Raw genomic sequence first — 144179 nt, 5'->3', positions numbered from 1 at the left:
TCTCTTTCTCCCTCCCTTCCCCTCTCTAAAAATAAATAAATAAAATCTAAAAAAAGAAAACTATTCTTTAAAAAAAAGAAAAGAAAAGAAATAGCATATACTGTGAACACTTACATAATATTTATGTGGAGGAAATTGAGTTTCCACTTTAAATAAAGATCACAGTATTGCATGTACTACTTGATTTTCTTAGATGACATACATTGTATAGTCACAAAACAAATTTAGAAAATAAAGTAACATAGTAAGTTTTTTTTAGAGGAGTCAGAATACCTAAAGACAAGTCAATGGTGCCAAACCACAGACAATTGTCTGTGTAAATATACGATGAATATGTGCAGAGAGTATCTTAGGCAGTAAACTTTGATAAAACAGTTCTGACTAAAGGATTAGAAAAAATAAAAGGAATAAATCTGAATATGCTAATGCAAACCCCAATCTTCTGAGAATTTCTGAAAGAAAAGAGAGTGTGTCTTTTCATGTCCCTCAAAACTCTTACTCTGTTTGGTTTACAATGTGCGCATCTTGACTGTGTTCCGTGCCAGGGTGACACCAAACACAGGTCTTGCATTTTGGCTCCAGAACTTGCAGTCCACTTCCTTGCTGCCCTGCTTTCTTGCTTCAGCTCCTGAATGTTACCTGGCTAGCGTAGTAAAACTTATTTATTTATTTATGTATTTTTGTATTTATTGTTTCTGACATAGTTGATCAACGCCATGTTTTATCCATAACTGTGTTGCAACGGTTCAAGGCCTGACATGCCTTTATTCACGGGTGTGCGAGCCACACAGGCTGCAAGCCATGTGTCCCCCTGCGTGTCTCCGCATGGCACAGGTCGTGGCCCTTGCTCCCCAGAGTGGCACCCAGCAGGGGCCCCTAGCCCCTTTTAAATACTAGGGCAAACAAAGCTGGCAAAAAGCCAGAATGTTATACAACAGAACATAATCCTGCGCACGCGAGCCCACTTCATGTTATGGGGACTGTTGGTCAGACCCAGCCTCAAGGCTGTGAGAACGCTACTGATCAGGCCCCTCTGAGGCAGTGGGGGCACTGCGCCCCTTAGTTACCCAGGCACCGGCGTGAGGAAGCCACACTGCCTCCACTTACCCTACAATAACTGACTAGTGTTATTATATTCTTACATCTTAATTTTGCTCTGGTTTAGAAATGTAGTGGGCTTTTCTCCCCCTGCCCCTGAAACCCTCGCTTCATCTTGCTCTTCTCTTTTCGTGGCTAGAGACTGAAAGGAAAAGTGCAGTGCGAGCGCCATATGCCGCCTGCTCTGATCCCAGCTACTTTGCCCTGGGCGCGTTCGGATTTAGTCAGCTGAACAGCACTTCAGCCTGACAGTTTGCACTAAAATTAGCCTCATAATTTACCAGCTTACATGGTATATACACTGATGGTTAGGAGCTTGGTGGTTGCATGCAGCTAGATCTTCATAAATAGACAGGAGCTCTTATAATTCTTAATCCTAAAATGCTTTGCAACACTTAATCCTGTGTTTGACCACTTCGACCATTTCTTCGCTGTTCTTGGCTTCGCATTCCTGAACGACGTGCATTACCTTGGAGGATGGCTTTACAAATGCGTTCACGGTACAGCGCGTGCTCTGGTTAATTTCCCCTGCAGCAGACTGTAAATGCGGAAGCACGGACCCCTTCCCCTGGCTTGAATGTCACCAACTAGGTTCTAGTAGAGTAGGCTGCCCATCAGGCACTCTATCAACGCTTTTTATTTTTGATAGACAAATGTTTAGTGCTTGTGGTTCCCAAATTAATCATGTTTGAATTTAAAAATGAATTATTAGTGATATGATTCTTCTTTTAATTAAAAAATCTGTGCGTTGACTAAGGACTTCATTATCTGTCTCCGCTCCACGTTGCATATAACATGGAAACTACTTAAATCCTGAATATCGATGCCCTCCCTGGGTGTAGTGTGATATCACGACTTGGTTACAACTCTGGAGGGGCCGAGGACATTCACGAGTGGGTTTGGTGATCGCATTCCACACTCACTTTCAAACGTATCGAACTGGGGCTTGCAGTTGGATCCTTCTCCGATCATCGCTCACTTGCAACATGGCGCTAAGTCTGCTCTCAGGCCTGGTGAGAGAGTACTGCGCTGGCTGCTGCTGCAGCAGCTATTGCTTTTCCTTCTCCTGAAATATTGATGATTACAAAACGTGCTGCTGTGTTTAGCCTCCAACGCGATCACCGTCTTCCCCAGCTGGAGCTCAGCGGGCCAAAGGGCTTCTGTGGGAAGGGCCTGTGTCGATGTGTAGGTGTCTAAGAATAGTGTGTATTACAAAAGGAAGTTATTATCTTTGTGGAAAATTCCCCCAGAAAGATGTCCCAGACGACTATTTTCCTGTGGAAGAACACGTAGATGTGCACTCATACAAGAAGGCTTCGCTCCAACAAATCAGAAATGATTTCAATGTGAACAAAAAGAGTTCAAGCTGAAGCTGATAACTTTATTCAAACACTACTAAATGTTAGAAGTGAAAGGAGAGCTTAGAACAGGCATCAACCAATCTAGCGCAGTGCAGCTGCCGACCCCGAAATGCTGCTCAGTCAGGAGCCAGCCATAAGTGATAGATGGCATAGTATATTAAGTTGAGCAAATATTGGAAAAAGTGCCTAAAAAAGACAAACTCAGTTTAATCAATGGTTATACACCCCCACTTCGAGTTCCACTCTTTGACCTTTAACAGATGTTTTGAGTGAATAAAAAAATAAAGTGCACTTCTAAGTTGCTGAGCACCTCACAACATTTACTATTTATTCATATTTACTTTTCTCAGAAAATGATTCTATGCATATGAAGACAAAGCATCCAGTTATAAAATTCAATGTTATAAAAAACACAAGGACTTTTTTTTGCATTATTTAAACCTTATAAAATGCTGAATGGACACACACATGCTTTATTCATTTGTGTTTCTATTTTCAAATCTACTTTGTACAACATGACTGTGGGTGAAGATGAGTTTTCAAAACAGCCATCTTCTTAATTTGTATACTGTCCTGTTTTGGAAATGACCTCCGATTCATGTGTTTCCTTATATACCGTAAAACACACAAAACAATTTAAAACAAAGGAAATATCTTCCTGGGAGCCTTTCTTTATTCTAAAGATGCTCTGGAAGCCTCTTGACAAGTTCAGTATCAAAGAAGAACTTACCAGTTAGGAAATTATTTCAGTGGACAATTTAGAGGCCACCAAAAAATCCGTAGTACAGTTTGGAGTGCTGAATTTTAAGAGCAAGGTGCCTGAGTGCCCTTAGAGTGGCCAATTGTGCACTGTGGACATCATAAAAATGTATTGCCGTTAACCTCCCAGAGTGAATTGTACTAGGAGACGTTGGGAAGGTGTGTGGAAGCGAGAAACAGAAAAACTTGCACATGTTACCTAAGATTAACATTCTCTGAAGAAAGCAGAGACTGGCTTTACTCGATGGCCACTTTTAACAATACCTGGCAAGGGGAACCCTGGAAATAAAAAGAAATGTTTACTAATATCATCCTTACTATTCTATTAAATGATCAAATTCTAACATCGAGATCAATACTTTTTTTTTTAAAGCAGCTGTGGGCACCCTCCACCCTGGGTGTTCAACCCACCGCATTTTTTATATAGTTTATTTATTTATTTTTTAGAGAGGGAAAGAGAGAGAGAGAGAGAAACATCAATGTGCGGTTGCTGGGGGCCATGGCCTGCAACCCACGTATGTGGCCTGGCTGGGAATCGAACCTGCGACACTTTGGTTCGCAGCCCGCACTCAATCCACTGAGCTACGCCAGCCAGGTGAGATCAATACTTTGTTTTTGAAAGCAGAGATTTCTCCCCTTCAGTGGATGCAGGGATCCCTTTGATCTTATCTTTAATACAGGGCAACTGGTTGCTGGTCAGTTACTTCCCGGGCAAGGCGCACAGGGCTTAATGGTACAGATGAACGCCTCATTCTGAAAGAGTCGTTTTGGAATTTAAATCTTGGCTCTGTTGCTTAAACCTTTCTGAATGCCTCTGTTCTTATCAAGTAAATATTATTAAATTTTATAAAGTAGTAAGGATTAAAGAAATCCTTTCTATAAAGGGACTAAGTCAGCAATAAACATTTTTTTAAATGCCAATTAAAATTTTGTTTACAAAGTTTTACAAAATTGTTTTGTTTTACAAAAACTCTTTGAAAGACTGCATTTCTATCTATTCCACTCATTTGTTCAAATCCTATTGCACTATGAAGAATTATTCCATTCCCTTTGTTTCATGGGAACTTTTAAATATTAAAAGGCAGCCATCAAACCTTTGTTTTATTGTTTCTAGACTAAGTGAACAAACACTATTCCAGAAAACAACAAAAACCGTTTTCAAACATTCAACACACAGTATTCAGAGCCTCCTCCACGTGAATTTAGAATTTCCAGAACCCCTTGAAATAATAAAATTCCCACCCTAACTCAGAAAGACGGAAGGGTGGAAGAATTATTTCAACATCGGGTGTCCCGAATGTATCACTTCAGAGAAACAGCAAATCACGTGGAGGGTGACCGAGAAAGGACTGAGCGTGAGAAGTATGGTTGAGAGGTTGCTGGAAAGTTATCTGAGAACTAGATTGAAACCAGGTCTTCAAAGTCACATGGATTTATCTAGAAAGCTTTAAATTTATCTTAAAAAAGGTGAAATATTGATGATTTTTTTAAAAAGAGGAAATGACATATCTGAATCTGTGTTTTTTTGTTTTGTTTTGTTTTGTTCTGTTTTGTTTTGCACTGGTCACTCTGACAGGATAGGTTGGAGGTATCGGCTGTAGGCCAGTGTGACAAAAAGCCTAGAAGGTTCTGCAATAGTCTGGATAAGATTGGTGGGGACTGAACAAAAGCAATGACAGTGAGCATGGACGAATCAAGGCCAAAATCAAGGGAATTCCGAGAGGGACGAGAGAAGGCAGGGTGAGTTGACCATGTACTGTTTGAGCGGGCACACGCATGGGGACACTGACCACAGTCAGAACTCCGGAGAGAGGAGTCTGGGCAGCCAGCAGGCTGCGAGAACTCCACTTGGGGCGGCTGTGCGTGAAACACCTGCAGAACACCTCATCAGGAGAGTCTTTATCAGGGGCTCTGCCGAAATAACAAAACACTCTGTCACTTTACTTTTCACTAAATCACTTAGAAATGTTTAAATTTCAGCTTGTACTTCATTTGAGGAAAAAATATCTCCTTGAGTTTATAAAATATTCTGGAGTTCAGAAAAGATCTCCGAGGAGTAGAATATTTATGGAGCGAGACGGAGTCTCTAAGGGTCTGTTTCCTGTGGTAATTCCTCCTAGCAGCATTCCGTTCTCACAGAAACAGAAAAAAATGAATATGGCAAAAGAGTTAAAGCATTTTCAAACAGCACGCCGTTAATTATTTCTACATGACTGAATCAATAATATCATTCGCTGTGTGTCTTTGTGATCAAAATGAATTGTCAACATTCAAACAATAATTTTCCAAGCACATTGGCGTATATCTTCCATATATAATCCCTAGAAAGTTAATGCTTGCTGTTAAAGAAAATTCAAATGGAGATGCGAAAAGGGTTGGATCCTTTCCCCAGAGTCAGGTACTTTTCCCATGTTCCTAAAACGTCTACATCATCATGAGCAACACTGGAATTTGAGCCTGTGTCTCCAAATTAAATCTAGTGAATGCTCTTCTTAAATTCTCATGAGAAGCAATTCTTACTGGGTGCACAGAACTTTGAAAGGCAGTGCATGAACTTCTGCCATGAGAGTCTGCAAGAATCTTCTGTGACCGTGATTACTGCAGATGGCTGCGTGGGGAGTGAGAAGACCGCGGCTCCATCCAGCAGCTGGCAAAGCAGGTTCCGAGTGGCAACAACCACAAGAGGAAGAAACATGGGGGGAGATGCTACACTAGCAGTGGTGAGATGTACCACTTCCAAGGACACATAGAAGGCAAAAATAGAAGTAGGCTTTAGCCAAAAACTGATAACGTGGGTGTTAACATTATGAAGTTGGATGTGCATTCACCCTATTGCTAAGTGTACAGACAGACTGCTGAGGAAGAGGGCTAGTGATGTGTTAATTGTATGTAATAGAATGGACAATTGGCGAGCCACTTACAATGCAGACATAATGATAGGGCCACATGCAACGTCAAGGTCCTAATCTATAAAAGGAAAACAATAATTAAAAGTGAGGCAATTTGGGTAAAAGAAATAGACACGTAGATCAATAGAACAAAACTGAGAGGCCAGAAATAGATCCGTGTAAATATAGTCAACTAATCTTTGACAAAGAAGCAAAGGTAATGTAATGGAGGAAATACTTTTTTTTGCCCCAAACAAATGGTCCTGGAACAACTGCATTTCCACAAGCAAAACACAAAAAATTAATCGAGACACACACTGTACAACTTCACAAAAATTATTTCAAAACGAATCATAGACCTAAATATTTAAACAAAATACTGTAAAGCTCCTGGAAGATGACATATGAGGACCACCCAGGTGACCTTGACTGTGGTGATGACTTTTTAGACACAGCACCAAAGGCGCAATGCAGGCTGACGTGGTGGTTTATGTTCCCTCTGACTTGAGGATGAGTGACTTGAAAACTCGCTGGCCTCCCATCCCATAATTCCTTGACCATGTTAGCTATTCCAAACCCTGAAAAAACCCAAGCATGAGTTAGCAGGGTACACCTCTCTCCACCCCAGTCTAGCAGTAACCTCACCCCTAGCCCAGAGGGAAAAGGACTCAATTAAGTTGAGACAAAGAAACATAAACTTGAATTTTTTCACACCTGAGTCTGTTAATTGGGAGGCATCTCTGCTATCTTTCCAACTGGCTTATGACCCAGAGAAATTTAGAGAAGCTATTTTTGGATAATAAGTTTTTAAACATTTTAACTGTAAAAAACCTTGGAGAATCATAATAAAAAAATAACTCAAGGTCTTACAGATGTCTTCAGTGATTATATTTGTAGAATTGGGGTGCTAGAGGCTTGTGGGGTTGTCAGTCCACAAAGAAGACCAAATTAGAGTAATGTGAGAAAAGAATGGATTTTGTACAAATATTTTAAATATTATCTTTCTCTCAACATGCTTCTTACACTTTCAATAATACATTGATATTAAGATAACCAGAAATTCTTCTTTATGAAAAGTGACACTTTTATTCTTTGTGCATTTTTCTGTTTAAAAGTAGCATTGCAGGTGACTTTCCATTTGAAAGACTATGTAAAAGGCAATAGAATAAGAGGAGATGCAAGTAACCCAATGATTTTTAGTCCAAGATATTTTACCAGGTCACTATTTAACATAGTTATCTCTACTAAAAGTAAGATAAAAGTCCAGCTTTATTCACATCCCCTAGAAAAAAATTATGAGACAAAAATGTTAAATTCTGTCTTTTGGTGCAAAGAGGAAGGAGAGAAGAGGAGGAGGAGGAGAGACTGGTTTCTTTAACCTCTAAAAATATCAGTTCTGAGCATGTGTGTATCTTAGTCATAGACATTATTGTCATTTTGAAAAAATTATTTATTTTAATTGTTGCTCAAGTACAGTTTTCTGTCTTTTACTCCCATCCCAGCCCACCCCCCCAAGCCCTCCCTACCTCCCTCCCATTTCCACCCCCCCTAGTTTTTGTCCATGTGTCCTTGATACTTGTTCCTGTAAACCCTTCCCCTTTTCCCCTGAAATTCCCTCTATTGATGATATTTTGAATTGTAGTATGTAATCTTTCAGATTTTTATATTCAATATGCATCCTCTATGGGTTTATGTATCCTAAGTGCATGCAAATACTGACGCCCCACTGTTGCTTATGAAGGCACGGATAGGTTCTTGCAGAAGGATTCTCCATAAGGACGCCCCTCAGAAAGACAAATAAATGATCCACACAGACAAAAAAAAGAACAACCAAAAAACAAACAAACAAAAAAAAAACCCATGCAGAACATCAAGGAAAAATGCTTTTTAATGGCATTTAAACTGTAATTACAAGTAGAAATTCAACGTCTAATGTGATTGGGTGGGTTTTGAATACATTTATTTACTCTCAGTGACTTTTGTCTTTCATGTTCTCAGTGTATAAATCTAAATATCTTTTATAGCTGCCTGTGTTATAAATTCCACCTGCAATCTATTCATCAAGCTGTGCTCCTCGTCTGTGACATCATGGGCAATAACACAGGTTCTGCAAAAGGAACTCAGCCAACGGTGTTGGAGTGGATGCAGGAGACGAGAAGAGTCCAGCCAGCTCCTTCACAACTGCATTAGCCAGGCAGGAGGTGACCGTGTGAAAGACTTGCCTTCTGTTACTGGGGTAAGTGGAACGTGGGCCAAGACACCCCGGGAGGAAAAGAGTGTGGAGGTGTGCAGAACTCACCATCTGGCATCAGCCACCCTTACTGTCTGCGTCAGTTCGTGCGGTTCCCTACTCATTAAACTGTATTTTGTTTTATCATAACATTAAGTACAGATGGAAAGGCTGATAGACAAAAGGTAATCACAGGAGTTTCTTCCGGTGTGTAGTAGATTCGTAACACCTTGTCGTGGCTGGGCTCTTCCTTGTTATAACTGAATAATCCACCTGCATGGACTCTTCATTACGTGTTTCAAGAGAGCGGCCCAGCCCAAAGGCCAGTGAAATGTCTACCCTTGCAAAGGCAACCATGTATTCTAAACAAAAGACAGGTGAAGTGTCACAGAATCACAGAATATTTTTAGAGAACATCTAATTCAAGCTCTTCATTTTATTTATTTATATATATATATATATATATATATATATATATAAAGACGCTCTGTATATATATACAGACTATATATATAAAGTATATATATACTTTATATATACTCAGTATATATACTTCCTTCTTTCTATATATACTCAGTATATATGTAAAGACTGACTCTGCCTCAAGTTTAAAAGCTAGTGTGAAAGGACATAAATATGAAGCTCCTGACTTTCCCTCCATGTTTGTTTTGTCATGTTTGATAGTCAACTAAACCTGGCTTTCAACCCTGACTGTACCATGTACTGGTTTTCAGAGCTTTGGCAACTTTTTCTTTCAGAGAATCAATTTCCTCGTGTCTCACATGAAAATAACAACAGATAATTTGTAAGACTGTGTTGAGGATGACGTGGGACTGGGCTTCTCACTCAAAGCACCGAGACAAATCCCTGAGCCCAGTTAGGTGCGGAGTAGCAGGCCCTGTAGCTAGAGCACATCGTCACCGTAATGGCTAATTTTACATGTCAAGTTGGCTAGGCGATGGTGTCCCCGTCTTTCGTCCAACCCTCATCTAAATGTTGCTGTGGAGGGGTTTTGTAGACTTGATTAACATTTACAATCAATTGACTTTACATAAAGAAGATTACCCTCGATGATTTAGGTGAGCCTCATCCAACAGCTGAAGCTTTAAGAGCGTCGACTGAGATTTTCTGAAAAAGCAATTCTGCCTCAGGACTGGGACACGAGGCCCTGTCTGAGTTTCTGGTCCACCAGCCACCTGCCCGCCCTGTGGGGCTGGAATTTGCCAGTCCCCACAGTCATGCGAGCCCATCCTTCCTTCCTTCCTCCCTTCCTCCCTCCCTTCCTCCCTTCCTCCCTTCCTTCCTTCCTTCCTTCCCCTTCCTTCCTTCCTTCCTCCCTTCCTTCCTCCCTTCCTCCCTCCCTTCCTTCCTTCCTTCCTCCCCCCTTCCTTCCTTCCTTCCTCCCTTCCTTCCTCCCTCCCTTCCTTCCTTCCTTCCTTCCTTCCTCCCCCTTCCTTCCTTCTTCCCTTCCTTCCTCCCTTCCCCTTCCTTCTTTCTTTCCTTCCTTCCTTCCTTCCTTCCTCCCTTCCTTCCTCCCTTCCTCCCTCCCTCCCTCCCTCCCTTCCTTCCTTCCTTCCTTCCTCCCCCTTCCTTCCTTCCTCCCCCTTCCTTCCTTCTTCCCTTCCTTCCTCCCTTCCCCTTCCTTCTTTCTTTCCTTCCTTCCTTCCTTCCTTTCTTCCTTCCTTCCTTCCTTTCTTCCTTCCTTCCTTCCTTCCTTCCTTCTTTCCTTCCATCTCTTCCTGTCTATTTAACTGTCACCTATTGTTCTGGTTCTCTGGAGAAACCTGATACCATCACTAAAGAAACTAATAAAAGATTGAAGCAAATAGCCCCTTGCTCCTATAATATGAAATATTGCCTTATTCTGAAGATAATGTCTAACTCTGCATGCCACAGCCACAGCTACATAGTTGGGTGTCAGCTTCCCTGACATATTTAAATGTGATCATTTTATTCTTTCTTTGATGTATAAAACATTAGAGTTGTATAAAGCATTGGCTTCCTGAATCGAGCTCATGATTCGCAAGTCAAGGAACAGGTTTAACAATGGCACCGCACTCCGCAGAGGGAGACAGAGACGAGAACTGTGGTCTGCTGCTGACAGATGTCTGCTCACGCACTTAAGCGCACATTTCAGTACTTGAATTATCTTCTCGCTGACTTGATGTGGCACTTTGAATGTGCCTTGTGTGAAATACATTACCTTTATATTTTAATAAGTAGGATCATATTTTCCTGTCTTTTAAATATTGAAATCATTTTGATCTCAAATAATAAACAAGGATAACTTTACATGAAATAGGTAATTTAATGAAGAATAGGTAACTGCATTAGATACTATTGTCTTAAGTGTGTCTCCCTCATGCCTCCATTGTTGTCTTGCCTGAGAAAAATGGCTGAGTCATTGATGCTGTTTCTGGATACTGACATGTATGCCCGTGAAGACTCATTCTCATACCATACTCCTCTTTTAAAAATCTTGTGGTCATTTCTTTGACCTATCTTCATAGACTTACTAAAAAAGAAAAAAAAAGAACACCATATTTAGAAGCTAAAGATATTTAAAAATTGGCTAAGGTATACAAATTTATATAAGTTGATCTCCAGAAAGAAATGTGCTACATTAAATCTATAATTATTTAGACAACTGGGTCCCACTGGTAGGAGGCAGAGAATTCCCTCATCCGTGGTCATAAGCATTCCAGGGCCTGCCCTCAAGTGTCCAGCAGAATGAAGCACCCGTCTCTTGCCTTTGGGTGAGTGTCAGAAGAGGCCAAGTCCGGAGTCAGGACTTTCATTACCACCCCAGCCTGGTGATGAGGCCAGCCCCTCCCCCGCCTACCCAGTGCTGTCATCAGAGGCCAGGTGGGGAACCTCGACTTGCACCTCCATCTGGCAGTAAACGGGTGGCATGACCCCTCTTCCTACAAGAGCGGTGTTGGAAGCAGCCAGAAACAAACAGAAACTTTAAATATCCTCCAGAGTCTCATCACATGACACCCAGACTGTCCAGATATGAGTTTAAAATCACTCTTCGTACCAAGAACCAGGAACATCTCAGCTTGAATGGAAAAGGACAGTCACTAGATGTCAACAGTGAGATGACTCTGCTATTAAACTTACCTGACAAAAACAATATTAAAGCAGCCCTTACAAGATGTTTCAGCAAGAAATTAGCCAACATACTTCAAACAAATAAAGAAATAGAAAGTCTGGACAAATAGGAAAAAGCAGCAAAGAAAGCAGAAGGCATAAAAACAACCAAATAAAAAATTTATAACTAAAAAATACAATAACTGACATAAAAACCTCGATGGGTCCAAAGCAGAATGGAAGGAACAATAGAAAAAAGTAGCACGATAGAAACCATCCAAAGTTAACATTTTTTTTCAATTACCATTTACTTCTATGACTATTTTATGTTGTTTTCAGGTGTACGGCATAGTGGTTAGACAGCCACATACTTTACAAAGTGCTCTCCTGGTGCTTTCAGTGCCCCAGCTGGCACCATACAGAGTGATCACAGTGTTATGGACCGTATCTCCCGGCTGCACTTTACGTCCCTGTGACTGTTTTGTAGTGAACAATCTGAGCTTCTCCGTCCACCCAGTGCCCCAGCCCCTCCCCTCTAGCAACTCCCAGCTCGCTCTCTTTGTCTATGCATCTGTTTCACGTTTGTTTGCTTATTTTCTTCCTTGGATGCCACATATCAATGACATCATATGATAAATTACCCCTATCTTAACAGCAGGGAAAATAGTTCTTAAAAAATAAAGACCCAAACATATCCCAAGGGAATATAAAAATGTAAAAATAATTCTCACATTTATGTCACAGAGTCTGGAAGGAAAGTAGAAAAGGGGGCTGAAAAAATACTCAAAGGAATAATGGCTGTAAATATCCCCAAGTAATCAAAAGATATAAACTAAATATTCAAGCTTCATAAATCCCAAGTAAATCAAAGAAATCCATAACAAGACACCCCATAGTCAAACTTCTGTAAACTAAACACAAACAAAAAGCAATATAGAATACATAGAAACTCTCAAAACTCACCAGCAAACAAAACAAAGTATCCAAGTAGAAAGTGGGCAAAACGTGAAGAGACACTTTGCCAAATTCTTGAAATCACTGAGAGAGAAATAATACTTTACACATGAAAAGAAAAGAATTAGAATTGCTGGTGATTTTTCACCTTAAACCAGAGAGGCCAGAGGTGGCAGTACACCAACTCCTTCAACGGCTGCCTAGGCACCTCAATGTCCCCAGGGAATTTCTGGGAAGGAAGGAGACCCAACTTGGCAGGTGTTACTGATCCTGATCGTCAGGGGGTGCAGTGGGGATGGAAGAGGTTACGACGGGTGCTCAAGCGGTCTGCTTCAGTTCATCTTGGTTTTCTCGTGCTCAGTTTTCACGGTAGATGCACTGATCAGCCTCCCCAACCGGGGGAGGAGGGGTGGGCGAGTGGGGACTCAGAACCCTCAGGGTCCTGGCCTGGGTCACAGCCCCAGGTGAGGAAGCCAGGCCAGTGCAGGTGTGGCTCCAGGTAAGGGGTGTTTATCTGTGATGCTGTAGGTTAGGACAGAGGTGGATATGCCGGTTTTTAGGGTATAAAGGGAATCTCAGAAATTAGGATGAAGAAGGTATTGGAAGAGTGGGATTATCGATTTCCATGGTTTAAAATTACGCTAAATTTGTTGTGTTCATTGTTTTTGGATGAGGATTGTTCATTGTTTTTTTTCTGTGCTATGTTACAAGAGTATGGGGTAGACAGAATAGAATAATGGGCAAAATATCGTTCTGCTAGGAAAGCAGGATGATCAACAAAGGTCACAGTAAAAGAGAGTAGTGAGCGGAAGCCGAGAGAAGGTCGTGCTGGTGGGAGGATTTGGTTCATTGTCGTGGGGGTCTTTCTCCTGCCAGGTGACTGTGAACTGTGGCGAGTTGCCCGTCATCGCTGTTGCTGGACTAGGGGATGGAGAATCTTGGTGAAAAACAACATATATTCCTCTTTTAGTCTCCAGAACTTTCTTATTTACACTTGAGATCTGATTAAATTATGGTCAAATTTTCTAACAGCTGTTAATTAGTGGAATTAATAAATGAGTGTAAAAAAGAGGAAAGGAAGAAGGGAGGAGAGAGAAAGTGAGAAACAAAGAAAGGAGAGGGAAGGAGAGGTAAAAAGAGTGGATACCCAAGAGCGTGGTGAAGAGAAAGACAAAGAAGTGGAAAAAGAACAGAAGAGGCTTTCCACAGAGAGAGGCTGAGATGACACGTGCCTCTTAACTTTGGCCATCAGACATTTATGTTGATGAACTTTTGACACATGATCTGAATAATCAGAGAAAAGTTCAGTCCTATTGCAGAGCACTTCATACAGGTCTGTTAAAACTGAAAACCAATGGAGACCAGCTTTGGAAACTTACTGTGCAGACAAAACCAGTCGAATCACACACACAAAGTTTAATTTCGTTCATTTTACAAATGATCCGGGTCATTTCTTGACTATGCCTCTGGAAAGTATAAGCAAAAACTGTTTCCCAAAGTCGATATGAGGGAACCACTGACCAATTCTGTATCATTTAAGAAAATCCTAATGTTATAACCAATCACTGTGAAGAACATACAGTCACGGCTTTCCACGCTGCTTTGTAACAATCACCCCTGAGCCTCACCCGTGTTTTGGTTTGAGCGTTCCCAGTTTGCAAGGTTTGCAAACTGTCTTTCTGGTGTGTGTGCAATAAACATTTCCTAATTACTACTCCAGTGACTTCAGCTATTTCTGAACTCTGAAGTTCCCAGAAGTGAGTACTGCAGCTCAAATTGTATCTGACCTACCATCCGGCTACCAGAGAGACCGAGAGACGAGACACCTTGACACAGAGGTGGAAGGTTACAGAGGTTAAGAAAGTCTATGTGACGGAACTCCTACCCCCGTCAGCGTGCCAAGGCTAAGAGGATAAATTATGCTACGGTGATCATTTTAAAGCTGTTCCAAGAAGAAAGTGAAGTCAATACAAAATAAACCGAGAAAATACTTCTGCAGAATTTTCTATAAAGTTCACGGGCATGTCATATTTTCTCATGACAGGCTCCTGACAAGAACTTTTCCAAGCTGTGCAAAGTGGTGGAGGGAGGAGTTCAAGGTGGGTCTATTCAGTGCCTGATTTGAATCTGCAGGCAAGATGGGTCCCAAATACTAGGACCCGCAGATGAGGGTCAGGAGGCTGAGCTTCTATGCCAAACACAAGTTCACTAACAAAGGGCCGTCGCATGGGAGTGGGAGTAAACTGTATAGTATGTTCATATGAGAAGTGGGGGGTGTCCAACCTTTTGTGTCTCTGCGCCACACTGGAAGATGAAGACTTGTCTCGGGCCACACATTAAACACATTGCAACAAGTAATCACACGCACACAAAACTCAATGTCTCGTGTAAATTTATGATTTTGTGTTGGGCTACATTCATAGCCATCCTGGGACACATGTGGCCTGCAGTCCGCGGGTTGGGCACCCCTGCTTGCAAACTGCCCTCAGAAACTGGGGTGCACCTGGCCAGCTGTCACTCCCTCCTGGCTTTCACAAGGAGGCAAGAGGAGGCTGGGGCAGGTCCAGGCAGAGGGTGGGGGCAAATGCAAGTGGCAATTGTGAAAATAGAGATTGTCTGGGAGCAAAGAAGAGGCCGAAGAACTGCTTTGGGAGAAGTAAGAGAAAAATAGCTAACTGGTCAAGAAACTGTTAAGACTGTGTTAAGAATAAGGAGTTTGGACTTGATCTGCCGTGTACTCACAGATTGTTGTTGGAAGGAAATGAGATAACATAGGAGACAGCACTTGGTAAATGGAAGGGCTCTGGGCTAACGTGAGGCATTAGTACTATTATTCTCATCCACACCCAGGTCCCTGAGCAAGAGAATGACTCCAAAAGATTTTCGTGGGAGTGACGTGCACGCCGGCCGGTAAAGGCAGGAAGAGTGCAGGCGAGGAGACAGGCAGGATTCTGCTGACTCACAGCTTAGCTGAGAGTTTGGGCTATTCCTCATGAAGTGCACATCCTCCTTTCTCTCCTCCTGCTCCCACCAGGCCGTGAGGAAGGCTTCCCTTTTGCCTGAAGAGCCAGCCGACACTCAGACCCTGCTTCAGCTTAAAGGCAAACCGAGAAAGAATTGCAAAGATGCTTAACCATTGCAAACCCCAGCGGTCTACCTGTGCTTCGGTTTCTGCCCCTTCTGCACCTGGCTCAGAATATTTATCGCTTCCCCTTTCACGCCTCACCCGAGAGAAACAGACGTCACGGTGCTAACAGAAATCCACGTGTGGTCTAGGAAGAGGAAATCCCACGAATGTAGAGCCAGGGCCTCTGCTTTTGGCTTTCTCATGGCTGGAGGGTCCCGAATACACACCTTACATCATCAGTGCAGCACTGAGGTTAGCTCAGTAGCTTGTTCCCGCTTCCTCAGAAATTAAGCTTCCAAATCAATCCCTTCACGTGCCCTGTAATAAAGTTCAATGCCTCAATAAGAAAAAAAAACAAAGCCCTGGCTGGCGTAGCTCAGTGGATTGAGCGCGGGCTTCGAACCAAAGTGTCGCAGGTTCGATTCCTAGTCAGGGTACATGCCTGGGTTGCAGGCCATGACCCCCAACAACCGCACATTGATGTTTCTCTCTCTCTCTCTTTCTCCCTCCCTTCCCTCTCTAAAAATAAATAAATAAATTCTTAAAAAAAAAGAAAAAAATGAGGAGACATTTTTTACTAAAAATTTTTATATTGGTGTTCTATTATGGTTGTCCCTATTTTCCCCTCATTGCTCTCCCCTGTCCTAAGTAAGATAAATCTGTAGGGAGGGAAAAAAGCTTGGCGTACACAGAAAGGAGGAAACATTGCTTAGAATACAGGCTCAAGATGGATCATGCGGAACTTCAATTCACAGAAAGAATGATGTGTCTTTCAAGTTGAATGATGAACTGCCAGGAACCAAATTAGAAATCAATATGCTATGGAAAAATTAGTCAGGGTAAGACCCATAGCAAAATGCAGTAATTATTTTTAGAGATGGGTTTGGGAATCAAAGCAGAAGTATTTGGATCAAACTGAAAGCCGCCACACATTTGTCAAGGGAAAAACACCCCAAACTGTCAAAATACCATGCCTTTTCTTCTTCCTGTTTTGGCTTAAATAAATAGAATACTCCAAATAGGCAGCCCTTATAAGTGAACCAGGAGACAGCCACACCAAGGGTAGTATTGGCTCATAAGAAGTACTTTTTACACACATCACTTGTTATTTACATCGCTGTAGTAAGCATCTATTTGCAGCACCTGAGAAGCACCTAAGTGTCTGTCTCAGGATGCTAGATCCTGGTGGTGGTGGGGTGCTCACCTGGGGAACCTGGAAGAGCGGCTCGGGAGACCTGAGTCTGTCAAAGCAGAAGCTCTGGCCTCAGGCAAAGCTTTTGCAGGTGTGCACACACACACACACACACACACACACGCACAACTCTCAGTCCTCACTCAAGAGTGTGGGAGGAGGGGGTGGGTAGGGCAGGGGAGAGTGATTCGGGGAGAATGGGGACAACTGTAATTGCACAACAATAAAAAAAGCAAACTTCCAATTAAATATATTTAAAAATTCCATAATTAAAATTGTTCAGTTTATAACCCCCCAAAAAGACAAGCGTGAAAAAGGCATTAATTTATAGGCTTCCTTACTTCATAATGTTCCACTTATCAACATTATATTTATTTATGAGTTAGCAATGCAAATAAGAAACCCTAGCAATCCCTACTTCATTTTTTTTACATTTAATTGTTTTATTGTTCAAGTCTAGTTGTCCACACTTACCCCCCCACCCCCCACCCCAGCCGCAATCCCTGCTTTAACCACGTGATGTTACCGGGCTAGGGAATTGTACATTTCTGTCACAGGAAGCAAGAAAATTGTGCATAAAATCAAAGAGGAGAGAGAGAGAAAATAATCCCTTCATAGTGAAAGGAAAGTAAGTGTGTGAGTGTAAAACATGAATGTGCTTAAGAACACACATCTTGTAATGTATAGATCTAACGAGTGAACAGCTGTTTCGTTTTGATAGTGTTCTTGCTCTCTCCGCCCTGGATTCACTTGGCCACAGGGTCTGGGTAGGAGGCGCGATGGGACCGGATGGTAAGGATCCGGCCTTGTTCGTCATAGAGCTGGAGCTGTCTCGTCCCGGGGAAAGGGTCCCCTAGGAGGCAGTAAGCATCTCCAGGTGGAGGCGACAATTCCCTTCCCTAACTGCATACGTGTGTCTGCTGTTGCTGGGGCAGTAATTTGAATGCAAAGCTGGGCTTTAATAATATATACGAGTGTAATAATCGCTTTGTGGGTATGAAGAAAAAGGATGGATAATGTATAAATGAACTTTCTGGTTGGGTAGTATTAGTCAGGATTCTTCAGAAAAATGACCCATAAAATACATAGAAGATGTAGCTATAAGATAGATGAGATTTATTATAGGGATTGGTTCACTTGGTTATGGAGGCCAAGAAGTCCCCAAACGTGCTGTGTGCAAGCTCGGGACCTAGGAAAACAGGTGGTGCCGTTCAGCCTGCAGGTCTGGGACCTGAGGGGCCGATGGTGTCAGTCTCGGCCTGAGATTCAAAGCCCAAGAACCAGGAGCACCGATGTCCGAGGGCAGGAAGGGATGGATGTCTCCGTTCAGGCAAGTACACACTCGCCCTCTGTCTGCCTTTGTGATCTGTCTGGGCCCTCAGTGGACTGGCTGATGCCCACCCCCGTGGGTGAGGGCCATCTTTATCCATTCAAACACTAACCTCTTCTGGAAACACCCTCCCAACACACCCAGAGACCATGTTTTATCAGCTGCCTGGGCATCCCTGGGCCCAGTCAGGTTGACACATAAACATTACAAGTTTAGTCCTTGTCTACTATGCACCCATACCCATCTCTTAAAACCGTACTCCATCTCCACATAAAGATAATAGCAAGGTCATAATTCTGTCTAACATGATACAACTATCCTACTTATAACCAAGAGCGCACTACTCTCTTCCCTGGGAGAGCTGGCAACATGCTTGGGTGATGTTTACTCTCTTGATGTCTCAGGAGAGATGTCTCCTGGTAAGTAGGTGTTCAGGAACGCCACTTGACAATGAATAATGCTGTTGATATGAAATATGTTTATTTATGGAGATGGATATTTATACCTAACTCATATACATGTTTCTATCATAACCATATGTATTTATACCTATAAATATGAATGGGCAAAAGTATACTGTTAATTAAACACTTACTATGCACAAAGCAAAGGCCTCAGAAGGACTCTGATAAAAGAGAAAGAAAGGAAGGGAAGGAAGAAAGGAAGGAAGGAAAGAAGAAAGGAAGGGGGGAAGGGAAGGGAAGGGAAGGGAGGACACCAGGTGGTGCAGTGTGTAATTAGGGGTGTGACTTTGTGTTTGTTGGTATCAGGAGAAAGATGGCAGCACTTACAGTTATTTGAATAGCTCCGTTGGGGCTGGGTTTAGCTAACCACTGATATAATGGGTCTTTTGTTGTTCTCCTCAAAGAAATCAATATTACTTATGATTCTATCAATAAAATAATCATAGTATATTTTTATATTAGGCATTTTCATTTATTGTTTAAAAATCATTGTGGCATCTGCTATATCCATTCACCTAGGAAAGTATTCTAAACTCTGAAAATTTATTCCTGAATTCTAGCTACTGACAGATATATTCCTAGCAGCTATTACAAATTTTTAAAAAATGAGAAATAGCTAGAATTCCAAATATCTGATCCAAACCAGATTAAACAATTTGAAATTAAATTAGGTCAATCAATTAATAAAACAAATCTCAATCATTTTCTAAGGTTTTGTGAAAAGCTGAGTGGTATTAACTTATTAAGATGATGGAATAATTTAATTCAACAGTTATCAAGCTTAGAAGGGCATTCCAAAAAACCAGTAAGTATTCACATCCTATTTCAATTAAAAAAATCTCATTCATACATGCTAGACATTTTTGAACTGGGTCTGGAGTTGAAAAAGCCACTAATTAACTTTATACATTTAATTTTAATGTGATTAAATAAAAAGGATTTTAAAAGAACACACGCATTTGGCTATATAAGACCTCCTTTCATTTACAAATTACATTTTTGTATTAAGCAAGGTCCAACCATACTCCTCCAAGAGCACTCTCCCCTCCTCGTTAGGAACAGCCTCTCATTTCTATTTTCTGTCTGGGCCAGAGATAGTGACCTGAGTGTTGTTTTATTCTCAGAAGGCTTATTGAAGTTTTGAGAGTTTACCTAATGCAGCAGTTTGGGCAAACTGGATCAGTCACCATGAAACCAAATAGAAGATAAAAGGAATAACACGTAAAGTTTTTTTAAAAAAAATAGGATTTGGGATCCAACAGTTTTGCATTTAAATGTCTGCTCTGCGTCAGGTCTTTGAGAAACGTAGTTAAACCTCTGTATGCCTCAGTTTCCTCAGCTGCAAATCAGGGATCATCACATTAATCTCCTATAACTCTTTTGAGAAGTAAGTGGGATAAAATACTTAATACAATGTCAGGAATATTTAGGTGTTAAATAAGTGGTAGGTATTTTTATTATAATAGTAAAGGTGTTAGACCTCAGTTCAAGGTTTCGAAGTCATTTTATCAAACTACCCAGGTTACAGAAAGGAGAGAGCAAAGTTGAAATGTTTGGATTTACTACAGGGTAGTGAGTATCTGTGCAAATAGTTTACCTCCCAGTATGATGACTTCATAGTTACGAGTGATTTGTTTGGTAAGGACGGCATGATTAATCCATCTTTCTAGTCTTGGATCGTTCTCTTCCCTGCACGATGAGTATGCTGGAGGAAGGGGTGGAAGAGGAAGGCTCCTCTAGAGGGCGTCAGAGTAATGCACCTGAAACCCGGCTCTGTTAACGGTGTTCTAAAACAATTAAAGTCACCATAACCTAACTGCCGGTACTGGACTCTGGGTGTCATAGTTTTGGTAAGCTTTGTAAAATCAGTGTGTTCCTTTCCAATGCAAGAGGACGGTCTCCTGCAGGCAAAGTGTCAAAGCGAACATTTTCCAGCCTCGTCCTTTTGCCCTTACTTTCTGTCTATGTGGGTTTCTGGCCATGGCACGGGTGCGTGTTTCCAAATGAAGCAGATGAGATAAGAAATAACAACTTTGGAAGAGTCCAGAAATCGAGCAGCGCTTGTGATGGAACGACTTTCTGCTTCAGTGTGTCCTGCTGCAAGCGCCCGACCTGGAGCCTCGGAAGCAGCCTCCGTGTCCGTCCCAGAGGGCAGCCAGGTGCATGACGGGAGGAGAAGTGGGCTCTGCGGTGGGCGCAGTGGACTCACCTCCCTGCTCTGGGCCGCAGACTAGCTCAGCTGACACAAAAAGAGATTCAGCGGAAGTTGGATTGGGGACACAAACTTTCTGAAAGCATTCAACGCTCTCCTTGAGGTCTTAAGGAAAAGCTCTCCAGGCATTGCGTGGCCATGAAACTGGGAAATCCATTCTGTTTTGTCTGGTTGGGTAGCTGCTCCTCACGCTCAGCTGATAGGCTGGTTCTGTGGATCCGCTTAAGTAGCGCATCTCGGGAAAATAGTCAGTTTTTAGATGACATTTAGTCTGGTTCACATGTTGAAACCGAACTGGTAGAACTCGGTTTATTATTGTCCCGCGGGTGTTTTTCTAAAATGACCTCTGCAATAGAGATCTAATTTCGAGTATTCTAATGTTACCGACGAGCAGGAGCACATCAATAAAATTATGTTTTTGTTAAATGTGTGATATTCATTACTTCATATTTCATCCATTTTGAGCTTCAGGGTAGAATAATAGGATTTTTTAAAGTTGTATGATTGAGTAAGGAAACGTATAGAGAATAGAATATTTCAAGAATTGGATGGGAAGATAATAAAAACATATAGATTATGATGGCGGAGGAAAAATTGTGCATCTTTGAGGTGGCGTAGGTTTCCATGATTTCTGTGTGTGATTTCAAAACCCTACGTAGAAAATAATGCAGAGATAAGTAGAGTAAAAATGTGTTTGTGGTAGATGCATGAATACTTACTTCCCTCCCATCTGAAAAATTGTCTTCAGTCAATTGTCTTCAGAACTTTGGTTACTTCTCCTGTAGTCAAAATGAATTCAACTCCCTTGCAAAAGGATGATCCAACAAAGAACATCCACATGAGCCCTAGCTGGTGTGGCTCGGTGGATTGAGCATGGGCTGTGAACCCAAAGGTTGACGGTTCGATTCCCAGTCAGGGCACATGTCTGGGTTGCAGGCCAGGTCCCCAGTGGAGGCCATGTGAGAGGCAACCGCACATTGATGTTTCTCTCCCTCTCTTTCTCCCTCCCTTCCCCTCTCTCTAAAAATAAATAAATAAAATCTTTAAAAGAAAAAAAAAAGAACACTGACATGGTTAGTGGAACAAACTCACTGGTCTGCTTGGTCTACAATGTCACAGAGCAGATGACCAAATAGTTGTCACTTTTATTCAGATACGTGCTGTATTTAGAACAGACCTGAGTTTTCAGAGATCTCCCCCAAATTAATACCTTTCATGTATCTCAGCTGTTCTTGTGGGCCGTAATAATCAGTCAATACAGAATTAAAGTTAAATCACTACCACAGGGAGATCAGTTATGGGGATCTGAAGGCAGATGGGGGGGGACTATGTTCTTTATGTTAAGAACATATTTTATCCAGGCCTTTGCTTTGAGGCAGGTCAGCAAATCATTCTTTACTCCACGAGTTTATTAGAAAATGTAATTTAAAAATAACATTGCCACGGGCTTGCCAAAAGGTAACTAATTGTAAATGTTTTCCATTTATTGGTGGGGATAGTGAAGGTCAGAACAACAAATCTAGTGCTGAGCTTTGTCTCAGAATGTTGTGGACTCTGTGTAATGGGGGGGAAATGAACTCCTTCTCTATTTTCTCCAGACAGCAGCCGGCTCTCAAACTCAGAGGCATTCTCTTGCTTAGCCGGTATGAAACACATCACAATTTTAGATTTCTAACTTGGCAAGGCAAATGCCACGCAGCACAGAAAGTGACAAGACTAACTTTAACCCACATTATGAGGAACAATATAATTATAAGCATAATCGTTTCAAGTATAGTATTTATCATTTGCATGAGATGTTATATGTAAGATTAGGTTTGGCCATGGTGGCTTAAAATTACAGCTCTTTCATATCTGAACAAATTGCAAAGGTGTATCTAAGTAAGAAGGTTGTGATTAAAACTAGGCGAGCCCATGAGAAACCAAAGATGGAGGAAGATACTATATCCTTCTGAAATTCATGTGCACAGCTCCGTAAATTAGAATTTCATCTTCATACCTTCTGTGCTATGTTACAACTTTAAATTTTTTTTAAGTTCTCTGGAGCAGTATTATAAAGGGCCAGCTTATCATTCTACCTATTACTTCAACCCAGCATATAGGCACACACACAAAAAAAGAATTATAACTCTTTGATGGGTTGCCTACTCGATAGTAAAATGAATGCATGAAAAGTAGCCTATGGAAGAATATTTTATTAGATCAATTAATATTGGAGAGGAGTTTTGTTCCTAGGTTAATCATTAGTATGAACTCTTTGCTTGTGGTGAAGGTTCGGGGCTAGTCGTAAAAGTGACTTAAAAAGGACACCTCTGTTCTTTATTCTCTGTCAAGGACTTTCACTCAGATTTATTCAGTTGGGTACCTGCAGGTTTTTCAAATAACATGTTTGCCAAAAATATTCAAAGAGGAGTGTTGAGTTACTTTTCAAGGGTGTTTTACTTGCATTTATTAGAACTTTTTTGCAGATGGGAAAACACAGGAACAGCTAGTTACTCTCTAAGTTGTATTGGTCATAGTTGTTAAAAAAAATAAAGCATAATGTAGATTTCAACTTAATATGAGTGCAACCTCAATATTTATTGCTCCCTATGACCCTTCACTTTGTAAAAAAGTGTCACCTTTGCTAAGCCAGGGGGCAATGGGGACTTTGAGAGAAAAAATTCTATTCTTCAAAGCCACCCAGTTTGTAGTACTTGGTTATGGGAACCATGGGAAACTAATACTGGGTTTTCAATAGAAATGTAAAGTCTCTGGAACTGGTTCATTGGGATTCTCTTGTAGAGCAAAACAAGGCCCCTGATGTTTTAAAGTCTTCAGAAGAAGGGGCAGCTCTGCCCTGTCTGTCCCTGCCTCCCCTGCCGTTAGGTACAGAGCTGTGCATCAGGTAAGTTCCTCCTTAAATCTTCCTGTTCTACAACCTCATGACGCCCCCAGGTGGAGGGACCGGTGTTCACTTACATCCTGATGTGTCTCTCCGGACAGGAGAGTCTCTTTCTTCTGTAGTAGGAGATCTCGCTGTGCTGGTGCTCAAGAGACCGTTGTGAAAAGAACAGGTGAGGTTTCTGATCTCTTTGAGTATAGGGTTGATAAGTATATCTTTTTCACGTTTTAGCATGACAAGGTCTGGATTTTAGAATAGACGTAAAGAGTCCTGATGCCCACAGATGTTCATATTTTATTCAGAGTCATATTTCAGTAGTGGCCCGATTTGACATTGTGTGGACTCAAGCCTCCTCCGTAACTGTTGATGGTAAGTACAGAATCAATATGCTTGTATGACCTGGGTCACTATTAGGACTCATAAACCATTCTGATTAGCTATGTCCTTTTATTGATTGAAACATTGTGAAGGAAATACTTTCATTCTCGCTGATTATAAAAATTTAAAGCAGTTCAGAGGATTATGGAGTAAATATATGAAGTTTACTTCTTTCTCAAGTGAATTTCTATCTTTATCAATTACATTTTCTTCCCCAAAGATCTTTGATGAAGTCATGAACAGTTCTAGCTTTATCTTTTATAACTGCTGCTTAGTAGTCCACCATAGAAATGCAGCTTGATAGATTTAAACCTAGATTCAGGTTGTTTAAAATTCTATAATATTATGAACAAATCTACTACAATATAAACTATACTGCAATTGGTACCCTTGTGTGTATATCTTTGGGCACAAATGCTCAGAATATTAGCTGATTACATTCCTACAGTGGGACTGGTGAGTGGAGGTGAGAAGATCTCACGTTTTGATGGGCGGTGCTAAGTGTCACCTAGTTTATAGACAGACCAGCAAAGTGTGAGAAGGCTTATTTTCTCACAACAAAACCAGATATAGTTAAATGCTTTTAATTTTTGCCATTCTAATGTAATAATAATTTATCATTATGGTTTAAGTTGTGTATCTCTGATTATCAATAAAATTTAATTTCATTTTTGTATTATCATTCAGAAGTGGCCATTGTATTTCCCCCGTGTCACAAGCATATATTTAATTAAATATCTATTTTTTTTATTTTGAGTTGAAAAAATTCATTATATACTGTCTATGGATATTACATTTTATTATAAGTACTGCATATATATATTTTTAGTCAACTGTGTCTTTTACCTGTAGGTATGATCTTTTATTCAATCACATAATTTTGTTATGAACAATTTCTTCATGTTTTACTTTTTGGACTAGGATTTCATGCTTTTATTTATTAGCCTTTGTTTGCTTTTTAGTGTAGTGGGAGTAGCCAATACTCTTGTTAGTGTTTATGGAGTAGTTCCCCATTCCATCTACGGGAGCTGCCTGGCAGATTATCTGTCGATCTCCGTGTGCACGGATTCCCTCGTGTGCTCACTGTTGCATTCTTCCGACCTATCTGTCTATCTCTGGATCAGTGTATACGATTTTAATCACAGCATTTTCCTAGTATTTTTTTATTTGGTAGCTGAATTTTTTGTTTTTGTTCTTATTCATAATTTTCTTAGTTTTGCATATTTATTTTTCTGTAAAAATCTTAAAATCCACTTGTTTGGTTTCAGAAATGCCACTGGTGATGAATTCAAGGAATAGGCTAACTTGGGGGAATGGACATTCATGTGTTTCCACTTATTAAAAAGTCCATTGTTGGTTTTAATAATGTATTTTTATTTTTTTCACATGAAACTTGAAAAAAACTCCTGTTGGGTTTATTTGTGGAATTTTACAATTCTACAGTGAAATAGATTTTTTTCATTTTTTTTCATTTGTTTGTTTTGGTAGGTAGGCTGGGTGCCAAAATATACATTTTTCTGCCTGTCATGCCATTTTATTGAATATAGTATAATAATATTTTTGTTCTACATAGATGTTGGATGCTTTGGTTTGACACTTTCCTACAGCTACTCATTTACCAGGTTCTTAATCCCAGTGACTGCAGATGAGATTTCATTTTTTAAAATTGTCTTTATTAAGCCCTGGCTGGCATAGCTCAGTGGATTGAGCGCAGGCTGTGAACCAAAGTGTCGCAGGTTTGATTCCCAGCCAGGGCACATGCCTGGGTTGCAGGCCATGACCCCCAGCAACCACACATTGATGTTTCTCTCTTTCTCTCTGTCTCCCTCCATTCCCTCTCTAAAAATAAAGAAATAAAATGTTAAAAAAATTATCTTTATTAGTAAGTTTAAAGTGTGAAATGTAGCTTGAATCATGAGGCCCAAATGAGCGCCCCAATGTCCCCTTCTGGATGAGAACAGCGTTAGAGCTATAAGCCTCTCCTGAAAACAAAGACAAAATATGTGTACTGGGAGAATGTCTACTTTAGCGGGCATTGGGCAGGAATAAGAGGGAAAAATAAATAGAAACACTCGGCTCGAAAGGAGACAGAACGGACTGGGTTGCTGCCAGGAGATGTAGCGCAGATTCCAATTTCCCCATTTGGGGCAGCGACGGAAGGGGGAAGAATCCGGTCTGGGACAGGCTTGGAGGCTGTGGGCCTTTGTGTGGTAATGAATCCCTCTCGAGTGATAACCAGCCTCAGGCCCAGCTATGCCTGCCAGGGCTGACCTCACAGCCCCTCTCCCTTCTTTGATAAGGCTTTTCCTCCCTGGTTTGAAGGAAGACCCTGTTAGGGCCTTGTCAGCGGAGTTTCCATTTCAGGAGGAAGTTCATTTTCCTCGGGTCCCTTCGCCATCATTTCTCATGATCTCCAGGCCCACAGTGAAAAATCCTGTTCCCGACTGTGCTGGAGACCAATCACAAAGTCCGGCACGTAGGGACAAGGCCCCCACAGCAAAGGGTTTCAGGATTTCGCTCATTTCCCTTTTTTTCTTCTTCTTCTTCTTTCCCTCCATTATTTATGTGTTTGTGGAGGTTAATTATGAATTTTGGTCTATGAAGAGCCAATTATTGAAACAACGGAGAAGCAGAAGGAAAAGAGACATCATTCAGGGATTCTTGGAGCTGAATTTGTTAAAAGGTAATTATTTGCATTGTCCTTTTGTGTGTGGGTACGTACAAGGAGTGTGTTTTGGGCTGTATAATGCAGAGTTACATTACGTTAATTAGGAGCTTTTAAATTTTTCATTACCAAAATAGAGTCTGTGGGGATATTGGAACAGAACCTAGAATATAATAGGTATTCAAAAAATATTTGTTAAAGAAGTAAATACATGCTGGGCAGGTAATGAGATACATTTCAAAGTAATTGAATTTTATAAGTGTTTGGCTGATTAACACCGAACTCTCCTTCTTCTTTGAGGGTAATTACCCATATTATGTGAGTCTTGGTGAGAGGGGGTGCCTGCCTCTAAATCCTTTCATTTTGGTCTTTGAAATTCAGTTTTTTATCAAAATCTGCTCATCTGAAATGATTTCCTCTTTTCAGTTTCTTTAATTTCTGCTTTAATTCTTTTTTTTCCCTTCTGCTTACTTTGGAATTCATTTGTTCTCATTCTAGTTTCCTTAGATGGAAGCTTAGATTACTTAATTTAAATATTTATTTTGTAAATGTATACGTTCAGTGCTACACATTACTGCCCTAAGCACTGCTTTCACTGCATTTTTTAAAATCAATCCTTACCCGAGGATATGTTCACTGACTTTTAGAGAGAGAGGAATGGGGCAGGAAGGGGGGGGTGCAGGGGAGGGGGAGAAAGAGAGAGAGAGGGAGAGATATGAGAGAAAAACGTCAATCATTGTCTCCCAAATGCACCCTGACTGGGGATCGAACCTGCAACCTAGGTATGTGCCCTGACCAGAATCTAACCCATAACCTTTTGGTGTACGGGATGACACTCCAACCAACCGAGCCCCACTTTTTTCTTTTTTTAAATCAGTTATACATTAGGGTCATATTGTCAAAGGCCTTATACATCAAGCCAAGGAGGTTAGATTTTAGCCTGTGGGCAGTTGAGACAAACAGAGTTTTGATGCTGTCAGCTTTGGTTTTCCAGATCATTCTGCCTACAACAGAGTTGGAGGGGCAGTGAGGGCTGGTATAGAGGGTAGTGTAAGGTGCACTCTGCAGTGGAAGCAAAGCAGCACATAAAAGATTCATTCATTCATTCATTCATTCATTCACAAAACTGTGTGGTGAAAGATGACAAAGTAGACATTGCTAATTTGGGTTGCTTACCAAGACAAATTGCAGGGCACACCAAAAGTACAGCTTTTCCTATATCCCTACGCTGCTCTCTAAGTTTTGGGGGTGTCTAACTGTGCCTTCTCCCCTCAACCACCCACAAAATGTTGGACCTGGATTTCAGAACTCACTGTTGAAAGTACATTTGTAACTGGCCAAATTTATTCATTTTAATGACATTCACAAATCACAGAATGTTAAGGGAATTTTAGTAATTGCTAAAGTGGGGTCCCTGGAATTCTAGAAAGTAATAACAGAGAATGGTTCTATTTTCAGCATTTCCAAAGCTTCACATGTATTTAAACATTTAGCCATTCACAGCCTGAATCCCACAAATTTTGATAAGTTGTATCTTCATTTTAATTTAGTTCAGAGTATTTTAAAATTTCTTGTGAGATTTATACTTTGACCCATGTATTATTTTCAAATGTATTGTTTAATCTGTGTATTTGGGGATGTTCCAGTTATCTCTTTGTTATTGATTTGTGGTTTAATTCCATTGCAGCTGGAGATCAACATTGAGTGATCTCTGTTTTTTTTAATTTGCTAAGGCATGTTTTATGGCCCAGAAGGCGGTCTATCGTGGTGAATGTTCCCTATGAGCCTGAAAAGAATGTGTATGCTGCCTTTTGTTGGACGGAGTAGTTTATACATGTCAATTACACCCAGTTGATGGATGGTGGTGTTGAGTTCAGCTATGTCCGCACTGATTTTCTGCCTGCTGCATCTGTCCCCTTCTAAAGGGGGAATGCTGAAGTCTCCAACTATGATAGTGGATTCATCCATTCGTCTTTGCACTCCTGTTAGTTTTGGCCTCACATGCAATGGTGTTCTGTTGTTAGGCACACATACACATTAAGGACTGTTTCGTCTTCTTGGAGAATTGACCACTGTATTATTATGTAATGGCTTTCTTTATCCTTGATCATTTTTCTTATTTTGAAGCCTGCTCTGTCTGAGATTAATATAGTGATTCCTGCTGTCTTTTGATTAGTGTTAGTGTGGTACATTTCTATTAGTGTTGGCATGGCATATTTTTCAAAGTATATCCCTTTACTTTTGATTTTATGTGCCTATGTATTTCAAGTGGGGTTCATATAGACAACATATAGGTTGTGTGTTTTAATCTACTCTGATAGTCTTTATGTTTTAGTTGGTGCACTTGCCATTGATGTTCAGTGTGATTACTGATGTATGAATAGTTGGGTGTCAATATCTACCACATTACTGGTTTCTACATGTTGTCTTTGTTCTGCTTCTATTTTTTGTCTTCCACTCTTTTTTTTTTTTGCCTTTTTGGTTTTAATTGAGCATATTGTATGATTCCATTTTCTTTTCTTATCATATCAGTTATACATATATATATATACATTTTTTAAATATTTTATTTTTTAAAAGACTTTATTTATTTATTTTTAGAGAGGGAAGGTAGGGAGAAAGAGAGGGAGAGAGAAACATCAATGTGCGGTTGCTGGGGGCCGTGGCCTGAAACCCAGGCATGTGCCCTGACTGGGAATCGAACCTGCGATGCTTTGGTTCGCAGCCCGTGCTCAATCTACTGAGCTACGCTAGCCAGGGCTTTATATATACATTTTTTAAACTTGTTTTGTGGTTGTCATAGAGTTTGCAGTATATACCTACAACTAATCTACAGCCACATTCAAGTGACCCTATCCCACTTACGGGTTGTGTGAATACTTCATAAAAACAAAATATTTCTACTTGCTTCCACTTGTCCCTTCCCAAACCTATATTTTTGTGTCTGATGTTGATTTGGAGAAATTCTCAGTCATTATTTTTTCAAATATTTCTTCTGTTCATCTCTTTCTTTTTTTTCTCATTTTGGTATTCCCATTATGGGTATGCTACAGCTTTTCTGGTTGTCCCATAGCCCTTAGATATTCTGCTTGTATTCTTCACTCTTTGTTCTTTTGCTTTTCAGTTTTTGAGGATTCTGTTGACGTGTCTAGCTTGGAGAGTCCCTCCTCAGCCATGTCCAGTTTATTAATAAGTCCATCAAAGACAGTCTTCTCTTACAATGTTTTTTTATTTCTAGAATTTTTATTTGGGTCTTCCTAGGATTTCCATCTCTCTGCTTACAGTACCCATCTATTCTTGGATGCCATCAACTTGACCTATTAGAGCTCTTAGCACATTAACCGTAGTTGTTTAAATTCCTGGCCCAATGATTCCTATATTCCTGCTGTGTCTCATTCTGATTCTTGCTCTGGCTTTTTTGTTTTTCTTGCTTTTTGGTGTGCCTTTGTAACAGTGCAGCCAAGAGGGGAGTCCCAAATAGGGATGTGTAATAGGGCCCAGAAGAGCTTGGAGATCATTGGCTCCACACCACAGGGCACACCTGCCCAGAATGTGGGCAGCTGGGGCCAATTGTGGGAGGAGCCGGAAATGGGGCTGCAGAGGAAGATTGGTGCTGGGATTTAAACAGAGGCACGGCAGCCATTGGGCGTCTGTCTTTTTGGGATCACGCGTCTGTTTAGGACCACACGGCTTTGGTGTCTTGGTTGGGACCGTGAGGCTTGGGTGAGAGTCAGGACCACGAGGCTTTGGAAGTGCTCCCTTTTGCCACATGGAGGGTGCCAGGAGGACTGTGTGCATCTGTGGGGAACTTTAGCTTGTGCTATTTCAAATGAATAATAAATTCCTTTCCTTTTCACGAATCTCAGGCATTGAGAGATGTCTTTCCTCTGGCGGCGGACATAACGAACCTGGGGGGTTCCTTTTGGGTAGTAGTATATTGCCTCGGCTGCCCTCGGCCCCCCCCCCCCTTTTGTACTGTAACTCCTTGTCATTTTTTCTCGATAGTCGGACACGGTGTACCCAGCAGGAGGAATGGCTGTAAGCAGACCTTTACTGATGTGGCGGTAAAGCGTAGGGCAAGGGAAGCATCTTAAATTCTATGATTAGGTCACGATCTTTTGGGCAGCCTATGCCTCTGGATTGTGAACCTCACAAGTGTTTCTCGTTTTCGTTCTCTCCCCTTCATGGGCCAAGGTGACTAGTGTGGGCTCGAGCTGGGTGTTTCCCTTTTCTCGTGTGGAAGGCTAGAGCCAGCTAGAGGTGGTTACGAATCAGACTCTAGTTAAATAGCTCCCCCTGACTGCTGACCTTGTTGAGCACAGGACACTGTGGTGGAGTAGTTAAAAACGGCTCCATTTCCCTGCTCCCTGCTGGAAGCCCTAGGGGATTTGTCTCCGGTATTTACTATGGGAATATAGTTGACTCCTGGATATCTCTCAATATCATGAGGGTTCCTCATGGCAGGGCGCCCCAGGAGTTCTAACTCTTTGAGTTGTGTACACCGAGCCTCCAGCTAACAGCGGACGTGTTCCTGCCTGGCCCCGGCTGCTGCAGCGCGTTGGCGGGAGCCTGCCTCCGTGAGTCTGGTCCCTTTATTTGTCTGTCTCCAGGGTTGGGGACAGCGGCTCTCTGGGTCCTCCCCTCTCCATTGAGTCTGGGAAGAGCTGATTTTTCAGTCTGCTCAGCTTTTTGCTTGTTGGGACAAGGTAGCAACTTCCAAGCTCCTTTTGTGTGGAATCTACAGCAGATGTTTTCCTCGCCTTTTTAATTTATCTTTTTCTTGGTGCAACTGCATTAAACTGGTCCAGTCTGCAAGGTTTTCCACCTCTATTTTGATAGGCCTTTTAGCTTCACATGCTGCCCTGGACATTCCACATTGTTTTGTGGAATGATAATATCCCGTAGCTAGCAGCATTTTTAGAATGCTCAATTTTGAGTGCTTAAATAATTTTTAAAGTCTCTCATGCACAGGGCGTCTATTATTAATGTCTGCCATTTAGAATAATCTGTTCCAGTTCCAGAAACAGTTTTTGAGCCTTCCATAAAGTTCAGAAGGCTAATTGACAAACCTTTTCTGTGGAATGTGTTTCCACCTGTCCCCTAGAACAGCTGATGCTGCTCCTTCCCCAACCAATCCAACACTTGTTGTTTTATTTAAAAAATGACAGATGCGGAGAGGTCCACAGATCACAAAAACGGCAATTATGATGAACACAAAACTTCTTTTCAATAGCTCTATTGAACATGGGTGGTGTACACCAAGGCAAAGGGCCATACAAGTGAGGATTCCAATAGAAATATCTCCCACTAGAACCTGGTGCTCATAGAGTTGAACCAGAAGCAGTCGGCATTTTGAGGATTTGCAGCTGTGGATTGCATTGTCTGGGTCCAGGAAAAGACCCTGTTTTTTAAAGAGATGGTGCAGTTTTAGTTAGAGGCGTTGAATCCCTTCTGTCGAGCCAGTTTAACTGAGTTGTCTCTGTGCTGGGTTACCTGCTAAAGAATGAGATCCCTCAAGGCCATCAAATGGACAAAAGATTTGTTGCCATCCTGACTAAAGTTACATAAAACAAAGCTAATTTAAAGGGGGATATATATTTGAAAATCCAATGTTTTCACAATACAAAATTGTGAATTTTTCACAAAATTCAGTAAGCGTTGGGTTGGCCAAAAACCTGTTGCTTTTTTTTCCATAAAAGACACATTTTTCATTTCACTAATAACTATATTGATTTTGATGTTTTGAGTATGTTGGCTATCTCCTGCAATTGGCTTCTAGCTAGTGGAGGCCAGAGGTGCTGCTAAACACCTTCCAGTGCATAAGACAGCCCCACAGCAAATAATTATTTGGCCAAAACTGTCAATAGTACCAAGAAACTTTGCAAACTACTTTTGACACATTCGATCAGTCACAGCCCCTTCTCCATACACTGCACAAATCTTTCTATTTTTTTGCATTTCAGTTGCATTTTTACCTTTCTTGAAATGAAGTGGACTATGCTGAAAACGTGTATCTTTTTCCATCTTCAATATTAAAATGGCTGCACAAAAATTTACCAGTTTTGATATTTTTTTAAAATGCACATTGATATGATAGTTGTCACAATACAATCTAACAACATTATTTCGAATGAAGTTAAAGACAACTAAGCACTACTAGAGCTGTCATATGGAAAAAAAATCATAGTGGACTTTTTGGCCAACCTAATAAATAAAGATTCATTTTAACCTTAGTGATATCAGTTCAAAACATTTTTGAGTTATTTTGAAAAAGTACTTTAATTAGGCTTGTTTATTTGAAAACTCACAAAAGGATTAATTGTAAAGCTTTTAGGACTGGAACTAGAAATTTTTAGAGATCCACCATTTTCCCCATTTCTCTGCCTAAGCCTGCTTTCTCTACTGACTGACTTCTAACACCTGGTTTCTTATTATAAATTCAGCTTCCACATGCTGTTGGCTTTCTGTGGCTTTTTATTTGACTTAACTCTTTATTAAGGAAATTTTCAAACACTATATTTGAAACTCTTATAAATATGACAAACTCCCATTGATAATCTTTGCTTCAACAGTGATCAACTTGGCAGTTACTTCTTGCCATTTCCCATCCCCCTTTGACGTATGTGTATATTCATTTATTCATTTCATTTTTTGCACTGTTTTTTAAAAAGCAAATCCAAGTTACCATTCATTAGTCAAACTTTTTTTCTTGATATAATTACCATGTAATTATAAACTCTTGAAAATTAATAGCAGTTCCTTAATATCGTCTAATACCCAACTCATATTTAAATCACCCATATTGTGTCAGAGATTCTCCTGAATGTGCTGATGTGGCCCCATGGAGTTACTTTGCTTCTCTCCTTTCAGTATCTCCACACACTGACAGCTAGCTATAGATCTAACATATTGAGGCAAAAAGTTGTTACGCATGACTGACTAATCTTTTAGCATTTCATCATTAAGATGGTAATGAAATGCTTGGCACCCACTTATTTTTTTAAAGATTTTATTTTTAGAGAGGGGAGGGAGAAAGAGAGAGAAACATCAATGTGAGGTTGCTGGGGGCCATGGCCTGCAACCCAGGCATGTGCTCTGACTGGGAACTGAACCTACGACACTTTTGGTTCGCAGCCCGCACTCAATCCACTGAGCTACGCCAGCCAGGGCTCCACTGATTATTTTCAAATAGCAGTGTTCTAATACTATCTCCCCTCTGTCTTTATTTCCTGGAATTCTATGAAAAGAAAACTTACCATATCAACATTTGGGCACTCTGCCTCTAAACACAAGAAAAAGATAGAATACATACTTCACAGCTATGTGCTGGTGCTCTGTCAACTTCAGTGGTGTCCGAAGATGTTTATTTTTTAGTATAACTATTTTATGAATCGTATATAATGAATGTGCTTTCATTCATCATAGTCATTATTTCTATATGCTGTTTAAACTGTCCACTGGGTGCTCTGTCAAATTATCTTTGCCATTTTGTCACTAACTCATTGGACTTTTCTTACTTTGTAGCTCAAGGTAGCCTATAGTCACCTGTTTGCTTGTAGGTCTTTTCAGTTGGGAGATCAGGCTATTAATATTTTAAAGAGAAATGTCATGCATTTCTCTTTACAGAATAATGTTTCATGCATGTTATTGTGGTATTTCAAATTTAATACTTTCCTTACATTTTTTATATTTACATTTTGTTTCTCTTCTGATAAAAGTCTAGGTTCATAACAACCTTGATTAAATTATTTGCTTTTTCTACATCATACTTATAGTTCTTTCAAATTAACATCCAAAAATATTTTAAATTATTTTAAAATGCTTATTTTCTCTCTGATTTGCAGGCATTGTTATAATGTAAGCTATATCAGGTTATTCCCCTCAGCCTCCCGCCCTAGTGTTTAGGGATTGTTTTATGGTTTCCTCTTTTAACAGAAGTAAAATATTCACCTAGTTCCAAAGTCAAAATTAATAAGGTATGTTTCCAAGTGAACCTGCTTCCCACCCCACCCCCCTGTTTTTTTTTTTTCACCTATTTTCTCCACTTAGTTGTAGGTAATCACTTTAATTGTATTTTTTTATCCTTTCATACTGACAGTCAAAAAATAATTCTGGAAAATGAATTAGCAATTTAGAAACAATGTTTTTACCTCATGTTACACACCTAAATAAATGCTGTAATTAGTGAACTACAACATGTCAAAGCTATTTCAATTTTCATAAAATGGCATTTAATGTTCAGATCCAAACTTGGAAAGAAGGAAAATCATCTAACCATAGATGCTCTGAAATAAAACACACAATGAAACAAAAAACTTATTTCAAAGTAAATCACCAGGCTGATTTATCAGAGAAAATTTTTGCAATAAATCTGAATTATAAAAAATAGGTGCTGTTATTGTCTCCTCTCCAATTTATTTGATTCTCAGTACTCTTGTGATGTTTGTTTTAGCATGCTATTGTATAAATGAAGAAAGTTAGTTTTAGACTTTTGATATATTAATTTGCTGTCCCTGGCAAATTCATGTTGAAGCCCCAGCTCCTGGATGACCACGTTTAGCCTTAAGGACATTGGGGAGGTCGTTAAGATTCAGTGCGGTCATAAGGTTGGGGTTGGCCTAGCTTCTGGTTCCACACGCGGTCAGGATCCACACGCAGATCTGGTCTGGAGTCCCTGAGGAGGCCTCACCCCCTTCTGAGGCCTCTGTCTTCCCATGGGCTTCTTCCCCAGGGCGGCTCCCTTCTGGAGGAAGAGCCGGTCCCGTGACGGCTGGGGTCTCACACTCTCATGGGTTTGGAGGAACGGCCTGGCTCCCAGGGCAGTGTGTCTCTGTGCAGCCTTACTTGCCACAGTCCCGAAGCATGCCCACCTGAGGCTCCATCCATGGCCACTGAGCAGATGCACTTGGGAAGCCTTTGTTTTCCCCGTGAGGAATCGGATCTTCGTGCTGCTGAGTTCTCTGCAGTTGGCTCTGCAAGTCTGAAAACTGGGAACCACTTCTTAGGATACTTTTCCAGGAGGAGAGGCCTGAGGGGCAGAGGGTCTGCGGGTGCCCCCGGGGTCGGGGCTGTGGTTCTGACGTCAGCCCTCAGCAGTGCCCCTCTGCAGCCACATGCGTCTCCTTTCTCTACAAGTGTGTGGCTGTACATTTTTTCATGCATACATACATACATGCATACATTTGCCTCTACTCATTCAACTTGCCTAGGGTTGTGTAGCTAAAAAGTAATAAAACAAGAGAAATAAACTCGGACTCATCTGTCTCTATATTTTATGTTCTTTCCTATTGTGCCTTCAGTAAAACAGTTATTAAATACAAAATGCAGCAGATAGTAAATAAAAACAGCCAAAGAATATTTCATGAGTAATTACAAAGGAAGAAATATAATCAGGAAAAGTATGTACTTGAGGGGGTGTGTATATTACTTCATCAGGAACAAAAAGAATTAAACAGCATAATATTCCTTCCTAACAAAATTAAGTGGTAGCATATGGTTCCCCAAATTCTGTCAATTATTTGTTGAAGTCTCAAGTACTTTTTAAAATTGGAAATATGTTATTAAATATATTCCTATTAACTGGTATTTTGTTTCTGGGAGTTAACCATAAAGAACAATATCACATTTCCCCCTCAAATTTGTTAATTACTGGTTAATTGTAAAACATTCTCTCACAGACTTGATTATTTTCCTGAACCTAAAATTATTTATATTTCAGCAATTTGACATCATGTGGAAAATAGTATGGTTGGGGAATTCATGAAAAGCATAAATAATAAAGAATCTTCATTTTATTCCTAATACTTCAGCAAATAAACAGAATGCAAAATTATTGCATACGTCATAATTTAGAAATTAAATCAGGTATTTTCCATTTTCTGTCCCTTGCTACCTACAGTTTTTATTTAATTAAGGTAATTGGCTCATGAAGAGGTACTTTTGTTCTTTTATTCCAGGTTCTCCTGATTGGACTAGGAAAGAAACCCTTGTTTTCTTTTTTTGTTTTGTTTTACATCTCCCTTTCGTAGACATTTTATGTTTTACTCAGGCAGCATAATCTATCAGTTTGATATGTTGCATACATTTCAGATCTTTCTGGAATCCAGGTCTAAAGTTTTACTTTGCCTAACATACAGTTTCTTTTAGATTATTTTAATCTTTTCTTGGTTCACAAACACCTTTGAGAATTTGAGAACCTCTTACTCTTGTGTGCCAAACTGTCATCTTCCCGTGGATAATGAGTGGTCCTTGCATGAACTTACGCACTGGAGAGTGTGTATGTGGATAAAATGTTAATGCCTGTGTGCTAGCTGCACATGCTACCGAAAGAATCATTGTTTTGCTCTGAGTTTGTTGACTCACATCAGGATCATTCCACATATGAAAGCAATTCTTGTACTAGTTCTAATTTATTTGATTATATCAGCCCAGGATAAGTTATGTAGCAGGAAAAAAATAGCTCATTTTTTCCCTTAAATAGACAACAGGGCAGGTGTCTACTTGTATGGATTCTACATTCAGAGCTACCTTGAACTTATGGCCACATTCTAAGAGCGTGTGATGATAGAATAGCTAGGGCGCGGGGGTGGGAAAAGGATCACATCTTAGCTCTTAGGTGTTTCTGCACAGAAATGAAAAATGCCCCTTCTCATATTTTACTGGCCAGAGCAAGACACTTGGCCATGACCAAATTCGAAAAGTTCAACACTCACACTTGGTTTTAATAACACAACAGCTCAAGTACAGGTGATGGGGAATCTGCCCGACTGCACCGGGGTTCCTGGGAAAACAAAAAGGAAGTAAAACAAAAATGCAGCGGTTTGCTTCATCATAAGGTGAAAACAGATCAACAGTGCCCTTTTAAAACAAATACTATCTTGGACAATTTGCTGCTACACAATTAAAACTGAACTATTAATATTGGCATGATATTTTAAATTCAAATCACTAGGAAGCCTGGGAAATACAATCCAGGTGTATAAACTAGTAATAGGTGTAACGAAAACCAAACCAAAACAAAAGATACAAGAACATTTGACTTGGGGAAGACGTTTCTTACCAAAATTGCAGAATACAAATTTTAATTTAATCTTGAGTAGTACAACCTAGGTAAGTTGGGACTGATGGAGGAAAGTTACTGTAGTCCAAAGTAAGGAAGAGGCATCCAACATCAGGATGAGACATTTAGGAAAAGCACTTCTCAGTTCCAGAGTGTTCCAGAAGGGCCTTAGTGATTGATTGTGCATGGAGGAGACCGTATATGCTGCGGGGTGTCCAACCTGCATGCAGCCCATGGGCTGCATGAGGCCCAACACAAAATCATAAATTTACTTAGAACATGAGATTTTTTTATTATGTGTCACAAAGTATTAAATGTGTGGCAAAAGACAACTATTCTTCTTCCAGTGTGGCCCAGAGACATCAAAAGTTTGGACGCCCCTGGTACGGAGTCCTTGCCAGATGACTTGGTGGACCTTGAATGCTTCTGTTGGCTCTAAATTATACGATAGGATCCTGCACCATCATTTCATTTTCAGGGCCATATTATTTTCTACTATATATTCTTCAGTGAATTGTTTCATTTAACTGAAAACATTTCATCCTGACAATGCCTTTCAGAATACAATTTTTCCCCTTAGCTCAGTTTATGGCTGTTAGTATTTATTTAGCCTAAAGTCCTCTGTTCCCTCCCTTTCATTTCCTCCCAGCCCTCTGCCTCCCTGGACCATCTGTCATTTCTGTTTTCCAAAGGAAAACACATTTTCATTTCACAGATATACAGACTTGGGGTATAACTGGACTATTGAAAGTGAAAGAGACAGATATTGTTTAATAGCTGCTTCTGTACTAGAGGAAGGGCCCAGTCCCTCTCCTTCTCCCTCTAGATGTTTCTTTCACTTAACCGACTTGATATTGTATATATATTTCATCCGAGGTGAAATTAGAAAGACCAGGAGACAGAGCAGAAATGATACTGCCACCAATTCATCTTCACTTGCACGTTTTTTCAGTGGGCCTGTCAGATGCTACGGGGAAGAGAGACAAAGCTCCAGTGTGACAAATGGGCCCCGGGATTATTTTTAACAAGTCACCAAAAAGTAGGACAAAATATCTTAATGTTTTCCTCTTCCCCTTCATCCTTCATTCAGCAGAAATTTGCTGTCGTTTATAAAGGTCACTGGGCCCGTGAGGAGTCAGGCGGAGAAAAAGTTGGGTTCATTCCTCAAGTCAACTCTTAAACCACGATTCTATTGAAATACTGTGAAATCAGAACAGGGAACTAGAATGCGTCTGCGTCTTCTAGGGAAATGGATTTCATTAGGGCCTCCTGCAGTCTTCCGTCTCCTTGGGGTTATTGTGAGCTTCAGGCAACATTGCATTTGCAGGTGGAAATGATGGGAATATTAAAAGCACAATTTTCACCTTTTTCTCTCTAGGAATAGTAGATTGGTTTTGGACATGAAATGCTAGAGAAAAAAAGTTCACATGAGATCCTCTTTGGCACTTCATATCTGTGCTGGTTTATTCAGTAACTTTCTCTCCTCTCGGGAGGCGTTGTGCGGTAATAGGCTCCTCAAGCTGTAAATGTGACTACAGTTAACATGAATAAAAGATAGAACACAAATGAATATTTATGGCCACTTACCCACAGTCACTTTGGTCTTGAAAGTGGACATCCAGCCTGAAGGATTTATACTAATTGAAGAACTTTCAGAGCAAGTATTGGATGTAGTGCTAAATGTCCTTTTGACATGAGCCGGGACTATCATTTTACTAGGAAACTTGTCACTATAAATTTTTATGTTACGACGTGATGGGGCAGTGACAAAGGAAACAGCTAATGACTGTTGATCGAAGGCCTGCTTTGTGAAAGGCACTGTGGAGGGCATTGTAGGAGGGGTCAGAAAGCTATTGGAGGAGCTTCTAGCCATCAGTATTACATCAGTCCTCATCTCAAATGCTATGTCTTGATGGAGCGGCACTGGAAACAGGGCTGTGCTTTTTCCCCGGGAGAGCTTTCAGTTGGCTTCCAATGCAACTCTCTGCATCCTCGTGCACCTCCCTAGCTCCTCTGTCTCAGTCTGGTCTCCTGGCTGTCCCTCCAGCTGCTGGAGCGCTGGAAGGACCTCGCCTGCTCCTGTGTGAGCTCATCAGCATGCTGGCTCAGCCGCTGTCAGGGCCAAGCCGGGCCCTCTGCCTTTAACCCCACTGGTGCAACAAGCTGGCAACGCTCCGTCCAATCTAGATGTACAATGGGAGTATTTACACAGACAGTTTCCAAGCAGAACTTGGGATTTTCCCCAATGTGACTGCCTCTCTTTCAGTCTTTTTCACATCTTCTAACTAGATTTTTATTCTACTAACTCCTCCTCATGGGGAAAAAAACCCTCAAGATTATCTTGGAAGCTTCCCTTTGTTTGCCCCTGACTGGACTCCGATCCATCTGGAAACCCTGTTGACTCTGCCTTCAGATTACAATGAAAGTCCTGGGGTGGGTCCCCTCCCTCTGGTAGGGCCACTCGTTCAGGTCTTGAATGTCTCTGCCTCAGTGTCTGCGTGGCCTGATTCCTCCTCCTCTTCGGAGCTTTAATGTCTGTCCTCCCCAATTACATGTTTTGTTGTTGTTTTTATACATAGAGGTTAGTTAATACCATTTAAAATAATATTATTTTCTATTGTTAATAGAAGCTCCATGATCTCTTAACAATAGAACATGATCGCTTCCATTCACTACTCTATTTTCAACACATAAACTAGGCTTTAAAATGATTGGCTGAAGGAATAAGTGGATGATCTAATGAGAGAGTTAGAACTGTCAGCCACTTACTGCAATTCACTGCCCACTGGATCCTGGTGCTGAAGAAGACGGTGGTTTGATGGTGCGTTCTCCTGGTATGGGCCTGCCTCCTAAATGCTGCACCTATGTGGAGGGGGAGGCAGGCATGCTAAGAGGGGGTGCTAAAGAAGCATAAGCCGAGCCACTGGAGAAGAGAGGGATAGTGGGTAGACGAACAGTCACACTGTATTAAGGAGAGGAACTCTTGTCAGAAACATAGGGCAGGGCCAAATCATGGATAGTCTTAAAAATCAAGGAATAGCCCTGGCTGGCATAGCTCAGTGGATTGAGCGTGGGCTGCAAACCAAAGTGTCGCAGGTTCGATTCCCAGTCAGGCCACATACCTGGGTTGCAGGCCACAGCCCCCAGCAACTGCACATTGATGTTTCTCTCTCTCCCTCCCTCCCCTCTCTAAAAACAAACAAATAAATAAATCAAGGAATATAATTTTTTAAATCATCTCAGCAGTAAGGAGCCTAAGAAAACTATAAACAGAAGGTATTGTATAAATCATATTTTACACTGTTTAATCTGGTTCGATAAGAGAGAATGAGTCTGCCTTCAACTAAGCAAGCCAGCAAGCTAGGCCTTAGCTGGGTAGGAAGTAGGAGGAGATTAACCTGTCTCATGGTGGAGTGAATAAAGATAATGCAAGAAACATTACAAATGGTATTGATCTGCTGGGTTTTATCTAATGACTGGATATAGGGAAAAAAGTAATATTTAGAGTAAATGTTTAAATTCCTGGAGTTGGGGGAATGGCAGTAGAATTAATCAATCACCAACATGAACTGTGGGCACTGGGATTCCAACATAACTCTAACTTTGAATGTTTTGAACCACAGGTAATCGTAGCAATTAAGAATAGCCAGCTGTCAGTTATTAGTAAAATTTTGGCCCCTGATACAGACTTAATAGGCCTTATTTTTAGTATAAATAACACTTTATTGAGAGTGCATACTTAATTTTAAATTGATTTTTTAAATTTAATTTTTATTAAATAAATAGCTAACAGAGGGCTTATATAGAGAACAAAGATTTGAATGTTGAACCCTAACTTTTGGAATGCTAAATCTATGGGGGGAGGGTAGCTGAACATAAAAAAAAGGAATGAGAAAAATAGAGTGTTCCACAGAGAATCACAAAGGAAAAAGGACAGTTTGTGCAATGCTACAAAAAGTTGAAAGGAGGAATTACAGAAAGGGAATAAGAAACACTGTCAAATGGTTGAACATTCAAACAGAATAAAGATTCAAAAAGTTCTGTATTTGGTGCCTGTTGGATCATTGCTAAAATTCTATTTTTCTATGTTTAAAGTTAGAGAAAGTTGGTTTAATATATGATCATAAAACAGGAATGAACCATGACAAACAAATGCAACTGATGTGATAGAATTTGCTAAGAACTGTTAGTAGTAAAAAAGACAGGAAGAGTTTGAGTTGAAGATACTTGTCTGCAATTTGGAAGTTGAAAACATAAGGATGACTTCCTAACTTAATCTTATCGCTTAACAATTGTACCAATAGGTCAACCCACCCAGAGGTCATCTGGCTTTAGGGAAATGTAAATTTATGTGATTCACTATTTACTATGATTATACATATTTTCTTGTAATGTTCTTTGACTACATGCACATTGCGGTTACTCTGGAAAGTTAGAGGTAAATTTATAAATACCTGATAAGGTGCAGTTAATTAAATTTTTTACTATTCAATAGAAAAGAATCCCTCAGATTACGATTTATTTATTTTTTTGGCCCTGTAGGACATTTACTTGTTTTACATCTAACCATTATTTCAACATTCCTTTTTCCTCCACACTGAATATAAAGCTCACTTTTCCATTTTTTGGAGATGAATTAATTTGCCTGTTGCATCTCACTGAGTTACTTAAAAATTTGCCTCATCCTCACTATCCATTTATGTGACAATTCTGTTTTAAAAACTTGAAAATTATACTTTGACCATGAGAAGGTTGTTAGTTGTTTTATTTTATTCCTCTTTTAGAAGATAGGGAAGACCTTTGAAATATGAGGGCAACAAAACAAGAGACAGCAGGAGGCGGGTTCTGTCTGGAAGTGATACTGCCCTGCCTTCTCGTCCTTAGCGAGCATATGAGTTGTGTCATTAGGTATTAGAAGTAGAGCTGTGGCTGGTGTAGCTCAGTGGATTGAGTGCGGGCTGCAAACCAAAGCATCGCAGGTTCGATTCCCAGTCAGGGCACATGCCTGGGTTGCAGGCCATGGCCCCCTGAAACTGCACATTGCTGTTTCTCTCTCTCTTTCTCCCTCCATTCCCTCTCTAAAAATAAATAAATAAATCTTAAAAAAAAAAAAGTAGAGCTGTGGTATGTATACACAGTGGAATACTACTCAGACCTGAAGGAAATCTTACCTTTTGCAACAGCCTGGGTGGACCTGCAGACCATTATGCTAAGGGAAATGGGGCAGTCAGAGAAAGACAAATACCACATGATTTCACCATATGTGGAAAATAAACAAAGAAAGAAAATAGAAACAGGCTCACAGATAACAGAGAACAAACTGACAGCTGTCAGAGTGGAGGGGGGTTGGGGGGCTGGGTGAGAAATGTGAAGGTTTTAGGCAAAGAAAAAAACTCATAGACACAGACAGCAGTATGGTGATTACCAGAGAGAAAGGGGGGTGGGGGGAGGTAGGGGAGGGTAAAGTGGGGATAACTAGTGATGGAAGGAGACTTGACTTGGGGTGATGAACATCCAACACATTATACAAGGCATAGATTATGGAATTGTACATCTGAAACCTATATAACTGTATTATAAACAATGTCACCCCATTAAATTCAATAACAATTTTTAAATTTTTAAAATATTTTTAAAAATGGATAAAATAAACTAGATGGTCCAGGAACAAGCTGTCCCAGAAAAGCACTTTCCGTGGCTTAAGTTCATTAAGAAAAATGAACAATTTAAGTATGTTTGGGGTTAAGAAGGAAAAGTTCTATCACGGGTTGCAAAATTTGGTGCAGGCATTGGTAAAAATATTATAACCCTTTCAAGTTCTTCCTATTCCTTATCTCCTGGCTCTTTACTCTTCTTCCTCAGTCTTTATTCCAGAGTCCATGAACAGAGAAAAATCCAGAAGAAAGCAGAAAGATATTGGAGTAAAGTCTCAGATGAACCCAAAGGAGAGAAGATAAAAAGTTAGTGTGAAGGTTCTTTCTCTGTGGCCAAGATCTGTATTTGGGGAATAAGGCAGTAAATCATACGTATGAGTATCAGCTTCCTCATCTATCAAATCAGGGCGTTGGTATTGCTGTAACACCTTTTCCACTGTAAATTCTTTCCATTTATTATCCTAACTGGGGCGTAGAAATATATTTATACGTAGCTGCAAAGAACGGCCTGGAAATGACATTTAAACAACAGCACCAACACTGTAGTCTGGGCTTAATCAATCTTCTGATGGAAAGAAAAGCCTCAAGTTTGTACGCCAGGATGACTATTAGGCGGGAGTTATAAAGGATGCTCTTTTCTACTATTACATGAGGATGACATATGTTCATCAGCGGCGAGACTTCCCAACTTTGTTGTGAGTCCTATTTGGGAGAAAACCTACGTGTCTGAAACTCAGTGACTGCATTTTTAGTGGTGTTATAGGTTTCCATCTTTTTTTCCTTTATGTTTATTTTAGTGGAAAGTGGTAAAAAATACATCAAGCCAATATTGCCTGATCAATTTTAAATCAGAGGCTCCATTTGTTTTCATCTCACAGTGTGGCTCCAAAGATTCACGAAAAACTAGAAAACTATTTGAAGATTGGAAACTGGTTAAAATTGAGATAAGAAAAAAAATCAGATGAATATTTTACTATTTTTTGTAGAAAGTCCTTTATCATCTTTAAAAAATTGTAAATATAAGATATGCTTATTATAAAAATGTAAAATATAAAGGCATATGACCATAAAACATCACAAGCTTCTCACCTACTTTTACAAAACAATTCTACCCAAATAATAATTGTGTGTATAGTTTTAAATTTTCTGATAAAACATTCTCTCTGTCTCTGTCTCTCTCTCTGTCTCTCTCTATGTCTCTCTCTATATATAATACATGCATACACACACACACACACACACACACACACACATATATATATATATATATGTCTTTAACAGGTGCTGAATAAAAAACTATCAAGAGCCTGTTTAAAGCATTAGTACTAGGATAGACATGAGGAGGACATCTAGAAGAATCATGGGCTAAAGCTGGTATATAGCATAGAGGGGAGCAAACAGGTAACTTCCAATCCCACACTCATATCCTCCCAGAACTCCCCGTTGGGTCAGCTGAGGCCTCTCAGACTGTACTGAAGTTCTCTCTCTCCCTCTGCTTCTTTCCCTTCCCTTCCAGAAGTGGGGATTGCAAGACCACCACCTAATAAAGCTTCTGCACATTAATCTCCAATTCAGGGTCTACTACTGGGAGCTGAACCATCCTCCCCTCCAAATCTGGTGACTGTGAATCCATACATACCTTTCTTAACTATATCTGAACTTACAAGCAACAGCATCCATAACACATCCTCACTGAAGATAACCCAGGTGTTTTTCATACAAACAAATACACATTCTTTACACAAAAATGGCAGAACCAAGCTTCCATGTTTTTTTTCAATCTTGTAATGACACTCATTCCTCTCATCTTTACAATACCCTTTGTCACCCTGTAACTTAAATATATAATGAATTACATCTTTAATAATTATATCTTTAACCACCTTTACAGGCCAGGTAAGGTAGTAAGGGAAGCTGGGGGGAAATTACACTGTATGCAAGTATATATGCATAACTGCTGCAGGTTTTATTTCTGCAAGTGATCACAAAGCCATAGTTGATATGTTTTTTCTCTTCTGTTTATTTAATGTCTCTATATTCCGACAGCACTGCCACGCGCAATATCATCTTTTTAGCTGATAGAACGATGCAAATCTTCATTCCTGTGGGATATCATCTCTGATTATTTATTGGATTAAGATATTTTGAACATTTATCTGGGAAAATCCCTATTTCCAGCAGTGGACCCTCTCGTCCCTGCTGTGAAGAAAGCTCCCATGTGCCCCTAATACTAAGAGATGAGTATCCTGGACAATAGAAGTATTAAGAGTTTGGGTATGGCACCGAACAACCCTCAAAATTCCATGACTTGCAGTGGTAAACGACAACTTATTATCTGTGGCTGTGAGAGTCAGCTGCAGTTCCGCTGGGCTCTGTTTAGCCTGTGTCAGCTAGGGAGGGCTCTGCTCCCCAAGTCTCCTCTCCCTGAAACTCGGGCTGCCCCCGCAGAGGCATGAGCAAGCTGGCCTGAGCCAGTCCGCTCCTTTTCATTCAAGCTTCTGCTCAGCACGGTAATGTCACGTCTGTGTACATCCCACGGGCCCAGGCAGGCCTTGCAGCCCAGGCTCACACGAATGAGCTTTGTCAATGGCATTTGCAACGTCTCATTGTCTTTCTTTCACCGAAATGCAGTTTTCCCACAAAGACCAAACTACTGTTCTTTGTAATACTGAATTCAGCCAGTTCATAATTATTTTCAATTCAACCAATTCACAAATATTATCATGTGGTCTCTTTCCTGGCATCTTGTTTGCTCTTCTCTTCTCCCTCCCATCTTTACTTTTTCTTCTCCTCTCCTGTGTTCACTGCTGTGCCATCTTTACTTTACTCATCTGTGCTGATTTGAGGTAGGAATCCAATGCTAGTAAGAAGATAAATGACCAAAGTTTACTCCATAATGTACCCTCAAGTGTATGACCTCATCAAAGTAGCCAAAAGGTATCCCTGGGATACACAACAGCTAAGATGTTCATGATATCCCAGGGAGAACTAGCCTTATGATAGATATGTAAAACCATAATATCATTCAGTATTCTTAACTACTTCTTGTGGTTAATAGCTGTATGGCTCAGTAATAAGCATCCTTACCATTACATGTGATATTTCATGTGTACACTGTATTCATTTGCAATACTAGATTTGGCTCACAAAGCCCCACTGTAACAGATTTTCACCTTAAAACCTGGAAATATGTGATGTCATTATTTTGACGACCAATGTCAATGACACCAGAGCTTCTGGGAAAGGGACCCAGCATACGCATTTTGTAAAACTCCCCATGTAATTCAATGAGCAGCCAATATAAGAGTCACAAAACTGGATTATCAACCTGAGGTTATTTCCCGTATTTCACTTACTCCTCTCTCAAAAGAGGACTGATGTGATTAGTGATTTTCTGACAAGGTGCCAGGTTCAGCCCTTTCATTCCCAGCCTGTCTTCTGAGATCATGAGCTCTGGTCTGTGAACCACCTTTGGTGAAAGGTCCCCCCTCATAGAAGTGTGCTTTCTCTGGGGGGCCGTAGGTGCCTCTATGGGAGGAGAGAATTTTTAGCTAACATTGATTTTCATCTTCCTGGCAACTCCTCTGTATGTGTCTTAACCAGATCTGCATGTGAGCCATAAAGAAAAGCTTTATTTAATCCATTCAGCCTAACAAGTGTTACTATATACTCATTGAAAAATCCATGCTATTATTAGTTTTACTGTTATCTCTTCAACACATTGATATTTTTTAGATTTCTTTCCCTCTCTGCTCACTTTTTTCCTTTTAGGCTATTCCCTCTTTTTCTACTAGAAGATTTAATGCTTCTTTTTAGGTTTTTAAAAAGATTTTATTTATTTATTTTTTTAGAGAGAAGGGAGAAAGAGAGGGAGTATTATTTTAATATTTTAATAAAAATATTTTAATTTAACATCAATGTGTGGTTGCCTCTTGCACGCCCCCTACTGGGGACCTGGCCCACAACCCTGACTGGGAATTGAACTGGTGACCTTTTGCTTTGCAGTCTGGTGCTCAGTCCTCTGAGCCACACCAGCCAGGGCCTCTTCTTTTTAGATTTATTCAAAGTGTCATATGTGTATTTCAGAGCAGCCATGCAATCAAAAAACATTTTTAGAGGTTTCATTAATAATTCCTACCTGAGTCAGTTTAATAAATCAGTTCAATTAGAATTAAAGGTATTATTTCATGTGGTCTTACAATTTTCTTTAGGTAAGACATATTATACAACTATGTTAGATTAAAGCTCAACTACCACTTTAATAGTTCGGACTTATAATAGTACTAATATAAATCAAAGACAATGAAATTTTTAAAAATGAAAAATAACTAATGATGGAAAATAACCCATATGCATCTTGCTTATTGTTTTCCTCAGCATGAGGTCAAAATGGAACAAGGCTGTCTTAAAAAAATAGTTCGCATTAAATGTTTATGCCTACAGTATGTTTTGTTAAATACTCATTTTATTTGATAGAAAGGGACATACATATTCATAATAAATTAGGAGGTGAAGCCTAAGAAGTGATATATTCAGATAGCTCTTCTCATTGGAGACTCCCTCAGGCCATCATGATTGATTACGTCTAATTTCCTCTGGAAAGAAAATGTCAGGCGTAGATGAATAACAGGATTTGAGCTGTAAGTGTTTTTGGTGGATCGGTGACTAGAGTGGAAATAGAATTTCCAGAGTTTGCTAGAGCAAAACATTTTAGGACCAGCCACATTTTTTTTGGTTTTAGGAAATGCTTCAAAAATATTAAAATAAAAATTATTTATTGGAACGTTAATGATTTAAGCTTGAGCATGGATCGTAATATTGATGGGCTTTGTGACTATGTAAAGGGGAGAATGGAAAGTAGTGAGATGTGAACCCTGTTCAAATACACGCCTACATTTCTGCATTTGCACAATACAGACAGCTGTGGCAACACTAGTGCTTACTGGGAAAATATTAACCCTGGTGAAAAATAACAAAGTTTGGATTTCAATAAGCTGAACTTTATTGGGAATTGCTTTGCATAAAAATGACTGAAGTTGCTTTTTTCCCCTGCAGAAATGAGACGAAATGAAAGTTTTAAATAATAAGTCAATATTACTTAAAAAATTTAAAAATTCTGAATTCATGAACTAATTTTTTCCCAATTTGATAGTTTTATTTTTGTCTTTGGCAGATGTGAGCTCATTAACCTTTCACTTGCATTGAGTTCATCAGATCTGCGTCCAGTACGACCTCCCAGTGAACTAACTGGTCAAAGTCTCCACCTCTGCTTCTAGCCCCTACCTCCCTCATCACCTGCCTTCTGTCACTGCCACTGTGCACATGAACTAAGCCATGTATGTACTGGCATTACTGATATTTTGAAAATGTTGCTTTTACACATTGGATCCCCCAAATGTTTCAATGCAGCCCTTGTAAAGATTTCAGTGTTAGGCTTCCTGTGGCTATTAATTAACAGCAGGAGATTTTATCACCTGTAGCATCATCATCCTTATTATCTTTGCTAAACAAAATTCAAATGAGTAAATTTTAAAGATATTATTATCTTTTTTCAATGATTCATACATTGGGCATCATCCAGTTTATCAGACAGAGAGGAGCTGAGCGGAAACAAGAGATTCTGTAGGCAGAGGTGAGCGGGAAGGTGGAAGTGATCCCAGGCAGGGGAGGGGATTGGTTAATGAAAGGTTACCTTCCTTGCAGGGGCCAGCAGTGATGCAGGCCTTCCAGGCCTCCTGGGACCCAAAGGTCTGTGACCCACTGTGGACTCTTGGCTTCATGCAGGAAGAAATTCAGAGACGAGCCAGCACAGAGTTTAAAGTGAAAAAGAATTTCTTAGTGAAGCAGTGAGACAGAGAAGGCACTGACTGCTCCACAGGCAGACCAACGCCCCCCTAGCGGGATTTACTTCTGTTATTAAAGTGCATTTAATGCAGGGGTAGGGCCTTCAATAAGGAGGAGGAGGAGGAATGATCAGGATTTTTCTGGGAAAAGGGTTGGAGACTTCTGGGAAGAGTACCTGTGGGCCATGTGAGCCTTCTGTTTCCGATTCGGGTGTCACAGGGTGTGTCAGTTAGGATGCTAACGTCTTACAATGAGCGTATGTGTGACAAGCCTGGGGGTTCCCATCAGGTGAAACCAGTTGCTGTACTAGATCCAGCTGGTCTGCTGGTTCTAAAGCCATAAATCCTTTGGCCTTTTGTCTTCCCAGCTCCTCGACAGTCCTCGTAGCCCTTGTCAGTTATTGCCCTTTGGTCAGACACCCTATCTCACCAGGGGCGTATCAGGCAGATTACCTAATAATGCTGATTGACTGGCTTAAAATTCCATTTCGGGGAGAGCTCAAACGGTAATTAAGTTTGGTGACAAGGGACTTAGCATAAATGACACCATGCAGGACCTCTTGTTTTCAGCATTTTCATCATCAGCATGATCCTCCGTGTAATTTATTGAGCTTCTACTTAGACAGCACTCTTTTAAACAGTTTATAGTGTTACTTAGTTCAATCCTTTAAATATCCTAGGGAGTATTATCCTCACTTTACACTTGGATGGAGACATTAAGGGATTAAAGGATATTATTGCCCAATGTCTCACATCTAGGTTTAGGTGCGGGCTGAATTATAATTTGGTCCTCTCTATTTCCGAGCATAGAATCTTGCCCATGAACATATACTTGTGGGCACTGGACTATAATTTCATGGTGTTTAAAAATAATTTTTGATGTAAATGAAATTCTTAATGAAAAGGGAAAAAGTTAAAACATTAATCATTTGAATCCCTCCATTTACCAATGAATAAATAAGTATCCGAGTCTTTGCTAATATTTGCCAAAGTATTTTTCAATTTTTAGTCTTCTAAAAGCATACATTTTATAAAAGACATGCATTGTAAAATAGTTTCCAACTTGTAAGTCATAGAGAAAAAAACAATACAAATAATCAAATAACATGTTGAATCAACGATTAGTTTCCTAATGCTGCCGTAACATACTGCCACACACTTCAACACATAAATGTTACCTTAGAACTTGGGAGGTCAGATGCCCACCGTCAAGGTGTCGCAGGGCTGGACTCCTGCTGGAGGCTTCATGGAAGAATGCATTTCCTTGTCTTTTCCAGCTTCCGGGGGACATGCATTTTCTTGGGCTTGCGACCTCATTTTTCAGCTTCAAAGCCAACAGCATAGCATCTTGTATCCTCACTGACCTCCTGCCTCCTTCCTTATGGAAGGATGCTTGTCATTGCATTCACCTATTTGGACAACCCAGCATAATCTTCTCTCAGGACAACTAGTTTAACCACTTCTGAAAAGTTGCTTTTGATTTGGGGTCCCATAGTCACAGTCCCAGGGATTGGGACATGAACGTCTCTGGGGACCAGTATTCATGCCTCCACAATTATATGATATAAATGATTCTTCCCAAAACGCTTTTGTTATCATGTATGGTGTTGGCGGTTATTTTTGTTTCAATCCTTGATAACAAGGTAACTAAAATTATGCACACCTTGTTTACAAAGGACATGAAGACATAGTCAAACCCTAGGAATTAAGAACCATGATGGCTTTTCCCTTTAATTTACCAAATTTGAAAAACAAATCTAACTAAATAGTTGCAAACTTATATGTTTAGATTTAATTTTTAATTTAGTTGGAAATGTACATTAAATAATACCATCAATGCTAACCCCAATAGCAAGTTTTTTCTTTCATTTAGATTTTTATAAAGAACTTAGAAGTATTTTTTCCCAAGAGACATATTATTGAATTACTATCAATCATTCTGATGCATACTAATACACATTTAACATTCAGACTTTTTTTAATTGGGAAGGACAGGAAAATGAATGATAACATGGAAAATAAATAATAAAGAAGTTAATGATTTAAAGTCCTCTGAAAATAATACAATGTTTTTACTTAACTAACATATGTAGTTAAAAAAAGTTGCTTTTCTCCTTGTCTTTGCTTCAAAAAGACCTGGAGAAAAATGCTTTTTTTCTAGTAAACTTCTTGTAAGTATCATGTTGTTTTTTCTTTCCTTCCTTCTTTGGTGACAAGTTTGACACTGTTTCATAGAGAACATTGTTGTCTTATGTGAAGACAAAAACCACTGAGCATTTGGGAATGCAAATCAGACATGCTACTAGGAAAAATGTAAAAACTCCAAATCTTTGCTTGAGAAAATAAAGCCAGTTTTCAAAGCTTTCAAGATGGTATTTTTCACTGACACTAAAACTCAAAAGTCCTACATTGTAAAGTTAAAACAGTGTTAAAAGAATGCATGAATCTTATCATAGCTTCAGTAAATGACAGTTTTCTTACATGTCATCTTATTGAAACTATATTCTTTATTTCCATTATATTTAAAAATAGATTTTCTTTGAGATAAATTCATTCTCACAATAAGTCTACAGCTGGAGTTTTGAAGCACATTTTTTTTAAAAAAAATGCTCTTATTTCTGAATGGAAGGCTGTGTTTTCCCTAGAAATAAACCATTTGGGTTTCTCTTAATCACTCTTTTTCTTTTTCAAGAAAATTAAAAAAAATATATTTGCATTTGCATAAGTGGTTATAAAAACCGGAGTTGTTCCAAATTGTGATTACTTCTAACAATTAAAGAACAATTTCTTCAACAATGTTTCCCTAAATTTGAGTCTATATTAAATGCCTACTTAACTGAGAAAAGCAAGGAAAATGCCAGGATCCTAAGTATGCAATCTAAATTAATAAAGTCAGGCTCAGCCTTACCTGCTACAAAAAATATTTTAATATTACATAATGAGGTAGACGCAAAAGGAAAGTAAAAATGGTTCTTTGTTGATGGTAACATTAACATGTAAAATTTCTCACCATCTAAGTAAGATTCCATTAGTGTTTATACATTAGGAAAACAACTGTTAAGGTCTAAGTTTGCAGAATTGATAACTGACAGAGCTGGCATTCAAATTCCGATCCTCTTGATTGAAACTCCGTATTTTCATCACTCTATGGTGTCACAAAGGAAAACAAAGATGTTTCTGATTTGAATCCTGCCCTTCAAGAAACAAATAGTGAAAAAGAAAACCAAATGTCCTACAAGGGAAGATGTTATGTTATGTCATGCAAAGACAGCTGGATAAGTAATCAGAATCCCAGGAGTAGAGAGGAGGAACCTGGGTATTTAATGAATGGGAGGGTAAAGGGGAGATTTTTATGGATTTTATGGTTCTTGAGCTGGTCTCTAAGAGTCAGAAAGGATAGTCACAAAGGGTGCTAGAAAGCATGATGAGAAGAGGGAACAGCTGGAACAAGATAACATGTGGACCTTGGATGTTTGCCAATGGATAGAAGCAGTGATCTAACTACAAAGGGTGATTGTTGAATTAACTCGGGCAAGGAGTAATGGGCTCAGATGTGCCCAGTTGGAGATGGAATATACAGATACAGACAATGGCCAGACCACTTATTAGAACAGGACTATAACCTGCAATCGGCATAAACCAGCCCAGGGGCTGAGCCACAACCTTGGCGGCAGTGAGCCCCAAAGAGCCAGACTTGATTCATAGCTGCTGGCTTTCTGGATTTGTGCCCCTGCTTCTTCTACCTTAGAACCAATGACAGGAGGCCACATATGCTCCCCTAACCAATCCCATAGGCCGCCCTGCTTCTAGTTAGCCCGCCTCCAGTGTCCCTGTGCCAACCACCTTCAGTGGGGGCACCCCTGATGTCTTCCCTCTCTCCCACTCCTGAGGGGGATGGTGGGTGCCTGGTTACTGCTGAGCAGAGATGGGACTTCTGACTCTGCACTAGTCCTCTGCTAACCCACCTGGTTGGCAGGGGGATGGGCACCTTGTTCTTTCTCCCCATGTAGCCCCTACTGACAACATGGCGGCAAAGCATGACTTGTGACCACCGGAGGGTGGTGAGTCATCCAGCTTCCCAGCTGCCTCCTCTGACACTAGCAGGGAGGAGCAGAGATGCTTCATTGCTGCTGGGTGGGGTGGGCATCCAGGATCCTGCATGGCCCTCACTGATGCCATGGTAGAGGGGTATCATGACTGCTGGGCCTCCCAGTAAAGATGAACCTCCCAACTCCTCTCTGTCATCTCTGATACCACACCTGTGAGGATGAGGGAGGGAGGGCCATGTGCCATAGCCGTGCAGGTCTGTTCTTCACGTCCCTGCTTGGCCTTGGATGACAGCGTTGGTGGTGAGTCTGCGACTTCCTCCAGGGTATTTGTTGGGGTGGAGTTGTTATTGGCTAAAAGTTTGTGGTGGTTGGTTTTTGTCTCACCAGGTTGCCCTTCCCTTCCTAGCCTTTGTCTAGAAACAAAGAGCTTTTCTTGGGCCTCTTCGGTTTGCTCCATTGGTATTTCTGGGGTATGTGCGGCAAAAAAGAACACCCAAGAGACATACCAGATAATGTTCTTCAAGTGCTGAAGTCCTGAGCCAGACTGCTTTTGTATCTTTACTTTTTAGTCTTCTGATGGTTTTTGTTAAATTCATATCGTCCAGGATTTTTAGCTGAACCAACTGGGACAAGGGGAAAGTGTGTCTGCCCCATCTGCTTCTGGATATTAATTTAAATATTAAAAACTTACTTTTTATGCATTGCTCCACATCCAGATCCCAAGTACCTTATTTATTTAGCAGATATTTTCAGAAGTCTAGGTTGGTAATGAGGTATGTCACTTCTTTACAAATACTTTGTGGGGTCTCTCTGAAGTGTGCCATTCTCCTAAGTGCAAAGACACTGGTCATTATAAGCATACAAACTAGAGCTGAATGAACAAACTTCAAGCAGAAACTTTCTCTCTTAGTCCGGATCACAGCTAAGGTATCGAGATCGTGGAGAAGCAACTTTAGGGTATTGGAAGTAAAGTGCTACTATCCATGAGAAAAAATATTGTAGCTAATTTAAGACAATGTCTCCAAGCTCTTTGGCATGGTATTGAACCCCAGGGTCCCGGTGGGCAAATGGTTGTCCCACAAGGAAGATGAATGCCTGCAGTGTGGCAGAAGTTAATGGATGGTGAGGTGGGACTATAAAATGAGCTGATAGTGAGGGCCCTGAACAATCCTCCAGTTAAAAGAGAGTGGGAAAAAAATAGGGATCAAATGTCTGTCATTTTGAAATGTGCTCTGAGCAGCCAAGATGATTGGAGATGACCATAGTTTGCTGTGTATAATGCACACTTTTTTGCCCAAATTTTTGAGGGAAAAATTAGGATGCACATTATACATGGGCATAATCACATACTGCGGGTATAATAACGGGAATAATAATCCCGTGAGTAATGCACACAAAAGTGGGGGCGCATTATACACGGCAAAATATGGTATCTCCCTCCACCGAGTGTGAGGAGTGGCAGGTGTCGAGTCTTTCTCAGAAGTCCAGTCAGAGCTGAGTTAAGGTGTCTTTAAGCTCACGGATGCAAAGGAGACAGGGGTTGAAATTTGTCTGGGTTATATGAAAATCTCGTCCCCATAGCATTAGTGGTGTGCTACGCAGCAAAGAGAAAAGAGTAATAGAATGAAATATTTAGCAAAACTGAGAGGAAGGAGCAGGGCGTGAAATAGATAGATGGCTGGGAGATTTTAAGAGCAAGAGTTGCATGTTAGTGACTGTGGGTGAAGGGTAGAGCCTTCATTTTAAATGTCTCACAACCACTGTTAGAAAATCAACTCACACATACTGTTCTATTTGTGGACTACTGACGTGTGAGATCTTTATCTGCTGGACATGGAAACATAGACTCCTAGGTTAGAAGAAGGAGCCAGAATATTATCTTTTGAAGATGTACTCAACAAAGCTGCTTTAAAGAAAATGTAGTAATTAATTTGTTTACTTTTGTGTTCATTTTCACAACTTCTGTTTGTAACAATAATTTCCTTTTGCATATTCCTAATTTTCTTGTATATTTATTTGGGAGGATAAGTAATGTATTGCAAAAATATTGATGTTAAGCTGAATATTAAGATATTTTAGATTCTTCCCCATTTTCTGTCTTTTCTGAAGGTGTTTTTCTCTTTATTCACTGTGACTCAATATCGGACTCCCTGTCGTTTGTCATGGTACGTTTACGGTGAACTGAATTCCACCAGCCCGTTCCTGATGGCCCCTTCCACCTGCAAGGCAACACGATAAATCACAAGGAAACACTCTGATTAAATCTATATTTTCTGTGGAATTTTGGAAAACCACAAAGTAAAATTTTTGAGTTTAAAAATCGTGGGCACGAGAGTTCCATTCCCAGATTAGTGGGATCAGTACACACTCCCCCTGCCCCTCCCACTGAAGTGTGACGGATCCTCGGCCTATATTATACATGGGGCAGCTGTGTGAGGGTGCGGAGCCGCCCACTGGCTGTGAGCTAGCCTTTGCTTTTTCTCCCGTCTCCCCTTTCCTGCACTAAAGCCTGCCCCACATCAGGAAGTTGGTGCTGGCAGACCAGAGTGAGTTTTAGGAGAAGCCATCTAGTTCTGGCTCAGGAAAAGAGGTTTCCTAAAGCTCGGAAAATGTGGGGAAATTCCCCCACATCTCTCCTCCTTCTGCACGCAGGCCAGCCCTAAGGGAGCTCCGACCCTGGGGATTGTGGTGGTGGCAACAGTTGTAGCAGAAGGGACCTGCGTCACCTAAAATGCTGAGGGAGGAAGGTCTTGCACTCTGGTCTGAGAAGCTGGGGTCTCATGCAAATCAGTCCAGTGGGTCAAATTTGCATTGCTTTGCTTCTCCCTCTGTCCGGCTGCCAGCCTTAAATGTGGGAGCATTTTCAGGAAGTGCACAGCAGAGTGAATAAAAACACAACTTTCTTGTTATTTTTCTAAATGTTCTTTTTCGATTACAGTTTACAATCCGTATTATTTTTGTATTGGTTTCAGGTGTACAGCATGGTGAGTAGGTAATCATATGCTTTACAGGTGTTCTCCCTGATATTTTAAGTACCCAAGTACCCACCGATGTTCAGGATGCAATCCAAAATAACTCCACATTTGTAGAACCAGAAAAAGCTCAAATCACAAAAAGGATAATCACCAGGCACCAATATTAAGGATACAAATAATAAAATTATCTAATATATTAAAAACTTCCTTTTGAAATGCTCCAAAAAGTAAGTGCAAGTACATACTAGAAATAAATGGAAAGGCAGAGGCAGAAAATCTTAGCTAAAATTTAGATTGTATAAGGAAGGCCCAAATGGAAACTACAAAACTAAAAATACAGTAACCAAAATAAAACAATAACTTACTGAACTGACTCAGTAGCAGAACTGATATCAGAAAAGAAACAGTAAACTCCAAGATATATTAGTATAACTTATGCAATAAAAAACAGATTTCTGGACCAAAAGATCAAACTTCAATGTCACCTAAACCCTGGGAGAGAATGTGGGAAATATATATTTGCATAATTTATATACATTATCTATATTAATTATGAATTCATGAATGCCTATATATTCAATTATATTATATTCATATATATGCTGAAAACCTTCCAAATATGGTGAAAGATATAAACCTGTGGATTCAAAAAATTCAAAAACTATGAATGACTCAAATTCATGCCCACATACATCATAATCACATAATAAAAACTCAGTAAAAAAATCTTGAGAACAAGGCATCCCAGGAAAATGATAACTTTTCTTATAGAGAACAATTAGAATTAGATGATTTCTCATCTAAAACCATGAAGGCAAGAGGGAAATAAAACGTCATTTTTAAAAGTACTGAGAAGAAAAAAAAATTTAACCTAACAATCTATATCCAGTGGAAATATCCTTTAAGAATGAAGGTAAAATAATGAGAGTTGAAATGAAAGAGAGAGAGAGCATTCACAGCCGGCCTATGAGCTTTAAAAGAATTTTGGGAGAAATTATTTAACCCAAGAGAAATGATGCCAGATAAAAATTTAAAATGTCAATAAAAGGGAGTAATGCAGATTATAAATATCTGAATCTATTAGTTTGTATTGCACTGACAAATAGCCACAAGCCCCGTGGCCTGTGACAACATGCGTGTAGCATGTCATTGTTTCTGCGGGACACAAGGCTGGCCCAGCATGGCCTGACTCGCTGTTCAGACTTGCACCAGGTATCAGTCCGCTGTCAGGCTCACTGGTTGTGGACGGAACTCATTTCTTCTCAGACTTTCCATGTGGACCCCTACATACTCAAGTCCATGGTGGGTTGAGTTCTTCTTGCATTTCAAATCTCTCTACTTTCTTTTTCTGCCACCAGAGAAAGATTCTGTTTTTTTCAAATTCATGCTCACCTTGGGCTTACCCGGACAATCTACCTCTTTAGAATTTATTGCCCTAATTACATCTACAAAACCCCTTGGCCGTGTTCATAACAGCAACCTAGGAGTGGCGCCAGTGAGCAGATACTAGGAAGGGTAATTGTGAGCTCACCACATGCCATAAATAAAATGGAGTATTCTCCTTTAGTTACTGAAAATATGTTTAAGAGTTGCGATAAAACTACAAAGATCCGTGCCTCCTCTTTGTACTACCCTTCTTTAACTCAAAATGACCTATTACTGAACATTTTCAGAATAGTCACCTAGTATTGACAAGGATCCTTTCATTACTTAATTGCAGTCATGAAAATATTTAAAGGCTATAAATTAAAAAAAAATTTAAGTAGCAGAAAACCAATTCCAAAATATGCTACTGAATTTGAACATTTAATTCACCTAGCAGTAATTTAGGAGGTAGATGGAATCAGGGTTTAATAATCCCGTGATGAACAAAGATGCCAGGAAAACAGGGAAAACAGATCTTCCCTTCAATGATCATAACTGTTATATATTTGTGGGGAGCTGGTTACTTACCTTGCTAGAATGTAGACTTAAGAAAAGACATCATGTCCATCTTCCTCATCCTGGAATCTACAGTGCCTGGTATAACAGCGGGCATACACCAGGCATTAAATACACGTTTGTGGAGTGAATTAATAAATGGACCTTTTAATCTTTGCTAGAGGTTCTTGGGTGGACATGGAAATGGGACATGAATATCTTCATTGTCAGCACATTCTGAGCAGCCCATGGACAGCGTGTTTCCCTAACTCCCTCGTCATCGATTCCCTAATTCTGTTCTTGCCCATCTATTACCACCCACCCAAATGATAGCAACCACACAGAGACAAGTTAAAATCCCCATTTCTGGCCATCATTATTCCAGAGAAAAAATGAGTAGAAAATGTGCCACGTGAAGTTGTGCTTGTGCAGAGAAGTTCCTTTCATTTCAGTATTTCTGAGCCACCCCTTGCGTGGGGAAAGTAATGCCGTAACTGTCCCCTGTCAAGAGGTCCCAGCGTATCTCATAGAACCAAGAATTCAGACAATGAGAGAATGGGGTCCTTCAGTGCTGACATGCACGTCTTTGAAGAGGGGGTGGTCACAAACAGGCTGAACGGAGTGCCAGCGATGAAAAATTTGGGCCACCCTGAGCCACAAGACCCAAGAGTTACTAGGCAGACTCCAGCGACTAAACTGCAGTGTATGGTGTCAGCATCTGATACCCTCACAGGGCTGGTGCAAAACTGAAAAATCAGACCAAAGAGGAAGGATTTCCTCTTTCATCTTTGGATAGAGGCTCTCCAGTACTACTGGCGGAGGCTAATATTAAGCCACCTTGTAAAAGAGAAACGGAATCTGCAGGATTACGGTCCAGTATCATTAAGTAGGGCAGAGAAGGTTGGTTTGGAGCTGAAAAGCAAATGCATTAATAACTGGCACCCCTGGATTATTGCTTAAAATAGCTTCAAGACGTTTTTTTATTGGATTTTCAAGTTGCTTCTTCTGTTTATTAACTTTTTCCATGATCTCTTTTTAAATTTTTCTTATGAGTGTTTTTCTCTCTGAGAAAACATGTTCTTCATATGTGACGTGGGTTGCAAATATTTTCTCCCAGTCTATGTCTTGTGCCTGCTCAATTTGTTGGTATTTTTACTTTTTCTTACTATTTCTCTCTCTCTCTCAAATCATGGTTAGTAATTCTTCATCTGTAATAGAGGTTGCAAATGTCTCTGCTTGGTATCTGACTTGTTTTCTGTTCAGTGATATATTTTAATTCATAAACATTTGAAACTAAATGTAGAACAATATTAATTTTTTTATTTTTAATAACTTTTTAATTTTGAAATATTAGATTTACAGAACATTTCAAAGACAGTACAGATTTCCAGTGTGATGTTCACCCAATTCCTGCCATTGTTAACATCATATTACCCAAGAGCCTCTGTCAAAATTAAGACATTGACTTAGAAGTATTATTGTTAAATAAACTTCAGACTTTATTTAGATGTTATCTGTTAATTAATGTCCCCATCCTGTTCCAGGATCCAGCTCAGAGTAACACATTTTATTTAAGTTTCATGTCACTCCAGTGTCCTCTGCTCTGTGGCAGTCTCCTAATTATTATTATTATTATTATAAATTTTGATGATCTTAGTGAGTATCGACCCCCAATTAGGTTGTCTTATATCTGTCGGCATCACAGGGGTTATGGGGTTTGGAAGTGGTAGCATGGACAGGAAATGTTCTTCTCTTCACATGATATCAGGGAGTACATGGCACTCACAAGACATGACCACTGTTGATTTCTATCATATGATTAGGGCCATTTTAGCCAGGTTTCTCCTCTGTAAAATTAGTATTTTTTCCCCCTCTCCACACTCTCTTCTTCAGAAGTGAGTCACTAAGTCTAGCTCATCCACAAAGGAAGAACCACACCTATTGGAACATACACACACACACACACACACACACACACACACACACATACACAATTCGGTATTCTGTAGGAAAGCTACGTCTTTTTCCTTTTGTTCATTTATTGGTGTCTTTGTTTCTTTACTCAGTCACTACTATCTACACCAGTGTGAATTTAAGGATATTCGTTTTGTAACTTGGATTATAATCCTACCCTACCTCATCAATTCCGTTTATAAAATCGTTTGAGCTTTGGACATTGGGAGCTCTTTAAGGTCGGTTTCTCTCTTTCTTTAAAACACCCCCTTTTCGTGGTCTGTTTCTTGAGCCTTTCTGGACTTGCAGATACAATAAGATGCTCGAGGTTCATTTTGTATTTCCCCTGCCCCAACCCTAGGATCAGACTTTTCTCTAAGATTTCTCCTTCCTTCTGTTCGAGGTCAGAAACTAAAAACTAGAAGCTGAGTTCTGGGCTCTGGGCGTGCTTGTCACTGCTGGGCTGTCATTGCCTCTAGGTTCCCTGGCAGTCAGCGCTCAGTGATATACGCATGTACACTGGTCTCTGTCGGCGACTCTTCACCCACCTGCCTGTTGATTGGGCCACGCTCTGTTTATATTGTTTATGTTACTCCATCTCTCTCTCCCCCTCCCTCCTGCTTCCCCCACCCTCCCCTCCCGCCCTCCCTTTCTTTCTCTATGCACATGCACACACACACACACACACACACACAATATTTGGGATGTGTGTATTCAATTGAATAAGTCCATTCTTTCTCCAATTATTACTAATTTTTCTTTTTTATATATGGCAGTTGAGATAGTCACTTATTATTAGTAGTATTAATATTATCATTATTTTAAGATTTTAAAAACTCTCCCTTGCCCTTTGCTTTTGGGGAGTGTTTAAAAACACTGCCAGCGCTCACATCTCCCTGCATCTCCTGCATCTCCTGCGGTGGACACAGTGGCCTGGGACAGACCTCAGCGTGGGGGAACCCGGTCACGCTCTCTACGCAGTGTTCGCGGTCAGTGACTTTGTAGAAGTTTTGGGGCCTGCAAAGGAAATCCCTATATGAAGTGGCTTAAGGAAATTCTATAAAGAAATGTGGTTCTTCTGGGTGAGTGCCTACCTCCCACACACTAGTGTTCAGTGCGCAGGGTGGGGCAAAAATGGGTTTACAGTTGTGAGTATGCAAAACAGTTCATTCTGGTACTATTATTATTATTATTATTGTATTCTTTTCCATACAGAAAACTGTCGCCCTGCCCTGTGCATCCTAGCGGTTTCAGTGGGTGACAGGGTGTTTTTTTGTCACTCATTTGGTAACGCCAGGTTGTGGGACCAAGTGAGAAATTCAAAAGGTACCTTTGGGAAAAAATTACTTTAACATAGCACTTATCACTGTATTTTGATTTTGAAAAAAAAGAAGTGCTTACTTTTCTGCTTTTATTTCTTCATCGATGATGGCCCTATTTCTTATTTATATTCCAATAAGTATTGCAGTACCCGGTAATTGAAATTAATAAAAATTAATATTGTACATATTTCCACAGTACTGTGTACTAGATACTTTGCAAAGTGTTTGGGGTATAGATGAATAGACAGAAACTCATTCAAATGAAAGGAGGGAAAATTGCTGATTTTGTCCCTGAAGGTCATGAAGGCAAATACATACAAACACACTTAATCTCAAATCCCTGCCCCTCCTCAAATCAGGAGATTACTGTCTGTCTTTATTAGCTGGGGCTAGAGCACCCTGACACTACTTAAAAAACAGCGGTATTAACGATGACTTGGAAAGGCATAACTTATTTTTACGAGAGTGCACATAAAAGCGGTGTCCTCACATTGCATATTCTTGGATTCAATACTGCTCACACTCCATCATCCTGACGAGCGTAAACATGGTCCTACGACTTTTATTAAAAATTCTTTAACCTGCCAGCCAAAGCATTATAGCCTGCACTTTCTTCCAGGATATTTGGCTTATCTGTATTTCACTTAAGAAACTTGAAGTCCAATAAAAATATTTTTAAAAAAACTTGAAGATAGCCATTGTTGATAGGAAGGAAAACTAGAGCAAGATAAATGGGAGTTGAGCCACGCGATCAGATGCATCCAAGGGACGCGGGAGAGGAATAATCTCGACTGTCCGGGAGTGGAGATGTTGCCTTTTTGTTTCTCCTTGAGGACGAATTCATTATCGAGGATTAGTAACGCTGCAGAAAAGAGACCCTGGGGAACGCGTGGGAGCACCTCCACTCAACAGCTCTGTCAGAGCTGCTACAAGTGAGAGCTGGGTGCTGGGCGTACGTTTCAGCGAGCCGAGAGGGACAGAGTGCCCTTTGTTTGCCTTCCTGTGACGGAGGACGTTGACGGGCCTGCAGTCACTGACCTTGCTTTTTCATTCAGGGAGGTATTTAGTTGCGTTCATGAAAGAATAAACGTGTGCCTTGATTTTATTAGTGTTGCACATCTCCCCGTAGAAATCTATTTTTAGTAAATATCTGTTTTTTCCTTTTAACCTAAACATCTGTCAGAGAAGTTGATCATGGTCCTATAAATCCTTAAAAAAATTGATTAACAGAACACCAGACCGGGCAGTTTTGTGTCATTTGAAGAATCAGTACAGTGTCTGTATTATGCTTTCATTAAAAGTATTTAGTATAGACCCCCCCAGTGGGGGTCATGTGAGAGGCAAGCACACATTGATGGTTCTCTCCCTCTCTTCCTCCCTCCCTTCCCCTTTCTCCAAAATAAGTAAATAAATAAAATCTTAAAATTTATTTAGCATTCAATAATAATATAATTTTCTATAAAATAATTTCTTTGGAAAGAAAGGCCAGGGGAAATAGAAACCTTAAATAACAATAAATTAGGAGTCAATTATGGTTCCACAGTCAATTCTTAAAAAGTCCGAAATCTGAAAACACTGCAAGAGTTTTTTGAATTCAATTTTTTTTTCCTAAATTCTGCACGATCTTGTTTGGAGGTAAAACCTGACCTTGAAGAAATGTGAGTTGAGAGAAAGTTTATTTTCCAACCACCTGTGTGAGTATTTAGAAATTGCGCCGCAGAAATATTGAAGTTGGATGACAGGATATAGCCTTGGGCTCTGTGTGGATGCGGTGCATGGGCTGTCTAACCTTTGCAAAGTCTGGATGCAGGGCTTGTCGGCTTGTATCTCAATTGTTGAATGATTGTGTGTGGAAACCATCGTGGGCAACTTCGGTAAGTCATGCTTATTGGGCAAAAATATTGGCCTGAGTGGGAATGCCATTTATGAGTGAGAAGTGAGCTTGAAATTGGAATATGTATATATTATACATATTATATTCACGATACACACACACACATATATAAAATATCATTTGAATATGTTCAAACGATACAATGGCAACTTCCATTAATGGGTCCTGTACTTAATCGAGGTTTTCCAAAGTGTGTTTAGTTTCACAGGTTTTAGGCAAGGGAAGAGTTCAAAGAGAAAGTAGTTCTGAGTTAGCCTCTGTCTTTTAGTCTCAATATATTTCAATAAAGCTAAAAAACATTAGCAGCTGCTCACTCTGTTTTTGTTAATATCAAATGTCAATATTTCCAGTACTTTTGCTTTTTATATTTCATTATCTGTATCATATTCTCTGATATTGCTACCCAAATCATTCCTATTTCATTGCATGCTAGTCTGCATGTTTTATTCAGCTGAAATTTATTTTTTTAATTTATTCTTTTTCCATTGTGGTAAAAAAAACCACTTAATATGAGATCTACCCTTTAAAACCTTTAAGTTCATAATACAATATTGTGAAGTATAGGCACTGTTTTACAGCCGATCTCTAGGAGGAAATTTATTAAGAATATATTTTTAACAATACCATATTTTATGATGCAACAGTAAAGTTCAAAGTGTGCTCATTCAGCTGAGGGTATGAACTACCTCTTAACTTTTCAAATAAGCGAAGATTTCATACTTTAATCAATTTCACGCGTTCAAAATTTTGGATAATTACAAGATTTGTTTGGAACAATGCATGTGACATAAGAAAAAAATATTCTAGACTTATACAGGAGAATCCATTTGTCTGGCTTATGAAATTAGCTGCTGATTTAAAAGAAAGCAAAACCTTCACCCCAGAATCAGCTGTCTTCTGTCACCCTGCATTTCCTCTCCCCGTGGGATCCGCATCTCTTTACACATGTAAACATCCGGGAAGACAGCACTGGAGTTTTTAGCATGCAGGGCCTTCCCTGGAGACTTGGCCCGGGTGTGACCAGTTAGTCCCCTCAGGTCACTGTTTTATTGGTTTTTTTTGGATGAGAACGATTAACTAGACAAATGATTGCAGATCTAATTGGTGCGACGGGTGGAGAGATTCAGGTGACTGGGGCATTTGCAAAGGCACTAAGAAATACAGGGGGACTTGCCCTACACATTCAAGTACAAACTCTACAGGTTGCCTGTGGGGCCTTAGACTTTCTAGGAATTCTGTTATACTCGCTGTGAACACTTTCTGTTTTAATCTTTCCTATCCAAATCTTGGATTTCTCTTACTTGCCTTATTGTGACTTGTTTTTAAAGAGCAGTATGTAATAAAACTGATGATAACAGACAAACTCTTCCTACACAGTTGAAAACTATTTGACAGGCATGTTAGAACCATTCTGTATCAATTTGAGAAAATCTTCTTATATTGTTAGTTGGTCACATTTTGGGGGCCATGAATAGTTCTTGAAATTATAAAACTCTTGGTATTTATTCAGGGGATTGTTTTATTTATCTTGTTATTTTTATTTTTTATTGTCTATTAACGTGGTAAATACTACCAATTGGTTATAAAATATTAAGCCCATATGGCACTGCTGGGATAGAGCCCATATCTCAGGGGGTGGAAATACTGGATGTAGTTCCCAAATTTAAGAGAATATGTTTGAAGTTATTACATATGTATTCATGAGTGAGATTTGTGTATAATGTACTTTTTTAAAAAAAAGATTTATTTATTTATTTTTAGAGAGGGAAGGGAGGGAGAAAGAGAGAGAGAGAGAAACATCAATGTGCAGTTGCTGGGGGTCATGGCCTGCAACCCAGGCATGTGCCCTGGCTGGGAATTGAACCTGCGATATTTTGGTTCACAGCCCGCACTCAATCCACTGAGCTATGCCAGCCAGGGCTATAATGTACTTTTCAAAATTTGTCAGAATTTGGTGGTCAGAAGTGCTGACTTTCTGAAAAAACTTAGAGTTGGTACCCCTTTGCTCCATTATAGAAGATACTGTGCCTAGTGTTATTTGCTTCATATATATATATGTGTGTATATACATATATATATATATATGTATATATATATATATATTTGTAAGAATTCAACAAGGAAAGCCATATAGAGTTTTCTCTGTGGGAAAATATTCAAAAGAGATTAATTTTTTCTAATAGGTACAGGGCAATTAGTCTTAAAAGGCAGTGCTTTTCTAAAAATTTGGACATTTTATGTAATTTCTCAAGTATCTTGGCATAAAGTTGCTCCTACTACTCTCTTTTTAACTGTTTGATATCTAGGAATAGTAGAAGGCATTTTCATTCTTGACGTTGATGAGTTGTATTCTTTCCTCCTATCTTGCTCTAAAATCTTCCAAAATTGACCTTGAGTCAGGTCTTTGTTTTTTTTTCTGAAGAATAGTTCGAGGTTTTTCTTCTCTTTATTTTTGGTTTTCCTGATATGCTTATTATGTGCCTTAGCATGTTTGTGTTTATTTTACTTAGGTATTCTTATCTTTCTTGAATGTATGGTGTTATCATTTTAATTAAACTTGGGAATATTTTGGCCATTTTTTTCAAAATACTCTTTTTCTTTCTTATGTTGGGATTCTAATTTTAGTTATTTTATACCAATTAATGTTTTCCTGCAGGGAACTGAATCTCTTTCTTTCTTTTTCTTTCTTTCTTTCTTTCTTTCTTTCTTTCTTTCTTTCTTTCTTTGTCTTTCTCTCTCTTTCTATCTCTATCTTTCTTTCTTCTGGTATGTTTTCCCCTTATTCCTTCAGTTTGCATATATATGCTATCTTCAAATTCACTGAATTTTCCTTCATTGTATTGGCAGTTGTATTAGTGAGTTTCTCACTTTGTTCATGTATTTCTAAGCAGTGGGCTTTCCATTGTATCATTTTCATAAGGACTCAGCCTCTGCTATCACCGTATCCATGTTTTTCTTTATCTCAGTGCTCTCTGGAATAGTGGTGTGAAGCCCTATTTGTTAATTCCATCACCTGTGTCATTTCTGGGTCTGTTTTGTTGCCTGATTCACTACCTCGTGAGACATCTTTTCCTGCTTTACATATTTCTTCATTTTTACTGCAGGCCGGACGTTATGAAAGTTATGTTGTTAAGCTTGAGGGTGGACCCAAGTTCAGGGGCCTGAATGGAGGAGAGGGTTTGACTGAAGGTGGGTCCAGGCAAGCCAGTGTGTAGGCTGTGGGCGAATGGGAGCGCTTGGTGACTGCGGACAGAGAACACTGCCGGCTCTCTCGCTAAATACTTTGGTGTTCAATGAGGTTCTTCCAATGTGGCTGCCGAGTGCGCCACTGTCTCCCGGTCTCGTGTGAGTTCTGGACATGGTTTTCGTGTTCACGCGCCCCTGGCATGTTTCATCCTGAATATGCACAGCTTATGACTCAGCAACCCCTCAGGGGGAGACTTCTGTAGATTTTCGATCTCTTTTTCCTTTCTTCCAAGTACTTATTCATAAATTTCAGCCTTGAATTCTAGATCTGGCTCTTCAATTCTGCCAGAACATCATGCCTGTTTTTTGCCCTGTCTGTGTTCTACGGTCCAAAAAACTGCCTCTAGGTAGAAATCCAATAATCATAACCCTCACCTCATTTATTTCCTTTGTATTATGGATCAAAATTCTTCAGTGGCTCTTGCCCAGTGTCAAAACTCTTTTTCCATAAAGTTTTCCAATTGTCAAATCGTTTTCAGCAGGCGGCAAATCCACACTGTTGCTTTGTCCAAGGATGGAAAATGACAAACAGACTTGTTAAAATTTACCCACACCTTTCAGAAGCCTTGGCAAACACGTAACTCTTGAACATCCAGCAGTAGAATTATTTCATTGGCATCGTGATAAAGTCTTCTACTGCCTGTCTGCTGGGCAGAACAGCCAGGGACTCAGGTTTCATAGGACTGTGATGGCAAATGTCAGACTATAGACGTGAGGGAACAATGAGATGGGAAAGACATAAACATAGTATATACTGACTGCTGCTTTTGTACAATTTTGTTTTACAAAAATAGAGACTGGTAAATTTTGATTAGATATTTGAAGTAACAGAATTGAAAAAAAATATTTCTGTTTGAGGTAGGAATATCTATATATATCTATATATATTCCTAGACTGAGTGAATAAATTACTTGGAAGAAAGCTGGAGGATAGGTAGGAAAATATTGACACAGAAGAACTCAGAGTTAGAAAAATATTGAATTAAGGAAATAGGGGTGATGCGTGAAATTTGCTTTGAAAGGAACAGGGATATTGTTTCATCTAACTGGAGGAAAAACAACACAGAAAAAATTTGTTATTAAGATCTTCGTATGTGTCAGACATTAATGCATGCTAATGCATTCTGTGTTCGTGAGACACGCTAGGCAAACATGGTTATTCCTGTCTCAAAAGTGATAAATTGAGATTTGAGAGCTTAAGTAACTCGTACATTCTCCATCAGCAGCCTGTGTGAGCCTTTTACAGCAAGAGTGAATTCAGGTTATTTTTCTACTTCAAGACCTTCAGTGACTCTCTCTGTCTTACATGCACCAAAGCCCACGTGCTCTGGCTGACAAGGTCTCCCCAGTCTGACTTCTACCTATTGGTCCGACCCCATCACCTACCCCTTTTCTATGGCCGTCTCTGCTTCAGCCACTGGGGCCTTCCTTCTGTTCTTCCCCAGATGCGTGAAGTCACTCCCATTCCAAAGTTCTTACTCCTACTATTCAACTAGGAATCATCATTTTCTCCTTCCATTACCTCAGTTGTGCATCTGCTCAAATGTTGTATCTCTAGAGTGGTTCTTTCTGCCCATTTTATTGAAAATTATACTTCTACCGTATTTCATCACAATGTTTCACTTTCACATCTCTCTGTCTAGCTACCCATATAATTTCTGTCACATCCACTAGAATGTATGCTCCATAGGGAAGGCACATAGTTTTGCTTGTTCCCTATTATAGCCCCACAGTCTAGATGTGTACCTGGCACATAGTAGCTGCTCAATAAAAACTTATTGGATAAGCCCTGGCTGGCATAGCTCAGTGGATTGACAGCGGGCTGGGAACCAGTGTTGCAGGTTCGATTCCCAGTCAGGGTACATGCCTGGGTTGCAGGCCATGACCCCCAGCAACCGCACATTGATGTCTCTCTCTCTCTCTCTCTCCCTCCCTTCCCTCTCTAAAAAATAAATAAATAAAATCTTTAAAAAAAACTTATGATTAAGTAAACAAGAGAAGAGCCAAACAGCTAACAAATCACAAGAACCTTAATTCAAAAATTCCTTTTCTTTTTATTCCTGCCAAATAAGAGAAGGTAAGGATTCTCTTATCACTTGACCTTGAAATTTTGATTAAACAGCAAATAGTATTTTCTTCAGGAATGATGTTTTCCTAATGGGATCAGTATAAAGCAGATCCTGACATCTTGACTCTTTTTATTGTTGTGATAGTCCTAATTAAAGCTGAGCTTAATGGACTGTTTCACACAGTATGGCCTTAAAAATGGTAACTAATAGATGTTTAAGAAAAGATTGTTTTTGAGGACTGTAAAAAAAATCAATGATGAGCAGAATCCAGGTTTCTGAAGAGAAAACCTGCATTCTAAAGTTATACATGCAAAAATTAAATTTTTACTTTAGAATTTCATTTCAAAAACAAAGTTTTGTGTCAATGAACTTATTTTTTAATTTGGTTAACTTGTGACATTCTAAAGGCTATATATATATATTCTCTCTCTGTCTCTTTCGTGTTTCTTTACACAGGAAGATCCTTCTTTGGAACATAATGTATTTCCCTAGATAATGTTCATTATTTAGGAGTTTACAGAGGACAGGCCAGAGCACCAGAATAGATGAGCTAGACAAGATCACACGTCTGAAGGAATCAATGTGCACCTGAACAACATCACCTTTAGAAACTAAGTAGACTTGTTGAACAGTTTATGCCTAATTCACACGACAGCTTTTGTCTGCTGGAGTTTATCTCGTGACGCTGTTTTATTCATCTTTTCTACTTCAGAAAAGAACAAAAAATTTGCTTAACATATGAAATAAGATTGTTTTGCTTTTCATGCACTTTGATTTTTTTTTAATTTGGGTGTTATTGATTATGGTAGAAAGGCAGTTTATACTTGAGCACAGTAATTGTTCATTCTGTTTATGGAGGGCAGGATTGGAGTGGAAATGCTGGATGCTGTTATGAGAAACCAAGGGTTTGTATGTGAGGGCAGCTTTGGGTGTTTTGCTGGGGTTAGTGCTGTGAAAACTCTTAGAAAAGCAAACGAAGGTGTAGGTACTATTTCTACCTATTGTTATTCTGCACCCATTTAAAAGGTTGTTTTTGAACATTTAAACTTAAGAGTAATAATCATAAAGATGGTGATACACTAATGATAACTTCTGTTATTTCATTATTTTATAAATTTAGCAAGAGAAAAAAGGTAAAGCTGTGTGTTTCTCTTAACCTCTGGGGCTCATAAAAAGCCATAATTCTATAGCCATATAATCAGCATAAATCAGGAAAAGTTAAGTAAATCAGAAATTCACTGAAGTTTGTGTGCTTTAATGTGAATTTTCTTTGAAGTTTCAAAGAGGTTTTTTTTTATTTTTACCTGATCTAGTTTACCAAAAAAGCTAATGATGTATTTATGCAGAGAAGATCTGTATATTTATCTCCTATATATCATCTAAATTACATATATATCTGTATATATCTATATATACCAAATAATATATATTACCTCAAATAAATAATATATAACACCAAACTGCAGGAAAAAATACTGTTTCTGAATAACATTGCTTCGGAGAAAGGGAAAAGAGAATGTGTTAATTAATGCTAGGCTGAAAAAGAATCCTAGATGCTTAATTACATCTCAGAAAGAAAAAATATCTTAAAATCGAAATACAAACTCTAGTATTCACACATTCAGGTCAATTTTGATTTCTTCAATACTACTTATATTTTATTACATCCAAATTAAAGAAAATGCCTGAAACATAATAAATATTTAATTCTGAATTTGTTCATGACTTCATTCTGGCATTATCTAGATCTCCTAAAAATTATATTAATCAGATTGAAAATAATAACTTATAAGTATTATCAATAAATCCAAGGAGAAAAGTTAGGAGATCTGGGTTATAATCCCCTTTTAAAAAGCTGGGAAAAGCAATAAATGTCTCTACCCTGCTGCCTCACTTGGCAAATGGATGCAAAAGTATTTTTCCATTTCAATGAGATTTTAAAAGAATCAAGTGAACTTTTTCAAAAATACGAGTGAGCGATGAGTCTGGGAATGAGGAGACAGCCGTAGAACGGTGATAGCATGCTTGTTCTGGAGCTGTTATTGGGGTTCTAGCATATTCTCCAGTGGTAGAAATTAGTTGGAGAACGGAGAACATGGTAGGGGGGAAACTTCCAGAACAATAATTAGGATGGGATCTATTACCCATCAGCAGAAAATATCAATTGAAAAGGAAGAAAAATAAAAGATCAAAAAAGCTAAGTCAGGCTGGAGGAAAGAAAAAAAAATGGAATTTTGAGCAAACAAAAGGAAGAAATTTGTTACTTTGTAGATGTTTGACTCTGGAAGGAGAGGAAAAGAAAACAAAAAATTGGCAACATTTGTGAGCCTACAAGAGTCTGAGGCCAGTTTTCTGAAGAACGGTAGTAGTGTCTTTAATCATAATAAAATGCAGTGAAACAATGGGAAATGTTTGTCATAACTGTACTTCCTTGAAAGAAAAATTATTTGTCACTCTAGTACAAGCACACATAATCATATTAAACTGAGTTATGGAAATGTTTAAATGGCTTATAAGCTCTAGTATATTTTATTTGGGGTTATTACCTGTCACCTAGAATAGATTAATACGTTTAAGATTTCAATCATAATGTATATTCCTTTATATAGGTTTTAGAAACGAAACCAGGATAGTCACTTACTGTGCACCGCTCATGTCGAGTTAGGTTCCTGCCAGCCCTCAGTAGTTTCAGTGTTAGTGACGTCTGCGTGACAGCCCCGCACGGCAGGAAGAAGGTGCCCAAGCGGGCTTGCCGATGCCGCAGAAAGGCAGCGGGTAGACGGACAAAGGCGGTTTCGGCAGAGCATGGCAAAACCAAGAAGCTGCGTGATGTGGTAGAGGACAGAGGGATAAAACCGGGAGAGAATCCGTTGTTTCTGGCCTTGATCTTGCATGCGTTGACTACTCATTTGGGTAAACATCTTCATCTCACTGAACCTTAGTCTTGCCACGTGAAAAATGGGATAATGCTTTATGTCCCCTTTACAGTCAAAATAAATACATAAATAAATAAATAACCAGATGACGTGTTGAACGTACTCTGTCATCTATGAAACACTACGAGTGTATGCATTTTCACATTTCTAAAGGAGAATTTTGGAGAAATCTTGTGACATCGAGTTAGGTCAAAGTTTCTTCGACAGGGATAAAAAATGTATGAACTACAAACAGAAAAAAAATTAAGTGGATTTCATTCAAACTAAAGACCTTTAATTCTTCAAAAGATACACTTAAGAAATAAAAAGTCAAGCCACAGAAAATATTTTCCAAAAAATAAATCAAACAAAAGGCTATTTTCAAGTATATATAAATAAATCTTACAAAGTAGAAATAGAAAGACAATTCAGTTAAAACCAGACAAAAAGGTTTGTAGAGACATTTGGCAAAAAACATAAAAATGGCCAGTAAGCACATGAAAAGATGCTTCCCATCACTACTTATAAGAGAATTACAAAATAAACCTCAGTGAGGTACCACTGTATGCCCACTAGGAAAGCTAAAATAGAAAACACTGAAATGTCAAGTTTTGGTAAGAAAATGGAGTCACCAGAACTCACAAAGCTAGAGGAAATGCTGTCACAACCAGATTGTACAGCAATGATTTCATACAGTGGCACCTAGACTTCTGACACCAATCAGCAACCTGACCCTGCCCTTTTCCACACACATGTCAAAATGCTGGCCCACTCACAGACTTCCGTGTGAATATTCTCAGCAGCGTTCTACATAATAATAAATAATCCAAATGTCCATTAACTAGTAGAAAGACAAGCCAATAGTGGCATCTTGTTACTATGGAATATTATTCACCAAGAAAAGAGAAAATATTTATATACACAGGAGTATAACTAAATCTCTAAACATCATAATAAATGAGAGTAATCACACAGAAGACTACCTCCTGTGCGATTCATTTATATAACCTTCTAGAAATAACTTCCAGAAACAGAAAGCAGATTGGCGGTTGCCTGGGGCTGGCCATTGGGAGAGAAGTTAGTCTGTAAAGGGCCACGAGAAAACTTTCTAGGCCAATGAGACAGTTTTGTATCTCTTTTGTGGGGACACTTAAGTGACTGTTATGCAACTGTCAAAATTCCTCAAAGTGTATACTGCACTGGAATGGGTGAAAACGACCAGGGGCATCCAACCTTTTGGCATCTCTGGGCCACACTGGAAGAAGAAGAGTTGTCTTGGGCCACACATTTAATACATTGTGACACATAATCACAAAAACATCTCATCATGCTTTAAGTAAACGTACGATTTTGTGTTGGGCTGCATTCATAGCCATCCTGAGCTGCATATGTGGCCTGCAGGCCGCAGGTTGGGCACTGTTGATTTACACAATGACAAAGAATCAGGTTATGATTTCACTTTTGCCAGCATTTTTTTTTTTATTTTTCAGGCTTTAATCGTTATGTAAATTTTCTGATTTCTCCGTGTAAAATGGAGAAAATAATACCTACTTTGCATGGCTGTTGTTACAATTAGTGGAAAATACACCAAGTGCATAAAACCAGGCAGGTCACAGAGATTGTAAGAAGCAGGACAATGAGAGTGATTATTTTTATTAGGAGCAGAAGACATCTTGAGTCAGAAGAGCACACATTCAGTTATTTTGCATATCAAATTATTTGATCGTAAAATCCAAATAATTTCCATATTCATGAATTAAATATGAAGATTATTTAAATACTCATTAAAGTGTAATTATTTTAAAAATCTTAAATTCTTCTGGGAGCTTTTTAAACCAAGTGCATCTGATGATTACTAACAAATTCACGGGGTAGCTAAACTCCGAGTTTTTGTTTCTTTGACAAAAATAAAACCGAGCACCACCCAACAGCAAGGTTGAGAATGCAAGACAGCAGGGGAATGAAGAGGAAGTTAGCTCAGCATTGCTATTCACGGCCGTCCACCTTTTAGACCATCATGGCGGAGTTTTCTCTTTTCCTAAAAAAGGGCCTAAATGTGTCCCATGGAAAGACCGTCATCTTTAGCTGGGTGACTCTAAAGATAAACTATTGGGAATCCATAGAAAAGAGGATGATCGATTTCGGAGGCAGGGCAATGGCAGGGAGGGGAAGAGAAGACAGAATGAAGAGATGGGGATTACAAAGAAAAATAAACCATGTTAACGCTATAAACACGTTATAGCATGCTCCCAGTTAAGTGCTACTAGTAGCACCTGTTTCGTGCTGTAAAGGTGTCATACAGCAGGCTTAGTAATATATGTCTCGTCACGATTGATTATTTAAATGGGCCTTATCGCTTGGTACATGTGAGTCACATTCATCATGTTGTCTGAGAGCTAAGAGGAAATATTCAGAAAAACACCTATAATTACCACTTGTGAAGGAAGAAGCCTCCCTCTCTTTGGACAATAGAACAAAAAAAAAATTGTATTGCATGTTAATATTGTTACTATCCTAAATCTACTTCAGCCGCGCCTCAGAGAAAAAATTGTTTTCAGTGTTGTGTTCATTCATAGGCGCTTTGGTGAAACTTCTGAGCCTTTTGGGAACCTTCCTTTCCCCAAGTACCTGCTTTCATTCTTCCTTTCTTCTTTTGCACTCTCTTTCCCGTTACTCTTTCTCGGGCTGCCCCAGTAATCTTGTGGATTTTATTTTAAAAAATTTCTTTGAATTTTTTTCTATAATACACTGTAGAGTGGAAGGAGTGGTAGTGAAGGGTAAAGAGAGTTTATTTTTCACAGACGGTTTGTCCAGTTTGGTGTTTGGCTAAATAAAAGTTTATCTCATTTCAGAAACATATTCTTCTTCTTCACAGGAAAGGAATGGACTGTGGTCAGTGTCTGTCCTGCACAGTGTTCTCTCCTTTCATCAGTCATGTCGTAACACGGTGAAAGTCAGTATTCAATAAGAAAATGCTAACTTAAAGTGAAGTGTTTCTCATTAGAGCAATAGGAAATTATAAAATTTAATGCTGGCAAGGGTGAAATGAGACTTGCTCATTCATTTATAGCTGTTAGACATAAGACATATAATACAGGACATTTTTTTATTTTTAAAAGATTTTATTTATTTTTAGACAGAGGGGCAGGGAGAGAGGAAGAGGAAGAGAAACATCAATGTGTGGTTGCCTCTCACGCGCCCCCTACTGGGGACCTGGCCCGCAACTCAGGCACGTGCCTTGACTAGGGATGGAACCAGAGACCCTTTGGTTTGCAGGCTGGCACTCAATCCACTGAGCCACACCAGCCAGGGCAGGACATATTATTAATCTCAATGAATAGGTATAAAATGTATGACTATTGTTTTCCTCTTTCCCCTCCAATATTAAGTTCATTTTTAAAATTTTTGCCAGCTTGATCAGTGTGAAGTATAACTTGTTATTTTAATTTGTTTCCATTCATATTTAAATATATTTTCATTTTTTTATTTAATTAGATTTACTCTTCTGCCAGTTGCTTATCCTTATATTCTGTCAACTTTCCCTTGCTTTTTTGTTAAAAAAAAAGACTAAGAGCTCTTTATATATTACAGTTCTGAACTTTTTAGTGGTCAGTTTTATTATAAGTTTTTTTCCCCAGAATACCATTTACTATAATTTCATTTAGTGTGTGGTCTGTCTTCTTCCAAACTATTGTCTCGTATTGCTCGGGCTCCTGCTATTTAAGATGTGTCAGCATGGGTCTGAACTCCAATAAGCGCAAAAGATAAAACAACGCCATGCATAGAGAGGCCCAGAGAGGAGGCAGGAGAAATGATTACAGTCACCTGACAACAGAACCTGGGATCGGGAGGACAGACATAAAACCTTTAGAAATGAGTTAATGAAGTTAATGAATATACATAGAAACAAGCATATGCATACCGCCTGTGTGTATGCATATACACATATATGCATATAAACATGCCCACGTGCATGTAATATTTAAGAACAATAATATATGGTACAAATGGAAATTTCTGGAATAAAAAATTCTCTTGCCCTAGCTGGTGGAGCTCAGTGGATTGAACCCAGGACTGTGAACCAAAGAGTTGCCAGTTCTATTCCCAGTCAGGGCATATGCCTGGGTTGTGGGCCAGGTCCCCAGTAGGGGACACAGGAGAGGCAACCACACATTGATGTTTCTCTCCCTCTCTTTCTCCTTCCCTTCTTTTCTCTCCACAAATAAACAAATAAAATCTTTAAAAAAATTCTCTGTAATTTCAAAATTGGACACCTTAAAGCTTGAGCTGAAATATCTTTGTATACTAAGAAAAAAATGACCAAATAAGGGAACTTTTGTGCATTGGTTCAGGAAACTTACACATATAAATGAAAAGCTGCCAATCTTGCTAATTTAAATATTTATATGGGAGAGAATAAGGGAATTAAAAAATGCTTTCTTGTCTATGGGGGCATTTGTTTTCCCTTTCATCAAACAGTAATTTGGCGAAACTCAGCTTTTGAAAAACAAATGCCAATTAATGAACCAGACATTGTTTCTCATCAAAACAATGGAAAGTTTTCAAATTCCGTGCTGGCAAGGGCGAAGAGAGATTTGCTCACTCATTTGTGACCATTAGGCACAGACTCGGGAGATGAGAGAAGGAAATTCTATGTGTAAAAAGTCTCTACATTGGTGCCTTTAGAATTTTGTAGCAAGTTAATAATGCGTTACCACTGCCTCAAAGAAACACAACAAAATTTAAATCAAAAGCATCAAAAAAGGCCAGGCGGAATCACATTCAAGGTCAGCCTGAGAATGAATAGATGATCCAGGCAAGGATAAGCTGATCTAGATCTTATAAACCTTGTCTGCAAATGAGCATTCATTTACATTCTCGGCGGAGTGGGCACGCTTGAGGATTTTCCTTCCCCTCGGCCAACACTGGGTGTGACAGACTTTCATTTTTGGCCGAAGGAAAGAGTTTGTAACACATCCTTATGGTTAGGGTTTGGCATTTCTGATTATGGTTGAGTGCATCACCATAGCGCTGTGGACCAACTGAATTTCTTTCCTTGGTGGAGGAAGTGCCTATTTCAAACGTTTTGTTTGTTTTTAAACTGATTTTGTCTTTTTCTGAAATACAAGCTGTCTCCATGTTTGTTGTTTGTCTGTTTACTTTCTTCATCATGTGTACGGTTTTTAACTGTGTACGTACTTAAACTTCTCAGTACTCCTTATGAGTGGTGCTTTTTAGGTCTCCTTTAAGCAACTTTCTCCCCCAAAGTCATGAAGATATTCTCCTCTATTTTCTTTTGAAATTCTGTAGTCTTGTATTTCACATTTCATTTTCAATACACCAAGAACTGATTTTAGGTTTAATATGAAATAGAGATCTAAAATCAGTTCCTTCCTTCCTCCCCTCCTCCCTTCCACCCATCCACCCACACGTCTGTTCATCCACCCATCCGCCCATCCATCCACTCTCTCCTTTTCTGTTTGGGTACACACCCGCCCCATTTGTTGACTGATCTGCCGTTCCCTCACTGGTGTGCGCTGCCTGTTCTCTCTGGAAGCACGAGGCCGCATATTCATGTGTATCAGTCAGAGTCCAAAGCCCACATTTAATAGAGAGTTAACAACAGGGAACTGGAGTCATGGGGATTGGCAAGTAATTAGCATAAAGAAAACTTCAAGGAACACAGACATCGCCTGTATACTGAGGAACTACTCGCTACAGAACCGAGATGAGGCACCCAAGGAAAAGGCTCCTACGAGGTGGATATCCTGACTACATTGTAGAGGACTGGGCTGGGGCAGAGGCGGAGGGAAGGTTCCCTGTGGTCTGTCGTTCAGGCACTGCTTCGGAAGCCTCCCTTTGGGAAGGTACGTAGTTGTGGCCACATATTCCGGCCTGTGGCGGCAGCAAATGGTTATGACAGCTAGCGTATCACCTGACTTGAAACCAAGCTGCGTGCCTAACCTAACTGTAGCTTTTGCAATTCACAATAATGAAGGCGCTCAGCAGAGAAAGGTGTCTACAATGCGCTCACAAAACTATCTACAAAATATATCTAGATCTATAAACTTTTAAGTAGTGCCCATAAATGTATACATAAAATCATATATATGGAAAACTAATGGGGACAGGAGATCCGATGGGAGGTCGCTGGTATGAAGGGGCAGCTGGAGAAATTACCCAGCAACCAAGTAGATGCTTGCTTATTAATTGATTTTCTCTTTTATTATGCTTATTATCTATGTCTTATAACACACTGCTAGTCATGGAAGCACTTTGTAAGTGAAATCACCCTAATGTATAATACAGCAAAATCTACGCCAGCATTTGTACCCTCAGAGGATGGTGGCTGGGGATAGAGGGCGGGTGGCAGGTATGTGAGAAATTGTCAGATACTGAGTACGTTTGGAAATAGTAGAGGCAGGATTTGCTGAAATCCTGTCATATGTGATATAAAAGCAAGAGGAATCCATGATGAGCCCAAGATCTGAGCCTGAGTGACTGGAAGAATGTAGTTGCTGAGACAGAGGCTATCGCTGGCTGAGATGGAGAGCGAGCAGCAGGTGTGGCGGGGAGCTGCGCTGGGCGGGTCAGTTTACAGGTGTGACGTTTGAGATGCTCTTAAGGTGGCAGAGGCAATGGGATACGTGAGCCTGGAAATCCAGGGCAGGGCATCAGCTGGAGCAATATTTGGGGGAATCCCCAGTGAATGCTCTGAAAATGTGTAGTACCTCCTTGGTGGATACATGTTTACAACATCGTCAGAATCATTTTACTGTCTTCTTTCATTTATTGAATAAATTCTACAAGGTTCTTGAGTTTTTGTGAAATACTGGGAAAAGATTAACTTACTATAGAGAGCATTTTAGGAGCATTTATGGACAATAATAAGGCTAGACTTAACAAGAATGACAGTAAAAGCAGAATATATTCACAGTGATGTTACTATAGTTGAATAAAAGGTACATTGTGCTGAAAGGCTGTATTGCTGATTTTACTATAACTCTAACAATGGTGGATTATTAGCAAATACTCAATGTAGAAAAGCTATTTGCGTATGTGTAAGAATGTCATTATTTTTAGAATGCTTTTGCCCGTTAAGAGCTTATGACCAAGAGCAGTCCAAAGTTTAGAAATTAGTGAAAATTTGTTAATTTTATTGAATTTAAATGTTCACTCCTGGTGTTCAATTAAATTGAATGAGCTAAATTTACTTGGGAGTATTAGGTGTTGCCCAGAAGAATTGACATCGATCAACTGAAAATACTGAAAATAGAAGATGACCTAATGGATAGATGCTAGAACATTCCTTAAACATGTATGCATAAGAGCTCATGCACAGGGAGCTTGTACAACTGCTTCTGAATACTGTAGGAGGCCATTATAAATAAGAATGACCGTGAACAGAGGGGAAGAAGGTAGAGCAGACTGAGTCTTGATGATATTTCATCTTCTGTGTGGTTGGGGTTCCAAGGCCTTCTACATATCACTTCTAGATTTAAATAGTTTTTAAAATAGGTTCTTAGAGCCCCAGATAGTCTGCAGCTTTCCAGAGCACGTCTGGCAGATGCACACGAAAATCCATTTGTCATTTTCTATCGTCAAATAAGTCGCTGTTTGTGTTGCTGCCAAACACAGGTTGCTTCTGCATGTTACACTAGAAAAGCGTGAAGGTGGGGTTTCATGTACTGTTTCCTAGTAATCATTTCCAATCTCAATGACTATTTTTATCAAGCATACATCAGTTACATTTGATAAAACAGCAGCTCCTCATCATCGCCGGTGTCACGCTGTGCTATCTTTTCAAAAGTCAAATCCTTATAAACTCGTATTTATGTCCTAAACACAGAGCAATATGCTAAGTGTTCGGAGAAGTGAAGTGGTTGACTAAATGCCCCCTAACATCAAAGAGTGTTTGGTCTTTACGAGGCAACAGGAAGTAAATAAGAAGAGGATGTGACAGGGAGAAGGCCCTGAGTGCCATCAGAGTGACAGGGCAATGAAAAATGAAGGGGCGACTTAAATTTGAAAAAGGTTTGCATAACATTCGAAATGGCTTATGTGGATGGATACTGACTTAATAGATGCGGCGAAATGTGCTGAGAAGATCCCGCACGGGGGGAAGGCACACACAGAAGTATTGTGTGCATTGCATTGTTGCAGAGCTACCAGCAGACCACTTTGTCCAAAGCGTGGTGTCACAGAGTTCCCTAGAAAATCAGAGTAAATAAGGGTAAATGCAAGACTTGGATTGGATCTGGCTGGCGTAGCTCAGTGGATTGAGCACAGGCTGTGAAGCAAAGCATCACAGGTTCAATTCCCAGTCAGGGCACATGCCTAGGTTGCAGGCCAGGTCCCCAGGGAAGGCCATGTGAGAGGCAACCACACATTGATTCTTTCTCTCTCTTTCTCCCTCCCTTCCCTTCTCTAAAAATAAATAAATAAAATCTTAAAAAAAAGACTTGGATTGGGGTAGGCCTCGACTGCCATATTATTTGGATACTGTTTCGGATGTATTCAGGCACCACTGAAGAGTGTCGGAAGAAGAATGTAATGCCTCCTGTAGGGTCAATGGGACTTTCGAAATGAAGGACCTCAACAGAAAGCTTAGTGAGGAGATCCAGCAAATATTCAAAATGAATGGTAATGAAAGCATAAGGAGAGGAGCAAAACCAAAAGACAAAAATGAAAGCAGATTTAGTATTAATAAGTGAGTGCTTGAATTTGGACAGAGTCATATCCAGGATGAGCTCTAGAATATGATCTCAGGTAAAAGAAATCAATCAAAGCACGAGGAATACACATTAATAAATTTTTCAAAATAATGTTGGTATTTGGGGAATACTGAAATTTGGTATTTTGGTAATTTGGGAAATTTATTGCAGGCATTTATAGAAATGTGCGATAGCAAATTGTGAATTTTATGAAAAACCAAAACATCTTGTGGAAGATAACTTTAAATTTCTTTGCTTTAACCAGGGTTAACATGAAGCTAATAAAGCTTAATCTGATTAATTTGATTCTGTTTCCAAATTACTTTACCTGTGATTTTTCTCCCCTACACTGTACTCTGATTTCTTCCCCACTGTCAAATAGCTTCCTACCAGACACCACTGCTTTTAGCCAATTATTTTTTTAATTTGCCCTCTATGTTCTAGCCATCTTTTAAAAACACAAATCACCTTATCCCTGTGCTTAAAAAGCTCTTGTATGTGTCTGCATTAGTTACAGAACATGTCTCTGTTATGGTCCAGCATTTAATACCCGTCTGGATTTGGTCATAACGTGAAATTCTAGGCAATGTTTGTGCGTGTCTGTGTAAACACAAATATAATACCCTCAACCCACCAGGCCACTCATGGAACTCTGTTGGTTTGAAGACCCTTGTTAGGGTACATTCAAAGAATCTTAGAAGTTTATAGTCATAAGATAGTAGGCAAAATGTAATCCAGACAAAATCGTTAATGCTCGGAGATGTAACCTGAGTTGTATGGAATTTGTTATAGACAGAACAGAGACAGAAACCTCAGTCTAATTCATTTGGAGCTATTAGACTCTTAATTGGAAATGCAAATACATCCTATAAGTCTGTAGACCTGTGGTGTCATCATATCAGTACGGCATTCTGGGCAACGGCAACACAGTCTGGTTGTATTGACCCATTTGTTGCTTCTGGGAAGCTTTTTTTTTTTTTAATATCTGGCTTTCATCTAGATTCCATCCAGAAATATCTGCAGTTAAAAATCCTCATGGACCGCAGGTTATTTTTCTTTCCTTTGACTTGAAATGGAAAGTGAAGTGCTTATTTGACTGCAATTTCATACCGGGGCACTGAGTATGGGCCAATTGGGTCAACTTTAAGTAAGAACTAATAAATAGAAAAATTCATACTAGTTATAAAATATTTTAGTGTTACAACAGAATTAAAGGGGGGAGAAGAGGGAACTATTGTTTCTTCCTTCTCAGCATTCTCTGTCATCAAAGGCCATACTCTCTTCAAGATAGAATCACCATAAATATTCATGTTTTTAAAATGTGCTTATTTTGGTTCTTCGTTTGCTAAATATGGATTATTTAGTTGTGTTAACATGGAAAGCCAAAACTTGTGTTAAGTCTTCCAGACACAAGAACTTCAGATACCTGACCTCACCATCCCTCGGTTGTAATGACAGTGGGAAGCATACGTAACTTAAAGATTTTCTTAAAACTTTGTGAATGCTTTCCTGTTGGAATCAGGGTTAGGCAGGGCCACCTCCTTATTTCCTTGGCACAGGGAATGGCCCATGGTCAATATAGTTTTCTAGTTTTACTTGAAAACAAGGTAATCCCATTTGTAAAGTAACCCCTGGCTAAGAGGCCGGGGAGGAGGGCATATCCTGTTATCAGAGATGGACTACTTACAGTACCTTTTTACGCAGTTCACAGAAATAACTCACTCCCTAACCCCCTACACCCTAGATGCTTTTACAGAGTTGCTAGATAACAGAATCATTAGGCTTTGAATACCGAATGTACCATGGAATTTGCCTAACAAAGCACTGGGTGTGTGAAGGGCTCATTCTTTCGCATCATTTAATAAATAATGGGCACAGGCCTCAATGTGCTGTTTTCCTAGCATGGATGATGCATTGGGGAACTCTTTGCTCTTCAATTTAGCATTCTAAATTAACCCATCTCGCAGCCATTATTGAGGGAGATGGCCACCTGCCACCCCATATGTTGGCTGTTATGATAAATATTTCCATTTGAAAGTCACAAAAGTCTACCCAACCCTCTATTCTATAGAAGTTCAAACAAGGAAGACCAAAATTTTGTGAAGCATCTTAAGTAAATAATATCCTATTATGAGGGCTTTCATATAAAAAGAAAGGAAGACAGCCTGTGAAAAAGTAATGTCAGAAACCTAGCAGATGGCTCATAGGAAGAGATTTTGAAATCTAGTTTATGAAGCTTCAAAATCTTTAACAATTAATAATGCATTATATATGTTTATATATGTGTGTATATATATATAGGACTATATTATAAAGAAATATATATATTTCTTTCTCATCATAGTGGCTCTAGTATAGAATTTCATTTTTGTTTGCTTGGTTGCAGGTAATACTTTTTTCTCCTGCCTCCCTTCCCCTCTCCCTCTCTTCCCTTCTTGTTTTACATGTTATATCAAGAAAAAAAAACCCACCAGTAAATAAAAGTAAGATTTAGACAAAATTTCTAAGCCCAAATTTGTGGTTAGCCCTAGGCTTTCTGGTTCCCTAGTAGCAGCTCTCGTCGTCTTTCGGGTTTATTCTACAGCAAGCCTTTTTAATGCTCTTTTTGTGTTCCAGGTACTTCACAGTTGCTGCAAATACAAAGCATCGTAGAACATGGTCCTTTCCTTCAATGGCATCTCACTGTAGGGCTGGGACAGACGTGTCAACAGAGGATGTCTCCAAATAGAGGTACAAATAAGCTGTAAGTTTATCACTGCTGTGAAGCACTTAACCTGTTTGGAAGTATCAGGAAATTATCTGAGACATTGATAATGTATGGGCAACAACTTGAAAGATGCTATACAGTCACCAGGAAGAGCCATCCTGCTGCTGAGTGGGGTACAGGAAAAATGCGAACTTCCTAAAGTTGACAATTATCCTCTTGGGTAACTTGCCTCTGTCCCACTTTATAGGAAATCATTGTCATTTTTTTGCAGTGTAATTCTTAGGTGAGAAGCCTTTCCTACTTTTCTTTGAGTGTGTTTTTACTTAACCTTATCTTTCTTTTAAAACTAAGTCTTCTCATAAAAGAAAAATAATTCTCAAAGGTGGTAGAAAGCATTTTAAAAAGCTTATTAAAGGCCAAGCATTTTACTTACCTTCTTGTATTTAAACTTTTCTACAGTGTTATTAGGGATATTTGTTAGAAATGAGTAAAGTGAGAGGGAGGCCAAGTAAGTCCCACAAGGAGTAGGAGATTCCATCAGAATTTGAAATTAAATCCCCACACTCTGCTTTCCTAGAATAAAAAAAGAGACGGTAGTACACAACCTTTGACACTTGCTTTTCTTGTTCTTTCATTCTTTTACAAATTCATCTGACACTCATAATTCCCATCTTGATGTATGCTATTTTCCTGTATCTGTCCCTCCAATTGCTCCCAATACTTTAAGCTTCAGATCAAATGCATTTTCTCTGTGAAATCTACTCTGATTACTTATTACAAAATACAATTTTCCTCCTCTGAGTTTCTAAATGATTTGCCTCCTGTGCCTGGTAACACTTATCAGGACCCTGATTTAAATAGCTTTGTGAATTCTGATCCCACAAATTAAAACACAATTAGAAAGTGAAATTTCTAGGCTCTCACAACAAGCACCCAGCACTCTCTCCTTCACGGAACCAGCCTGGCATAGACAGGTGTGACCTTTAATCCCCATGCAGCTGGATGGACCTGCCTTGTCTTTAAGACAAAGCCCGCTTAATAAAGACAGCGCTTCACAGCAGGTCTCCAAAGAGCATCCAGTTCTCTTAGCAACAGCCTTGGCTGCTGTTTCTCACGCTGAAGCAGACTTCTCTGCTTCCTCTAATTGCAGTTTGACAATCAGGCCTTCGTCTCATTCTCTGATTCAGCAACATCATCGCCCTGCTGGTACTGGTAAGTATATCCTGCTGTGGCCCGACCTCTCCTTGACTGAATACGGCTCAGTATTTCAATTCCCTGGGAAGGTGAGAATTCCACAACATCCATAGCTGATCATCTCATCAAAATACCTTCTTGACTAAGTCGTCCTTGTGACGACTCATCTTGTCTAAGTATTGTATCAACCCAAGCTCAGTGGCTGGAAATATTGTAGAGGCCTTCTGCTCCTGCATGTCCTTGCTGTACTGGCTGCACCAGGCCCCGATGTCAACATTTTATGGTGGAACATAGGCTTGAGATTCTCAGAGGAGTGCACCATCGCTTTCGCATGACTGCATTGCTAGGAAGAGACCATGTCACAGAATTCCCCTTGGACCTTTTACCAAAGAACTCATGATGCAGAGAGCCAATATCGGAACATTCTAGTTGCTCAAACATGTCTTTTAAACTTGAATATTCAGGAACTGGAAAAGTCAATGATGACTAAGTTTGTGGACCTATTAAAACAGCCGTGAGCTTGTTCTTCCTTATGTATTATACCACCTCTGAGACACAAGACTTAAATGAAGGAAATCACGTATAAATGACATTCTTTTAGACCCACACAAAGCTGACAACTCCTTTAACATTCTTTTTACCCCAGCAACTTTTTAAAATCGAGATATAATTGACATATCAGTTTCATGTGTACGAACTAATGATATAGTATTTGTATATATGGCAAAGTGAGAATCATAGCAAGTGCACATCCGCCACCGCACATAGTTCAAAAATTTCTGCTGATGACAATTTTTAAGATCTCTCTTTCAAATAAACAGCACAGTATTATTAACTATAGTCATCATGCTGTATATTACATTCCAAAGTCTTATTTATTTTAAAATGAAGTCATTTATTTTAATAACTTTTATTAAGACTTCTTATATTACATTCCAAAGTCTTATTTATTTCAATAATTTTTATTAAAAGTTTGAAGCTTTTGTCCCTCTTCAACCACTTTTCTTACCACCCCCCACCCTCCCCATGTCCCTGCTCTGGCAACTGTCAATCTGTTATTTGTTTCTACAATTTTTTTTTCTTTCAAGTTCACTTATAAGTTAGTTCAGACAATACTCATCTTTCTCTGACTGAGTTATTTCACTTAGCAAAATGCCCTGGAGTCCATCCATATTGTCACAAATGACAGGATTTCTTTTTTTGCGGCCAAGTAATACTTTTTATAATATATGAATAAACTAATATGTAATATATACTTATGCATTATATGTATGCACATATAAATACAGAGTTGATCCTTGAACAACACAGGTTCGAACTGCATGGGTTCACTTATGTGAAGATTTTTTTCAATGAATACATAGTCAGCCCTCTGTACCCCTGGGTTTCGCACCCTCAGATGTAATGAACACACTTGGTCCACTGTCCCCTGTACAGGCCCATTCATTCTTCCCCCACTGCAATATGAGCTCCATGAGAATAGAGAGATAAGCACATTTTAATTGATAGAGCTCCACAATGCTTTTTACTAAATATTTATTACATAAAATGATTCATATGTGATCAGTCCCTTATACGTTTCTACTATATTTTCTCCTCATTTATTCATCTATTTATTAATTAGTCATGTATAAATTCACTTAGCAAATACTGATCACCTTATCGCCTGCTTCTTTTTGGTTCTCTAAATCTTATCTGGCTTCAAAGTAACTGAGCTTCACCTTTTCTGTTATACTCAGCTGTGCATCCCTGCTATAAATGATCTCTGTCTTGAACGCCTACCACATGCACAGAGGCTACCATATTATAATGAACTGACAGTTCTCCATGAGCCTTAGGGACTTACTAATATGCTACATATAAAATCTATGCTACTTATTAATATACTATCCTTTAACCGTTCTGATTTTCAAAGAGTCTGTGGGATTTTCAAAGGCTGAGATATGATGGTTTCTAAAATTTGTTCATCACACGTAATACCATCTAGTTGCAGAATCTGAATACTAATTTAATTCTCTCTTCCCCTCCCCCTCTTTCTCTCCATACCACATGTGCAAAAACACACATGTACACAATCCAGAATGGCACTTCGGCATCCATAGACTTAGAATCTGAAAAGAGGAGGGAGTGTAACCAGTCTAGAAAACAGCCACTGAATTTGTATCCAGTTTACAGGGATGGTGGTCAACCATAATTACGTGTGTATGACACAAGTGTATTATCCCATTTCTTAGTTTGCCTGATATACAAATGCTTTCTTTCCTTTTCTTGGCCACCATTTCTTTTTTCTTTCTTTTGCTATGAGAGAAGCCAAGTCGACTGAAGTTATGTTGGTTGTAGAACATTTAAAAATGGCATTCATTTATGAGCAATCACCTAGGAAGAACTAACATTTAAGGAACTTTGCTAGTTTTTTTTTTTTGAAATGATGGTTTCTGTACAAGTGATAAATATATTCAGATTTAGATGGAGCATGCAGTGTTCTCCGTATAGTTTTATTTTTGTATAGCCTGCATTTGTATCTTTTAGGATTAAAATGCCCAATTTGGAGGGAGATGAGAGAAGAGGCAGAGAGAGCTTGACAGAAAATGATTTCTAGCAGTTTATGTTATCTCTCCTCCTTCTAGGTGAATACTGTGTGTGGGAAATCTCAAAAGGAAAAATGGATTTATGGCAATGCATCAATAATTCATGACTTTACATATTTTTGAGGCCAAAGTGCTATTGATTCAATAAACCGTTCATAAAAAGAACATTATATAAATAATTCCGAATGAAGAGGGTGACAATTATAGAAGGATATACAATGTAGGGTCAAAGTGCATCTCTCTGTTGTTGCCACTAGAGAACATAAGGAAGTCTCGCTGTGTTTGGCCTCCTCCATATGATGAAGACATGAGAAGCATTCTAGATAAGTGTCAGTACCAATGGGGACTCTCTCTGGCAGGAGAAATGGTCTCACTTAAGGGTCTGCTTTGTGGCATTTGTTAAAATTTTAGACCAAAGCCAAAGCTAGAAGTAAGGATGATCGCTTTAAGGTTAACGCAGGAAATTCATGAATGTTGAGGTTAGAGTATGGGGAAAGATGAATGTTTGCCGCTAAGTAGAGAAAAGATCCCTGTGACTTACTCCACGGGCAGCAGTACTGAAACCCAGCGAGGGCAGTGATGAGCCCCCGTATGGGTACTCAGACCTAGAGATCCAGGAGACGGATTTCCTCATTCTGCAGAATACAGTGTCCTTTCCTATCTGTCTTTGAAGTGATAAGTTGAAGAACAGGAGGATTAAATTGTAAATATTTTCCTTGTAAATGTATTATTATATAATCTTCCTTTTCTGAAACAATGGAAAAGTAAATTACACGCTAAATTTAGTGCATGCTGTCAAAGTTCACAAACTAAGTTCCTGGCCTCGCTTCTTTTGTATGTTGTTGTTGCCATAGAATATGCGTAGTGGAGAATTTTCCATTCTAACTATTTTTAAGTAAGTAGGTACATTCATATTGTTGTACAACTATCCCCGGAACTCTTTCCTCTTCCCCAGTGGAAACTTCATCCCTGTAATGTAATCACTACTCCCCATTTCTTCCTCCTTCCAGCACTGGCAACCACACTTCTTTCCGTCTCTATGAATTCGCCTATACTAGCTATAGTAAAATAACGATACTAAATATTTTATCTCATCCCGTAGTTTGACGTGATCCCACTCCATCAGTCTTCTTTTGCTACCTGTGCCTTTGGTGGCACATGTAAGAAAATCATTACCTAGACCTTTCCCCTATGTTGTCTTGTCTTGAAGTAATTTTAAAGTTTCAGGTCTTATAATTAAGTCTTAATCCATTTTGTGTTGATCTTTGTATATTGTGTGAGTTAAGGATCCAATTTCATTTTTCCGCATGTAGATAACTAGTTTTCACAATGCCATTTACTGAGGAAACTCTCTTTTTACTTTTGTCACAAGGAGTCAGAGTTGGCACTGCTTGATGCTGATAAGAACTTCCTCTCCATGCTATTTTAAGAGTTAGATAACAGATAGCGAACACAGAGCCTGTCTTGCAGAGTTTATTAAGTTGTAAATGAAATCAGTGATCTCAACCTAATATATGATCTATGGGAAACAGAATACTGAGCTTTTGGTATAAAATTGTTTTTTTTTCTTTTTAATTCTCAAAACGCCCCATGACGTGACCAAATGTTTCTTGTATGTGGAGAAGGAGGATACCATGGGCACTGGTGAGGTGGCTTTGACAAGTCATTATAAAACTCAGAAAAGCCAAAGCATCTAATTCAGAAAACCAGTGATCTTGGCATTCTTGTAAGAGATAAAAGCAGCACAGGAGGAATGCATACCTAATAAGCTGAAATAATACATCTGAGCAAGGAAGAATTAAAGAAGTCTTTTTGTCATTTAAGGTGACCCATCCAACACACTACAGATTTCTGGGCACCTTTGTATTTTCTAGCCCACTGAGGTGGTTTTCAACTGACGATGATTTGACTATGAAAATCCACCCATCAGTCACCCACCCCCACCTGGAACTGGTGGGAAGCAGTGTGATGTCATTGTTAGGAATCTTCTAGAGGAAGATTCTGCAGGCAGTTGGAGTCCTGCTCTGTGTCCTACTTCGCCTGCCTGATCTTCAGTCCCTCACCCATAAAATAACAATAATAATAATGAGTAGCTTCTGCATATGGCAGCTGTGACAACGAAAAGCCAGTCTGAGTAAAGGCTACGATGTATATTCTACACATTTCCCTCTTCCCGTTATCCGGTGACCAGAAACATCCCACCAGCACTCCAAAGGGCTTCTCAACTTCGAGCTGAAATCGTGCAGCACCCGTAACTTCTGCAGTTCAAATCGCTTCTGCTGTGGCTATAAATTTATTTTAGTTGATTGACAGTTGTGCTGTAGTCAGTTATTTGATTTATCATTTGGGCTAAGTTATTGAACCTGTAATTTGGACAGAGTTCTAAATGCATTTTTGATTTATTTGTGTCCCCCACGCAGTTGCAACAAATCATTGGTGGTTGAGCAACATTTACTGTAAGACACACATCGAGCAGTTGGATTTTAAAGGGCAAAGAAATTTATATTTCTTTGTGTACATGGAGAATCAATGCTGCAAATAACTGCAAAAGAAGCTGTGTGGTCAAGTGAGGAAAGCCACGCCACTTAGTAACCAGAAAACCCGAATTCTGTGGGCCATTTTGCCCCTGTCTGGGCTGCTTTATAGACTTTCTGTGTCCTGCCGGTCCACGGCGGACATCTAGGTCAGCGTTTTCCCTTTACTCACAGGAGGCTAAAAGTGCTCTAGGCCATCAAGTAGTGTGTGGCTAAGTTAAAAATTTACCCAACTTCCTGCTTCTCGTTTAGAAATCTCTCAGTGTTCCACACACTTTTTCTGCAGTTCAGCTTCTTTCTCTGGGACCTACCAGGATAATAACAAATGCTTTGTTCATCAATGGAACACTTTCTTTTAAATACATGAGACATGACGCATGAGAGAGCTTGACAATAGAAAAGTGCTTTATAAAGTCCTGCCTAGACTCAAGCTTTGGTTCCTCAGCGAGGAGAGATGTGTACGGGGCGGACTCAAGCATCTTCATTTATCAAGTGGCTGCTCTTCACAGAGAGGCTCTGTTGCCACCGACGTTCAGTTTGAATTCCCACAAAACCCCATTTCTCATTTTCAGATGCCAAAACTGAGGCTCAGAGAGGTTAAAGGGATTGTCAAGCCAGGACCTCAAGCCCAAGGGGCCCTGTGTCACCGCTGTTCTGCCAGAGACACTCTTCCCTAGCGTCCACCAGCCTCCTTACCGGGAGACTGAACTTAATATTTTCTGGCAAAGCGAAACTCCTACCCCTTTAAGATTTGACCCTCATTGTAAAACAGGTTTCTTCTTGCTGCAGTATGAGCTGTCATATTAATCTTTCATTCTGACCTCATTCTGGCAAATCGTCTTGGAGAGAGGAATAAATAATGTTCCTGTAAATTGATTTATATGAACTCTAGAAATATAGCACTAGCAAAAAAAAAAAATAGTAGGCCAGGGCTCAGACTCAGTCAGTAGATCAAAGGGGTTGGTGTCTTATAATTTGCGTTCGTATCAAGTTCAGAACAATTACTAAGATGACCATTTTGCTAATGACAAACCTTCCATCAAGTAGCCTGCACTTTGACCTCCACTGATCTGGTCTCGACTGTAATGCAATGACTTCGTGCAATGGCCAGGAAGCGACCATCTGTAGGAATATGAATTTGAAATGCAGGATCAGGGTGGAGCCACAGAGAAGAGCAACCAGAACAGGCAGACTTCTGAGCACCGAGTTCAAAAATACTCAGTTGCAGAGAAGTGTAGGGCCCTGCGCCTTCCCCTCTAAGAAACGTCATTAGAGCCTCATACTGTCTCACTTTGAACTGCCCTCTGGGTGTTAATAAATGCAACTTTCACCCCGCACAGCAGAGGACCTGGCTGTGCCCATACCCTATTAACACTATTTCAATCATTCCCATCTCCACGAAAATCGGTACCCTTTCTGTTAGGAGGTCATTATCATCTCCCAATCAATGTGAGACCTATTGATTGAGTGCCTGCTGTTTGATTAGCACTTTCAGAAAGGACATGTTCAGTGACCTCAAAAATATTAGTATTTCATCGAGTGAGAAAGAAGTAACATTGTTTAAAAAACGAAATGTAGTATATGATCGTGGGTTAAAGTAATTGTTACAGGTAAATTCAATAGAAGAGTAATTGCAGAGAGAAGGAAAAAGGATAGGAAAGCATCCAAGAGATGGAATTTGTGTGCGAGACCTTAATGAGAAGGAAGAAGACATCTCAGGCACGGAAGTCGTCAGAAGTATCAAAAACATGTTTTTTTTTAAGATTTTATTTTTATTTATTTTTAGAGAGGAGAGGGAGGGAGAAAGAGAGAGAGAGAGAGAAACATCAATGTGCGGTTGCTGGGGGTCATGGCCTGCAACCCAGGCATGTGCCCTGACTGGGAATCGATCAAAAACATGTTTATGCCAAAGGTGTTTGCGAGGAGGCATTAATTTGGAGAATTTGTAGGGCAGCAACTGAATGGAAACAGGCACCCAATTAAGAAAGAGGCAGAGAATTAGCTGAGAAATTTGGATTTCCTCATGTGTAGACTAAAAAGCAGTGGACAATTTTCAAGCAGATATTCAAGACATGCCCAGACGGTTTCAGAGAGCAGGTGCAGGTATGTCAGGTGAGAAGCCAGAGGCGGGGCGTGTACAAACCAAAGGCTGTGCTGGAGGGGCAGCAACCACTGAAGGGACCCAGCACAGCAGCGAAGGAGGAGAGTGGACAAAGGGCCAGGAGGAAAACCATGAAGCAGGTGTCTCTGGGGAAGCCCGAGGGACTCTGGGAATCATTTCCTGGCAGGGTTGCCAGATAAAAGTACAGGAGGCCCAGTTAAATTTGAATTCAAAGGAAACGATTAAGGTAGTTTTCATCCTCTTAAATTTGAATTCAACAGAAATGATTAAGGTGGTTTTAATCATTTTAAATTTGAATTCAAAAGAAATGATAAAGGTAGTTTTAATCACACATGTAATCACACTAGTAGTTATTTGTTATTTATTTGACATTCGAATTTAACTAGGTCTCCAGTATTTTACCTGGCAACCCCACCTGGGGGATTTCCCTGTGTCAATATTTACCTCACATGACAGAAACAGTCCACGAAGAATTGTTCTGGCACCACAGAAAAATATGAATTTCTGGGATTTATCTAATGTTAGATGTATAAAACATGTTTAAGTAAAGAATGTACATACATATAATAAATATTGTATGCTGAGACTAAACTTAGGTTAGGAAAATGGTGGCAATAATTTAGATAGGAATTTCATAAGAACATGCATTTGATCAGCAGTTGTGGAAAGAAAAAGTAGAAATCCTAGAGTTTGAAAGGAGAACATGCAATTACCTAAAACTTGTAGTTTGAAAATCGTAATAAAATCTATTTGAATGTTTTGAAGAGACTATAAGACTAGAATGAAGAACATACTTGGATGAATTGCTACAGCATAATGAAGCCAATCTAACTCAACTTCAGCGCTGGCAGAGAAAGAAAGTAAAAATAATTTGTCCTTCACTTTTCCACTTTCAGAACGGGCATGTTGATTAATTGTAGGCATTAGAGAAATAAGTACTTGCAACAGCCTTAAGGACTAAGATTGCACTAACACATCTGAGTTCAAGAATTTATGTCAAAAGCTGAACAGCAATCACAGAAGCAAACAAAGGCATTGAACAACATTTGATCAGAGAACTATGTCGAAGGAAAAATAACCTAAAATGTATTGAACGCTATCACAGACTTTGTACCCCATAGAGAAGCGTGGGGGGCAGAGGAGAGCCAATAAGATCCAATGTCTACGTGGTACGAGGTGAGTAAGGTGGTTGATGGTGGGGCGTGTGGTTGACATGGGTTTTTCCCCCCCAAGGAATAAAAGTATTTTTAAAAATTTACTTTTATTTTTTATTTTCAATTACAGTTAACATTCAATGTTATTTTAAATTAGTTTCAGGTGTGCAGTATAGCGATTAGACATTTATCTAATTTACGGAGTGATTGCCTCAATAATTCTAGTACCCACCTGGGTCCATACATAGTTATTACAATGCTGTTAACTATATTGTGTATGCTATACTTTGCATCCTGTGACTCTTTAATTACCATTTTTTTCTTAATCCCTTCACTTTTTTCCACCCAGTCCTTCCACCCCTAACGCATCTGGCAACCATCAGTTTGTTTTCTATATCTGTGAGTCTGTTTCTGTTTTGTTCATTTATTTCGTTCTTCTTCAGATCCCACATAGTGTAAGTGAAATCATATGGTGTTTGTCTTTCACTTAGCCTGATACCTTCTAGGTCCATCACACATTGCAAAATTTCATTCTTTTTTATGGCTGAGTAGTAGTCCGTTGTGTATATGCACCACATCTTTTCTGTCTACCTGTCTACTGATGGGCACGTGCGTTGCTTCCACCTCTTGGCTATCGTGAATAATGCTGCAGGGAACGTAGGGCTGCACGTGGGGGAAAGTCAAGGACAAAATGATTTGGTCATGGCTGTGAAATGTCAACATCTGTACCTCCTTTCCTACCTTCAGCGTAACGGAATTCTACCCACTCAGAATACTTGCTTCTCATCTGCAGTCCGTCTTTCTCGATTGTGGTCTCCACCTTTAATTCGCCTTCAAGATCCCTCACAACCCCTTTTACTCATTCTTTCTCATGCTACATGGCTGGCTATATATGCTTCCTTTGCTAGATATTTTCCTTAACTTTCATGAGCACAGATATAAAGATTCTGTTTTTCGTATGTGGCGCTAAACACATAATAGGTGTTCAACAAACAATACATTCAACAGAAAGAAGTTTAAGGAAACATCCTACAGCCTTGAACAGGAACCAAGTTTTGATGGAGGGACTAAATACAAAGCTCTGCTAATTTGGGGAGCCACGCATTTTAAAGCTGGGGATACTTTTATAAACAGAAATCAATTTCAAGCAATTTCTAAACCAGTTGCTATACTTTTGGACATTCAACCACAAAAGATTAACATTCTTTAACATGCTGAATTTATACGAGCTCCAGCTGAAGCCACAGTCTCTCGGCTCACAGCTGCCTAATGTTATTTTCTGAAATTGCAAGGTGTCCTGCTCATCTCTGATTTTATGATACAAACATAGTTCATTCCTGCTCATTCATTCACTCACCAAATATTTAATTAGGATGTTTATGTGAAAGGAACTACTAAGACAGCAAAGATATATATATCTTTGAAGATAATGCATATATATATATATATATATATATATATATGAAGATAATGCATTTGATTCTTTAAAAAAGCTCTAATCCCCCTCTATTTCTTCCCCACCTTACCCTAAGGTACTCAGCATTATGGTATTCCATTGTCTCACAGGAGAAATATAAACACATGATAGCAGGGAAATAAGGGAGACTATTCCTGCCTTTAAAGTTCCAAAATCTGTTCACACTGGAGGGCTGAGGGTAGCATCCATATTTTACAGGGGTGTTTGAAGATGATAAAACCGGATAGGGTTAGGAAGCATTCCTTTCCTCCCCACCTTTCATTGCCTAAATAGTTTCTACATTAGGGGCATAAGTTTAAGCAATATAATAGTAATGATAATAACAATAATCATGTGAAAATGCAGCATGGACATTGTGAACCCCAAAAGACAAAATCTAGCTACAAGAAAATAAATTTATTTTAAAAAATGTCTGCCTAAAGTTCATCCTGCTACTTTACTTATAAGTACAAAGATTATAGAGTGTGTCATCTGTTTTGCCAATTTGGACTAACAGAGGACTTGAATAAGATGTGTTATCTGTCCAAGGCCCATCAGAATCTACCTGTAACCCTCTCTTGCCTAGAATCTTTACCCCTGATGTGACTAGATGAGAAATTTTTATGAGGGTAAATTCCATTATTTTACATAATTTTATTCAGCTATTGGCCCTGCCTCTCATGTCTTGAACTCTCTCTTCTTAACATAATTTTATTGCCTATTAAAACATTTTGAAAAGACAGGAAATTGAAAATAGGTCATCTAAGGAAGAATGGTAAATATTGGGGAAGTTCAGAAAACCTTGACACTTGAGGAAAAGTAGAGTTGCAAATGTTTCAGTGAAGAGAATAAATGTAAAGTTGTTGGGCTGAACCATATTTCAAATCTAAAATTCTATACTTTTCTGGCAAAATGTCAGGATCCATAGCACTCACTAAATATGGGAGCAACTAAAATTAAAATTGAGGCCACAACAAAACTGCTCATCAACTAGGGATGATATGTATAGCATTAGCATGTAAGTATCTTCCATTACTAAAGTTCTTGTTATTATGCCCCAAAGCAGAAATGACCCAAGTGCGCTTCTATTGTCAGGAATCTTCCGAACTCCGCTCCCTTGTCAAGAACCTGTCTCCGAGTCCAGAGATGTTCACGTCCCCAGTGAATTTTCCTTTGTACTTTCCATACCATTAGAAATTCTCAAAAGTTTCCACTAGCATACATTAAAGCATTTACCTGAAACTATTAAAATAATAAGTGACAAGTCATCTTTAACAGAGAAGAGGTTTTGAAATCTGTCTTCTGGATGAGCGCTAAGTTAATCGAATGGCGCATCCTCAGTGAGCTGACATCAGTCCTCTAGACGTGTTCCTCCTTCAGCGAGGGAAGGAGGACTCGGAATTCGTTTTCTCAGCGGTCAACACGCCTGCCCAGCAAGAGTAGTAGTAGAGAGGGGTGAGGGAAACCAAGGACACAGTTGCCCCAGCCAACGGCGTTATCTCACCTCGGGTAGGTGACTCCTCGTGTTTCGTGGTTGATGCGTCTTGGGCATACCAAACCGAACTCTTGACCTTGTTACGTGCTTGCTCCAAATCCTTCCGAGGCTCTTGGGTAATGCCAAAGGAACAACAGATAAAAATTAAACTCGAGTGACATTTTCCTCCCTGGGTTCATTTTAGGACAGTTTGTTTCTAATGATTCCCTTGATGGTCTACCTAGTTGCATTTTGATCTTCATTTTACACTACTGTCGTACATTTCTGCCATGTTGAGGCACTTCTCAACTTTTCCATAAGGCGGAGATCACTTGGAAGAAATGTCACGTTCCAAAGGACAGAGAATTACTAGTGATTAAGGTGGAATTACAGGAGGGAAACGGTTATTTCCTTACCATTGAGCTTCAAGCGGCAATGCTGGCAGATGGTATCTGCTAATAGACCTCTAAACCATCTGCAGGGAAATCTGTTCCAGTAGATGGCAGTGTAGCGACTGTGGGGATCAGTATTTTATTAGTTATAATTTTTTAGAAGATCAAGTAAGTAAAATCAACCTCTACGTATCTAATTAATTATTTGACTGACACACTGCATAAGAGCCCATATACACAGCCTAGTAGGACCTTGACACATGGGAGAAGCTACTAACAGAAGATGCTCACAGAGGACAAAGGATGAAAGACTGTGTCCTGCCGGTGGGTTGCAGCCACTGAAAACACATTAATAACAATATTAAGTTAATGATAAGTACTTAGTGTACTGTCCAAAGGCATGATTCCTAGGCTTTTAAAGACATTTGGTGAATAAACTTAGCAGAAGAGAATTCAATGCTGGATAGAAGAAAACAAAGCATTTAAAGATGGATGAAGTTATAAAGATTGCTACAGAGAAAACTCAGTACAATTTGAATTCTGGAGACAGGACTGATCTTGGACTCGTGCCCTGAAAATTCTGGGGAAATGAGGAAATAGTTTTTCATTTATTCCAATTTCATTCTCTTTTAATTGAATGTTATGCTTTAAATCTCTGATTGTGGTTCAGAGATAATGGTATACAATTAAATACAAACCGCTGGAAACTGCTTTGTGTTTCTTTTGTGAATGTTTGTCTGGAAATCAACTTCAAAATACTCTAGAGATACTTTAAAAACCTACAGAAATAGCCCTGGCTGGTGTAGCTCAGTGGATTGAGTGCGGGCTGTGAACCAAAGCATCACAGGTTCGATTCCCAGTCAGGGCACATGCCTGGGTTGCAGGCCACGGCCCCCAGCAACTGCACATTAATGTTTCTCTCTCTCTCTCTCTTTCTCCCTCCCTCCCTCTCTAAAAATAAATAAATAAAATCTTCAAAAATTTATTTTAATCATTGTTCAAGTACAATTTTCTGTCCTTTCCTCCCATTTCCACCCCCCCTAGTTTCTGTCCATGTGTCCTTTATATTTGTTCTTGTAAACCCTTCCCATTCTCCCCTGAAATTCCCTCACCCCTCCCCTCTGGTCACTGTCAGCCTGTCCTCTATCTCAGTGCTTTTAGAAGACAGTAAAAGAACCTAGAAACTCCAAAATATATAATCTATTATTAAAATAATCTAGAAACTCCACAGTGTATAATTTATAGTGTGCAATGTAAACTTTAAAAAGTTACTAGTCATTCAAAGAAACACATAAACGGGTTCCATACTAAACATAATATGGAGCCAATAGAAGCCAACCCTGTGATGGCACAAATGTTAGATTTGTCCAACTTCATCTACTGTAAAATATTCAAATAAGGATAAAATACACTAAAAGAAAATGTGGTCTTAATGAATTAATGGACAAACTGAAAAGAACAGTTGGAAACTAAAAGAGAATGAAAAGAAAATGATGAATATTAAATTTATAATCACTGAAATAAAAAATTAACTGAATGGCCAGTGGCCAATGTATTTAGTATTAGGTTATAATCCAAAGTATAAAATAAATATCCATGACCTGATACTGAAAGACATTTGAGGAAAACAATAGCCAAAAATTCACATGATTAATGTTTGAATATTATATAACAGACAATGTCAGATTTTGAGTCTTTTCCTATCAGGGGACATTTAGGAATTCAGACAGTAGGATAGGGGTTATTGATAATGCTAGCCATTCTAATATTGGATTGATTATGGGGCATGAAATGGCATGGTATAAATAAATCCTGCTATGTATTTTAAACCTATTATTAGGTATAAATGCTAATATATTTTAGAAGTAGATATGGGGAAAGAGTTGTAGGTTATTAGACTCATGACGAAATAATGAAGTATCTTGAGGGAAGGCAGAGAGTGCCTCCTTCCAATTTTGATGTCAAAGTCATATACGCAGTTGATAACTAAGAAGCAATCCTTCCGTGCAGAATTGAGATAGTCTCCAGGGAAGCCGCCCAAACTTATTTTCTTATATTACATACAAAGACACTTCATAAAAATGATTCCACCTTTCTTTGTCATCGTCTCTTCTCTATTATACTCATCTATTTACCGCACACACTCATCAAAGCAACTTAAGAATTCAATGGTTCCGGAGGAGATCGGCTTGACATTGGTATTTCCTGGTAATTCAAAGATAGCTCATCGTATCTCTGACTGCTTCGTGGAGGCAGCAATGACCTACTTCAGGTATGAGTTGCATGTTACCTTGATGGATTTGCCGGGACGGGCAAGCAACATCCGGGAACCTTCTGAGTGGCATATGTACCCCTCCTCCTCCTCACAACCGGGGGCTGGAGGATTGTCCTCACTACGTGTCCCTGCTGCTGTGCAGTTGGAAGAGGCAGGCTGCTTCTCTGCTCATCCAGACATTTAAAAAAAGTGTTAATTTTCTATAAAGTTTCCATTACTCATTTTTCCAACTGATTGAATGGCTGTATGTGGATCTCTGGCATTCATCCTGAAAGCTGATTTATTCACATTATAAAAGAAAAAATACAGTCTCTTGTTAATCATCTTATTTAATACTGCTTCACTCAGAAAGATTCAATCATTCTGGGAACTAGGCTGCAATCCAATCTTTCCTCCATTTATAATAAGCAAATTCAATTCCCCACATCTCTGTTTTAAAGGAAATTTAATCGTCGATGAAGCTGATGAGTTTGGAGTTTGACACTTGGATGTTATATTCAGTGAACTAAAGATGATGAATCAATATTGATTTCCGTTGAACTGAGCAAAATGTGAACATTTCACGAGAGATCAAACATTTTCAGTTTATTTGATGACAATATAAAGATGCAATTCCAATCTCATATTTAGCAAAATTAACAAAATCCCTAAAATTATACAATCCCCATTCCTAGGATATAAATTATTTGTGATGTATTTTTACTCAGAAAATCTTATTATTATGGGATTAATCAGGTAAAGTAAAAACATACATTTTTCCCGATTTAGTTTCTAGTAGTATAATCAAAGCTTCCAATATCTTTGCTCCAAAGCAGCAAGATCAATGCAGAATTAAAATCAATGTAGTAAGTGACTTTGGGTAATGTTAGTGCCATTTTAAACCTAAGATTCATTAATAAACTAATATTTGGATTAATCAAAATAAAGGGTGAACAGATGTTTAAATGTTAGCTCTGGCATGAAAATCGAATATGGGTTAGAATATCAATTCTGTTCCTTGCCAGTTTATTTATATAATATCTCCAAAACTCAGTTTTCTTCATTTGGAAAACGGAAAGCTTGCCGTATTGAATTTTGCCAATGCGAAATGAAGTGCACACATGTGTGTCTTGTATTTGCATGTGGGTGTGTTTGTGTGCGTAAATCATATTGTCTGTTCAATTGTGATGTCTTAAAATATTTCTTCTGAAATATGTTTTCCACTCTTCACTATTTGTATTCTGAATGATCTTTTTTGGTAATTTGATGAATACGACATTCATATCCTTGTTAGTTGTCCTAAGTTGTAATTGACAACTTCGGAATGATGACGCTTAAAAGAGCAATTCTTCCTTCACAATGATAATACTATCTTATTTTGGCTTAATTTAGAGTTTACAGTTTATGATGTATCTTTATATGTTATAATCTTTAAGGCCACCAAAAACTCTGGAATAATAACATCATTGGCCTAATTACTTCACATATTCAAAAGAAATGGACTTTTAGAGAATGTCCCAGTTTACCTTTACAGAGAGAGAGAGAGAGAGAGAGAGAGGGAGAGAGAGAGAGAGAGAGAGAGAGAGAGAGAGAGAGAGAGAGAGAGAGAGAGAGAGAAAGGAAAAGGACCTGAGAATAGAGACTGTACCTTTTCAACATAACTTGGAAGGCTTTTGGGAAGGCCTTAGGCAAATACATTGTGGTAGACATTACTCCTGTGACCTCATCAGTTCTCTTCTTCCCATCAGTGCCAGCTCCTCCGCCTGCCACCCCCCCTCACCGAGGGGGCCCCGCCTCGCCCCGCCCCGCCCCGCCCCGCCCCACCCCACCCCACCCTGCCCCGCCCCGCCCCAGATACCCAGATACCCAGATACTCAGATACCCAGTCACGGTTGCTTCCCAGCCTCCCTTTCAGTACCAGAAAATCCAGAGAAAAGCAATAGGATCAGTATTGATGTGAACAGCTTCTGAACCACGCTGCTAATTGAAATGTGGGTGCACTATCTCTTTTTTACTCTTTCTTCCTTTCTTTTTTTTTGTACTATTTATTACATCAGTTTATGATAAAAACCCAAGAGCATATTTCTAAATGTTGAAAGCGATTCCAACAGAAATAGAATTACCATCATGAAATTTTATAGCATTATGGTGTTCTTATTAGTTGCAAAGGCTTTGCTTTCCGATTCTAAAAGAAGAAAATAAGCTTAGCATCCCTCCCTCTTATATCAATTAGCTCAGCAGCACAGGAAAGAAATCGACGCTGTAGTGAGATTTTTCTGGAAAGAACACGAGGCTTTTATCAAAACCCAGATAGGGAGGTGAAAAGTTGACTTTTTGTGAAAAGATATGGAGCAAGAGATTCGTATCTTTGCTCAAACAGTTAGCCTTTCAACTCTGCATGAAGCTCTCTCTGTAGAGAGAGCTAAAAATGTCCCCAGGAAGCGGCTTTGAACCTGTCCATGTGCCCAAATCTATTGTCTTATATTTTGATTCTATTTTATTGGGCCTATGACCCCTCTAGAGATGCAAAGAGGGAAAAAAATGCCTTTGAATGCGAGATCAGTTAGGTTTAAATTCTACCTTCTGTGTTTACCACCTGTAACACAGTAGAAAAAATTATTTAACCCTTTCAAGCATCACCTCCCTAAGGTGTAAAATAAGAACAGGTTATTAGTTAATTAGGCATTTGCGAGTTTTCAATACACAGGAAAACATCAGAAATAACACATACTTGTTACTCTTTGAGAGTAAAGTATGTGCACATTTAAATTTATTTTTAGATATATTTATTTTTTATTTAACAATTTTACTGGCAATTGTATTTGTATTACCATTTAGTCCCCTTACACTGCTTCCCACCCCTCCCCCCAATCACCGCACTGCTGTCCATGCCCGTGAGTCCTTTTTCCTTTTTGCTCATTCCCTCCGCCCCCCCTCCCCCTCAGCATTCTGTTATCTGTGCACGTGTCCCATCTGTAACAGTGATACCATGTAAGTCACATACGCAATTGAAAATTTTCTATTAGTCAAATGAAAAGATATTTTAAGTGAAATTAATATAATAATGCTTTCTGTATCCCAATATAACCGAAGATCATTTCAACATGCACTCAATATGAACATCATTAATAATACACTTCACATTCTTTGTTTAGGGATACTAAGTCCTTGTGCTCAGTTCTAGGTATGACGCCTTCAACGCACTCAGTCTGGACTGGCCCCATCTCGAGGGTTCACGAGTCCCACGGGACTGGATGCAACACTGCAAATATGTATGGTTTAACACAGAGCAGTTGTTCACGAAATGTTTTCAGTGACTGATGACACGAGATACAGATAAACTCGAGGGCAGTGAGATCACAGATGTTTCTCTTGGCCAATATTTACTATTCAGAAAATGACACGTAGTTGAAGTAGAATGAGACAACATGTCGTGTGTAAGTATTGATAATACGAGTGCTTTGTTATCTTGAACATGATCTTAATCAACATGGATTTTAATGGAGACATTATTAAGTGCACACAAACAGGCTAAGAATCATTCTATTAGAGCATAAATGGGAAGACAGAGCTGGAGGGAATAAGCAAATGCTTTTCCTAAACCTCACAGGTAACTGTAAAATGGGGTCTTTCGAATAAGTTCCAAGGCTATTTTTTTATTCTGTTAATTTCCATGCTTTCTTTTGTCTATTTTTATTCATTTACCATAGGGACATATTGATGACAATACAAATGTATAATTTTACTTACAGATTTTGAACTTTGCTAACCAATAAATTCAGAATATCCCTGAACAGAATGTGCAACCTAAAAGCATGCTTTAAGCACAGGCTAATTAAAGCTTTCTTTCATCACGCACATACAAAATTGTTATTCCTGGCTCTAAACAATTCCAGATCAAATGCAAAATGAATATTAAAATGCTTTCACTGGAAATATCTATTACCCCTGAGGGATAAAACTTCTTCAAATTTTTGAAAAAAAATATATTTGTTTTATCTTATTCTGGAGCTTTAGTAAATTAATTAATGCATAAAACATGAGTAAGATATTATTATAATTGTGGGCTCTTGTAAGAGAGGAATCAAAAGTCTGAATTGTGTAAAATAAAAATATAAACACTTGTAGTTAGCATGCATGCAGTAAAAATGTAAAATAAATATATTTGCTGTATACCACCAGAAACAATTTAGATAATATAAGAAAATATTTTATATACACAAGTTAGTGGTAAAATAGAAATAGTAGAAATAACTTTATAGAATCTTCACAGATAATACCAAAAGCCAAAATATATCTGAAATATATACTTAATAAGAGAGTCAACATTCTATTTTTACATGCAGCACTAAATATTATGAATTTTATTTTTTAAATTATATAAATACTTTGTTTTAAAATGGGTTAAAAATAATAGAGCTTTCTGAGATTCCTTTAAAAATAGCCAAGACTATATGGAAAAAATTGGGAGAAATTCATCTACCACATACTGAAAAAAATCATAAAGCTATAATAGTTAAATATAGTTAAATAGTTAAATAGTCTCATATTAGTACTAGAAAACCAAGAGACATCCCTGAACTTGCATATTCCAGAGTCCATACAGCATAGTTTAGGTCAAGATGATATGATTTCCCAGTGGGGAAAGAAATATCCCATAGGAATGCTGGAATAGTCTAACCATTTTTCAAGTTATTTTAGCCTCTGAGCTTATTCTTTAGTGAAATCTTAGGTCAAAGTTTAATGTGCAAAAGTAAAGGTGCAGTGGAAGGCCAGGAGATGGGCTAATTACTCTTTTTTTTCTTTTCTTTTTTTAAAGGTTTTATTCATTTATTTTTAGAGAGAGAAGGGAGGGAGAGAGAGAGAGAAACATCAATGTGCGGTTGCTGGGGGCCGTGGCCTGCAACCCAGGCATGTGCCCTGACTGGGAATCGAACCTGCGATGCTTTGGTTCGCAGCCTGCGCTCAATCCACTGAGCTATGCCAGCCAGGGCTTTCTTTTCCTTTTCCTTTTCCTTTTCCTTTTCCTTTTCCTTTTCCTTTTCCTTTTCCTTTTCCTTTTCCTTTTCCTTTTCCTTTTTCTTGTTCTTGTTCTTTTGTCCCCACCAGTCCTGAAGCTATGCAAGAGAACACCTAGGTGTAACATGCTTTCTGCACAAGATACTTTAGAAGCTTTGGTCAACAAGCTTCCAACAGCCACGGCACAAGTGGAGACTTGAAATGTGTTTGCATGTCGTCTTCACTCTTTGGTGCTATTGCATTTTATCAAGAGAAAAATATGTCTCAGAGAACTGAAGTTCTCCCTGTAGGCTTAGTTTGCCACATTGAAAAAAAATTGCATGAATGGAATAAAGGTTTTTCAGGTACTTTTTTCTGCATATTTCTAGGAACATGAGATTTTCTTGTCTTAAAAATCTTTTCATCAGATGAAACGCACTGATTGATTCTATCTACCCTGTGTTTCAGTGTAAACTCCACTTGATGGTGGCACGTATACCCATGAAATTCCATTTGCAAATATTTCAGAGTTTTGCTTTAGAGACTGGTATGTCATTGCCTACTCTTCTGATGTCCTTGTCACATATGGGTACAAATATTATTTTTCCTCGTGAAATGAGTGACGTTAAATAAAGACAGACTCTGAGAAAAGGGTTTCCCCTTCCTGCCACCCCCTCCATGGAGCAGACAGGTCAAATAGCAACAATTCTACGAGGACGGGGCTGGAGGCATCTAATAACCTATGCGTTCCACCGTCCAGCCAATGGTCCAAGTCACGCTCTCTTCCTTCTCATTCTTTTTGCTTTCTTTGCCTTGGTACCGACATCTTTTATTGATGCATCTTGCACTTTGCCAATGCTGTTTGTTATGCTACAAACAATGTGTTATTAAAACCATTCATCGAGTTGCTGATTTCAAGTTATTTCATATTTCAGTTCTAGTATTTGATGATCATGATTATTATTAGATGCATCTGGTAAAAATGTCCATCATTTCCTCTTGGTTGATCCTCTCTTCTTTTCTGTTTTAATATATTAATAGTAATTATTATAAGCTCCTAATCTATTAATATCGGTACTTGATCATCTATTTATCTATTTCTATTATTTATTTTATTTACTAGGTAATTTGTCAGGTAGCCATTAACTGTTTATATGTTTGGGGTTTTATATCTTTACTAATGTAGCATTCGTATTTACCCTTTTCTTAGTTTTCAATCATGTGGCAGACACTGTGTGCCACGAAAAGAGTAGAGGCTTCAAGAGTACAGACATATTCACGAGCAGAGAGGACTCCCCATTAGCTCAGTTCAGTTTGGGGCTGGTAACTTCCACCCAGTCTAGGATTAAGCTTGTTCAAAGCCGAGTGGAAATTTCAGATGATTTAGCTACTTGTGGTTAACCTCCATTACACCACAACTCTATAGTCCTTCAGGATATTTGTTTATTTATTATCATTGTTATTCTATGACAGTTGTCCCAATGTTTCCCTCTGTGCCCTCCTCTGCCCAGCCCACCCCCACGTCCACAGTTAATGAAGCATCTTATGGGTCACTGTCAATACTGAACAGCTATGAGCGTTTTGTTCTTCCTGGGATAACTTTTTAAGGTATCCTCTCTAGCTTTTGCCCAATAATGCTTTAGATTTTGCCAAGCACCTCAAGGGCAATTTCCTCCTTGGTTGTGAGGGCTCCTCCATCCTCTGACTTTATTATATCAGCACACACAAAATCAAATTCTGCTGGTTTCTAAGTCCCATAGCAGCTGCCTTCTGACATTGGACTTGTAACCTCCATCTGAGCCCCGAGTCAGTGCCCCTGCATTATACTGGCTGTGGGTTTTCAATGCGAATTCACTACCCGTTCCAGCACCTTCATCTCAGGCATCCTTTGCATCTGCTTAGACTCATTTTTATCCCACAGGGATAGGTCTTAAACTATGAACCACTGAGAGTCTGTGGGAGACTTCACTTTGCTTTTCACAGCTTTATCCCCAGTTTCTTAGGTGATGAGCACTAAAGGGCAACGGTTCAGCCAACAGTCCAACAGTCCAGCACTCAAAGGGTGTTTTGGAGATATTTGTGTTGTCCCAGAAAAATACTTGATGCATAATATTTATTGCAAGACAAGTTACATAATTATCCTACAATAATTTTCAGTAATCCAATGCTACAGCACCTCAAATCTGAACTCTTATCTGCTTATAGAAAATAGCGAATTGTAAATATGCTAACATATTGACAGTGTTTCTTCACCATGAGATTATAAGTTACTTTTTTATTGTACTTTTCCTTGTCCTTTATTTTCAAGTTTTCTGTGATAAGTATGCATTACTTATCTTCTGAAATTAGAACAAACAGCAGGAAGTACATTGAAATCATTTGTAAGATTTTAATATAAATGCTCAAATTTAGGATGTGTAGAGAAGGCCAGTTTTACATACTTTGCTCTGATACCTTTTGTAGGTGATATAGGGCTGAAAAATTTGCCTCTGACAGGTGGAGAAATGAGCAGATATATTTTTATACTATATACAATATTTTATGTCTATAGCAGCTGTTACCCTAATTTTGGTTGAACTTAACTATAAAATGCTCTTTAAAAGAAGCCATCTACTCTAGTGTAGTATTAAAAAAAAGATAAAAAATTGATGGCAGTCTCATTAAGAACCTTCTCCTTAAGAATCCTGCCCAGTGAGCTCCCTGTTACTTGCTTCGGGCGCTTCCCGAGGACCCTCCAAGGCAAGTTCAGGACGTGTGAGCATAGATGAATACCACTAGTGTGCAGTAACATTTTTATAGGGAGAAGTTTAGTAAATGTTTCTTTTTTTTCTGATCCAGCCCTACTAGTTCGGATTATTCTGAGTCTACTAATAATATTGTACAAAGGTAGTAGAAAAGCTAAAAAACACAGCTAACATTTAAACAGTTAAAAAAACCCCAAATATTTCTTAGATAATCACTCATAGCAAGTTCTATTTTATAATGGAATTATAATGACTTCTAAACATATACACAGATTTTTTCATAGTGTTTAAATTCATGATGGAAGTAAAAATGTTAGTAAATTAAACCCTAAAATACTAGCTGTTTGCAATGTTATGAGATGCAGATAATAAAACTAGGAGCTACTCCTCATTGAAAGAGGATCCAGTCCAAGGCACTGTGAGAAACACTTTATATGTTCTTTAAAACTTATTTTACCCAATTTATTTATTTTTAATTTTTAAATTCTCTTTTCTTTTTTCCTTGTCTATTCATATTTTATTTATTTATGCATTTATTAAAAATTTTTATTGTTCAATAGCAATTGTGTCCATCCCCCCCCCCACAATATTCTCCCCCTGCCCTGCCCACCCCTCAGCTCCTACACGCAATACACATTTCTTTCTCCATGGGTCCTTTGTACATGTTCCTTGACTTGACCCTTCCCCTAAATTTTACATTTTAAATTACAGTTGATATACAATACTATACTAGTTTCAATAGGCAATATAGTGAATGTATATTTATATAATTTATGAAATAATCAGCTCAGTAAGTCTACTACTCATCTGGCCCGATACATAGTTACTATACTATCATCAACTATATTCTCTATATTGTACTTCATATCCCTATGACTGTTTTCATAACTGATAACCTATACTTCTTAATCCCTTCACCTTTTACCCAAGGCGCCCCCATCAGAATATTAAATTATTGTCTTTATTCATGAGTTTCTGTTTATCCATTTTGTTTTTCAGATTGCACATGTAAGTGGAATTATATGGTGTTTGCCTTTCTCTGTCTGATTTATTTCTCTTAGCATAATACCCTCTAGGTCAGCCCATGTAGCTGCAATTAGCAAGACTTCATTATTTTTTATGACCAAGTAATACTCCAATGTATATATGTACTACACCATCTTTATTCAGTCATCTATTAATGGGCATTTAGGTTGCTTCCATATCCTGGCTATTATAAATAATTCTGCATTGAGCTTGGGAATGTGCATATCTTTTCAAATTAGTGGTTTAGATTTCTTTGGATAAGTGCCCAGAAGTGAGTTTGCTTGATCATATGGTAGTCCTATTTTTGATTTCTTTTTTGAGAAATCCCATACTGTTTTCCATAGTAGCTGCATCAATTTACAATTCCACCAACTGTGCACCAAGGGTTCCCTTCTCTTCACATCCTCGCCAACACTTGTTTTTTTGTTGATTTATTGATGACAGCCAATCAAACAGGTATGAAGCAATATCCCACTGTGATTAGTGATGTTGTGAATGTTTTCATATGTCTATTGACTATTGTATGAACTCTTTGGAGAAATGTCTATTCAGGTCATCTACCCATTTTTTAATCAAAAAATTTTGTTGTTAAGTTGTATGAATTCTACACATATTTTGGGTATTATCCCCTTTTCAGATTTTCATTGTTGAATAGCTCCTCCCATTCAGTAGGCTGCTTTATTTTGTTAATACTTTCCTTTGCTGTGCAAAAACGTTTTAGTGTGATGTAGTCATACGTGTTTATTTTTCCTTTTGTTTCCCTTACCCGAGGAGACAGAAGCCCCCAAAATATTGGTAAGGGTGATGTCAAAGAGTTTACTCCCACCTAGGTTATCTTCTAGGAGTTTTATGGTTTGGGGTCGGGTCTAATATGTAAGTCAGTCATCCATTTTGAGTTTATTGTAAATGAGTTTATGGTGTAACAAAGGGGTCCGGTTTCGTTATTTTTGCATGTATGTATGCAGTTTTCCCACCAACCTGTATTGAACAGACTGTATTTGCCCCACTGTATATTCTTGCCTCCACTGCCATTGATTCATGGGTTTATTTCTCAGCTATCTATTCTGTTCCATTAATCTATGTGTCTATTTTATGTCAGTACCATGCTCTTTTGATTACTCTAATCTCATATGGATATATATTTTTTGCCAGGCTTGGGACCACCTAATGAGAGTTACAATACAAATTGAGACCACTCAGTGCTTGTGCCAGGTTTGGGGTCACTTACCAAGAGGTACAGGGCACCCTAGAGCTGGCTGCTGCTTGTTTCAGGTTTGTGGACCATTGAAAGATTTTGGGAAAGTTAATAGTGTGAGCAAAAGCAGGTTGCTTGTGCAAAACAGCCAGTGGAAAAGGTTCGGACTGACGTACGTGTTGGGTGGGGCCAGGTGCAGGGAATCACCAGAGCTGGGTGAACGGCATTAGCCGTGCTGATAGAGGGCCCGGATTTGGAGCCAGCCTGTGACTGACAGCTGAATAGGAAGAGTAGTTAGTCATGAACAGGCAATGGTGCCTGACAGTACTTCTGTCCCCTGAAGAGAACTGCCCGGACTCCTTCCGTCTCCAGTCATTGCCCTGCCTGACCTAGTCAGTTTAGTTCCTCCCCTTGTCCCTAACTCCTTTAGAGGTGCTGCCTCCTTGCTGGGCCCAGAGCAAGTGAGTTCGTGAATGAGTGAGTCTGTGCACGGGCCCCTCAGGAGGGTGCCAAGGTCTCTAGCAGTCCATCTCACTCTATCCAGTCTCACTGAGATGCAACTCTCACTGGTTTTCATGGCTCGATGTTATAGGGGCTTTTCCTCCTGGCACTGGTGTCCCGAGCTGGGGAGCCTGGTATGAGACTGGGATCTCCACTCCTCTATGGGTGGGGAGAACTCAGATATCTCTCCTGACTCTTAATTGCCACACTGTGGGTGTGGGACCTGCCTGTTTTGTGTGTCTACCCCTTCTACCAGTCTTGACGTGACTTCTTTATATCCGTACTTACAGGGCTGCTGTTCAGCTATACTTCATGTGGTTCTCGATGATGGTTGTTCTGTAATTTAGTTGTAGTTCTGACATGTTCTTTAATTTAGTTGTAGATTTGGGGAGGTCATGGAAGGCCCTAGCAAAGTGTTTTCCTACTCTACCATCTTGACCAGAAATCTTTAATTATTTTTTATAATTTTATTTATTTATTTTTAGAGAAGGGAGAAGGGAGGGAGAAAGAGAAGGAGGGAAATACCAGTGTGTGGTTGCTGCTTGCATGTCCCCAACTGGGGACCTGGCCCACAACCCAGACAAGTGCCCTGACTGGGAATTGAACCAATGACCTTTTGGTTCACAGGCTGGTACTCAATCCACTAAGTCATACCAGCCAGGTGTCCTTAATGTTTTTTTATACAATCCTAACATCAATAAAATGAGATATGGAAAACAGTATGGAATTTCCTCAAAAAACTAAAAATGGAACTGCCTTTGACCCAGAAATTTTACTGCTTGAATTATACCCTAAGGACCCCGAAACTCCAATTCAAAATAACCTCTGCACCCCTATGTTCACAGAAGCACAATTTATAACAGCCAAGTGCTGGAAGCAACCTAAGTGCCCATCAGTAAATGGGTGGATCAAAAAACTATGGTACATTTACACAATGTAATACTACACAGCAGAAAGAAAGAAGGAACTCCTACCCTTCCCAACAGCATGGATGGAACTAGAGAGCATTACACTAAGGGAAGTAAGCCAGGTGGTAAAAGACAAATACTATATGATCTCACCTATAAGAGGGACCTAATGAACAAAACAAACAAATGAGCAAAATAGAACCAGAATCGTGGAGACAAGAAATAGACTGACAGTGACCAGAGGAGACTCGGGAGGGGGATGAGGGAGGGCAGAAGGGGGAAGATCTAGTTAAGGAACAGGTATGAATGACCCGTGCACATGGACAACAGGGTGGGGATTGCCTGTGGGAACGGGGGGTGGGCAGGACAGGAGAGGGTAATGGGGGAAAATTGGGACAACTGTAATAGAATAACAATACAAAATAATGAGATAGATCCTACTGACAATTCACCATACACCCATATTAGAAAAACATTGAATTTTAGAGTGGTAAAGTAAATTACAAGTAATAAATGACCAAATCAGAATTTGGCTATAACTATTCCAGCATAAGAGGTTGTGATCTCAACTTGATGTATGCTTTTTGCCTCTCCATGAAATTTTAAAGTACAGCTTTTCTCTCTTTTTCAGAGACAGGTTGTTTTTAATGTAAAAAAAAAATCCCACTAGCCTTTTTCATTGGGATGTTTTCATTGGGATTTTAGCATGAAACAGATGGCACACTTAAGTTAGGATTAGTGAAAAATGGCACTATTTCTAAAGCACGGGCAGAATGTAGGGAAACCTGAGGAGACGGTGCAACACCCTGGAGCTCAAAGAGCAACTGGTGTTAAGACCCCCAAGGCTTGAAGCTAGGTGGGCAGGGAGTCGATCCTTCCCGAAATCCGGTAGCAGCCAACGATGGGAAATGCGGTCAACTTGAAAGGAGCTATGAACTTCAAGTCAGAGACACGCCCATATGGAAGTGACCCTCCAATGGAGGAGCTAGGGTTTGGTTAACCCTCCTGACTACAGCTGTTCAGGCTTCCCATTGGCTGAACACACGAGCTAAAGCCAGGAGCCAAAAGAGGCCCCTGATGGAGTCCAATTAAAGTAGGGAAGGGCAGAGAGCAGCTCTGCAGGGCCAGCCAGAGGTGTGACCTCCACACTCACACAACACAACGCAACACAATGCAACACAACACAATGCAACACTTCTTACAGAGCACCCTGTCATTATTGCAGTATGAATATAACAAATTTCAAACACAGCATAATACATTTTATATCCTACTCTTAAACTTAACATTTCAATTACTTCAAGTGCTGCTACTTCTTAGTTTTAATTGTTTATTTTATTCCAAGCCAAATTTTAATTCCAAACAGAGCTAGCCTTCTTTCTAAAATAATTAGTGCGAAGCTATCCTCATGAACATTTAATTAACCCTAAGCAAAATTACTCTAATTTACTTAGTGTTAAGAAAGAAATGACAGTGAATTTCTTAGCACAAAGCTTTTGACTATGCCAGCAATATTTGTGATATGAACGAGATATCAAAATGTGCTTTAATTATTCACATTTTGAGTGCTGGAGCACCGGGGTCGACACTGATGGCTCAGTGAGGTGTGCGTGCAATAATAATGCTAGAATATTACACTCATAACAAAAATCATAAAAAATTTAGTGATGATTAGTTTGCAAAACACTGTGCTGAAGCCCCTTTGATTCAGCGTCTCCGTGTTCCCAGCTTCAGTCCTCAGAGACACGTGATGCCCTAAGCCTTATTTTATGAGAAGGAACGGAAACTCGGACTTGCTGACCTGATCACATATCACTTAGTCATTCATTTGTCAGTGTCTTCATTATTCAACATACATTTGTGACACTAAACTACGAGCAACTTGAAGGCAAGAACCGCCTTCCATCCACACCTTCCCTTCTATCCCCCATGGCTGGTATATCAGAATGAATGACGTTGCATTAAGGAATGCCCTGTGATTTTAGGAAGGGGTGGACCCCTTCCTAAAGCATAGGGTCCTCACAGGGTCTGGGAGAGCCTGGGATACTTGGCTGACGTTTCTTGAGATTTCTAGAAATACCGAGCATTTGCTACCTGGGCGATGTTAACTGAACGGACTGAGATAAAATTTTCCCCAGGTGGAATTGTGACACTTGCTCAAAATGCCTTTATTGGTGTCCACCTCCTTGGGGATGGGCTTTAGGCCTCAGGAGGCTATGTGTCTCTCTGGCAACAATTTAGTTTTAGCCCTGACCTGTATTACATTAACTTGGAGGGAAATGAAAGTAGAGGAGAAAACACAGACCCAAGAATAAGGACCGATTTTTGAAAGAGTCCCTGGATCAACCGTCAGTGGAGCACTCCTGCTGGGAAAGCTGCTCCCGCATTCAGCCATAGAACGGGCGCCGTTTTCGGGGCTTGGATGGAAGGTCAGAGAACCCTTCTTTTTGTCTGCTCCTGATCAGCACCCTAGGTGAGAACCTCCAGACGGTGAGAACCTCCAGACGGGAGTTAGCACCAGTTCCCTTACAGACTCAGAGGAACCTAAGTCATGATAAAAACATCCCTGGCAGGGGCACTGCCTTTGAAATGAAGGGCCTTCTTCATTACAGGTTTAATATATGCTAAATTAAGCATGTTGGCCAGGATATAGTCAGCATGGAATTAATACAATCCTTGTTCTAAAATGGCTCGACTCTGATGGACCAACAAGGAGAAAAGCAAGCTAATACATTTTTAGTACCTGTGATGGGCCACACTGTGTTTAAGCCCTTAGGATTTATTATCTCACTCCATCGAAGCAGGAAGTTTTGTCTTACCATACTCTTCTTTTAACAAATGAGATACAAGAACACTGAGAGCTTGAGGACTTTGCCCAGGATTACGCAGTTTGTAAGTCGTGGGGCTGGCGGGACCAACGGAGGCAGACTCACATTTTAGTCTACGTTTTCACTCGGTGTTATCTCACTTCTCAGATACGTGAACTGCACCGGAGGCTTGCTGAGTCCCAGTGAGGCAGTGTGCTTCTGCATGTCCTTCCTCGTGTCGGGCTGGAACCTGCCAGGAGGAAGGGGTTGCTGGGGAAATCTTCGGGTATTGAAATCAACCCGTGGGTAATTTACATACGGAAATCACAACATGGCCGATGATCAAATCCCAAATTTTATTAAAAAAATTAACATCCCTTCTTTTTAAAAAAAAACACTTTTTAAAAAAGATTTATTTATTTATTTATTTATTTATTTATTTTTAGAGAGGGAAGGGAGGGAGAAAGAGAGAGAGAAACATCAATGTGCAGTTGCTGGGGGCCGTGGCCTGCAAACCCAGGCATGTGGCCTGACTGGGAATCGAACCTGAGACACTTTGGTTTGCAGCCCGCGCTCAATCCACTGAGCTACACCAGTCAGGGTTTTTAATATCCCTTCTTTAAGATTTTAGAAGTCTCACATAAATACCCACACATCCAGTTTCTCGGGGTCTGTGTGCTCGCTGGATGGACCGCACTCCCTCGGTGTTCAGTTGCTTTGCCCCTTTCAGGTGAGACCGGGCTCACCTGTTCATTCTGGTTCTTCAGGGCGCCTCTAGGCCTGGCCACATGAGGTAGGGATCAGTGACCAGTGAGTTCCTGCTCTCACACTTCCTAAATTGTGCAAACTTGTGGTTGGGAAGGGCCTATCCTTAGGGATGAGTCCATGTTTCGTGGGGCCCCAGGCTTATACAATAGGGGGAACTTTGTAAGGAATGTAAAATCATAAATACAAAAGGAGATGTGACTATAAGTATTTAAATTCAGGAGTAATCACAAATTATAAGTTATAAATGTTAAATCACACAAATGCCACAAAATCCAGGAAAAACATTAAATTAGGGTCTGAAATGCTTTTGTTACATTTTCTCCCCACATCTGCCTAGCCGTGTATTGCCTCTTCATATAATAGTGACTTTTATATTACTATTTTCTATAGAGAGAATAGCATTAATTAACAAAGTTCTAACAAGCCTATAAACATATCTAATGAACACTAAACTAAACCCATCTTTAGCTCAGCTGACCCTTAGGAATATCCCAACAAATGGCTGTAGCCACTTCAACCTCATTACACACAACAGCAGACATGATGGAGGGGGGGAGCTAAATGAAAAAAAAAAAAAGATAGTGCTTTCAAACAAATGCACTTGAAATGCCTCATTTTTACTATGTCTGCAAAAGTATAAATGTCTCTGTTAGCTTGTGCTGCCCAAACAAAATACTACAGACTGGTTGGCTGGAATGACAGACATTTTTATCTAACAGTTCTAGAGGCTGAAGTCTGAGATCGGAAAGCCGGCAGCCTGCATTTCCAGTGAGAACTCTCTTCTTGACTTGCAACTGGCCACCATCTCGCTGTGTCCTCACCTGGCAGGGACAGGGACAGGGACAGGGAGGGGAAGCAGGCTACCTAGCAGACTGGTGTCTGTCCTTATCAGGACACTACGGTATCAGATCAGGGCCCAGCCCTTATAAACTTATGTAACCTTTTTTTTTTAAAGATTTATTTATTTATTTTTAGAGAGGAAAGAGAGGGAGAAAGAGAGAGAGAAACATCAATGTGCGGTTGCTGGGGGCCATGGCCTGCAACCCAGGCATGTGCCCTGGCTGGGAATTGAACCTGTGATGCTTTGGTTCACAGCCCAAGCTCCGTCCACTGAGCTACGCCAGCCAGAGCTAAACTTATATAACCTTAATTATCTCCTTTCAGGCCCTATCTCCAAATACAGCCCTGTTAGGAGTTAGAGCTTCAACCTGTGAATTTGGAGGAATGCATTTAAATCTGTAGATATGGGACCATGGGCGTCACTGGGGTCCCTCCCAGGACCTTGAAGGAATCTGTGCAAGTGGGGATCCCGAAGCTTCCACTTTCTGAGTTCATGGTCAGTCGCTCTCTGCGTATCTGCCCTGGAGAAAGCCTTTGGAAGGGAGATCGGTGGGTGGGAGGACAGGACAGGACTTGCCTTTTCCCGAAAAGTACCCTGGCATTCGTACATAGCTGCTAACAGGTGGAGTCAGAACTGTAAATCTCCGTGGCTCTTGGAGCTTTACCAATTTTCCACTGTCGTCCATTTTTTGCTACTGCTCTGTTTTTTTGTCTGGTTTAACAGGAGGAAAGAGAAGGGCTGGTCTTTTTTTTTTTTTCCGGCAGAAACAGCAAAAAAGGCAGTGGATTGAGGAGATGCATTTACTTCCACAGCAAGTCTTGGGGGATATAGAGAGTAGAAACCTATGAGATAAAGACAATCTGGTGATCTTGATGCAAGGAAAAAAAAAGTCCTTGGTAAATAAATGAGAAACTCAGATCCATCAGGTTCTGAAAAGTATCTGGAAATTGACTCGAATGGGCTGTGCCTCGGTGAAACATACACGCTTCGTTTCTGTTAATGAACAGGGAAGCGGAAGGCTGTGGTCCTGGATGGACTGGAATGGACTGGGCTCTCTCCTTCCCCAAAGAGAACTACCTCCACCCATTACCCTGTGCCTTGTAGCACCTGGCGGAGGAGCCTGGGGTGGCTGGCGAGCCACTGGGACGCCGGGTGGTTTGTTACAACCGAAGTGGGGCCAAGGGGAAGACGAGAGGGTGTCGACCTCACGCATGCCTAAGTGCCTGAACTGTGGGGGGAAGGGCAGTGGGCCCGTGAAGGAGCTTCTGGGAAACAAAATGTACGTGAAGGCTGAGGGATGGAGTGAAGGAAGGAGGCGGCCCGTGCTGGTCAGGGAATTTCTTAGCAAAAACAAACCGGACGGTTTTGGAAGGACATGAAGTCATTAGCCGAAGGGAAAAGTGAGGACAGCAGCCCCGCAGAAAGATAAGGGTAGAATAGGGATAAAAGGGCAGAGTAAGATGAGGTCTGAAAGGCATACAGAATAATTACGCTGAGGTTATGAACAGTATTGAGCATGCATTGGAAAGGGGTTTGGATTTCCATCCAAATCCCAGGAGAGTCAATTAAGGATTTTAAGCAGAAGCAAGGAAGTCAAATTTATTATTTAAAATGAGTGATGTCATAGGACATAGAAGTTCAAAATATTTGTTGAACGGCTAATGAGATGCAGTGAGAGTCTCTTACCTGCCAGCAGCTCATCAGCACATAGTCTTACAGAAGGGTTCTAAGGTAACACCCAAAACTGTAAAGGCCAGGAATTGCACCCAATGGAAGTGTTACTGCTTCACGGACTCCTGCAGAAGATGTGGGGCCATGGAAAGGAAGAACTTCATTCCTCACAGCAAAAGGGCTGTGTACTGCTTTCTTTTTGTGCCCACTCCTCGTTTCCCTAGATTCCAAGTTGCCGGGGTGAAGCAGGAGGGCGCCGTGAACCGAGGAACAAGACAGGAGCCCTGGGCCTGGGGGATTTTGCGGTGAGCAGAGGCAAGCCTGTTCTTCGTCTGGGAGGAAAAGTTACTGCGCCCCTTCAGGCTTCTCCGTGCAAACACAATCCAGAAAGATGGCCCAGGGAGAGACTTTCCGGGGCCTCCTACTTCTGACACAACATACAGGGGTGCTCGCAAGCCATGGCAGGGTTATTCTCTCCAAACTAATAATTGCATCGTAAGAGACAGGGATCACATATTTTAATTTCTGTTTTTTATTAAAAAATCTGTAAAGATTATTTGGACGTTTTTGCCTTTTAAAAGGAAACAACATAGTAAATCCTCAGAGTTCTATCATTTGACAGATTAGTTATCCCTCAATGGAGTGCCACTAAATATTATGGATGACTTATTTTTTAAAGTTTCTCCTACTGCTTCCAGTTAATTATTGTTTAATATACATCTAAAAAGTTCCAGTGGTTCAAGGCAGAAAGTGTGAGTCACACAGATGTCAAAATATAATGAGTCTGTTAGGAGTCTAAACCAATTAAATCCACTTCGAGATGTTCATCACAAGTACAGATTATATTCTGCTGTTCAGAGGTTGCATGCAGTACATCAGGATGGCTACGGTGTTAAAAATAAAAAGGGCAAAGAAAAAGGAGTGGCGATCACATTTGTTTTCATTAACTGAGAATAAGTGCTATTCATACTTTCATGTTCACAAATGTAGTCTGAAATATCTTGAGACCTTCCCTCATCTTTACAATTAAAAGTAAAAACATATAACATAAAGATAAGCCAACTTATCTTTTAGTGCAAGATTCAGAATTTAGGTAGAAGCTGTTTTTACTTTCATTTGATAGCTTAACATAAGGTTAACTTAACCATACATATTTTATTATAAATTCAGAATCCAAAGTATACATAGAAAAATAGCATTTTCAAACCTTATATTTGTCAACAGTGTTTTCATTATATAAAAATTAATGAATCAAAGAGCACATCTCTTATTAAATGAGACAAAGTATCTTGGTTAGAACTCTCTCTGGCACATCATGTGGTTTCCATCTATATTTGTTGAATATATAATTATGATAAAAATATTCTCCAAGTTGAAAATGTTCATTCATTGAGCTTCTTGCCCTGTGAATGGCACTAGACCATTAAGTTTTTAATCCATTTTGAGTTTATTTTGGTATACAGTATAAGAAGAAAGTCTAGTTTCATTACTTCCTTTTATCTTTCCAGTTTTCCCGACACCACTTATCTTCTTGCCTCCTTGGTCATAGATTAATTGACCATATAGGTGTGGGTTTATTTCTAGGCTCTCTATTATGTTTCATTGATCTGTATGTCTGGGTTTTGTTTTGCTAGTACCATGCTTTTTGATCACTAGAGGCTTGTGATATAGTTTGATATGAGGTAGCATGAGATATCCAACTTTGTTCTTTTTTTTAAAGATTTTATTTATTTATTTATGTTTAGAGAGGGGAAGGGAGGGAGAAAGAGAGAGAGAGAATCAATGTGTGGTTGCCTCTCACATGGCCCCCACTGGGGACCTGGCCTGCAACCCAGGCATGTACCCTGACTGGGAATTGAACCTGTGATACTTTGGTTCGCAGCCCGCTCTCAATCCACTGAGCTACACCAGCCAGGGCTAACTTTGTTCTTCTTGATCCAGATTACTTTGGCTATTCAGTGCCTTTTATGGTTCCAGATAAATTTTAGGGTTATTTTGATCTAGTTCTGTGAAAAACAGCAATGGTATTGCAATGGGGATCACACTGAGTCTACAGATTGGTCTGGGTAGTATGGACATTTCAGCGATGTTAAATTGCCCTGTCTATGAACACAATATGTGCTTTCATTTATTTGTATTTTCGCAGTTTTTTTTACAATGCCATAAATTTCTGAGTGCAGGGTTTTTACTTCCTTGGTTACATTTATTCATAGGCATTTTTTACATGACTGTAAACGGGATCGTTAATTACTTTCTTTGAGAGTTCATTATTGGTAATGAGAAGTCACCGTACTTCTCTGTGGACAAAAGCCTGCAGAAGTCGGTAGTAGAAACTGGGAGACCAGTTAACAGGCTATTTCAGTAATTCAGTCAAGAGATGGTCTGAATTAGGTAAATGACAAACCTGGATTTCAAACCTAATAAACTTGAATTATTGTGTAAATATTAATGAATAACAAGTCATTTTGCCCAATATATCCTCCTAAGGCCCATTATTTCCATTTTTCCCTCTTTCTTGGCAGCTTTAGGGAAAGGGACAGATAAGCTCACTGGCCTCCAGAATATAGCTCCCGTGTTAAATATTTGTGTTACTCCTGTGCCTGCTATTTGGAAAGTTTTAGACTGCAGACTCTGTTTTACTGTGTAATATTTAATTTCTTCATTTGTATTAATCATATTCACATACACACACATTAATCAGATGTGTTGATTCCTATGACATAAACTATTCCCATAGCAAGTTAATGTAATTACTGAAACAAAGCAAACTATGCTCATGGATAACTTTATTATAATCCAACCTCTTATCCCGTCTCCAAAACTACCTGTGCAGACTTCAGAAAGTTTGGTTTATACCGGAGTCCACCAGTCTGGGGAGACATCACATAGATGTCAACAGAATTTTTTTTCATTAGATTTCATATATACTATTTAAACATTAAGAGATGTATCAATATTAGTACATATAGACATATTATATACATATATAACTTGGACTAATAAGTGATATAACCAGCATTAGACACTAGTAGTATTTCATATGGACAGTGATGATGCGTAGGTGATAAGCTATGATATTTGTCAAATTCTGACTCTGTGCCAGGCACTCTGAATAATCCCATGAGGCAGGTAGAATGATCAGTTTCTTCTCAAAGTGGGAGGGAAAAAAACTTTCCTTTAGAGTGTGAGAAATGAGATTTGAACTTCAACAGTCTTATTCCGATCTATGAAACATTATACGATAACAGGATTTGGGTGATTTTTAAGTTATTTATATTAGCACATTTAAATCAATAAAAGGCAGATATTTCCCTCAGGGGTCGAGTCTTTGAAACTGTCAACCCTTTGAAGGAAAGAACCCGATTCTATTGATCGATGGTGCATCTGCCTTGCTTCTCAGAGTGCTGCTGCCTGGTGTCCTTGTGAGTCACTGACCGACTGAACGAGTGAATAAATAAAATAAACGATTAGAGCTGACCAATACACTTCAGGGACACCAAGCTGAGTCCAGAGATTGGACTCATAAGAAAAAAAATAAGACATAGAAGTAAACTGCAGTCGTTACGTCTTAGAGGAATGATCAGAGATCCCTCTTACTAATGATTCCAGGGCCTTTGAGGATTGTTTTATTTATATTCCCTCATTTGTGTGGAAACACTAGTAGCTGACCTATGTATGGCATAGGCTTAAGAATGCGCAGGCACTAACGTGTGTCACATGTGATTTGACTCTAAGACGTATTTCTCCAAATTAAAAAGTTAACACTGGACACTTGAGAAATTGCTTTCTGAGCGTGGGTGATAGATTGAATACGCTTCTCAGTAAGCAGAAGGCAGGCAGGCGAGGTGAAAGGACAGAAGCACTGGAAGCTCCACGGAGCATCCCGATGACTAATTGTCCTGAGTCTGTGTGTGGTCAGTTAATGTCTCCCCTAAGTCGTTGTCCAAATTTAAGCTGCTAGATAATAAATAATACTCCATGAATCTTATTTAGGCAATTTATTTCAACATAATCTCTGTTGTTCTTTATTATTTAAAAGACTTCCTTGCCACGGCTCCTTTTTCTGTGAAGCGTGTTCTGGGTCTTTATTGATAGCTTAGAGTCTATTATCCTGTAAGCATTGTTTCAAAGCCACATCAAGCCTAGTCACGTGCACTCGCTAATCCTCATTTTTTTTCTAGAGGGGAGAGAGCACCTCCTCTAGCCCTGAGTTTTAGTACTCAAAGGAGCATAGTTTTGGGGGAACCTCCAGACCGTTTCCAGACTGGCTCCAGCAGGCTGCATCCCCGCCAGCACTGCCAACACCTGCTGATTTATTGACAGTCTTCCTGACAGGTGTAAGGTGATACCTCACTGTGGTTTTAATTTGCATCTCTCTGATCAGTGGTTTGAGCATCTTTTCCTATGTCTGTTGGCCATCTGTATGTACTTTTTAGCGAAGTGTCCATTTAGGTCCTTTGCCCCTTTTTAAAAATTGGATTGTTTGGGTGTTTTTGGTGTTGAGTTTTGTAAGTTCTTTATGAATTTTGGGTATTCAAACCTTATCAGATGTATCATTAGCAAATATGTTCTCCCACTCGGCGGGTTGTCTTTTCATTTTGTTGGTCTCCTTTGCTGTGCAAAATCTTTTTAGTTTGATGTAGTCCCATTTGATGATTTTTTCTTTTGTTTCCCTTGCCCAAGGACACATTGCAAAAAAAAAATGTTAATAAGAGTAAAGTCAAAGAGTTTGCTGCCTATGTTTTCTTCTAGGAGTTTTACGATGTTGGCTCTTACATGTGAGGCATTAATCCCTTTTGTATATGATGTAAGAGAGTGGTCTGGCTTCATTTTCTCCTGTGTCTGCCCAGTTTCCTCCAAACCATTTGTTAACCACTATGCTGCACACCTGAAACTAATATAATAGTGAATGCCAACTGTAAAGAAAAAATAAAAAGAAATAAAAATAGAAAAGAAAATGCTAAAAGAAATAAAGTACAAGGTCATTGCTAAAAACAAATAAAGAAGAGTTTGGGTCAGCTAAAACATTTTCCTGTGCTCCCTCCTTCCATACATTTTGGAAAAAATGAAACACTGCTCTACAAGTGTGTGTGTGTCTCTCTCTCTAAGTAATGCTTATTGATTCTGGTTGTTTAATTTATATGCTTGTTCCAAAAATAATACTGACTTAAAAATAAAGGTTTTTCAAAGAAGCAACAAGAATTTATTTGAGATCAACAAAAATAGCTATTCAGGACGCACTGATTCAGGCAAAAGCCCACGTCGTGTTTCGATTAGGAGACAGAGGCAATGAGTGTTTATGAGAAAGAGATGGCTAATTACATCAGTGGAAGGCTCTCCTGTCGGTGCAGATGATAACATAGCGATGTTAATTCTGAACAGTGTTTTCAATTGTTAGTCCAGTCGTCACGACGACTGCTTGCTTGTTATCTTTGCAAACGGTCCCTTAGTTGTAGTCCAAAGGCGGTTTTGCCCCGTGTTACCATTCCAAAGACGCGGGGTGTGAGATGTGCGAGGTGCTTCCTGTGGCCTGGCCACTCTGGCTCTGTTTTAAGGTGGCTCAATTCATTATTATTTTCTTATAATAGGAAAATATTCTCCTTTTTTCTCGGTCATTTGATAAATTACCGTGCAACGAACTCTTCTTTGTGGAATCCTGTCAAGACTTTCTATCAAATACATTTTTTCTTGGATTTATTTTTCACATACAAATACTTATTCCCTCACATAACTTTGATTGCTTAATAAACATGGTTTCTCAATAGAGAAATGAGCTTGAAATATGTGAGATAAAAAAAGCTAGGAAGTTTATGCATTTGCTTTTGTGGGAACAAATGTAAAAAATAGGTCATTCTGCAAGAAATAATCTGGACTTAAAAACTTCTGACTCTAAAACTCTATTTCTTACTATGTTCATTAGCGAAGCTCCTTCCCAGCTAGCTACCTTGTATAATAAAAAGGTTTATGCACCCAAAACAGGAAAATGAATACTTGTAACTTCTATTGCAAATTGAGGAATTGTAGTAAATATTAGGCCATGATATGTCCTCTTTTGTAGAAATAAAAAAATACGTCAGGATTTATTGCAGTCATTAAATGATGCATTAAAATTACATTAAGGAACATAATTTCCCTTCATCCATAACCTGAAATAATTCCCAGCTTTGGATATCAAAAACTTCCCTCAAGCCATGGTTGGACTCAGCATTCATATCATAACAGGATGAGCAACATAATTTTTATTAATTATTTTACTCCAAAAGGCAAAACAATAGCAAGACAATTAAACACAGAACAACAAGAATTCATGGGAGGTAACAGCAACAGCAAAAAAAATCATCAGGCTAATAGTATTTAAAAAAAATCAAATTCAGTAACTCTGAACCCATGTGCTAAAGTATAAAAAACTAAATTGTAAGCCAAATACCTTAGAATCAAAATGCAGAATACTTTTTATGCTGAATAGTTATTTAAAGTTTCATGCAAAAACCCTTTTTGGTAAATCAAATCATGCTCTTGCCTTAGTCTACACTTTTAGTGATATATTTCCACAAGCCAACTTTGGGTTTCAGAATGAAATAATGATTGAGAAAAGTGAGTTTTTACAGAAGTGCATATTTAAAGTAAGTGAATAACTTCACCATGTTGCAGTAATAGGCATGTTCAAATTCAATAGCTTCCCGGAAGGGCTGTGCAGGACTCCCTTCGAGGGGCCGGTCTCGGCGGAGCTGGCCTGCCCCCTGCCCCCAGGCCCACAGGCAGCCCCCGCCCTGCACACCACCCCACGTGGGCTCAGCCCCATGCGTGCAAAAACACCTAAGAGGAATCTTGGCAAGCAATAGCCCACTTTCTGGTGCCTATCTGTTGATTCATAGCAAATTGTTTGGCTATTTTCCACAATAAAAAGAAAAAAGTCCCCATTAAAATAGTGAAACTTACCTTACCATGGAAGAGGAACTCGAGGACAGAGAGCATCAAGAAGGAATGTGTTGTCCTCTAGGCTGAGCTCCTTCAACTCTTAGTTCTAATGGTTTTGGAAGACTTAAGAAATATCAGCCAATAAATTCCTAATGGTATGTTGATCATAGGAAATGAATTACCCTGTGCGAGATAAACCCCGCAGAGGTCATGGTATAAAGGCCCGGTATTGATCTGCTTCTGTTCGCATCTTCGTCTGCACGTGTGTGGCCAGCCCAGGAGGCCAAGGGGCGGAGAGGGGAGCCAGGGTCAGGAGGTGAGAGTGGAAAAGGCACCTTGCTTTCCTGTGAAAGGAAGGGAAGGGCAAAAGCAAGAGTTGCTGTTTCCTTGAACAACAGGCTTCAGAAAGATGACTTTTGTGATTTCTACAACTGTGGTATATGTATTTCTTCATATGTCCCAGCACTTGTACTATTTTCCCTCCACTAACCATAACTGAAGATTATAGAACATTATCACAAAAGCTCTAGTACTCAGATACAGATTTCTCTCTTGCCTCATTATACTCCTGCTTTTCCACAGAAGAAACATCTATCAACCATCTGTGCCCCTTGTCCTGCTCTTTCTGTGTGCATTTATACACTTGCACACACTCACACACTCATACACACACTCACACACACAGGGATAATTAGGGGAAATGTGCACTTGCACATAAATACAGAATTACTTTCAATAATATCACACATACACTGTCTACTGAGCTATCCAGTTGCATTTACATAAAGCTATTTCATACTCTTAATGGACTTGCATGTTTTTCAAAATATGTGCATCCCATAATTTGTTAATCATTATGCTGCTGATAGATATTTATTTTCCTGGGTTTCCTGCTACTACAAACAATGGTGCAATGACACTCTTATAAATACACATTTGTGCATATTTATGAATATTTTCATAGGGTAGACATTAATATGTGCATTTTCTATTTGGATAGATTACTGTCAACTTGTCAACCTTAAAAGCTACACCAGACAAAGGGCTCTACCCGTTTATACTTCCATCAACTGTGTATGAGAGCACCGGTTTTTGGAGACTGTTCTACCATTATAATTTATCATATTTTCATTTTTAGTTTCAGAATATGATTAATAAAAATTGAAATCTTTTGATCACATTCATCTGCATGGCTGATTATTAATGAGAAGATTTTATAAGCTGATTGGTCATAAGCATTTTTTAACTGAGAATTCCTGCTTCTGCTCATTGTTTTATCTATTGTTATTTTTTTATCTTGTTAATTGTAGGGGCTTTATATATACATATTACACATGTTTTTGCAATATGTGTTTTTCAATCCGTTTCTTGCCTTCTAACTATGCTTATCATGATAATCATATAGAGAAGTTAAATATATTTAGGTGGTTATATTTTTCTTTTTCTTGTTACCTCTTAAATTTTCTTTCTCATTCAGGAAGAACATGATGTAGGAGACGTCTCTTGTCATTTGGACTACTGCCCAACTCCTGTGTGTTGATGCTGACACCGCAATTTTCGTCAAGAAAACCATCTGAAACTCTGGATCAGGTAAGATGAACTCTAGTTTCAAAAATTGGCTCAAGTACCCGATTTTGCCAGTGAGTGAACTATATTCCAGGACTCACAGAATTAGAGCACATGATTAGGACACATAGCAGCAAGGGAAGATCAACCCGGGGACATTTGCTGTTGCATTGGATAAAGAGAAGAAATTAATTCACTGGCGCTCTCCTCTAGTTGGATATACACATAGAACTTTTTATGGCCATCTTGTCAACCTTCAGTAGATTTTGCTTAAAAATAACTCCAACACACACACACAAAGCAACCCAGAAATATGTAGACACACATTCCGGATGAAACTACTTGGATGCTGGTAACCCTGCTAAAAGCCAGGGCTACCCTTGGGCTTTTCAGTTATGGGAGTGAATCACTTCTTAAACTATTACATTTTTAAGATGCCAGTTTGACTAGAATTCCATATGTTTGGGGTTTTAAAATAAGCCCTCTCTAACACGCTTCCACCCAAATATCATTTAAAAAATCTCCTATATTTCCTTCTATAATTTCACATGCATAACAGTTTTCTCACTAAATTCACAATATGATTAAGCAACACACAAAAATGGAAAGGAGGAAGTAAAAAATAGTCCTGTTTTTGGAAAGAAGCACCACTAATATTTTTGTTATGTCCTTGAATATGCCCTAGATATACATGGTCCCCTAACCCAACACATATTTTCATGTATGTCTTATTTACCCAAGGGCTGATTTTATTTTGGAAAATGAGCATTCTTTCTTTCATAGATTTTGGGTATTATTTTTACTTATATCCTTTTCACGTCTGTCCCCCTTTCCCTACCATGTAGCTAATGTTACCATACTGATTTGTACTTTTCTCTATGTTTATATAATATCATTACTGGTATACATATGCACAAATAAAATGGATTTTTGCCATTTTTGTATAACAGATATGGGCCATTTATATAGTCTTGTCTGAATTTTACACTTCTCACAAGATAGTATCCAAGAAATCCATTCAGTTAGTGATGTACATGTCTTATTTTCCATAGACTACACTTTAATAATCAGTACCAAAATTTCAAAATATTTTGCCTATACAAGAGATACTGTGATAACATATTTGTTTTTTATTACAATTTCTATGTTTTAAATTTTAGTAGCTGCTTTTCCCTCTTTTATTGAATTCATTGGGGTGACACTGGTTAACAAAATTATACAGATTTCAGGTGCACAGTTCCACAACACATCATCTGTACACTGTATTGTGTGTTCACCACCGAAGTCAGGTGTCCATCCATCAGCATTTATCCCCACCCCCGCAACACTCCTCCATCTCCCTCCCAAAAGAACGAAATACAATAAATATTTTTCATGAATTCTCAGGAACAAGCCCCTTTCCTTGCATCTGCTACCTAAGAAGGGGTTACCACTTGTAATAACTATTATCAGTAGAAACTTTATTCAGGACATCTAGTTGTTACTTTTAAGTTTTCTTAATATTGAAATTGAACATATGGACATATATTTATGGTATATTTTAAAATTTTATTTTATTTTTTAAAATTATTTTATTCAATAGATCTTTTGCAATTTTTAAAAATGTAAACATACTGATGTCTTTTACCAGTTTCCTTTTAGTTGTAATACTTTTCTTCTTGAGACTTCTAGACCTTTACTTTTAACATATGCATTGGGGTTTCATTACTTCATATTTAGTACACTTGTAAATATTCATCTTTCACCTGTATTTGATTTCATGTGTATGATTTAATTTCACATATATGTTCTTTTTCAGACCAGTTTTGGAAAGCCTAGAGGTTTCTTCGCCCCTTTTGAGATGTGGGGGTGGTAAGTAAGGGCTTTACATTTCTTAAAATATTTCCCTTGACTTCCCCAGTACGCACCTACAGGCTACCTTTTATTTGTTTCTGTGTGTGCAAGGCTTTGCATGGACATATGCCTGGGTATATGTGTATTTATATTTTGAAGGAAAAGCCAAGCTGTTTTCCTAAATATGTTTATAGTTTCACTTTTTACTAGAAGTTAATGTGACTTAGTAATCATTTACAATCTTGTCAGTGATTTCTTTGGTTAGTCTTTTGAATGTTAGCCATTCTAAAAAAATGTGCAGTACTATCATACTGCAAATTTAACTTGCAGTTTTTCATAATTAATGATATTTAGTGCATTTCATATGCTCATTTGCAGCTTATATTTCTCCCTTAGTGAACAAAAATATATTCAAATATTTTGCCCATCTTCTAATTGAGTTGCTGGTCTTACTGAGTTTTGAGATTTCTTTCTATATCCAGAATAGTTCTTTGTCAGATACATGATTATCTCTTCCAGTTGTGTCTTGTCTTTTCATTCTGTCAACAGGAACTTGCAGAGACCAGCATTCTTACTGTTCAAAAAATACAGTTCAACTGTTTATCTATGATGCTTTGGAAAATTAACCTAATGCTAGGTCACAAATATTTCCTCCTCTACTTTCTTCTACAAGTGTGAAAGAGAAAAATTTTACCTACAAGTAATTGATATGAGGCTATTCAGGTATTTCTTCTTGAATAAGCTTTGGTAGTTTTTGTCTTTGAACTTGTTTGTTGCATCTAATATTGAAAGTGAGCATTTTGGAAGTAGAATCCAGTTGGGTCTTGTTTTTTTAATCCATCTTGAGAATGACTGCCTGTTAATTAAATAGTTTATATTATTAAATTTCATTGTTATAGTTACTATTTTTTCTTTTTTGTCTTATTGGGTCCTGTTCTGTTTCCTTTGTGTTACATTATTTTGGGTAACTTTACTGTGTTTTACTATTCAACTTTAGTCCTGTGTTGAATTATAAGCTATAACATGTTTTGCTTGTCCTAGTGTTTAGTTATGTTTATATTACGCATTTCAGCCTATTCATTCTACTTTGAAATGATACCATACCACCTCATGCACAGTATAGGAAGGATCCTTACAAAAATATACTTTCATTTTACCCCTCCTGGCTATTGTGTTATTTTGGTCATTCGTACGTTATGAAGTCCACCATTTTATTGTGTTCTATTTCAGCAGTGATTTATCATTTGGACATCTTTACATAATAATAAAAACACAGTCACCCACATAGTTACCATTTTGGTAGTCTTTCTTCCATTGTGTATTTCCATATTTCAATTAGGTATCTTTTGACTTCTACTGGAAATTTTTCTAAAAAGATTTCTTGTATTTAAGGTTTCTAGGTGATGAATTAGCCAATGAATGTAAGAATTTTTCATTTCACATTTGTTGTGAAGATACTTCTATCAGGCATATAATTCTATATCAATTATGTTATTCAGTAGTGTTTTTCTCCAGTATTTTAAAGACACTGTTCTACCAACTTCTGGCTTGACACACCCTCCAGGAAGTTTAGTTTATCTTTCTGTGTGTTCCTACATGTTCACCGCTTGCTTTTCTACTGACTACTCTTTGATATCTCTTTATCACTGGTTTTGAGCAAATTAACTATAACGTGCTCTGGTATAATTTTTGTCATGTCACTGTGTTTGGAGTTTGTTTAGCCTCTTTGATCTGTGGTTTTAGTTTTCATTACATTTGTACTGTTTTCAACTTCCATTTTTCCTAATATTATTCTGGTTTTACTCCCCCCATTTCCTTCTCTCTTCCTGGGACTCCAATTTCTTTTATAGTAAGCTGCTCAAATTTGTCCCACGACACAGTAGTGCACCATTTATTTTCATTCCTTTTTGTTTTATTTTGGATATTTCTATGGATGTGTCTTCAATTTTGTTGATTTTTTTCTTGCCCAGCGTCAAATCTGCCATCAGTCCTGCCCAATGCATTGCATATCAGACACTGCAGTTTTTATCTGTAGAATTAAATTTGCATTTTTAATATATCCATGCTTTACTGAACAGGCTCTTTTCCTCCACTTTATTCATTTATATATATATGAATAAATATAAAAATATATATTTAGAAATATATATATTTCTAATGTGTTTCAGCATTACTGTTACTAATTCTATAATCTGTGTTTTGGGGGTAATTTTGATTAATTGATTGGTGTTTCTTCTCATCATGGCCATATTTTCCAGATTTATTGCATGCCTTATATGTTTGAATGGACACCTCATTGTATATGTATACTTTTGCATTCCTTTGAATAGTGTTAGGCTTCGTTATTGGACACTGTTGTGTTGCTTGAAAATAGTGCGTTATCTTCCCATCTTTCTTTTAAGTTTTCTTAGGCAGGACCAGGCAGAGTTTCGTCCAGGTCTAATTTTGACACTTGACTGGGGCCAATCCCTTCTGAGTCGTCCACCCAAGAGCCTGAGAATTACGAGACTTTCCACTCTCCATGGAAACAGGAACTATATTTGCCTGTGAGCCCTGAGGGTCGCCTCCCTCTGTTGATTTTAGATAAATGGTTTTTCGTTGTTTTTTTTTTTTTTTTTTTGGCCTTGGTTAGTTTTCTCGCGGTAAAAACAGATCAGTTCTGAGCCAAAGACTCCAGGAGGCCCCTCTGCACATCCCACGTTGCATTCTTTGTGCAGCTTTCTCCTCTCGGGATTCTGCCCAATCAGCACGAGCCTCTTGTCCTGCCCAGATTCTCCACGCCCTCCCCTCACCTTAGTGGAGGGGGCATCCTCTGCCCCGGTTTCGCCTCATGGCGATGCAGCCTGGGACTTCTCTGCGGACAGTGCACTGTGGCAGTGACAGAGCTCATCTCGTTTAGTATCTTTTAGGGAACACTGTCCTCCATTGCATTATCTCCAATGCCCTGAAAAGTGCTGTTTTCTGCTGTCCAGATTTTCGGTTGGTTGATCTGGGAGTGTAAATTCAGATGCTGTTACTCTATGTTGGTCACAGGCAGTTTTTATAGGGATTTGTTTTTCAGCATTACAAGGTGATAAATCCTAAGAATGACTGGGATCACTGTTGGAATTTATTGTACTCTTACTGGTAAATACACATATAGGTATGAAAAAACCTCCAGTAAGCTTATTTCATGCAATTCTACTATGGTTCATATATAGTTTTAATAAAGTCAGGAAGAAAGTAGCAATTAGTATTTTAGTGGAATAAGTGTTTAAAATTCTATTCCAATGGATAGAATAAGTTTGGACAAGGCACTTTTGAATAATGTAAATGAAATGACTAAAGAATGTTTTTTAAAGCATTTTATGGAGAAGGAGATTAATCAAGGGAGATGGAAAAAGTTAAGCCATGATTGTTTTTAAAGGTAAGTCATTAAAAGAAAAACACTTACTATGAAAGCTTTTTCTAAATATGCCCTCTCCCACACTTGTGACTGTCAAATTTTAATATTTTCTATTTGATTAATAAATCTTCAATAAAAGAAAACTTCAAGTTCACTTACAAGGCATGTATTCTTACTTATTTTCACCGTTTTTCTTTTTATATTTTAGACTTCTGTTTCATAAAATTTGCAGAAAAGTACACAGTTACCCTTAAACCTGAAGCTATATTATTCTTTAGCAAGGCACATGTTCATGTAAAGGAAAATAATTTGGAATTCTATTTGGCGTCAATAATTTTATCTGCTGAGGAATTTAATTACAATACTCTATGGCTAGTGCTTTGTGTTTTTTTAATTAAACCATCCATTTATCTTCATTAGCTTCTCTATATGGAATATTTTAATGGATAAGACCAAGAAAACAAAAGCACTCCATTTCATATTAGTTTGGTTATTGAGTGTTTAAAATTTCTGAAATAAAAATATCTAATGTCTCTTTTGTTTTAGAGATATTGGAAATATTAAAGCAGGAAATTAAAACTCCAGCAAGACTCTCTGGTTTGAGATAAATGTATTATCTTAACTAATTAAAAACTAGTTTTAAGCTTCTAGATAGAAATATTTCTGTTTTACCATGATGGTGAAATAAAAGAAACAAAATACGAGAATCATCTCGGACTGAGATGCACAAATCATCTCAGGCTGGGACGTGGAAAAGTTCACAGCGGTCAAAAGTGAGGCAGAGTTGGATTGAGGCAACAAACACACACAGTTTCAGGTACGGTCCATCCCGCCTTTAGTTTTTGAAAATAGACCGTTTGAAAAGGCAAATGTTTCTAAACTTCTATAATTGGTCCTTTGGTGCTCTGATGCAAAGACTTTCTTAAGGGCCTACACCAGGAGCTCTCCACGAGGAAAGAAGGCCTTGGGGTTTTGCCACAGCTGAGAGGTTTTATTTTTGTAACTACACTTCTGTCCCGCCCAGAGGCAGCGCAGCGGGGAGGGAAGAGGTGCATTTGGAGCCCCCTTACGTAGGGGTGCACGCTGACCCTTCCACCACGTTTACGGCACCAATCACAGTGCTTACCTTCCGGGACTCATCTTCAGCTCTGAACGGGAATTGACAGTAAATCATAGAATTGTTTTGAGGTCAAAATAGGAGAATTTATGTAAACTGCTTAGCACAGTGCTTGACACATAAATCCTCAATAAATGTTAAATATTAGCTATTACATCAATAATAATGATTATCAGACATGCAGAGCTATGCCTCCTAAGCTACACTTCCTATTGGAAGTGTTTCATGACACTTACAAGTGATGGGACAGAAAATTAGTTGAATAAAAAATTCAATGCCCACTCTCCACAACCCGCCAGAGGATGAATAGGCTATGATGCAAATATGGATTTCTCTCACTCTGTGTTTTTCTTGTCCTATTGTGCCCCAATTTTTGTAGCATCATCAAGTGAGAGTGTACTGCAGTTTAAGGAAGTTCTCCTCTACTCTTACTTTACTGAGAGTTTTCCATGAGTAGGTGTTGCATTTTGCGACATGCTTCCTCTGCATGAGTTGATCCAATCACACGAATTCTCTTATCAGCCACTTGATACGATGGATGAACTGAGTTGATTTTTGAATGTTAAAACAGCCCTGCAACCTGAAGTAAATATACTTGGTTGTAAAATTATTTTACACCCTGTTGGGGAATTTTGTGTATATTGATGAAAGATGTGGTCTTCATTTTTCCGTTAAGACTTTTATCTGGTTATGTTATTAGGAGAATGTTGTTTTCATAAGGGAAAGTGTTCCCTCTGCTTCTTTATTCTGGATGAGATTGTGGAGAATTGGTATCATTTCCTTGTTAATTGACAGAATTCATTAGTGAAATCAAGTGGGCCTATGCTTTCTGTTTGGGAAGATCATTAATTATTGATCACACTGTGGCCTGAGGACATAGTTGTTATGATTTATGTTCTTTTAAATAATTTAAAGTTTGTTTTATGGCTAGAGTGTGATCTGCCCATCCAATAGTTCATATGAGTTTTAGATAAATATGTATTCTACTATTGATGGATAGAGGAGTCTTTAAATGTCAATTAGATCAAGACAATTGATAGTGCTTTTCAGATCAAATTTATCCTTACTGGTTTTCTGCCTGCTTGGCCTCTCAATTACTGAAGAAGAGATACTAAAATATGCAATTAAAATGGGTTTTGTCTATGTCTCCTTTCTATTCTATTTTTATTCTTGCATTTAGATGTCCTTGTTGGTATGTAGACATTTAGGATTTTCTTGGAGGATTCACTCTTTTATTGTTACTTTATGTCCTTCCTTGTCTCTGGTAATCATAGGTCTACATTTTTGTCTGGAAACAATGGAGCTACTCCAGCCTTCGGCTTGTTAATGTTATCATGATATTTTTCTCCATCCCTTTACCCTCAGCTTATCAAGTCCTTATATTTAAAGTCTTGCTTGTGGACGATGATGCTTTTAATAGTGTAGATTCAATATTTTGTTTAAGGAAATCCAATTAACTGAGATAAATATGAACACAAGAAATTCCTATGTGAAATGACAAAAGAGAATTGAGTCCATGTTTGGTGACGTGTTCAGTCAATTGCTGTGGAAATCCTTTGTGACAGTCAATCTGGAAAAATACAAATTTCAATAGATTTATTTGCCTGTTCCAGCATTGTCTAATCCTCTTCATTTAACTGAGAACCCAAAATCACAAGGTGATCTCCTCCTGCCCACCTTAACCTCGCCATTATGGCCCACTTCCTTTATTAGCAGGTATGTTAACGGTTTAGCACTTATAATACTTAATTTGGCACCAGACTTTGTAATTTTTATATTATTAGGCCTTCTTCTTATTGCTTTAATAACTCAACCCCTTTCCTTAAGATTTTCATAAGTTTATGAGCTCATTAATTGGCTGCTAAAGAATGCTACTCAAGAGATTATTCAAGCAATTGTGTTCATATGGAAAAAGAGTTCAAATTATTAAAACCATGAAATTTGGATCTAGAAGCATCTAAGTTTTACACAGGACCAATTTTAATAGCTTATCAATCAAGCTTCTGCAGGCTTGCCATACACATACAATTACAATTGAGCTTTTGTAAGAACCTATATTTTTGCTCAAATGTATGGAAAAGGTGGAGTTTTTATTTAATTTAGTCCTTATTTGTTATTATTTTCCTACATAATTCTATTTTCCCGGGGTAATGTATCTTAGATGTTCCAAAGATGTCCACGTTTTTAGCTTGACCGGAGATCTCTGATGCGGAGTGCCCGCCTGGTCACGTAGAGACTGTGAGAGTCCATCTCTGCTGAGATTGAGTGAAGGTGTCTTTGTACATGACATTTCGGGATTTGAACTACACCTGTGTCTTATAAAAACCAATAAGGGAGGGAAATTCTTTGTGATAGTTCTCTGTATTTCTTTTTTTCTTACTTAAAATGATAAGATAGTGTTCAAATGGTGGTTAAAAAGTTATCACATGGTCTGCAGACATTATTAACTCCCTATAGCAACCTTATTTTTTAAATCATTAAAGTATAATTGGTATAGATTACTGTATGAGTTTTAGGGGTACAACATATAGTGATTTGAAACTTTATTTTGTCACTGGAACTTTGTTCTTGTTATTCGTGTTCCTCATCCACCCCTCCACACTCCCCTGTGGCAACCATGAGTATCTATGGCTTTTTTGGGTTTTTTAAGATTCCACGTAGCCAAGATATGGGACAACCTAGGTGTCCACTGGTAGATGAACAAATAAAGAAGATTTGATGTGAGATCATGTCTCAGCGTCTCCTACCTGCTTTGATGCGGGTTTGTTTTTCTTGTTTGCTGAATGTGCACATGTTGCTTAGTTAGTTCCCCCCACCGTCAACCAGAGGAAACTGTTCTGTATGTAGCTGTACATTCGGGATGCCCATGAGAAGAAGTGAGGTCAGGGTCCTCCTGAGTTGTGATCTTGAACCCGAAAGCCTCATTGTGTTTGGATTGCAGTAAAAGTCTCTACTCCACATTCAAATGCCTGAAATGTGTATTTCATAGTTACAGTGTGCGGGCTGTTCCGCCAAGTGGCAGGGTTTCCGTGGTGAAGTGGGCACAGGACTTACCCTCAAAGATTTCTGGTTCACTGTAGAACCACGCTAAAGAGGCAAAGCTGAGCTGGAGCGAGAGCAGGGATCCTGGACCGCGGATTGCTCTAACACGTGAGATGATCAGTTTCCAAAATGGAGAAGGAGCTTCTTCTAGCCCTATGCTTCTTGCGCCTAACTCACTAGGAACACAGGTCAGAGAGTTCAAATCCCAGCTCCCCCAGTCTCCAGTTTCCAGCTATGCTGGTCTTGGACAAGTCACCTTTTCTAGGCGCATCTGTACCTGCAAGGCCTTGAAAGGACTTTGTGCACCTTGCCTCGCTTTCCACTTATTATTGTGTCAGACTCAATTCTCTTTTAATTACCTAATCCATTTTTTTTACTGGCCTTGCAAAAAAATGAAATTACAGTTCTTTTATATGCACAGGTCATTATAACAGAAACTCACTGGCAACCTGTGAGGAGGGCACACCCCCTCACGCCTAGCACTACACCAGTCAGAGTGAATCCCTGTTCTTGTGCCCCAGACAAACCTCCACATCCTGAATCCCCCCTGCCCTGTGGACATACCAGGGAACACCCTGGGTGGTGAGCCCGCTCAGCATGTTGATATGTTACAGGACACACCAGTTTTCAACGAATTATTCACAGTAGAACTGAGTGCAGGCTGTGACTTTTAGAAAGTTAGTTCATGTTGTGGGATTAAGAAAACTTCAGAATAGAGAGCGATGTAAAATTAGAAATGGTGACTCAGGTCCCGCGGGCCCGAACGCGCAACAGAAATGTGAAGGTAGCGGAGAAAGCTACTGATGGGGACTGCGGTGGACTCCAGCCTAACGAGGAGTTGGGTCGGAGTCCTTAGTTACCCTCCTTGGCGCAGGGTCCACTGACGTCCCAACATTAGCCCTCTCCAGGTGTCTTTACCGTTTCTATTTCCGGCCCAGTAACAGCCTAAAATGTGCAGGCAAACCCTCCCTGTCTCACACCAATACTCACTTCCTCCCCTGAACCTTTGTACATAAAACTGGAAATGCGATTTTTCTTCAGTGGTGTCCTACCCGTCCTGCCCCTCTGTCCCGTACAATGTACTTCCGACAGCGTTACAGTCCATTTCGGAAAGCCTGGCTGATCAGGTCTTAAATTGCACCTACCTATCAGGCACAGGCAATCCAGCTCACAAAGTAATGAACCGAAATGAGATTTTTGGCTTCTGTTCTTCTGCCACTCCCATTTACATACATTGAACACAGGCTAACACGATCTTCACTTGACCTTGCACTGGCCTGAGGGGTGCACGCACTTGGACAACACACACTCCTTCTGTCAAACACATACACAGTTTGGGATATGACACATAGGTACAGTGAAATTCCTTACACTTGCAGTAGCTCTTTACATACAAAATCATCAGACGGAACCCGTCACAGATGACTCTGAGGAATACACCCCCGGGGTATTTCCCTGCACTTAGAGGTGCCCCGAGAGCACCAGCAGGTGCTACACGTTATATGGAGAAGTCAAAGGTACAATAAGGAGACACTTCCCGCGACAGGGGCTCTTGGCTACCAGAATTCGATTTCTGTATCACCCTAAGAAACAGGAGCTTTGTATAAGCACCAAGTGGAATTTTTACTCCCTTTAAGCAGAATTTAACATTCCATCTCATTAGCACAGTGTCATAGTATAGACATACTGAGTTCTATTTTCAGTGTTTCCTTTTGCGGCTGAATATTGCTGTCTTTTCTGAGCTCTGGTTCCTATCCAGTCCCTTTCATATGTAATGATTTACTGCCTAATGTGGGGCTTCATCTGCAAAGGGAGGCATATTGGCAGTAAAGTACAACACCTGGAAATACTGGGGGGAGCTGTAATTATTGAGCAACAGGAAAGTATGACATAAAGGACTTAACAGACCCCTCTCTACCAGCTGCCTTAAATGCTACACTTTCTGCCTTTGTTGATAGCACCTGAAATTACACTAATAACTGAGTGAGGTTCCGTCCGGCAAGCCCGTGCTCACCACATACTGAGTTCGAAGTGCTACCCAGTGGGTTGTACTTACACCAGTGGCAGAGCGACAGCATTTTCCGTAAGCGTGATCACCATTTAAACGGAGATAGATGATTACACACACCAGTAGATATATGGTTATATACTCAAATACCAGGAGAGAATACTAGTAGAAAGTGTAAGTCGTATACACAGCAGCGTGTACAACGGCATCGATGGGAGTGAGGATGCGGAGGAAAGAAAGGTCCCCAGAAATGCAAAATCTGGTGGGCAGGCTGGAAAACAGAATTCCCCATGCTTGGTAATGCTGACAGCTGAGCTCGAGTCGTATTGGTTATCAGAGATCAGACCCCACTAAGGAAATGTCGTGATTCATGACTTCAAACTATTCACATCTAGTGGTCAAATAAATCTAACTCAAAACCAGCAGGGAAGTTTAAACCCAAATTACTGATGATTAACTTTACTTCGCGCTCTGCCTAGAGTTGCGACTTGATAACGCCAATGGGCCTTATCCTGATGATAAATACGGTTTCAGTTCCTATTATTCTTCCACGCAGTGTCGAGCAGTTAAAAAAAAATCACAAATCGTAATAAGAAGAAAGAAAATGTTACACACGATGAAGGAAAAAGCAGTCAGTGAAAGCAGGTCACACGTTACCGAATGCAACTTTCAAATAACTATGATAAATATTCAACATGTTAAATTAAATGAAAGCTTCCAGCTTCTCAAAACAACACACCAAATAAAAATGCTAGCTTTGAGAAATATTAAATTGGAAATAATTCGTTTGATGATTGCAGCAGTCCATTGAACACAATAGAAAAATGTCATGAATTAGAAGGTCAGTAGGAATTATCAAAACTAAAACAAAAAGAGAAAAAAGTAAGAAAATCTAACACAGCATTGGAGACTTTCAGACAGTATTAAATGAAGTGTAAAATGTAATCCACATGCCAGAAAGAGAAAAGATAATGAAAGAAATAAATCCATAGGTCCCCAAATCTGAAGAATCTCAGATAGTATAAATGCAAGGAACAAAACACAAGGAGCAACATTTGAAATATATTTGACACAAATCATTATGTAAATTTAAGGTGTACATGTTGATCTGATACATTTATGTATTGTAATATAGTTGGCATAGTAGCATAGGTAGCACCTCTATAAACTAACCTAACTATAATTTCTTGGTGGTGAGAATAATTAAGATGTAGTCTCTCTGTAAACAGCAAGTTTGATGATTATAACACAGGACTGGAGTCTGTATTCACTGTGCTGTGCATTAGCTCTCCAGGATTATTAATTTACCTGCCAGTTGCAAGTTTGTGTCCTCAGACAACATCACTCCTATTTCTCCATCCATACCCTGATGACCACGATTAACTCTGTTTTTATGGCTTTGGCTATTTTAGATTCCAGAGTATCTGTCTGCCTCTCATGTGTCTCACCAGGCATAATGTCCTCCAGGTCCACCCATGTGATCACAAATGGTGGGGTTTGCTTTTTTCTCTTGGTGGAATGATGTTACATTGTGTGTGTGTGTGTGTGTGTGTGTATAGATACATGTGTTTATACACTCACACCACATCCTTATCCATTCATCCTCTGATGGACAATTAGGTTGTTTCCATAACGTTCATATTTATAGAGCATTACACCCAACAATTGCAGAACAGATATGCATTTCAAGTGCAATATAGTCCATTTTGGGGGCCAAAAGACAAATCTCTGTATTTTCAGAAGTATTGAAATCATCCAGGACATGTTTTCTAAGAACAACAGTATTAAACAACAAATCAAGAAAAACAAGATATCTGTAAAATCATAAAATATTTGAAAATTAAACAGTACACTTCTAAATAAACTGTGGCTCAAAGAAGGAATCCCAAAGGAAAACACAAATTTTTGGAGCACGGTGAAAACAAAAATACATTACATTAAAATTTACAGATTGCAGCTACAGCAGTGACTAGAATGAAATGCAGTGCAGCGAGAGTCTGCTTATCATAGGAAAATTAAAAACAGTGATCTATACCTTCATGTTAGAAGCTAGAAACAGACCAATTCAACACCAATGATTATCAAAAGCAGAACACAAATACTGCAGATCTCGCTCTGGGTACGTGCCCACCGGGAGGAAGTTCAATACCTCGAGGGGATGCCTTGACTCCCGCGTTCAGCACAGCTTTCTTCACAACAGTGAAGATGTGGAAACAACCCAAGGGTCTGCTCATGGAAGACCAGATAAAGAAAATGTGGCCTATGCATACAGCAAACTGCTATTTAGCCTTCCAAAGGGAACCCTGCCATCTCTAATGCTAATGATGTGGGTGAAAATGGAGGGCATTATTATGCTAAGTGAAATGAGCCAGTCCCAGGAAAAGGAAGGGCATGATCTCACTTGTATTTGGAATCTAAACAAGTTGAATACTTAGAAGCAGAGAGTGGAACAGCACAGCGGTTACCAGGGGCGGGGAGGTGGGGAAGATGGGAAACTGCTGGCTAAAGAGTACATAGTAGCAGTTGTACAGGATGAATGAGGCTAGGTGATGTTCATAGTTAACACTACTGGACTGAGTGCTGGAAATGGGCTGAGGACATAGATTTCAGATAGGTCCTTTCATTACATATACCAGTGGTAACTATGTGAGGAGACATGTTAATGAGCTTGACTGTACTAACCGTTTCATTATTAACATGTATATCAAGTCATGTGGTATACCTTAAATATATATTTGTATTAAAAATAAATATATATAAACTATCCATAAAATTCCAGAACTATGCATAAAAAGTAATCTAAACTTTGTTAATAAGGACAATGTCATGACAGATTTTGAATGCTGACTCAAATTACATTTAAGAATCTTCCCAAATAATTGCTAAGGGAAAAATGACAGATGAAAATTTTATATTATAGACAGTGTGGCTAAAAAGTATTGTTACCTGTTTTTTCTTATTACTGTCGGTTAAGTTCCCAAATGCAACTTGTTCATAGTACTGACAGTTGGTTTTGAAGAAAGAAAAATGTCAACCACCATATTGCATATGCTAATAATGTTATTACATATGCTAATAATGTTAGAGATGACTTTTTAATTAGTATAATAGTTTTCCATGTAAATGCTACTATAATTCATTGAAACATTATTCAAATCATTCTGTTTTTGAATTATTATTTAATAGTAATGACTACCTTCTGTCACCAGATATTTTGAGTAAAGACAAATCGTTTAACATAATTTGAATAAAATGTGTGTAACTAGGTATGTTCACCTGTTTAATACCAAGTCATATTTAGATGGAAGGCCAACTAATTGTATAAAAGTATTCATTCAGATGGTTAGAAAGAAACATTACTGAAAATGCTATACTTAAAAATCTCAGGATTTACATACCAGGAGTGATCATTTATTGCAAATATTTTAGTGTCTCAGCTAGTCAACATATCTGACATTTCAGGGAATTTCAGAGTTTTAACAAGCTGCTGTTCACTTTTATACACATTTCCAAAAATGTCTTAACCATTCCCCACTCCTGCACATTATTTGGAGAAGTTCAAGCAGGCCAGTGTAACAGCTAAGCCAGCAGTGTGTTTAGACTGAAATGTCTAAAACCACCTTTGAATTCTGTACTTAAGACAGATGACTTTTACAGCATGTGTGGATTATCATTCACAAAGCTGTTTTCAAAAATAAACCAATAAGATGAGCTCTGGCAACAAATGCACTCTCCACATGCTTTTAACACACTAGGAAAAAAGTGGAATCTGTCCAAAAATGAGGAGGATTTCTTTGGGCACTAAAAGAACGTTGCTTGGATTGGCATTCATAATATGTCCCGTCTCATACCTGGGAATGTCTCTGCTGCTGTGGCCACTCTTGTTCATGCTGCTGCTGCAGGGGGGGCGCCACCAGGCGCTATGCCCTCTGCTTTCTCACGGTGAGGGAAATCCAACCACTGGCAGGTACGGAAAGCATTGCATCACCATCAATTAACACAGACACCTGTGCACATGGGAGACTTTCCTTTACAATTCGATTGATGTTTCAGGATTTGCCATTTAGATGACAGATGGTGTGATGACAGAATACGTCCACCTAAAGTTGTCCTGGCTGTCTATGAATAATCACATTATGCCATCTCTACGCATTTATTAATACTAAGATAATTTATCTTATTTCCTCCATGATATATGAGCTCACTGGTAGAAAACAAACACACTCTTTTCTCTTTATAGTTTCAGGAGTCTGGAATATTTTGTAAATAGAAAGAGTCAATCACTAAATTTATGTTGAATTAATGTAAGCAACTTCTTATAAAGAAACCATATGGACCATTTCTGCTACCATATGTTTACACATTTAAGACAATAAAAAGAACAAAAGAATCCCAAGTAAATTTACAATACTTAACATAAAAATAGGATTATTAAAATGTTTATTTTTGTGACTTATGTAAATGATGATTAGATTGCAATTTTTTAGTTTGATTTTAAATTGTGGAGTATTAAATATGTACAAACCAATTTCTTAAGTTTCCCTAATTATTAACATTTTTAATTTGTTCTTTGGACATCTGATGGTCCTTTAGAAAGGACTTTGACTTAAAATATTAGTCTAACACTAAAAATAGGACTAGAAATTTTTAAATAATTTATCATAAATTAACACTTTTCTGAATTTAAATGATGAGGAAAATTATTTCTCTATTCCAGTTCTAGCATTATGTTATGTTCTGTGTAAGAACTAAGAGTTTATTTCAATTCAATGATTTTGATTTGCATACATCAAATTGATTTAAGAAAATGCTCGAGTGTCAGGATAAATCATGTCAGCAAATAGCAAATAATATTTCTGATTTACTAGTATTATAAATTATACTTTGAATATAGATTTGTATATATTCCTGCTATCTCAAGGAAAAGATTCATTGCTAATATATCTAATTTTATAAAGTATGTTTATAAAAATATATACCAGGTAAAAGTTATGTATTTTTTTATATGAGAACACAGCAATTTAAATCAGAGATGAAAAAGTAATAAAACCATAAGGATAGACACAAGTGTCTAGTCCTTGAGAGTTAAAACCCTCTATTTTATGAGGAGATCATATAGTGTGCTACCCAAAACACACTGTCTTAGAGGTATGTAAAACAAGTTTATGGGAATATTTGGTATAACAGCTTGTACATTAATTAGTATAATTAGGTATTTTGCTATATGTTTGCATGTAGAATATTCGGTTCAGCACTATGACCCATGTCACATAACATACCACATACATTGTATTATTTCCTAAACTCCAAAACTAGATAACAAACCAAATTATAGTTTCAATTAGTATTTTCACAACCAAAGTTTCAGATTTTGCCTCTTACACATATTATGAATATTGATAATGCTGTTATTACCTTTAGATTTAATAAAGTGGTATTGGGTTCCTCATCCATGCCCCTGAATATCAATAAGAAGAAAACCAGGTTCCGTGTAGCACTGAAATACATCAATGGGTATTAGTATTTGATTGTAAGGAGTCATTGCAATGAAAGCCAAGTCATCTGGAAATAAATTATTATAATTTCACATGGGGAACACGGTGGAGGTAACACAGCCTTGTATTCTGCTAAACTTGGTATCTTTTATTCTGCTTTAATATCCCATTGCATAATTCTTTAATTGCTTTGAAATAGTCCTAGGTTATTTCTTATCAATAGTATTTTATATAACTTTTCAAGCTGGATTTTCACATCTACATTTAGTAAAATATTATACTTTAATATAATATGAAGTGTCTGAATATACTTAGTTTACTTACATACTTTTATACTGTGTTTAATCGAGGTGATACATTGAAATTTATTAAAAATAAAAACCTTAGCCCTGGCTGGCATAGCTCAGTGGATTGAGCGCGGGCTGCGAACCAAAGCATTGAAGGTTCGATTCCCAGTCAGGGTACATGCCTGGGTTGCAGGCCATGACCCCCAGCAACTGCACATTGATGTTTCTCTCTCTTTCTCTAGCTCCCTCCCTTCCCTCTCTAAAAATAAATAAATAAAATCTTTAAAAAAAGAAAGAGCAAATTAAGAAAGTAATAAAAAAATAAAAAATAAAAATCTTTAGCAGTTACATTTAAAAAGATGAATAAACCCTTAATGAACCCTTTATTAAAGCTTAAATTAAAAACAGCCCATCTTTTCTTGGCACTTAGTAGTATTAACAATAAAATCTGATACTTTAGTTCTAGCATCAAGACTTTTAAAAAAAGTAGACCCTGATATAAAAAAAATGCATTTCTAGAAGTACAGACTTAGAGTACAAGGTGCCCTGAGATATCGAAAGGGAAAGCACCCCTGTTTTCCCACGGCCAAGCCGACCTGCTCAGTTCTCTGCTCTGAGAAAGCGAGCAGATGTCCCTTGCGGTGGGATACACACAGGTCGCTCGGGAACCAAGCCGTGCCTCCCTGCAGATGGGGCCAGGAGGGGCCTGGACGCTGCAGCAGGAATGCGGACCCCTTTTGTCTTTCTCGCAAGGACTCGGCCACGCGAGGGAAGGAAAGAGGAAAACACCCTGCGTGCCCTTGCTGGATCTCATCTTGACCCTTCTCGTCTGTCCAGTGAGGAGAGCCATCTCGAAGAAAGCCACACTTCTATCTCCTGGTGGAGCCTCTGGGACAATAGCTTCTAGATGCATAGTTCTGCCCAACTTGTCTAGGTTAAAAATGACTTTATTCTTGAAGCCGAAACGTTTCCCCTAGCGTTGCCGTGACTTTCCACGGACAGAGTGGGAAGGGTAGGAACAGGGGAGGGTAAGACGGGGGACGTGGAACACCTCTAGGCTCGGCAGTGTCCTTCCACGCATGTGCTTGTCCTCTGCGCCTCCCACTGCTCTCTCACGCCCGGGGCCTGTCTCGTGCATTCTGGGCGCTGGGTCTGCCTGTACTCGGGGCTTCCTTCTTCGGCTCAGGGACACAGGTGGCCTTTGCCTGGGCTCCTTCTGTCACAACCTAGAAATCCTCTCATTCTTGCACACTGAAGTGAGCATAGGGTTCACCTGGTTTATTTATTTCTCATAGATTCCCGGCCTTCGCTGTCTTTGACTATTTTTGCATTCACTTGCTTCATCATTTGGTGGCTTCAGGTAGAAGAGTAATTCTCGTCTCTGTTATTTTATCCTTACTGGAAACTTCCTTACTAGTTTAGTTTTAAAAACTTTTTTGCTTTAAAATATGTTGATGCCTATGAAGACTCAAGATATTTAAATATGATGAATAAGAAATGCTCCATCTCAAAATATACTGCAACCAACAGACCTTGACACCCTTCAAAATAACGACTTTGAGAAAAACAGCATTTTATGTCTGAATGTCTTTTTAAATATATTTTTAACATCGTTTTCCAACCGTGACAAAATATAAGTGGAGTAAATTCTACTTATTAACTGAAAACATACCCTGTGGTTATACCTGAATTTTATGGACTAGGTTAAAAATAGACCAGGGAATATTGTCTGTTGGTAAAAGTAAAGTCATTACAAAAATGAAGTACCCTTAATAATACATGACTACAATTATTTGTATTTGCTATCTTTATGAAAAACCTTTAATATTTAACTTGCTTTTTTAATACTGTTTCAAAGTCAATAGGTTACACATAACTGACAAGAAGCTCAAGTATTTTTGAAGCTAAAAGTGATGCTCTATCCCAGAAAGTTTAAAGACAGAGCATTTTTGACACTTATTTCCTGTTTTGCTTTTATTTGGCTTTTCTGAATGAGAAGAAGGTACTAATTAGGAAGCACTTGTCCCCTCCTGCCTTGAAGTAAGCTTCGTTCGTGGTTTGGGACAGGGGCGCTCCGGCACCTTTTGAGCAGTGACAGCGCAAAGACTGACTGTGAAGCAGGTGACACGAGGCTCCCGGCCCCTTTTGTCACCTCCTGCCATTGCCGCTCCTTACCACCTGCTGTGTCCGCTCTTTCATCTTTGAGTATCATGTGCCCTGAATCCGATCAGGTTCCCCACTGCGTACACCGCCGAGTCAAAGCGTAGTCCCCAAACAACCACTGAAAGGTCTGGAAGCAGCCCACGTGACTGTCAGTAGAGGAGCGGCGGCAAAGCTGTGGTATGTTCACACAATGGAATACTACACAGCTGTGAAAAAGAAGGGCATGTTATTTCTCTGGCGATGGACCTGGAGAAGGTTATGCTAAGTGAAATGAGCCCGTCGGAGAAAGACAAATCATGTATGATCTCACTTACATGTGGGATCTAATGAACAAAACAAAATGATGGACAAAATAGCAACAGAGGATGGATTCATGGAACAGACTGAGAGCTGTCAGAGGGGTGGGGGAAGGGAGACTGGATGAAAGGAGGTGAAGGGATTAGGCAAAGAACATACGTGTGTGGCCCACAGACACAGACAACTGTGTGGCGATGGCCAGAGGGAAGGGGGAAATGGAGACATCTGCTGCAGTGTCAACAATAAAAGTAAAGAAAAACTCCATTGACAGTTATGTTTTGCAGAAAAGAAACTTAGGCCGAAGTAAGAATGTTGAAAGTGAAATTACAGAAAATTGACAAAGATGGAAAGATTATTTTTAGTTGCATATTTTCTTGTAAATAGTTTCATGAAGTATTACATGTGATTAAATATTATACTATATCACATGAAGTACAAATGAGTTATGTAATTACTTTGTTTCTATCTTACGGTTTTGTCAAGTTA

The sequence above is a fragment of the Phyllostomus hastatus genome, unplaced genomic scaffold (assembly GCF_019186645.2).
Source record: "Phyllostomus hastatus isolate PE091 unplaced genomic scaffold, TTU_PhHast_1.1 phas_contig_1021, whole genome shotgun sequence".
In the NCBI taxonomy this organism is placed as follows: Eukaryota; Metazoa; Chordata; class Mammalia; order Chiroptera; family Phyllostomidae; genus Phyllostomus; species Phyllostomus hastatus.
Note: the sequence above shows the minus strand (reverse complement) of the source record.